At 40.7% G+C, this 120283-nt stretch overlaps 1 protein-coding gene across 1 annotated transcript; it reads left to right on the top strand.

Annotated features, from left to right (window-relative positions):
• Positions 1 to 13807: 13807 nt before the first annotated feature.
• On the top strand, positions 13808 to 113105 carry me2 (malic enzyme 2, NAD(+)-dependent, mitochondrial). The gene is made up of 16 exons (XM_072574281.1): positions 13808 to 13968; positions 25593 to 25714; positions 27000 to 27133; positions 38705 to 38854; positions 43114 to 43189; positions 44671 to 44832; positions 47799 to 47902; positions 50596 to 50705; positions 56690 to 56787; positions 76490 to 76603; positions 80346 to 80460; positions 84795 to 84937; positions 97287 to 97389; positions 99394 to 99464; positions 100586 to 100684; positions 110759 to 113105. The coding sequence occupies exons 2-16, from the start codon at positions 25607 to 25609 to the stop codon at positions 110918 to 110920; spliced, it is 1749 nt and encodes a 582-aa protein (XP_072430382.1). The 5' UTR covers positions 13808 to 13968; positions 25593 to 25606; the 3' UTR covers positions 110921 to 113105.
• The last annotated feature ends 7178 nt before the right edge of the window (positions 113106 to 120283 follow it).

Here is a 120283-nt window from a genome sequence, read left to right as displayed (position 1 = left end):
TCCCAATTAACTCACAATTGCACATGTTCGACAGGGACTAAGAAATTTCTATTCAGTTCCAAATCAGGATGGTGTTGCATGGAGAGGCCTGTAGGTGGTGGTGTTCTAATAGGTCTGTTGTCTTTTTTCCCCTCGCTGGAATTGGTCAGTTTTGGAAGGTGCTGTTGATGGAACACTGATGAGATACTGCATTACCTCTCCAAGATGGTATATACTGCCACTACCATGCATTAGTGGTGGAGAGAGGGCTTCTTTTAAGATTATAGGTGAAGTAATGTTAAAGCCAGCTGCTCTGTTTTGATTGGTACCAATTGTCTTGAATGTTGTTAGAATTGCATTTATCCACGCAAAGGGAGTACAATATACCCCCACACTCTTGACTTAAGCTTTGTAGCTGGACTGGCTTTGGAGAGTTTTGGGTTTTGCCACCAAACTCCCAGCTTCTGACCTTTTCTTGAAGTGAAGGTATTTGTGTAGCAAAAACAATGACTGCAGATGCTGGAAACCAGATTCTGGATTAGTGGTGCTGGAAGAGCACAGCAGTTCAGGCAGCATCCAAGTAGCTTCGAAATCGACGTTTCGGGCAAAAGTCCTTCATTGATGAAGGGCTTTTGCCCGAAACGTCGATTTCGAAGCTACTTGGATGCTGCCTGAACTGCTGTGCTCTGCCAGCACCACTAATCCAGTATTTGTGTGGCTGCCTAGGGGAGGTGATGGCCTAATGGTATTATTGCTGGACTGTTAATTGAGACCCAGGTAATGTTCTGGGGACCGGGGTTCAAATCATGTCATAGCAGACGGTGGAATTTAAATTTGATAAAAACAGGGAAGACCATGAATCCATTGTCAATTGTTGGGAACAAACCTGTTTCCTTTAGGGAAGGAAACTGCCATTCTCACCTGTCTGTGATTCCAGATCAGCAGCAATGTGGTTAATTCTTACTGCCCTCTGGAAAATTAGGGACAGACAATAAATGCTGGTCTAGCCAGTGACATCCTCATCCTATCAATGAATTTTAAAAAAGATATTTCTGATGAATGGTAGGCTCCAGGATGTTGATTGGGAGAAATAAGTTACTGAAACAATTAAAAGGTAAAAACAGCCGTAATATAAACAGGAACATAAACATTAATATAGTTGAAATATTGAGGATTTAAGGACAGGAACAAGGACCTCTTGCTGCATTTATACAAGGCAATATGGGATATTGTGCACAGGCTCAGTGTCCTTATCAGAGGAAGCATGTTCTGACTATAGAGGGAATGCAGTGAAGGATTACTAAATTGATTCCTGGAATTACAGGAGAGATGAATGAGGAGAGATTGAGTTGGTTAGGATTGTATTCAGGAGACTGGATTAGTGGTGCTGGAAGAGCACAGCAGTTCAGGCAGCATCCAACGAGCAGCGAAATCGACGTTTCGGGCAAAAGCCCTTCATCAGGAATAAAGGCAGTGAGCCTGAGAGTCATTGTTTTTACCTTGTATTCAGGAGAGTTTAGCTGAACGAGGAAGGGGATCTCAGAGAAACCTATAAAATTCTACTAGGAGGAGGACAGGGTTAAGGTATTGAGCTTGATGGTCAGTCACAATCATATTGAGTGGCGGAGCAGGCGTGAGAGGTTGTATGAAATATTTTTAAGTTCACAACACAGATGGTGTTTGATTTGCATAAGTGTGTGGTATTGCATTTTGGTAAAACAAACAAAGGCAGGACTTATACAATTAATGGTAGAGGCCTGGGTAGTATTGTAGAACAGAGATCTGCATGTTCAGGCACATAATTCTTTGAAGTTGGGTCACAGATAGACAGGTGAAAGTGAGGACTGCAGATGCTGGAGATCAGAGCTGAAAATGTGTTGCTGGAAAAGCGCAGCAGGTCAGGCAGCATCCAAGGAACAGGAGAATCGACGTTTCGGGCATAAGCCCTTCTTCCTGAAGAAGGAACTCTTCTGCTCCTCGGATACTGCCTGACCTGCTGCGCTTTCTAGCACCACACTCTTGCCTTTGATCGCCAGCATCTGAGTACTCACTTTCTCCCAGGATGTTGATGAGGCCACTTTCAGAGTACTGTGTGCAGCTCTGGTCACCCTAATATATGAATTGTAGAGGGTTCAGAAAAGATTTACCAAGATGTTGTTAGGAATGAAGGGTTTGAGTTATAAAAATAGGCTGGATAGGCTGGGGCTTTTTTTCAAAAATGGAGAGTAGGAGGTTGAACTGTGAATTTATAGAGGCTTATAAAATCAGAAAGGGCATAAATAAAGTGAATAGCAAAGATCTTTTCCCTTGGCTGGGAGAGTTCAAAATAAGGGTGAGAGGAGAAAGATTTAAAACAGACATGAAAAGCAACTTTCTTTTTAAACACAGAGTGGTTTGTGTGTGGAATGAACTGCCAGGCGAAGTGGTGGATGCAGGTACCATTACAAACATTTAAAAATCATCTGGGTGAGGATATGAATAGGAAAAGTTGGGAGGGATATAGGCCGAACACAGGCAAGTGGAACTGGTTTAGTTTGGGAACATGGTTCGTGTGGACTAGTTGGACCAAAGGGTCTGTTTCCATGCTGTATGACTCTATTAGGCTCACAGAAATTTATACCAAGATTTCCAACACACATGTTCTGAGTCAATTCTCATCAACAGAGTGCCCTGACAAGGAAGGAGAGCAATCAGAATGTTCTACAATATATGCTATGTTTAGATAAAAGGATACTGGTACCATTCCTCCTTCATTGACTGGATCTAAGAACATATTTGCTTTACAGTAACAACCACTTATAAGGCTTAAGAGGCTTTTATCATAATAAGACGTAGTGTATTGCATAACATTCCATTAGTTAGAGAGACATACTCTTCAAGATCCAGAGCTATCCACCTGATTTGCCCACTGAAAGACCATATATCATCATCAGATTGGGTAGAGTTTGATGCAGTCTCCAACATTAACTCTTTCAGAATAATTACATTATGCAACATTGTAGTCGGAGTGTTGTTCCTTTTTCAATAAGAACCAAAAAAAACCAAACAAACAAGAAAGGACCGCATTTTAAAGTTTGTATGTTTGCTTTGTATTGAGATGATTAATATAAGTCACTTTTACAAGTACACACAAAAATTCCACGTAAACTGCCTGACTTTGTTGTCTTAAGAAATAGAAAAGTGTATTCCAGCATCTTAAAATCAGCCTGAGGCAATAACCTTTTTGTGAAGAGTAAGGGCATTTCAGTAAAACTCTTCTAGCACATTGGAGCTGGATTTGGCTAGTGAAGACTGGAAAAGCCACGGAATCGGAAGTCAACCTAGTGATGTCAATGTGATCCAGCCCTCTTGGGTTTACCCCCAGGGTGTTTTGTACATCTTCCATAGAGCTGGCAAGTAAGTAATTTAGCGGTTAGAGGTTGTTCAGCAGTTAATACTGCGGATGATGCAAATCTGTCCAAAAAACAAAAATTGCTAGAGAAACTCAGGTCTGGCAGCATCTGTGGAGTGGAAGTTTTATGTCCAGTGATCTTTCTTCTTCTAAGTAGCGAGGAAAGAATGGTATATATGCTGGGGTATATATCAACACTATATGTACATTGAACACAATATTTCAGTGCAGCTCAGCACAAGCTGAAAGAACTACATCTCATTTTTTCCTTGAGGACCCTGCAGCCTTCAGGACTCAATATCGAGCTCAATAATTTTAGAAACCTGAACACTTTCTTCCATGTCCTTTACCCAGCCCCACAACCAAGGCCCCGTCATCATATGGGCTGCTTTCAGCACAGCCAACCCATTTTCACCTACTTATAGTCCCCATTACCAGCTTTTCTTTTTCCATGGCTTACCATTAGCCATCCCTTTATTTGCTTATTTTTCTCTTCCTCTGGGCTCACTCCACTCGACAACTTCATCTTCCATCTGTATTAAGCATCAAGTGCAGAGTCCATATCTCTATAAAGAACACCAGCAACATTAGCTGCTTGTATGCAGTTTCATGCCTTTCCACAGGCAGTCAGGCTGTACTCAATGATTCAAACAGGAGGAGGGGAGACCCACAACGCATGATGTACAGGCAAAGAAATAGCTCTCTTGACATGTCTTACAGAATCAATATCCCAGGAGACTCAGGCTTTCACAGGCAGTGTAGTCACCTATAGCCTTGCCAAAAACTAATAGACACAGGAACAGAAATAAACCATTCAGCGCATTGAGTCTGCTCTACCATATCTGATAATCCTCAGTTTTTTCCCTGCCTTTTCTCAATAACCAAAGGCTGATAAAGTGCCTGTCAGTAGAGGTCCACCCTTCCTCCCCCAGTTTTGTGGAGGAGAGGAGACCATGTGATAGCGACTGTGAGGCATCGGTGTGAGACTATAATATGCTGAAGGTGCATTGTAAGTATCATCTGTTTGGCTGGGGATGTGAGATGACTGGAGGAGTAGGAACGCTTGGAACCAAGAGGTGTGCTGACCTGTGCAGGACAATGCTGAGCAAATGGGAATGTGTAAGGTTTATATCTTTCCTGTGTTCCTGAGCTCCTACATCATCTTGGAGCCTGCTCCAAATTGAAGGGACCACAGTCCTGTAATTGGCTTCCTGAGCCACCTACACCTAAAGTTATAAAGACTGATCTTACCCTAGGCACAGTTCAGCTCTCAGAAGTCTCACGTTTCACAGATGGACGTCCAGGTAAGATGAGAGATCCAGACAGCAGGATTGCCAGGTCTTCTGTCTATTGTGTGGACAGCCTGAAAATTCCAAGTATTGGTGAGGCTTTGTATGGTGGGATCCCTTTAATATAAAATCTTTGCATTGCCAAGGTGGAGGATGGGAAAAATTTCTGGCTGTAACAGCTGCTCCTTTTTTGAGGTTTTTTAGGTGTTGGAGGTGATTTCCTCGAATTCCAGAAGCAGGCAATTACTGTTTTATATGCTGTTGCATTGTTTTGGAGTTGTTGGAACCAAAAGTCAAAATAACAGCAGTTTTAAAAGGGAGAAGAACAATCAAAGGAAAGACATGGTGAGGTCAGTGCAGGAGAGAGAGACAGAAAGAAACTGACACAGCAGTGAACCTGCACAGTTACTGCCTTTGCTGTTTGAATTCATGTATCACTGGATATCGGAGTGTGTCTGGGAAAATTAACAAACGGCGAAATTCACAACTAATCTTGGAGGGACTGTTTGGGCGAAGTTCACAGCACAAAATCAGATAGGTGTATTGTTTTTAAGTGTGACCTACAGAAAGTCTGCAGTAGTGAGTAGAGTGGGTACTTTCTTGATAATATGTTTTTTGAGATAGGTCTCCTGATTAAACTTAAAATATAAGCCATGAATATTAAGTTAAGCTGGAACAGTGTTTTGGATTCTTAGGGGAACGCAGCACGAACAGCCACGTTTCTGGTACTGAGACTGGCTCTAATGCAATGAGGGGTACATCGGATTCCAAGAGATCAATTGTGTTAGGGGATTCTCTAGTCCAGGGTACAGAGAGACGTTTCTGTGGACAGCAGCAAAAAATCAGAACGGTGTGTTGCTTCCCTGGTGCCAGGATCAAGGATATCTCAGAGAGGGTGTAGAATGTTCTCAAGGGGGAGAGGGGCCAGCAAGAGGTCATTGTCCACATTGGAACCAATGACATAAGAAAGGAAAAGGTTGAGATTCTAAAGGGAGATTACAGAGAGCTGGCAGAAATTTGAAAAGGAGGCCCTCGAGAGTAGTAATATCTGGATTACTTCCGGTGCTATGAGCTAGTGAGGGCAGGAACAGGAGGATAGAGCAGATGAATGCATGGCTGAGGAGCTGGTGTATGGGAGAAGGATTCACATTTTTGGACCATTGAAAGCTGTTTTGGGGTAGAAGTGACCTGTACAAGAAGGACGGATTGTACCTAAATTGGAAGGGGACTAATATACTGGCAGGGACATTTGCTAGAGCTGCTAGGGAGGATTTAAGCTAGTAAGGTGGGGTGGGGGGTGCGGGACCCAGGGAGAAAGTGAGGAAAGAGATCAACCCGAGACGGGTACAGTTGAGAACAGAAACGAGTCAAACAGTCAGGGCAGGCAGGGAAAGGTAGGACTAATAAATTAAATTGCATTTATTTCAATGCAAGGGGCCTAAAAGGGAAGGCAGATGAACTCAGGGCATGGTAAGGAACATGGGACTGGGATATCATAGCAATTACAGAAACATGGCTCAGGGATGGGCAGGACTGGCAGCTTAATGTTCCAGGATACAAATGCTATAGGATGGATAGAAAGGGAGACAAGAGAGGAGGGGGAGTGGCGCTTTTGATAAGGGATAGCATTACAGCTGTGCTGACGGAGAATATTCCTGGAAATACATCCAGGGAGGTTATTTGGGTGGAACTGAGAAATACGAAAGGGTTGATCACCTTATTGGGATTGTATTATAGACCCCCTAATAGTCAGAGGGAAATTGAGAAACAAACTTGTCAGGAGATCTCAGCTATCTGTAAGAATAATAGAGTGATCATGATAGGGGATTTTAACTTTCCAAACATAGACTGGGACTGCCATAGTGTTAAAGGTTTAGATGGAGAGGAATTTGTTAAGAGCATACAAGAAAATATTCTGATTCAGTATGTGGGTGTACCTAGAGAAGGTGCAAAGCTTGACCTACTCTTGGAAAATAAGGCAGGGCAGGTGACTGAGGCGTCAGTGGGGAGCACTTTGGGGCCAGCGACCATAATTCTATGAGATTTAAAATGGGGATGGAAAAGGATAGACCAGATCTAATAGTTGAAGTTCTAAATTGGAGAAAGGCCAATTTTGACGGTATCAGGCAAGAACTTTCAAAAGCTAATTGGGGGCAGATGTTCGCAGGTAAAGGGACAGCTGGAAAATGGGAAGTCTTCAGAAATTAGATAATGAGAATCCAGAGCAAGTATATTCCTGTTAGGGTGAAAGGAAAGGCTGGTAGGATAAGGAATGTTGGATAACTAAAGAAATTGAGGGTTTGGTTAAGAAAAAGAAAAAAGCATATGCAAGGTATAGACAGCATGGCTCGAGTGAATCCTTAAAAGAATATAAAGGCAGTAGGAGTATACTTAAGAGGGAAATCAGGAGGGCAAAAAGGAGACATGAGATAGCTTTGGCAAATAGAGTTAAGAAGAAACCAAAGGGTTTTTACAAATACATTAAGGCCAAAAGGGTAACTAGGGAAAAAATAGGGCCCCTCAAAGATCAACAAGGCTGCCTTCGTGTGGAGCCGCAGAAAATGGGGGAGATACTAAACGAGTATTTTGCATCAGTATTTACTGAGGAGAAGGAAATGGTAGAAATAGAATGTAGGGAAATAGATGGTGACACCTTGCAAAATGTTCATATTACAGAGGAAGAAGTGCTGGATGTCTTGAAATGCATAAAGGTGGATAAATCCCCAGGACCTGATCAGGTGTATTCGAGAACTCTGTGGGAAGCTAGGGAAGTGATTGCCGGGCCTCTTGCTGAGATATTTGTATCATCAATAGTCACAGGTGAGTGCCGGAAGACTGGAGGTTGGCTAACGTGGTGCCACTGTTTAAGAAAGGTGGTAAGGACAAGCCAGGGAACTACAGACCAGTGAGGCTGATGTCGGCAGTGGGCAAGATGTTGGAGGGAATCCTGAGGGACAGGATGTACATGTATTTGGAAAGGCAAGGACTAATTAGGGATAGTCAACATGGCTTTGTGCAGGGGAAATCATGTCTCACAAACTTGATTGAGTTTTTTGAAGAAGTAACAAAGAGGATTGATGAGGGCAGAGCGGTGGATGTGATCTATATGGACTTCGACAAGGTTCCCCATTCTCACAGAATACAGGGAGAACTAGCCATGTGGATACAGAACTGGCTCAAAGGTTAGAAGACATAGGATGGTGGTGGAGAGTTGTTTTTCATACTGGAGGCCTTGAGCAGTGGAGTGCCATCAGGATCAGTGCTGGGTCTTCTACTTTTTGTCATTTACATAAACGATTTGGATGCAAGCATAAGAAGTACAAGTAGTAAGTTTGCTGATGACACCCAAATTGGAGGTGTAGTGGACAGCGAAGAAGGTTATCTCAGATTACAAAAGGATCTTGACCAGATGGGCCAATGGGCTGAGAAGTGGCAGATGGAGTTTGATTCAGATAAATGAGAGGTGCTGCATTTTGGGAAAACAAATCTCAACAGGACTTATACACGTAATGGTAAGGTCCTGCAGAGTGTTGCTGAACAAAGAGACCTTGGAGTGCATGTTCATAGCTCCTTGAAAGTGGAGTCGCAGTTAGACAGGATAGTTGAGAAGGCGTTTGAGTACAGGAGTTGAGAGGTCATGTTGCGGCTGTACAGGACCTTGGTTAGGCCATTGTTGGAATATTGTGTGCAATTCTGGTCTCCTTCCTATCAGAAAGATGTCGTGAAACTTGAAAGGGTTCAGAAAAAATTTACAATGATGTTGCCAGGGTTGGAGGATTTGAACTGTAGGGAGAGGCTGAACAGGCTGGGGCTTTTTTCCCCTGGAGTGTCAAAGGCTGAGGGGTGACCTTATAGAGGTTTACAAAATTATGAGGGGCATGGATAGGATAAATAGACAAAGTCTTTTCCATGGGGTCAGGGAGTCCAGAACTAGAGGGCATAGGTTTAGGGTGAGAGGGGAAAGATACAAAACAGACCTAAGGGGCAACTTTTTCACACAGAGGATGGTACATGTATGAAATGAGCTGTCAGAGGAAGTGGTGGAGGCTGGTACAATTACAACATTTAAGAGGCATTTGGATGGGTATATGAATAGGAAGGGTTTGGAGGCATATGGGCCGGGTGCTGGCAGGTGGGATAGATTAGGTTGAGATATCTGGTCAGCATGGGACAGGTTGGACCGAAGGGTCTGTTTCCATGCTGTACATCTCTATGACAGAATAAATGTACCAATCCATTGTCCTTCCTGGTTAGTCAAGCTGCCCAGAGGTGGGATAATAATTGGTTTTCTCTGATAAAGGATAAATTATTCCCAGCACCTTGAAGACATGTTTAAAGATGACATGTACAGGGGCAAGATTCCTGAATCTGTTTTGGCTATGACCACTTTTCCCAAAGGCAGGCAGCAACAAATACAAATGAAGACCATAACAGAAGTAATTAATGACTGGCTTTATAGGACATTGACAATTATTAGAAGGCAATTGGAATTCATTTTGTTAGGGCGCAGCTAATCTCCTTACAGGATGCAAGACATACCTAGCACATGGTTATGGTTGTTCGAGGTCAGTCATGTCAGCTCATAGGATATCTCTGAAGGAGCTGCTCAATCTTGTGTCCTAGGCCCAGTCATCTTCAGCAACTTCAACAATTACTTTTGAATCAAAACAAAATATTGTGAATGTTGGAAACCCGAAACAAATACAAAATTTTGGAAAACTCAGCAGGTCTGGCAATATCTGTGGAGAGAGAAAAACAATCAACATTGAGTCTGGCATGAGTGTTCTGGAGAAATGAATTTCAGAACTCCAAAGCCTGTCCACTCCAAAGCAAGGGACAAGTCAGGAGTGTGATGGAATATTCCCTACCTGCCTGGCGAGTGCAATTCCAACAATACTCAAGTAGCTCGACACCATCTAGAATGGAGCACATTTAATTGGCAAATCACAAACATCCATTCCCTTCACGATCAATGCTCAGTTGCAGCAGTCTGTACCACATGAGATACACTGTACAAATTCACCAAAGGTCACCAGACAGCACCTCACACACACAACCACTATCATCTAGAAGGATAAGGTAGCAAACACATAAGAACACTTCCAAATCAATAAGACAATAGGTGCAGGAGTAGGCTATTCAGCCCTTTGAGCCAGCACTACCATTCATTATGATCATGGCTGATCATTCACAATCAGTATCCTGTTCCTGCATTATCCCTATATCCCTTGATTCCACTATCTCTTTCCATCTCTTTCTTGAAAGTATCCAGAGGCTTGGCCTCCACTGCCTTCTGGGGCAGACCATTCCATATATCCACCACTCTCTGGGTGAAGAAGTTTCTCCTCAACTCTATTCTCAATGGCCTACCCCTTATTTTTAAACTGTGTCCTCTGGTTCTGGACTCACCCATCAGCTGAAACATGTTTCCTGCCTCCAGAGTGTCCAATCCTTTAATAATCTTATACATCTCAATCAGATCTCCTCTCATCCTTCTTAACCTAAGTGTATACAAACCCAGTCGCTCCAATCTTTCAACATAGCATAGTCACCCCATTCCGGGAATTGACCTTGTGAACCTACGCTGTATTCCCTCAATAGCCAGAATGTCCTTCCTCAAATTTGGAAACTAAAACTGCACACAATACTCCAGGTGCAGTCTCACCAGGGCCCTGTACAGCAGCAGAAGGACATCTTTGCTCCTACACTCAATTCCTCTTGTTATGAAGACCAGCATGCCATTAGCTTTCTTCATTTCCTGCTGTACCTGCATGCTTGCTTTCATTGACTGATGTACAAGAACATCAAGATTTTGTTGTACTTCTCCTTTACCTAACTTGACTCCATTTAGATAGTAATCTGCCTTCCTGTTCTTGTCCCAAGTGGATAACCACACAGTTATCCACATTAAACTGCATCTGCCATGCATCCGCCCACTCACCTAGCCTGTCTAAGTCACTCTGTATTCTCATAACATCCTCCTCACATTTCACCCTGCCACCCAGCTTTGTGTCATCAGCAAATTTGGTAATATTACTTTTAATACCTTCATCTGTATCATTCATGTATATTGTAAACAGCCGCAGTCCCAGCACCGAACCTTGTGGTACCCCACTGGCCACCGCTTGCCATTCCAAAAGGGACCAGTGTATCACTACTCTTTGCTTTCTGTCAGCCAGCCAATTTTCAATCCAAGTCAGTATATTGCCCTCAATACCATGCGCCCTAACTTTGCTCACTAATCTCCTATGTGGGACCTTATCAAAGGCTTTCTGAAAGTCCAGGTACAGTACATGGCTCTCCCTTGTCCATCTTCACAGTTACATCCTCAAAAAATTCCAGAAGAAGGTTAGTCAAGCACGTTTTCCCCTTTGTAAATTCGTGCTGACTCTGACCTATCCTGTTACTACTATCGAAATGAATCGTAATTTCATCTTTTATGATTGACTCCAGCATCTTTCCCACCACTGATGTCAGGCTAACCGGTCTATAATTCCCTGTTTTGTCTCTTCCTCCTTTCTTGAAAAGCGGGACAACATTAGCCACCCTCCAATCCGCAGGAACTGATCCTGAATCTATAGAACATTGGAAAATGATTACCAAAGCATCCACGATTTCTTGAGCCACCTCCTTAAGTACCCAGAATGCAGACCATCAGGTCACAGGGACTTATCAGCCTTCAGATCTAATAGTCTATCCAACACCATTTCCTGCCTAATATAAATTCCTTTTAGTTCATCCATTACTCTAGGTCCTTCAGCCACTGTTACATCTGAGAGATTGCTTGTGTCTTCCTTAGTGAAGACAGATTCAAAGTACCTATTCAATCCGTCTGCCATTTCCTTGTTCCCCATAATAAATTCACCCGTTTCTGTCTTCAAGGGCCCAATTTTAGTCTTAACCATTTTTTTCCCTTTTCACATACCTAAAAAAAACTTTTATTATCCTACTTTATACGTTTGGCCAGTTTGTCTTTATACCTCATTTTCTCCTCTGCTTATTGCCTTTTTAGTTATCCTCTGTTGCTCTTTAAAAGTGTCCCAGTCATCCGGCTTCCCACTCATCTTTTGCTATGTCATACTTCTTCTCCTTTATGTTTATACAATCCTTAACTTCCCTTGTCAGCCACGGCCACTCCTGCCTTCCCTTCGGATCTTTCTTCCTCTTTAGAATGAACTGATCCTGCATCTTCTGCATTATATCCACAACTTTTCCTCTGCTACATCAGTGACTGTATTGGCACCACCTTGTGCTCCCACGAGGAGGTTAAACAGTTCATCAACTTCATTAACACATTCCATCCCGACCTAAGTTCACCTAGACCATCTCGGACAACTCCCTCCCTCTCCATCTCCATTTCCAGTGAAAGACTCAACACAGACATCTACTGCAAACCCACCAACTCCCACTGCTATACTTCCTCCCAACCTGCCTCCTGTAAAAATGCTATCCCTCATTTCCAACTCCTCCGCTTCTGTAGCATCTGCTGTCAGGAGGACCAATTCCACTACAGAACATACCAGATGGCCTCTTTCTTCAAAGATCATAATTTTCCAGGTGGTCGATGATGCCCTCCAGCACATCTCATCCACTTCCCGCACCTCCGCCTTTGAACCCTACCTCCCCAAACGCAACAAGGGACTGAACCCCCCGGTCCTCACCTTTCACTCCACCAACCTCCAGATACATTGCGTTATCCTCCAATTTCTGTCACCTACAAACAGACCCCAACAGCAGGGATACATTTCCCTCACACCCCTATCTGCGTTCTGTAAAGACCATTCCTTCTGTGACTCCCTTGTTAGGGTCATTCCTGATGAAGGGCTTTTGCCCGAAATGTCGATTTTCCTGCTCCTTGGATGCTGCCTGACCTGCTGTGCTCTTCCAGCACCACTCTAATCTTGACCCCCCCCCCAACTCACCCTCCGCTCCCGAACCTCCTCCTGCCACCACAAGAATTGCAAAACCTGCACCCATACCTCTGCCCTTACCTCTGTCCAAGGCCCAAAGGTGCCTTCCACATCCATCAAAGATTTACCTGCACCTCCACACACATCATTTACTGTATCAACTGCTCCCTATGTGGTCTCCTCCACCTATTTGTGGAATGCTTCATAGAACATCTCCAGGACACACACGCGAAACAACCCCACTGCCCTGTGGCTTAACATTTGGACTCCCCCTCCCACTCTGCCAAGGATATGCAGGTCCTGGGCTTCCTCTACTGCCAAACTGACACCCGGAGGAAGAATGCCTCATTTTCCGTCTTGGGACCCTCCAATGACATGGAATCAGTGGGTTTCTCCAGTTTCCTCATCTCCCCTCCCACCGCCTTATCCAGATCCAACCTTCCAACTCGGCACTGCCCTCTTGACCTGTCCATCTTCCTTCCCATCTATTCAACCCATCCTCCTCTCTGACTTATCACCTTCACCCCTACCTTCATCCACCACCCCATTCTCAGCTACCTCCCCCCTGCCCAGTCTCATTTATCTCTCAGCCCCCCTGAGGCCACCACCCCATTCCTGGGATTTTGTCTGAAATGTCGATTCTCCTGCTCCTCGGATGCTGCCTGATCCGCTGTACTTTTCCAGCACCACACTCTTCGACTCTGATCTCCAGCATCTGCAGTCCCCACTTTCTCCCCGAAGAAAAGTCCACCTGAAACATTAACTCTGTTTCTGTATTCACGGTTGCTGCCAGCAAGTTGTCCAGCCGTACTGGAAATAATAGCAAGATGCGTTACCCTGAGCACGGCTGCTATGAAGCTGTCAGACCAAAACTGATTTTATATATGCATCCCAGCACTTTCTGTTCTTATCTCAGATTTCCAGCATCCACGCTTTCACCGACATTTGTCCGACTCATGCAACAAACTCTAAACTGGGTCAGAGACCGGCCCATCACTAGTCGCGGTGCTGCACCTAATTTCAAAGAGCCACCACCGCTGACTAAAACCGTTAGCCCTCCTTCACACCAACGTCTCGCGCTCTTGCCTTCCCTAAATCCTATTGGCTCGACTCCAGGCAATGGCCCCACCTCTCGCCTTCCCACTGGTCAGACGGGCATTCAGATTCCCCTTTGTAGCTCCGCCCCACGCACTATACCTTTCCTCTATTGGTCAGAAAGGCTGTCGGTCACCTGTCTATTGTCCCGCACCTCAATTGCTCCCCTTCTCGCACGCGTTCGCCCTCTCTCGTCTCGGCGTCACTCGGTGGGTCATGACCTGAGGTATCTCGGGGTGCGGAGACGGGGCTGTGGCGGCTGATTGTGCAGGGGAGGCTGGGCGAGGGAACCATCAGTGTTGCGGTAAGTTATCTCTAGTTGAGCCTAGAGGATGGGTATAGCTGGCTATTCTCTTGGCTTTGTCTTCGCTGCTGAAAGACACTGGTTTGCCCTCCTCCTCGGCGGCTTCACTTATCGAGGGTTGGGAATAGTAAAGAATACCACATTGGTGTTTGAATCACTGCCTCCTCTCTTTCAGGATTGACAGCCTCGAGGAACTTCATTCCTCCTCTTGGACGGATTTTTAACCTTTGTTCGTCCACATTGTTCTTCATTTCCTGTGTGAAAGCTCGCTTTCACAGCCACTTTTCTCTCCTCAGCAAATGTCTTGGGGCTCTTCACTCATTTTATGTGGATTTCAGTCGGCATTCTACCCTTCATGCTTCTCCCGATTATTATTTACATCAACCTAAAATAACTTGATGTTCCTTATCTGCACGCAAGCCGAATGCAATGTGCTATTGAATATGATTCCAACTCGCACCTTCTCAAATGTGTCTTTGCTTGTATTTCCAGTTCATGAGAACGGAAGAAAAAAGTAACAACGGCCTGTTGAGCCTGTTCCTTAATCGGTTTAATAGTGGCTGATCTTGGATTCAACTCCCCCCTTCCTGTCCGCTTGGCATATCCTTTCTTTCCCTAAAGGGCTGTAAATCTGACTTTCATCCTTAAACGTGTTCAACAATCGACTATCCGCAATTCTTTAGGATTGATTATTCCAAAAAGATTCACAACTCTTCAGAAAGCTGAGGCCTTTACTTCATCACGTTGCTTTAAGCACCCAAATCAATGAATTTTTGTCTGAGTACATTGGTGAGCTTTCTTTGTGAGTCCAAAGTTGGAACACATTTTTAACCAAGAATGTTCCGCTGCCCAGACCACCCGTTTATCTTAAGAATTCTTGTTACATCTGCGCGCCTTCCTTTCCTTACTTTATCATTTTACTAATGATCAGATCACATCTGATGTCATAATATCCAGCTCAATTTCTCTGCTCGCTTTCCTTATTCTAATCCATAACTCTTTTTAAATTGCAGCGTTCTGTTTTCTCAGACGCACCCCTAATATCCATAAACATGGTGAAAGAATATGACCTGAAGTGTTAGCTCACTTTTTTTCTCTCCACAGATCTGCTTGTACTACTGGATATTTCCAAGATTTTCTGTTTTTATTTCAGATTTACAACATGTGGAGTATTTTGCTCTTGTATTGTCAATAAATATACTGTCAACTGAAGTGCTGTTTGGTAAATGACCTTAGAGTCCAGAGTTATCAGAAAGTTTGCATTCTTTCTCTCTATCTATCAGTTGGCACCACTGAACACAAACAAGTTTCTTCTAAAGCCATCACTGTCCCCGCCTATCTCTGGACATCTTCCTGCAGCCTACAATATCATAGTTACCTGAATGAGAGGTGATATCTTTTGAGATATATACAAGTCTTGGAGGGCTTGACAGGGTAGATGTTGAAAGGTGTTTTCCCTTTGTGGGAGCATTTAAGACCAGAGGGCATCTTTTCAGTGTAAGGGGTTGCCCAGTAAGGACAGAGATGAGGAGGGATTTCTTCTGACTTTGTTGTAGAAGGCTTAAATGCTGTGTTATTAAGTATGTTCAAGTCAGATTGTGGATAACTTTGTGACTTCATCTCCACAGTCTTATGTACTATAGAATTCCATAGGTTTACTACCCTGAGTGAAAAAAAAATTTCCTCCTCTCTTAAATCTTGGACTGGGTCCCCTGGTCCTAGACTCTCCAACTGGGGAAAAAAACATTTCTCTCTGTATATAGTATGTTCAGCCCTGTTGGAATTCTAAATGTTTCAATTGGATCCACTAATCCTTCTGAAATTTACTGAGGCCCACTGGAACCAAAAACAGAAATTGCTGGTAAAGCTTAGCAAGTCTGACAGCATTTCTGGAGAGAAAGCAGAGTTAGTGTTATGAGTTCACTGACCCTTCTTCAGAACTAATCATAGTTAGGAAAAAGCCAGCCTCGGGGGAATCGATAGCTGCTAATTAATGGCTGACATTAGATTATTTGTAATAGCAGCCCATGTAATGACAAAACCAATTGAACCAAACACTCCTCATGGGACAGTCCCCAGTATCTACCTTGTGAACGTCTGCTGCAGTCCCCTTGTGTCGGAAAAATCCTTTTTAGGTAGGGAGACCAAAACTGCACATAATATTTAGATGTGGTCTCACTGTAGAATTGCAGTGAGACAGCCCTCTGTCTGACATTTGGCTTTCAGGTCTTAAAGATCATTAACCTGGACAACATTATCTCTGTTTCTCATTTGACAAATGCTGCCTGGCCTGAGCATTTTGTTTTCAATGAATTGTATGATAGCGGAATTCCACTTTGTTGTATTCTAGTAGAAGGTTCACTTTTTATAGAAAATCTTTTGAATACTGCAGACTACATGCAACTTCCCCTGTGTTGAATCACTAGTCTCATGACTCATGGCATTTGCTTTTATCATTTACATTTTAATTTTGCTTAGGTCGCAGTAAGATAAGCTATGCAGTGATTGCAAAAAGAGGATTTTCAGTATTCATCCTGGTGATGGATTACCAAGCAGTTTGTGAAATTGATTTTCTGAAAGTGCTGAGTAAATGTAAGACTTTTTAACACTGGAAAATGACCCAAATCATAAATGTATGTGACCGGTTAAATCAGGCAATTTATTTACATGGGTCGAGAGTGTGCTGCTGGAAAAGCACAGCAGGTCAGGCAGTATCCAAGGAGCAGGAGAATTGACGTTTTGGGCATACGCCCTTCATCAGGAATTATTTACATGGTTTACCAGACTGGTTTCTGGGATGCCAGGACTTGCGTATGATGAAAGACTAGATTGGTTCAGACTGTATTCACTGGAGTTTAGAAGAATGAGAGAGATCTCTTAGAAAACAATAAAATTCAAACAGCACTAGACAGGGTAAATGCAGGAACGATGTTCCTGATGAGTAGGGAGTCCAGAAGAGGTCACAGTTTAAAAATATGAATGGGCCATTTATGACTGGGATGAAGAGAAATGTCTTTCACCAGAAAATGGAGAACCTGTAGAATTCTCCACTACAGAAATCAATTGAGGCCAAAATATTGAATGTTTTCAATGAGTTAGATATCGCTCTTTGGGGTAAAAGGTCAAAATGTATGGGATGAAAACAGAAACAGTGTACTGGGTTGGACAATCAGCGATAATCATCTTGAATGGAGAAACAGGCTCAAAAGGCCGAATACCTTATTTCTGTTCCTATTTTCTATCTTTCTGTGAAGGATGACAGGGATGTAGAATATTGACAGGGTGTGTGCATGTTTAAAAGCATCTGAATATTTTATATTTGGAATTGTACTCAAAATACAATTGGAGTATGTGACATTCTGCATGGATTTCTGTGTAACTTGGATCAGCTCAGTCACACTGAAGTTTTTTTTAATGCTAATTCAAACCCAATCTTCTTTATTGAGAGACTGGTTGTTGAGATGTCTTTGTTCCCCAATACCTATATTAAGCGAAGTTAAATAAGATTCTGCAGAGATTGAGACTTGCCTATAAAGCTATCTCACATATTAAGAAACCTGATTGAGTACTTTGAAGAGGTGACAAAGAATAACGAAGGCAGCGTGGTAAATGTTGTCTCTGGACTTCAGCAAGGTATTCAATGAGGTTCTGCATGGTAGACTGGTTAGCAAGATTACACCACATGGAATCAGGTGGAGCTAGCCCGTTGGATATAAAATTGATTTGAGGGTAGGAAACAGATGGTGGTGGTAGAGGTTTGTTTTTTGGGACTGGAGGCCTGACCTGCTTTTGTAGCCATTGTTTTCCTGGTGAGTATAGTTGAGTTTCTGGTCAATGATAACACCCAGAATGTTGATAGTCGGGGATTAAATTATGGTAACACTATTGAATGTCAAGGGGTAGTGATTAGATTGTCTCTTATTGATGATGGTCGTAGCCTAGCATTTGTGTGGCGTAAATGTCACTTGCCAGTTGTCAGTTCAAGCCCGGATATTGGCCAGATCTAGCCATTTGTGGAATATCGTGTCCAGTTCTGGTCACCCAGTTGTGGGAAGGATATTATTAAGCTGGAAAGGGCTCAGAAGAGATTTACCAGGATGTTGATGGGTATAGAAGGTTTGAGTTTTAAATAAAGGCTGGAGTGTAGGCAGTTGAGAGGCATCTTTGTAAGATGGTCCACAGCGCCTAGCATGGTGATAGTGCCACACAATAAGATGGAGGTTCTTCTCAATGTGAAGGTGAGACTTCTGCATAAGGGCTGTGGAGCAGTCGCTCTTACCGATCCTGTCATGGACAAATGCATCTACACCTGGCAGATTGGTAAGGATGAGGTGAAGTATGTTTTTCCTTGTTGGTTTCCTCCCCACCTGCCGCAGAGCCAGTCTAGCAGCTATGTCCTTTAGCATCTGATCAGCTCAATCAATAGTACTGCTGCCGAGCCACTGTTGGTGGTGGACTTCGAAATGCCCCACTCAGAATATATTTTGTGTCCTTGCCATCTTCAGTGCTTCCTCCAAGTGTTGTTCAATATTGAGGAATGCTGATTTGTTAACTGAGGGAGGACAGCATGTGTAATCAGCAGACAGCTTCCTTGCCCATGTTTAACCTGAAACCACTAGGGCTGTTTTCCCTGGAATGTCGGAGGCTGAGGGGTGACCATATAGAGGTTTACAAAATTGAGCATCAATAGGGTAAATAGGCAGTCTTTTCCCTGGGGTTGGGGAGTCCAGAACTAGAGGGCATAGGTTTAGGGTGAGATGGGAAAGATATAAAAGAGACCTAAGGGGCAACTTTACCACACAGAGTGGTATGTGTATGGAATGAGCTGCCAGAGGAAGTGGTGGAGGCTGGTACAATTGCAATATTTAAGAGGCATTTGGATGGGTATATGAATAGGAAGGGTTTAGAGGGATATGGGCCAGATGCTGGCAGCTGGGACTAGATTGGGTTGGGATATCTGGTTGACATGGACAGGTTGGACCGAAGGGTCTGTTTCCATGCTGTACATCTCTATGACTTCATGGGGTCCAGCATTTATGTTGAGGACTCTCTGAGCAACTTCTTGACTCTATACCAGCAGCCATCTCTGCTGGATCTGTCCTGCCACTGGGGCACGATATATACAAGAATGATAATGGTATTTGGGAAATTGTCTATAAGCTATGATTCAATGAGTATGACTCTCAGGCTGTTGCTTGACTAGGCTGTAAGACAGCTCTCCCAATGCTGGCACTAGGCCCCAGATGTCTTTTCCCTGGGGTGGGGGAGTCCAGAAACCAAGAGGCAACGTTTTCACACAAAGGCTGGTGTGTGTATGGAGTAAGCTGCCAGAGGAAGTGATGGATTCTGGTTTAATTACAGCATTTAAAAGGCATCTGGATGGGAATATGAATAGGAAGGGTTTAGAGGGATATGGGTCTAATGCTAGCAGATGGGACTAGATTAATTTAGGATTCTAGTTAGCATAGACAAGTTGAACCAGAAGGTCTGTTTCTATGCTGTACATCTCTGACTCTGTTGGAAAGGAGGACTTTGCAGATTTGTCGGGGCTGTTTTTTGCCATTGTCTTTTCCAGTGCCTAGGTCAATACCAGATGCTTGGTCTGGTTTCAATTCTTTGAGACTTTGTAGCGATTGATACAACTGAATGGCTTGCTAGGCTATTTCAGAGAGCAGTTGAGAATCAGGTACATTGCTATAGGTCTGGTGTCATGAGTAGGCCAGACCAATTGAGGATGGCAAATTTCCTTCTATGAAGGACATTAGTGAACCAGACAGGTGTTTCTGACAGTTGATGGTGATTCAATGGTCATCAGTAGATTCTTAATTCAGGACTAATTTTTTTATTGATTTCAGACTTCGCCATCTGTGGTGGGATTTGTACACCAGTCCCTCGAGCATTAGCTGAGTTGCTGGATTAATAGTCCAGCAATAATGCTACTAGGTCATTATTGTCCCTACCCACCCCCTACCAATCAGTAACTGAGTTGAAAATAAGCACTTCCCATAATCCTCTAGTTTGTATCAGTCTCAGTTGAGTGCTCAGTTCTAGATGTGCATGAATTTACAACAACAAATACTATTATTTAACCAAACTGATTTTTTTTTTGAGATAAGACATTGAGTTGTTCACTAATATGTTACTATACTAATAATTGTACTTTCAATACTATAGAACATAAGTTAATAAAAAGGACATTGACCAAATGGGATTTCTTTATAATTCTCCAAAAGATGATGCATTGTTAATGATATTACAATAATTCTCTCAAAGCAGACAGGAATTTATGAAATGCTGAGGAGGGTACTAAATGGGTGTTATTGTGGCCAATAGTTTGTTTTTATTATTATTTAACCTATTTTTCTAATCAACTTATTCTGAGATGTCATTACACACCTCTGGAGCAGGTGAGACTTGAACTTGGGCCTCTTGTATTTCAAACGTTTGTAGCTTTTTAAATATTTCATGATGAACTATATCTGCTGTAGTGCAAAATAGCATGTTAATGATGCAACTGCTTTCTATTTTTAACAGCTCTTGGTGAGACCAGGTAAGGACAGTGGTTACCTTCACTAAAGGTTATTATTGAACTAGTTAGGTTTTTTTATGGTAATCGACAATAGTTCAAAAAGTCATCATTAGTTCCTTAATTCCAGATTTTATTGAATTCAAATTCTACCATCTGTCATGGTGGGAGTTGAACCCAGGTCTCCAGAACCTTACTTGGATTCTTTGGGTTAATCACAGTGCAAACAGACCATTGCCTCCCCTTACTCCCCCTCTCCTTGTGATGCATCCAGGGTTATTGAAGGAAGTGGAAGTGGCAATTGCAGATGCACTTGGGATAATCTTTCAATCTTTTCTGGATTCCAGAGTGCTGGCAGAAGACTCTTGTGTCCTTGTTCAAAGTAGGTTGTAAAGATAAGCCCAGCAATTACAGGTCTGTTCGCCTTTCCACCTCCAAATTCCCAAAGTAAAACTGTTAGAACAATCATTCAGGATAGAATTAATAATCACCGGGAGGAACAGAAATTACTTGGGAATAACTAGGATGGGTTTGTTAAGGAAAAATTGTATAAAACATTAATTGAACTTCATGTAAAGAATCCAGAAACTCAGCCAATGTTCTGGGGACCCAGGTACAAATCCCAACTCGGCAGATGGTGAAATCTGAAATCAAATTTAAAAATCCTGAATTAAGAATCTACTGATGACCATGAAATCATTGTTGATTGTGCATAGTTCCAGATGCCACTTTAGAAAGGATGAAAATGACTCACTTGCTGGAGTCTTTTGAAGAAGTAACAGAAGGTTGAGGGAGAATGTTGATTGTGCTGTGTGCAAATTTCCAGACAGCATTCAATGGTGCTACATGAGCATTGTGAGAAAGTGTCAAGAGCAATGTAGGTATAAAACCACCTGAACAATAGTGTGGTGATTTGTGTGTTTTTCAGGCTGGAAGAAGGTTGACAGTGGTGTTCCTCAGGGATAGGTGTTGGAATCTTGCCTTTGATTTTTATATAAAAAATCTAATCTTGATGTGTTGGGAACTGTTTCAAAGCTTGTGGATGACCAAATTTGGAGACCAATGTAAATTGAGGGGGATAGTGTAGAATTCCAAAAGGACATAGATGAGTTAAAGTCAGGAGGCAGATAAAGTTTATGCAGAGAAGTGTGAAGTGATATATTTAGGTGCAAAGAACATGGAGAGGCTATGCTAAAAGGTGCGTATGAGCGGAAAGATCTGGATAAGTCATAAAAGATGGCAGGACAGGTAGTGAGAAAGTTTATAAAGCATGTGCTTTTCTAGACTCCATGGGGTATAGAGCACAAGAGCCAAGGGGTTCTGCTGAACTTGTGTAAGACAGTACTTGGACTTTATGTGGAGTATTGTGTATAGTTCTAGGTGCCCCACCTTTCAGAAAGAATCCAAATACATTGGAGAGGGCGCAAAAGAGGTTTTTCAAAGGATAAGAAACTTCAATTAAGATAAGTTGGAGAAACTGGGACTATTTTCCTTGAAGGAAGGCTAAAAAGAGACTTGATAGAAGTTCTCCAAACCATAATTTCCTGTCATGTAGCAAATTTGCAGGGAGGTGATGCCCGGTAATATTATCACTGGACTGGTAATGTCTGGGTTTCTGGGTTCAAATCCCACTGTGGCAGATAATGGAATTTGACTTTTAGTTTTCTTTTTGAAAAAATAAATTAAGCATATTATGATGACAATGAATCCTTGTTAATTGTCAGGAAAAACCCATCTGGTTCACTGATGTCCTTTAAGGAAGGAAAGTGTGATCCTGCATGTGACTGCAGACCCACAGCAATGTGGTTAACTCTGTCGTCCTGGACAATGAGGGATGGGCAATAGATACTGGCTTAGAAAGTGACGCCCTCATCCTGTGAGTGAATAAAAAGAATGCACTGCCTTTGGTGGGAGCAGGTTCAATAAAGGCATTCAAGAGGCTATTCGATAATCATTTAAGTAGATACAATGTTCAGCATTATGGGGAAAAGTTAGGAGTTTGCCTAATGAGCTGAAGTCAAAATGAGCAGAGAACCAGTCTAGACAAGTTGAATGGCCTCTTGTGCGATGTCACAATCTGTGTTTTGTTCCACCATTGGTAAGTAGGCCTTCAGCTTAATGAGGTTCCTTCCTCAACCTTTCTATCCCCTTTCTAAATTTTTTTTGTGAAATTTTGGTCATCTGACTTAATTTCTGACCAGTACTATATCTCACCTGAGTGTAAAATTAAATAAAGAGAGCTTCAGCAGCAGGTCAAATTACATTAACTTGGAAAGAAAATCTTGTCACCAGCCAGAGTTACGCAAGAGTTGCTAAACTGATGGGTCTTTTTTAGTCAGTTACTGTTGCTGATTTATTTTAGTTTAACTTTGCCTTGGGAGGAAGGGGAAAAGCAAGAGTGAACAAACAAGTCGATGTGCAGTTGAGGGCATTTCTAATCTACGTAATTGCTTTTATCTTGTATGTAGTTTGTAGTATTCAAAACAATTAAGTGTGACCTTTTAGTATTTCTCAAACATTTCTATTTGTTCTGCTTTCTGTGCTGTTCCAGCTTTCTGTTTGTGACACAAATTTAACGTAGATTCTGACTATTGATAACTTCACATAATGTTGTTATCATAGAATCCCTACAGTATGAAAACAGGTCATTCAGCCCAGCAAGTCCACACTGACTTTCTGGAAGAGCATCTCCAGACTCAACCCCTGAGACAATAATCCTGCATTTCCTTGGGCTAATCTGTCTAACCTACACATCCTTGGACACTCTGGGCAAATGAGCATGGCTAATCCACCTAGCTTGCACATCTTTGGACTGTGGGAGAAAACCAGAGCACCCAGAGTATACCTACGCACACATGGGAGAATGTGCAAACTCCACACACAGTTATCAAAGGCTGGAATTGAACCTGTGTCCCAGGCACAGTGAGGCAGCAGTGCTCACCAGTGAGCCACTGTGCTGGGCACAATTTCTAAGAGGTGGAGAAAGGGAGAAGTATTGAATTCTTATTCAGGGTTAAACTTCATGTATTGTGTATATATACATAGTATAGGCATAGAATCACAGGCCATTCGATCCAACAAGCCCACACCAACATATCTAATATTTTTGCTTTGGCAACGTAGGAAATTAGCCAATGAATCAAAATTCAGTGTTTTGTTTTCTTAATTCAGTTTTGAAGTAAATTACTGCACATTCATGCCAAAAACTAGGACAGATGTCAGAGGTAGTTTCTTAGAGTAGTAAGGGTATGGAATGCTTTGCCTGCAACAGTAGTAGATTCGCCAACTTTAAGTGCATTTAAGTCGTCATTGGACAGGCATATGGACGTACATGGAATAGTGTAGGTTAGATGGTCTTCAGATTGGTATGACAGGTCGATGCAACATTGAGGGCCGAAGGGCCTGTACTGCGCTGTAATGTTCTGTGTTCTAACTGAACAATGCTCTGATAGTCATACAGCATGGAAACAAACCTTTTGGTCCAACTTGTCAGGCCAACCAAGTTTATAGATCTTCAGTACCAAGATGATGCCTAGACAGAGATTGAGGGGTGTTGCTGCTACTTGTATTTTTCTTAAAGAGAAACTTGCTTTCTGAGCTATATCGTCTTTCTTTCTTAATTTTGTTTTCCGCTCTTCTGTATTTGAATTTTTGGGCGGCACCTGAATGAAAACTTAGAAATTCAAGGTCATTGCATAAAAACACTCAGCTTGTGATGCAGTGTCCTCACTATATTCAGGGGCCTACAAATTGTGAGCTGACACCCACCTCTATAATCAGAAATGTGAGAAATTGGCCTTCCTTTTGTCTTTTCCCAGACAGTGTAAGAGTTGCTATATGGGATTAAATGAGCAAACCTTTTTTGTAAATTTTACTTTAGTTCAAAGAACTGAATTGTTCAGAGGGTGAACAAAGTGAAATCCACATTTCCTGGTCAGGGGGTAATAACTTGCATTCTGCTGCTGCTGTATCTGTTGCTACATCACTTTGTTCTGAGACACATCTTTTTATTTTCTTGCAATTCCTCCACTTTGATTCTAAAATTCATTCAAACTCATGCCAACCAAGACTGACCACAAATCCATTGTGGAAGGGAAGTTCTTGGATATTACGGGAGCTATTTTCAAGCTGAGAATTCCACATCTTAGAAACTACTTTGAAAAGTAGTAATGCTGTTTTTAATTTATTCATTCGCGATTTGGTGAAATTGTGTTTTATGCAGTGAATGCATTACTTGGTTCTGCCTCTCCTTAGTGAAAATGTAAATTGCCAGTTGCAGCATCTCGAGGACTTGCAGTCTTTGCAACTTTTAGTGATGGAATGATTCATCAGGAATTATTGGGTTTTTAGATTTTCTTGCATGCTGGAGGATTTAAACCCTCAAAGTAGACATGCAATACATTACATTATGAGTCAATGTGTAACTAGGCTTTAATGAACTTGACTGTAATGTTGCCAAATGGTTGGTTTTACCAGAAGGAGTGGTGGTTCTGCTTGAAAGAATGACTATTGAACTCTAATCATAATTAATGTACATAACTTTCAGGAAGTTGAATATGTCTGGATCATTGACTTTCATTGTCTACTATTGATGTAGTTAGCAACTCGGCAGCTTTTAAGCTTTGCAATCTGGATGAAAATTTATTAATTTTATTTCCTGTCAACCTGAAGTAATTGTCTGTGGAGATCAAATACAAATATTAATATTTTGATTTTATATTCATAAAAAGATCTACGTCGTCATCTTATCTAATTCATCTCGTTACACAAAACGAAACCGAAATGTGTGATGGCAAACGGGTTAATAATTATATTAATCCTTGGAAACTCCTGACACAATCAGTTGATTTCCACAAGCTGACCTGAACAGGATGAATAGGAGTGTCCCTCTCCATGTTTATTGTTCAAAGCTAGGTATTTCTTTCTGCGAAAAGTTTGTGAAGTGGCACTACTGGCAAAGAGAGGGACACTACTACCACTTGTAAATGCGTTTGGATTCATCTTTTTGAAGCCAGTTTCTTTAGGCTATAGATAAATATTGTATTGACATTAGAATGCTGTTGAATTATGTTACTAATATGATTTACTTTAACTCCAGATTAACTATTGAAGATGATGTCACGACTTAATTTGGCTGTGAGGCCATGGGTGTATATATGCCGTTCTGTCCACACAAAGGAGATAGGCAAACCTCTGATGTTGAGCCCCAGAACAAATAAGGTAATAATTTTACAAGTTATGTATTTTTCCTTAAGTATTAGAGCACCACTAGAGTTTTCTGCATCTCATGACCAAAAGCAAGCACTTTTTCGTATGGTCTTTTTTAATCTTAACATAATATACAATGCTGTGACTGCGCAGCTGTTGAATGGTTTCAGGTCCATAACACTTCATCTAAAAATTTGCCATTTTGTTTAGATTAGGTTAGATTACATTAGTGTGCAAATAGGCCCTTCAGCCCAACAAGTCCACACCGACCCGCCGAAGCGCAGCTCACCCATACCCCTACATTTACCCCTTACCTAACACTACGGGCAATTTAGCATGGCCAATTCTCCTGGCCTGCACATCTTTGGACTGTGGGAGGAAACCGGAGCACCCGGAGGAAACCCACGCAGACACGGGGAGAATGTGCAATGAGCCCGGGTCTCTGGCGCTGTGAGGCAGCAGTGCTAACTACTGTGCCACCGTGCCGCCCACATGTTCCTTATTTACATTCCTGTTTCAGACTCAGGATTGATTGTTGTAGGAAACAACATCAAGTATATATTCTGCCTTTGCCTGTAATACACAGGAAAGAGAAAATAATTGTATTTATTTACAACAAGATGCTGGAAAGCTGATAAACCTAATGAAAGATCTTGACCTACAACACTAATGTAGTTTTCCTCCACAGATGCTGCCAGCCTGAATTTTTTTCTTGTTCTTACTGTATTTAATTAACACCAATTATTAAAATTCTAATCTGCATTATGGGATTGGGGTAACAAGCTAATACCAAAGCAGAACATATTAGGAAGAGTGACCATAATGTTGTGTAAAATTTGGGTTTTAAGGAAGAGAGGGAGATTTGCAACTTGAGGCATAGGGAAGGAATGTTAATTACGAGATATGGATGTGTTGGATCCAGTTTACGTGTTGGATATCCGTTGGATAAGAAATGTATAGATTGGATATAATTCTCTTTGATTTTCTTTCTAATATTAAAGGTAAATGTATAATTGAAATAAATTACTAGAAAAGACTTTTGAAATAATACTGTAAAATGGTTCTAGCAATATTTCATCATTTCTTAACAATTCCACTGTTGAAAAGAGGTGATTTTCCTGTCCTCAATTTCCACTGAACAGCACGATTTCCACTAAAATTGTATCAGACTTTAGGCAACATTCATTGCATCTACCTTTGTACTTGTAATGTCAAAATGTGTGTAATACAGCTTTGAATACAGTTTACAATACATTAATTGTCAGAGCTGAAACATTTGTGAATACAATCTTTCCAGGGCATGGCATTCACATTACAAGAACGACAGATTCTTGGCCTGCATGGGCTTCTACCTCCTAAAATAGAAACACAAGAAATTCAAGCAATGCGCTTTAAACAGAACCTGAAAAAAATTGGTGATCCCCTAACGAAGTAAGAGCTATCTTATTTATTGTACATTGTTTTAGTTCTATTGTACAATGAAGTTGCTTCGATCCTTTGCATGCAAAAGTAGTCATTGGAAAACTCTACATTTTTTAGTATTGACTTTACTCATTATTAGATGTCCAATTTGAGTTTAATTGTGACATAGTATATCCAACTAGGACAGTAATGCTATCTTGCCTGTTTAGAAATATGTTTGAAACCAGCAGCTGGCATGCTGAAGATTTTGTGCATTGCTTTTGAATACTGAGAAAGTTGTCAGCAGCTCTTTCAGTTGTGAAGTAGTCGCATATTTTAAAAAATTAATTGCTGGCTGTAAGCAGCTGTTTTTATGTGGTAACTTCTGTTAGAAATATTTCTATTAATATAACAATCCACTGAGGAACGTGGATTTTTTAGTAGCCACTTTGTGGTTCAAACAAATTGAAAAGTGAGAATTTTTTGAGGGAAATAAACAATTGTGTGGATTTCTAAAAGTAAAATCTGACTTTTTGTTTGAATTTACAATTTGTGGATCAGCAAATCAATTGCACATACAATGTTAGTATGTTTCCAGTATCTTGTTGTTTTAAACATATAGCTGGAAACAAATATGTAATGTAGATTTATTGTGCCATGGTTGTGGGTATGTTCACTGAGCTGGGAAGTTGATTTGCAGACATTTTATCCCCTGTCTGTGACATCTTCGGTGCTTTTGAGCCTCCTCTGAAGCACTGCTGAGTACTGGAGTTTATTTAGTTCTATTTCTACTGCTTCCAGTTGTTTGTTGTAGTGGACGCTACATTGGGTCTGAGTCAATGTGCTTGTTGGTGGAGTCCATTGCTGAGTCCCATGCTTAGCTTGTCCCATGATTGTTGAATTTGTGGTCCTAGTCACCTGTGTGCGTGGCTACTCTGGACAGCTGGTCATGGTGTTTGGTGGCTAGTTGGTGTTCAGGGATGTGGATTGCTGGTTGTCTGTCTGTTTGCTCTATATAGTGTTTCATGCAGTCTTTGCATGGAATCCTGTAAATTACGTTAGTCTTGTACATGATGAGTATAGGGTCTTTTGTCTGAGCATGGATGTAGGTTTATGGGCTGTCACGAATCCCAGTGGTTGGAGAAGCCTAGCTGTTAGTTCTGAGGCTTTTATGTTAGGTACTGGTGTGAATTAGGTCGTGGCATGTCATTGTCAAGTTGTTTGTCTGTTTCACATCTATGGATAAGCAAAGAACAAGAACAAAGAAAATCACAGCACCGGAACAGGCTCTTCGGCCCTCCAAGCCTGTGCCAATCCAGATCCTCTATCAAAACTTGTCACTGATTTTCTAAGGATCTATATCCCTCTGCTCCCTGCCTATTCGTGTACCTGTCTAGATACATCTTAATAGCGCTATCGTGCCTGCCTCTACCACCTCCACTGGCACTGCATTCAGGTACCCACCACCCTCTGCGTAAAGAACTTTTCACGCATATCTCCCCTTATCTTTTCTCTTCTCACTGTGAAATAGTGACCCCAAGTAATTGATTCCCCAATCTAGGGAGAAAAGCTTCTTGCTATCCACCTTGTCTATAGCGCTCATGATTCTGTAGACCTCAATCAGGTCCCCCCTCAATCTCCAATTTTCTAATGAAATTAATCCTAAACTACTCAACATCTCTTCATAACTAACACTCTCCATACCAGACAACATCCTGGTGAACCTCCTCTGCACCCTCTCCAAAGCATCCACATCCTTTTGGTAATGTTGTAACCAGAACTGTGCGCAATATTCCAAGTGTGGCTGAACCAAGGTCTTATACAACTGCAACATGACCTGCCAACTATTGTACTCCATATCACATTCGATGTGGAAAGCATGCTGTATACCACCTTGACCAGTTTATTGACCTGCGTTGCCTCCTTCAGGGTACGATAGACCTGAACACCCAGATCTCTCCACACATGAATTTTTCCCAGGGTGTTTCCATTTACCATATAGTTCCCTCTTGAATCTGATCTTCCAAAATTTGCCTGGATTGAACTCCATCTGCCATTTCTCCACCCCACACTCCAATCTATCTATATTCTGCTGTATTTTCTGACAGTCCCCTTCACTATCTGCTACTCCACCAATCTTTGGTGCCATCTGCAAACTTGCTAATCAGACCACCTATACCTTCCTCGAAATCATTTATGTATATCACAAGCAACAGTTGTCCCAACACAGATCCCCATGGAATACCACTGGTCAGAGTTGTCCATTTTGAGAAACTCCCTTCAAGTACTATTCTCTGTCCCCTGTTTCCCAGCCAGTTCTCTATCCATCGAGCTAGCATATCCTGGACCCATGCGACTTTACTTTCTCTATCAACCTACCATTGGGAACCTTATCAAATGCCTTACTAAAGTCCATGTATATGACGTCTACCTCCCTTCCCTCAATCAACTTTGTTACTTGCTCAAAGAATTCTATTAAATTTAAAATCATACACCAGGTTATAGTCCAGCAGGTTTAATTGGAAGCACTAGCTTTTGGAGCACCACTCCATCAGGTGGATGTGGAGTACACAATTGTAAGACACAGAATTTATAACAAAAGTTTACAATGTGATGTAACTGAAATTATACATTGAAAAATACCTTTGTTTGTTTGTTGAGTCTCTCATCTGTTAGAATGACCATGATAGTTTCACTTCTTTCTCATGTAAATCACAGAACCTTTTTTAAAAGTTACGTTCTCAGGTTAACTGTAACAATTTGTCAGCCAGATAAGATGTTGAAGGTGTTAGCCCCCTGTGTTCCCTGCCTGTGCCATAATGATAAGCCCATTTTCTTCCAAACAGGAATGGATCCTATTCCTCAGTATCTTCCCTACCACTGAGTCAGGCTCACAGGTCTTCGAGTCATAGAGATGTACAGTATGGAAACAGACCCTTCGGTTCAACCCATCCATGCCAACCAGATATCCCAATGCTATCTAGTTCTACCTGCCAGCATCCGGCCCATATCCCTCCAAACCCTTCCTATTCATATACCCATCCAAATGCCTCTTAAATGTTGCAATTGTACCAGCCTCCAACACTTCCTCTGGCAGCCACACACGTACCACCCTCTGCATGAAAATGTTACCCCTTGGGTCCCTTTTATATCTTTCCTCTCTCACCCTAAACCTGTGCCCTCTTGTTCTGGACTCCCTGACTCCAGGGAATAGACTTTGTCTATTTACCCTATCCATGCCCCTCATAATTTTGTCAACCTCTATAAGGTCACCCCTCAGCCTCCAACGCTTCAGGGAAAACAGCCCTAGCATGTTTAGCCTCTCCCCATAGCTCAAATCCTCCAACTCTGGCAACATCCTTGTAAATCTTTTCTGAACCCTTTCAAGTTTCACAACATCTTTCCGATAGGAAGGAGACCAGAATTGCACACAATATTCCAACAGTGGCCTAACCAATGTCCTGTACAGCCACAGCATGACGTCCAAACTCCTGTACTCAATACTCTATGACCAATAAAAGAAAGCCTTCTTCACTATTCTATCTACCTGCAACTCCACTTTCAAGGAGCTATGAACCTGCACTCCAAGGTCTTTGTTCAGCAATACTCCCGAGGACCTTCCCATTAACCGTATAAGTCCTGCTGAGATTTGCTTCCCAAAATGCAGCACTTCACATTTATCCGAATTAAACTCCATCTGCCACTTCTCGGTCCATAGGCCCATCTGATCAAGATCCTGTTGTAATCTGAGGTAACTCTCTTTGCTGTCCACTGCACCTCCAATTTTGGTGTCATCTGCAAACTTACTAACTGTAGCTCTTATGCTCTCATTCAAATCCTTTATATAAATGTTAAAGTAGAGGACCCAGCACCAATCCTTGTGGCACTCCACTGGTCACACGCCTTCAGTGTGAAAAACAACCCTCCACCACCGTCCTCTATCTTCTACCTTTTTTGAGCCAGTTCTGTATCCACATGGCTAGTTCTCCCTTTATTCCATGAGATCTAACCTTGCTAACCAGTCCACCATGGGGAACCTTGTTGAACCCTTACTGAAGTCCATGTAGATCAAATTTACCCCTCGGCCCTCATCAATCCTCTCTGACTACTTTATTGACTCAATTAAACTCCATCAAGTTGGTGAGACACGAGTTCCCATACACAAACCAGTGTTGACTATCCCTAATCAGTCCTTGCCTTTGCCTCCGAATTCCCTCAACAACTTGCCCTTCACCAATGTCCGGCTCACTGGTCTATAGTTCCCTGGCTTGTCTTTACCGCCCTTCTTAAACAGTGGCACTACGTTAGCCAACCTCCTGTCTTCTGGCACATCACCTGTGACTATTGATGATACAAGTATCTTAGCAAGAGTCCCAGCAATCACTTCTCTAGCTTCCCAAAGAGTTCTAGGGTACACCTGATCATGTTCTCGGGATTTATCCACTTTTGTGTTTCAAGACCTTCCACACTTCCTCCTCTGTAACATGGACATTTTGCACAGTGTCAACTTCTATTTCCCTACATTCTATATCTTCCATATCCTTTTCCACAGTAAATACTGATGCAAAATATTTGTTTAGTATTTTCCCCCATTTTCTGCGGCTCCACACAAAGGCTGCCTTACTGATCTTTGAGGGGCCCTTTTGTCCTTAATGTATTTGTAAAAACCCTTTGGATTCTCCTTAACTCTATTTGCCAAACCTATTTCCCCTTTTTGCCCTCCTGATTTCCCTCTTAAGTATACTCCTACTTTATACTCTAAGGATTCAATCGATTTATCCTGTCTATACCTTGCGTATGCTTTCTTTTTTCTTAACCAAACCCTCAATTTCTTTAGTCATCCAACATTCCCTATAGCTACCAGCCTTTTCTTTCACCCCAACAGGAATATACTTTCTCTGGATTCTCGTTATCTCATTTCTGAAGGCTTCCCATTTTCCAGCCGTCCCTTTACCTGCGAACATCTGCCCCCCAATCAGCTTTTGAAAGTTCTTGCCTAATACCGTCAAAATTGGCCTTTGTCCAATTTAGAACTTCAACTTTTAGATCTGGTCTATCCTTTTCCATCACTATTTTAAATCTCATGGCACTATGGTCGCTGGCCCCAAAGTGCTCCCCCGACTGACACCTCAGTCACCTGCCCTGACTTAGGTCAAGTTTTGCACCTTCTCTAGTAGATACATCCACATACTGAATCAGAAAATTGTCTTGTATGCATTTAAGAAATTACCAACTCCATCTGAACCCTTAACGCTATGGCAGTCCCAGTCTATTTCGGAAAGTTAAAATCCCCGACCATAACCACCCTATTATTCTTACAGATAGCTGAGTTCTCCTTACAAGTTTGTTTCTCAATTTCCCTCTGACTATCAGGGGGTCTATAATACAATCCCTATAAGGTGATCATCCCCTTATTTCTCAGTTCCACCCAAATAACTTCTCTGGCTGTATTTCCAGGAATATCCTCCCTCAGCACAGCTGTAATGCTATCCCTTATCAAAAATGCCACTCTCCCTCCTCTCTCTCCTCCCTTTCTATCCTTCCTATAGCATTTGTATCCTGAAACATTAAGCTGCCCATCCTTGAGCCATGTTTCTGTAATTATGATATCTCAGTCCCATGTTCCTAACCATGCCCTGAGTTCATCTGCCTTCCCTGTTAGGCCCCTTGCATTGAAATAAATGCAGTTTTAATTTTAGTCCTACTTTTTCCCTGCCTGCCCTGACTGTTTAACTCGTTTCTGTTCTCAACTGTACCAGTCTCTGATCTCTCTTCTCACTATCTCCCTGGGTCCCACCCCCCCACCCCCACCTAACTAGTTTAAATCCTCCCTAGCAACTCTCGCAAATCTCCCTGCCTGTATGTTAGTCCCCTTCCAATTTAGATGCAATCCATCCTTCTTGTACAGGCCACTTCTATCCCAAAAGAGATTCCAATGGTCCAAAAATCCCCATACACCAGTTCCTCAGCCATGCATTTATCTGCTCTATCCTCCTGTTCCGGTTCTCACTAGCTCTAGCACCAGGAGTAATCCAGATATTTCTACTCTCGAGGACCTCCTTTTTTAAATTTCTGCCTAACTCTCTGTAATCTCCCTTTAGAATCTCAACTTTTTCCCTTCCTATGTCATTGGTTCCCATGTGGGCAATGACCTCTTGCTGGCCACTCTTCCCCCTTGAGAACGTTCTGCATCCTCTGCGTTATCTTTGATCCTAGCACCAGGGAAGCAACACACCATTCTGATTTTTTGCTGCTGGCCACAGAAATATTTGTCTGTACCTCGGACTCGAGAGTCTCCTAACACAATTGATCTCCTGGAGCTCGACGTTCCCCTCATTGCATTAGAGCCAGTCTCTATACCAGAAACCTGGTTGTTCGTGCTACATCCCCCTGAGAATCCATCACCCCTTACGTTTTCCAAAACAGCATACTTGTTTGAAATGGGTATCGCCACAGAAGGCTCGTGCATTATGTGCCTACCTCTCTCTCCTTTCCTGGAGTTAACCCATCTATGTGACTATATCTGAGACTCCCCCTACCCTTCCTATAACTACCATCCATCACATACTGTTGTTGCAAATTCCTCATTGCTTCTAACTGTCTCTCCAACTGATCCATTCGATCTGATAAGATTCGCAACCAACAGCATTTATTGCAGTAACCCTTAAACTCTCTTTAAACTCCCATATCTGACAAGAAGCGCATATCACTCTACGAAAGGCTATTTTATTCCTTCACAATCTACAGACACAGAAAATCAGTCTTATTCCTCTACAAAACACTGTCCCAGGTTAAATGAATAGTTATGGCTTATATTTTAAGTTTAACCAAGAGACCTATCTCAAAAAACATATCCAGGAAGTACCCACTCTACTCACTAATGCATACTTTCTGTGGGTCCCACTTAAAAACAATGCACTTATCTGATTCTGTGCTGTGAACTTCACCCAAACAGTTTCTCCAAGATCAGTTGTGAACTTCGCTCTGTTAATTTTCTCAGACACACTCAGGTGTCCAGCGATACATTTAATTCCAACAGCAAAGGCAGTAACTGTGCAGGTTCACTGCTGTGTCAGTTTCTTTCTGTCTCACTGACCTCCCCATGTACTTCCTTTGTCTGTTCTTCTCCCTTTTAAAACTGCTGCTGTTCTGACTTTTTTTTTCCAAAGCTTCAAAACAATGCAATAGCATATAATACAGTAATTGCACTCCTGGAATTCAAGGTCTATAGTTACCTGGATTATCTCTGCTACCCTTCAACAAGGGGACAACATTAGCAATTCTCCAGTCCTCTGGGACCTCACCCATGTTCAGGGGTGCTGCAAATATATGTTAAGGTTCCAGCTATTTCTTTTGTTTTCCTCAGTAACCTTTGTTCGATCCCATCCGAACCTGGGGACTCGGCCACCTTAATGCCTTTTAGAATACCCAACACTTGAGCTTGACCTTGAGTAATCAAACATCTATCCGTAACCTCAACATCTGTCATATCCCTCTCCTCAGTGAATAAAGATGCAAAGTACTCGTTAAGAATCTCACTCCACACATATCTTTCCTGCTTTGGGATTTTCCTTAACCCTGTTTGCTAAAGATATTTCATGACTTCTTTTAGCCCTTTTAATTCCTCGTTTCAGATTTGGCCCTACATTCCTGAGATTCTTCCAAAGCTTTTTCTGTCTTCAGTCACCTAGACCTTATGTATGCATCCTTTTTTTTTGCCATTTCTATCCCTCATTTTCACAAGAACATGTGTCTCCTGGACTCTAATCAACCTATCTTTAAAAGCCTTCCACATATCCCTTCAACAGCTGCTCCCAATCTACATTCCCCAGCACCTGCTGAATTTTGGTATAGTTGGCTTTCCCCCAGTTTAGCACTCTTCCTTTAGGACCTCTCTCGTCTTTGTCCATGGCCATTCTAAAACTTATGGAATTGTGATCACTATCCCCAAAGTAATCCCCTATTGAAACTTTGACCACCAGGCCAACATTTCCCATTTCCCAACACCAGATCCAGTATGGCATCTTCCTGAGTTGGACTATTTACATACTGCATTCAAAACCCCTCCTTAATGCTTCTTACAAATTCTGCTCCATTTAGACCTCTAACACTAAGTGAATCCCAGTCAATGTTGGGGAAAATTAAAATCTATCACCCACCACCCTGTTGCTCCTACATCTTTTCATCTGTTTACATATTTGTCCTTCTATCTCCCATTCGCCTGTACTACAGCTCCAACATTGGTACCACACCCTTCCTATTTCTGAGCTCTTCCCACATTGCCTCACTGCTCAAGTCCTCTATAGTGCCTTCCTTCAGCACAACTGTCATATCCTCTCTGACCAGTAATGCAATTCCTCCACCCCTTTTACCTCTCTCTCTACCCTGCCTAAAATATCAATATCTGGGATATTTAGTTGCCAATCTTGCTCTTCCCTCAACCAAGTCTCAGTAATAGCAATAACATCATGCTCCCCCGGTACTAATCCAAGCCCTAAGTTCTTACCTACATTTCTTGCATTTAAAACTAATGCACCTCAGACCACTAGTCTCTTTTCGTTGATTATCTGCTCCCTGCCTACTCTCTCCCCCTTAGTCACGCTGAAGTTGCAGCAATATCCATAGTACTGTCTGTCTTCCCTCCATTGGTTGGGAGTGCTACATGTGTTTGTAGCCCTTTTTAGTCCTGACGTAGTTTCTCTTGTGTGTTTGGGTGGTTGATGTTGTAATACAGGTCCTGAATTATAATGGCACCCAACTTCCTGTTCCTTGGATGCTGCCTGACCCACTGTGTTTTTCCAGCACCACACTCTTGACTCCCTATAACAGCAAACACCCAAACATATATGAGAAGCTCCATTAGGACCCTGTTCAAAAGAGCTACAACATCTGCCGACCTACGAAGGGAAGATGAACACCTCGACGGAGTATTTGCCAAGAACTCATCTGCAGATGCTTAACATAGAGACAACCCGATGAGGAGAAGCCACGACCTGACTCACTAGCCATGTTTCCTTACATAAAAGCGTCCAGAACTGACCGCCAGACTTCTCTGACCACTGGGATTCATGACAGCCCATAAACCGAAGCCATGTTCAGACGACAACTCACCAGGACAAAAGACCCTATACCCATGTGCAAGACTAACATCATTTACTGGATTCCATGCAAAGATTGCACAAAACTCTTATATAGAGCAAACAGGCAGAACTAAATGCAATCAGTGTCCATGAACACCATCTAGCCACTAAACACCACGGCCAGCTTTCCCAGTAGCCCTATGCATAGATGACAAGGACCACAAATCCACAAGGACCCAACGAACAACCGGAAGCAGCAGAAACGGAACAAAATAAATTCCAGAAGAGACAGTACAGCAGCACCACACAGGAGGCTCCAAAGCACTGAAGATGTACGTAGGCAGGAGACGAAACATCTGCAAATCAACTTCCCAGCTCAGTGAACATACCCACAACCATGACAACTGGCACCTGAGGTACAAATCTTTACACAAACCTTGATTTATTATGCTTTTTGACACCGTTCTTAAGCTTATTATCCCAATTTTTTTAAAAAGTCATTAAACTTGAAACATCAACTCTGTTTCTCTTTCCGCAGAAGCTGCTAGACCTAATAATTTTCCCTAACATTTTCTATTTTTATTTCAGGTCTGCAGCATTTTGCAGCGACTTACATTTATGCAAGCTTGTTTCCCCATTTTCTACTCCATGCATTAAAGCTCATGATTTTGAATTCAATCGAGTCTGGCTAATGTTATCAACATTTTAAAAGGGCTTCATTTAAAATATTTTTCCTTCAAAAAAGTAATACAATTAATTCCTATGATATAAACACTTCTGCTCCGATGTTTTTGAGCCAGTATTGTTCATAATGTACTCCTCTGATCTGGCCTGACCCACCTTTATCCCTCACTTTAGGTATACATTTTCTGAGCTGTAGGGCGCTGCAAGTATGTGTTGACAACAGCATGCTGATGACAATGGGACATTTGGGATCTTGGTGAATCACAGAATCAACTTTAATCAATGGTGTTTAAAGATAGAATCCAGAACACTAGAGAAGCAGATTTGGGTAAATGTGATTTAAAGCAAGTAGTGAATGGAGAAGGAACAAAAGATTGTATTGAAAGGGAGAAGGCAATACAAAGTTAGAGATTTTAAAAATCTGCAAACTGAAGGAATGAAATTACACAATTTAAATGTTTGCCTTTTTAGCACTGCAGGAATGTAAACCTTGTAGTTAAAAAGATAATGTTGTTAAGTACTCCCCTTAACATTCTAGGATAAGTTTCATTGATTGTTAATACGTAATGTGAACTCAAGCTGATATTTCCACTTAGACTTTTTTTTTTGTTTGGCACCTTTTGAAGGAGTTCTTTTTCATTTTTGCAATTTAATAACAAGTTGGAAATTATTTTTTGCTATTCCAGCCTTGGGTGAATGTCTGTGTGGCGTTTCACATTCTCCCTGTCTCCATAGGTTTCCTCTGGGTGCTCCGGTTTCCTCCCACAATACAAAGATGTGCCGGTTGAGTGAATTGGCCATGCTAAGTTGCCCATAGTGTTCAGGGATATATAGGCTAGGTGCATTAGGCAGGGGAAATGTAGAGTAATAGTGTCGGGGAATGGGTCTGGGTAAGATACTCTTTGGAGGGTCAGTGTGGACTTGTTGGCCCAAATGGCTTGTCCCCACACTGTAGGGATTCTATGAAGTGTAAAATCTGAACAATACAAAAATATCCAAATTCTAGCTACATAATTCAAATTTCTTTCGAGTCTCCTTTATAGTATTTCAAAAATTTCAGGTTTTACTGTGTTACCTAAATCAAAACCATTGCAATCCTTGTAGTGAAGGTACTTCTACAGTGTTGGAGAAAGGAAGTTCCAGTATTTTGACCCAATGATTATGATTGCAAACTTTAATTCATCAGAAAAAAGTGTTGATATTTTTATTATAACCTGGCACTCAACTTAAAAACCTAAAATATGACTGGTACCGTTGCTGCAACATCTATGATGCACTGGTAATTTATAGTTGGGCAAAAATCCTTAATTTTAAGCAAGTTGCAAGGTAGTTTCTATTTAGGTGTTGGTATATGTGCTTTAGAATGGTGTTGCAATTCCTCACCTTTCACTTTGAACGCAGATACCAAGTTGTGTGTGTGGCCTTATTTCAAGTGTTGGTGAATCGGGAACAATCTAAGATGAACTGTTCTGTTTCATACAAATGTCTTTGATAGTAAAAACTTAATTCTGCAGCAAAATATGGGGGAAAGAAGGGAAGCAGAGTACTGTGGAGGCTAGAATTCTGAAACAAATAGACTCTTGGCAAAACGCAGCATTATGAAGAAGTCATATTGCACTCCAAGTTAAATCTGTTAATCTCTCCACAGATGCTGCTAGACCAAATATAGTAAATAGTTGATTTTTGGGAGCAATGGAAAGGAAAGATGAAGCATGTTAAACTTGCCTGTTTTTTTAAAAAAAATCAATTATTCTAAAGCCTATAAAATGCTAAAGGAAAATATCTTTGCATGAATATCTTGCAGAACTTTGCTGTCATTGCTTTTCTTCTCTTGTAGGTATGTGTATGTGATGGGAATACAGGAAAGGAATGAAAAGCTATTCTATAGGGTTCTGCTTGACAACATTGAAGAGTTGTTACCAATTGTTTATACCCCAACAGTAGGCTTAGCCTGTTTACAGTATGGACACATCTTTAGAAGGCCAAAGTAAGTCAAAATCTCACACCCAGCTAATCAACATTGTATAGAGTTTTGTTTTCTGAATTACTTTATCCTTGCATTCAAACATAATAGTCAAGGCTGAAGCCTATTAGCATATAATTTCATCATTGTTAGAGCATTGCTTGTTTACAGTAATTGCAAACATTTAATTTCAACCAAAGCTATTGCCATCTTAAAATAATGTACTGTCTGAAATGATATTATGCACACTTGTCCTTTTTGGTAATGGGCTGGCCTGGACAGGCTACAACTTTTTTTAGCTGTGTTTTTTTACCTTGAGTGCAAGAAATGTGCTGGTAGAATTTTTCTGATATGAGAAACCTGTGGAAGACTTGAATTTTGTCAGCTGAATTGCTCAGAAAAGAAGTGAAACAGAAAATCTAGCCTTTTAAACCATTTTCTGATGCTTTTGGTGTCAGATAGGAAGTACAACCTGCTGAATTGTTTAAAATTTTAAACTTTTTAAGGAAATGACTAAGCATCTTCTCGTGCTGTGGTCTGTTTGAAATGTTATGCACATCTTCATTTTTTTTTAAAAGGGCCTTTTAAGCTTGAAAACATTTGTCAGTAGAAATCAATAGAAACGTTTTTTTTAAGCACCCAAGTCTTTTCGTGTTCTATTACCTGATTTTTGCTGAATGCTTCTTTCAAGTGGTAAATCGGAATGTTTCATGGAAGGTTTCTGTCTGAGCTTCAACAAGTAATCTCAAACAAATTCTCTGCTCATCTCATCATATGCGCACTGTGCGTTTTATGATGCTGCGCTTGTGCTATCTTGCATTGGAAGTACTTGGCACTGCTGCCACTTCCAAGTGCTTATGCCTGAAACATCAATTCTCCTGCATCTTGAATGCTGCCTGATATGTTGTACTTTTCCAGCGCGACACTTTTTTGACTCTGATCTCCAGCATCTGCAGTCCTCACTTTCTCTTATATTTTAAAGCCAACTGTGCAGCAGCTCACCTCTGTCTGACATAAATATTGCTTCACAATACATGGGAGTTGTACATGGCAAAGTTGATTTGAAGAGCACAAGTGGAAATAGAAGCTCAGTCTTTCAAAAATATGGTGATTTTACATTATCACTGATTTGAAACAGAGTTGCAAGAATCAAGCTGCATACCAGGTTAGAACTCTGTCCAAGGGAGTGCTTTTTTTTCTGATGCCCAGTCTAATACAACAGCTTGTCAATTTTTCATTGGCACATCACATGTTGGTATGCCCACAAACAGCTTAAAAATGTTGATCTTTATTGAGTGATGGGAAAAGCAACACAAAAAAAAGCTAGGAATAAACAGGGGCTGCTTGCCTTTCAACCAACAGCAAATCTACAGTAACCTAATTATCACGTCACCTAATCCACATCTATTGGAAGCTGGTGTGAACTAAGTCCTGTGTCTGGTCCGCTATGCTCTGTCATGCAGAAGATTGTTTCTTGTGATTAACATCCTAATCATTTTAGGAGGACTGCTACTACTACTCCCAGCTCTTCAGCATCCACCACATCCTCTCTGGCTTCAGTTGTGCAGTGTACATCATGCAACAATAATATTAGTCTGGAGTGTATTTTTTAATTAACAAGTTGTGATCTGGAATGTAGTATCTGAACGGGAGTGGATCTAGATTCAGTAGTAATTTTCAAACAGGACCTGGATAAATACTTTAGATAATAGTTCAAAGATTCTCAAGATAACAACATTAGTTGTGAAAATAATTGGATGGAATATAGAGATGTTTTTACAGTACAGTCCATATCTAGGGGCTATTAATGTCATTAATAAATATAATAAAAATAGTAGGAACAAACCTCTCAGTGAATGTGAAACAAACCTATTTTTGATGTCAATAACCTTTTAACATGAATCTTGCTAAGAACATGAAGGAGAAGGATACTGTGAAGCGGTAAGGTAGAATACGGAAGTGATTTATGTAGATACTAGCAACATAGCCTGTTTCTTTGAGGCAAATGCCATGAAAGAATGGTATGTTTGCCTGTACCTACATTACAGGAAATTTTTGCTCAAATGTCTCAACTACATTGTAGGAAATATTTGCTCAAGATATTGGAGTGCACAGGAAAATCTTAAATGCTGTGAGGTGTTTTAATGTCAGAACCAGGACTGGACTGATATTTTCCTTTTCCCTGATTATTCAGGTGTCCATTAAGTCAATTTTGCAAATTTTCATTATCTTTTAAATTTGCAAGTAATACCCCCAATGGAAAGGAAAAATTACATTTTGTGATGGACGTGCGGATTGTTTGTTTGGTTGACAAATGGATTTGGATTGACAAATGTGTTTCCATGGGAGATGTATCAGTTAATGGCACTTAACTATGAAGCTTTACTTGCATTTAACTCCAGTTAAGGCATTATCCTCAGATGAATCAGAGGATGCCTGACACCTCGTTTAAATTAAACAGACAGTGTGTAAGTATGTTCGTCTCTTCCTCCTTTCTGCCTTTTTATGAAATGTAACTTCCAGCACATGAAAATGGGTTTGACCTTCAACCGACTGACCATTGGTTGTTGGTGTAATTCTTCACATGCTCAGGATAATTTAGTAAATGTTGTTAATTGTGAGATCATATATAATATTATATGCCATGTTTCATGTTTTGCAAGTGCAAGCTGAATAGGTACGGTACTGACCAGGAAGGGAAATGTGATCCATTATTGGTCAGTGTGGGTTACGTACCTGACATCACAGCAGCACAAAAATACATGAATAATATTGCTCACTCTCATAGTAGGCTGAAGATCTTTTTCACTTAAGTGTCCTGTTAGCAATAACCACGATTTGTGTTGCTGCTGCATAGTAGCAATGTGACATAACTTAATCTTTTGCTCAAACGTTTGAGGTACATTCTAGCATAATTTGTATAAACTAGGCACCTTTTTAGGACCGAAAGTGATAACCTTGGATCTGTGAATGAGGTTGTGTGATACACAATGAGAACATATCTGATAAAACCAACATTATCCCACAGGATGAGTCTTGTGCATCTTATTGCTTCAATAAGCCTGCATGGTGAACAAATGGCTCAGACCTTCTTTACAAATTTATCTAATAAAGCCAATTTAGTAGCACTTAAATTTGTAGGAATCCCAATGGTGTATCCTGGTCATAAAAGTAGAGGTTTGGTATCCAGTTCTAAAGAACCCCTGACCAATTTTTCAACAAGGATATGAAGAAATTAGAGCTTATTTCACTGTGCCACTTAAAAGATGAATTTGAATGCAGAATAGAATGTAAGACAATTGTTACATATGACTGCGAATTCCAATATAGCAAACATTTCATCACCTATCGGAAATATGTAAAGAGTAGGAGGTTGGGTGTAATTCCATCAAAGACATCTCTCATGGTTGCGAACAAATTTATCTGAGGAAACTGTACAAAGTGGGGATGCTTTGGCAGCACCTTCAATTTGGGCATATCCAGGGAGAATAAAGTATCTCAGATGTTTGAGCAATATGTGAAACAGTTTCACACTGTTACTACACAGTAGCGTTTAGTACTATCAGGATGTTGCTGTTGAACCAAAAGACATTCTACCTATCTCTCAAATGAGTGACAATGCGATGCTAAGTAAATAGGCTGTATGCCCCTATGATTGGTCATATCAAACAGCATTTCCTTATCATTGTTCACAGCAAACAAATTACTGAGTATGCAACTAGCTCTACTTGCAAAACTTAGAAACTTGTTCAACTTTTTATGTGATTCTGTGATTGAACTGTATTTGTGAAATAATTGAGTATGCAAAGAATTAGGCTGACAACTGTTTATTAGTCAGGCTTGCAAAATGTTGCACTTCTATTTACTGGAAGCTATACATAGTGCCCTGGTCTTTGTAGGCATAACAAACATATGCACACAATTTCAAATCAAAAAAAATAGGTAACTGCCAGTTTCTAGTTCATTTCTCAGGCGAATGCCTTCACAAATCAGTAAATTGGCCTTAATTAAAATTTAAACAAAGCTTGGCTGTTAACTGTCAGCTATCATTAACTGCATTGTCCATTGCAATACTCTTCGAATCGGCACACAATTGCCAACCAATTTAGCACTGTCCACTCACTCAATATAATTATTGTTTTCCCTTTGGCATTTCTTGTAAATTGTTTTGATTGAAAAACAGATTTCATTTTTCAGCAATATCCAAGTTTGTACGACAAAACAACTTGGCATCTTTTCAAAAATAATTTTTGTATGTTCATTTTTCTTTCACATTACCACAGGGGCGTGTTTATTTCCATCATGGACAAAGGTCATGTTAGATCAATTCTTGACAACTGGCCAGATACAAATGTAAAGGTAAATAATAAATAGTATATTAAAGTTACAGCTGGTAGTATGTCTGGTGCATTTTAATGTTTGAACGCTGCAGTAATATTTTTTGCCTGATATCTCTTGGGCATTTATTACTGGACAGAATCCAAGTTGAGGGAATTAGATATTTCCTTAAATAATAGATGAGGAACTTATATCAATTAGAGTCCTTATTTTCTTCCTGGTTCCCAGTTCTTGAGACTCCTCATCTTCAGCTTAAGAAATGAAGTGCTAACTCAGTCTAACTGATCAGGAATGTTTTGCTGATTTCAAATTGTTTTGGAATTGTATAAATGAAGCCAGAACCATGGGTCTTAGGATGGATGGCATTTTTGTTTTGCCCCGCATGATGCAGTCAAATCTGTGTTCTCTGTTTGGAAGGGCTATACTTGAAAGATGCACATTAAGTTGGGAGAGAGAATACAGTAGTTCTTTTGATCTGGACAGAGAGTTGAGTCTTTGGTCAGAACAAGGAACAAGTGGCATGGTCGGAAGAAATGGGTTTGTCTTTCCTAACGTTAATCTAGAGGCATAGAAGATTGTCAGCAGTGGGAGTAGGAGTAGATTAGACAATAGACAATAGACAATAGATGCAGGAGTAGGCCATTCAGCCCTTCGAGCCTGCACCGCCATTCAATATGGGTGGGGTGGGGGGGGGGGCGGAACGTAGGATATGGAAATCTTTCTCAGTCTTGGAAAGCATGGGAACAGTCATTGTCCAGCATGGATTTAAATGTTTGTAGAACAGTTTATAAGGAGGAAGAAATGAGAGTTTTGTGTGTTGGTAGATAGATGGAGCAGGGCTGGAAATTGAAGTCACAAAAGATGAAGAATCAGTACAAAGGCTGACTGGGAAAAAAAAAGGAAAGATACGGTTTTTTGAGGGCAAACATACAGCTGCTAGGGTTGTAAACAAAAAGGAAATGTAATGCAGCAATGTAAGTTTCTTGGAAACTGAGATTGCCATTGTGTTGCACCTGATCTTGAAGTTGCTGATGTTCAAATTATTGCTCAGCATGGTGTCCTACTCAAAACTGTATATCTGAAAGTGGGAGATAAGGACTATTGAGGTGCTTGTTATTATGTATGTGCTAATGCTAATGTCTTTGCTCTCCTTCATGTTTAAATTTATCTCAAGTTCAATAATCTGTGCTACAGGAAGGACATTATATATAATCAGTTTGTTTTGTATCCTTCTGCTGCTGCTCTGCATTCTAGATTGCTAGAATGCTGCTATATTGTTGTAGAATATTCCAATACTGTTGCCTCCTTTGCATTTGCAAGTTTTGCCTATACTTGTAACTAAATGTAGCTCAGGTGTCCAGAAATATGGGAAGTCAAATTCAGCTCACACAATAATTTACCTGTTACATTATTCATAAATGTCAAAGACTTTGATTTGAAGGCATGTAGAAGAGATTCCTTGTACAGGATTGTAACTTGTTTAATTTTATTTCTTATCCTAGGCTGTAGTTGTAACAGATGGAGAACGGATATTGGGACTTGGCGATCTAGGTGTTTATGGGATGGGGATACCAGTTGGAAAGATGTGCCTATATACAACTTGTGCTGGAATTGATCCCCATAGTTGTCTTCCTGTTTGTATTGATGTGGGCACTGACAATGAGGTAACTGTATAAATTATTCTAATTGTACATTTATATATTTGCATAAGATATACTACTGGACTAAATGACACTTCGCTTGATTCCTCAAAATCAAATTTTAAACAATGCATTTTATTTAATAATGCTTTAAATTTTTAAACACAGACTTTCAATCCAAGACATGGGTCCCATGTGCTTCCGCGTACTCTTGATTTGCAAATCTCCACATTTCCCCTCTCAACCCTCCATTATCATAAATTATTCAATTCACCAGAAGGCTAGTTCCAAGTTTCAAGTGAGGCCCATCCCAGCAGAATAGCTCCCTTCTATCTGAGTCCTAGTGTCATATCCCCATCCCACCCTCCCCAATCTTCATGTAACCCCTTGACCTTATTTAACCTATGCCAGTTTGCCTATGGCTCAGATATTAATCAAGAGATAACCTCTGCTTTTTAATTTAGCTCCTAACTGTTTAAAATCTTTCAGCAAAGCCTGCTTTCTAGTCTGTCAGCGTCACAGAGTCATAAAGATGTACAGCGTGGAAATAGACCCTTTGGTCCAACTCATCCACGCCAATTTAATATCCTAAATTAATCTAATCCCATTGCCAGCATCTGGCCCATATCCCCTCTAAGCCCTTCCTATTCGTGTACTGATCCAGGTGCCTTTTAAATGTTGTAGTTGTACCAGCCACCTCCACGTCCTCTGGCAGCCCATTTTATACACATACCACCTTCTGTGTGAAAACGTTGCTCCTTAGGTCCCTTTTCTATCTTTCCCCTCTCACTTTAAACCTATGCCCTCTAGTTTTGAAATCCCCTACCCTGGGGAAAAGACCTTGACTATTCACCATGCCCCCTCATGATTTTATAACTTTCTATAAGGTCAGCCCTCAGCCTCCCAGCCTATTCAGCCTGTCCCTATAGCTCAAACCTGCCAACCCTGGCATCATCCTTGTAAATCTTTTCTGAACCCTTTCAAGTTTCACAACATCCTTCCTATAGCAGGGAGACCAGAACTGAATGCAGTATTCCAAAAGTGGCCTAACTGAGATACCAAACACCACCTTCAGTACCCTGTCTACTTGTGACTTTACTTTCAAGGAACTATGAACCTGTATTCCAAAGTCTTTGTTCAGCAATACTCCCCAGGACCTTACCATTAAATGTACAAGTCCTGCCTTGATCTGCCTTGCCAAAGTGCATCACCTCACATATATCTCAATTAAACTCCACCTGTCACTTCTCAGCCCAACATCACATCTGATCAATGTTGTTGGTACCAATGTGGAATGAAAACTACTAGATCGTTCCACTCCCTCTCCCCTTTTAGAAATTTTCTTTCTCATTTGAAATGTATTGATTGTGTGTATTCTGAAATATGATATTAAATGTCTACCACATCTGCATTTCTATTTGAGCTATCCCTTAGCCTAACTTGCTAGTTTAGTCTTGCTACTCAATTTTCATGCCCCCAATATTGCCCTTATTTAAATTTAAAATGCTAGACTTGGCCCTAGTCTTTTCTCCCTCAGATTGAATGCACAATCATTTTACAATCACTGCGACCTAAAGTCAGCTTTTACTGCAAGGTCACTCATTAGTCCCATCTTATTGCACTGTATCAGTCCAATCAGCCACAGTTGGATCTGGAATGTATAGGTCTTAAAGACACTAACCTAAAAACATTTGTTCATCTAATTTTTTTTCCTGTCTGTAGGTAAGTGAAAATATCCCATGACTACTCCTATACTTTTCTGATAAACTCCCATTATCTTTTCCTTACAAGTGATTTTTGGCCATTATTGTTTCTCATCTCCACCCAAACTTGAATCTCCTCTCTATTGTGCCAGTATCCATTAATTAATACTACCCATTATTAAGAGTCATTACTCAACCTTTTATCCTAGCTTTTTGTCCTTCCTAAATGTTCTTCCTTTCAGTATACAGGTCTCAGTCAGTCATCCTGCAACCATGTACCTGTAGCAGCTATCTGATCTACTTTATTTCAGTTTGCTCCATCAGTTCATCTGATTTAAGAATATGCATGTAGCATTCAAGATTTGTCCTTTTTTATTATTTTGTAACTTCTCACCCTGTCTGCTGATTCACTGATTTATGTTCTTACCTTTTCCTGTTACAGTCTGATTATTGGTTTCATTTTAGTGACTTACTCACATTTGTTATCTCTACTTTTCCAATAGTATAGCTCCCACTTTCTTCTGTGTTCCATACACTGGACTTTATATCTACCATACCAGTCATTTGGCCATGCATTGATTTCTACAGTTTTAGTTGCCCTTTGCCAATTTGCATGTTAGTCAGGTAATACTGCAGACACAATTATCAATGAACTTCTTATTTTGTTGCCTAGCTTCTCATAGTGCCTATGCAGAACATCTTTGCTTATGTTGTCTCATTCATCAACTTCTGACTCCACCTCATCAGCATCATTCACTGGGTCTTCCCCCTACCACTTCAATTCCCTCTCCCACCCTGAGCAGAGGTCTCCACCCTTGGCAATTGGCAGATGATACTGTCTCTTGAATGCTCTTCTTGCTGTAGAGGGCAGTGTCACTCTTCTCTCACTATACTATCAGTTCTGTGATGTTAATTCTTTTAATTGCTGTTTTGCCACTTTCCAACAATTATCCACTCCTCACCATCCCCAAAAAACATTATGGTAAAATTCTGAATGGCTATATATATATCTCTATATGTGTGTATTTCTATTGCACTCCTGCCTCCTTTGCTCATTTTCTTGAGCTCTGTCCTGGCTGAAAGGTGTGACAAAAGTGGAGAGTGAATTCGCTTTGTAGAGGCTGTCATTTCTAGTTTCGTTGAGAATGGAAGTAATGCTCATTACTTTTTTAATTAAAGCTGCATTATTTAATTGAGTAATTTTGTGCCTGTTCCATAAAATATGTGCGATGTGCTCCAGAATACATCTTCCCGTTGCTCAAATGTGATATATTTTCCTCTTTGCAGATGCTATTGAAAGATCCTTTTTACATGGGTCTTTACCAGAAGAGAGACCGTTCACAGCATTATGATGAACTTATTGATGAATTTATGGAAGCAATTGTAAACAAGTTAGTAAATCTGCCTTCTGACTGGCTTTTGTGTAGAGACTTAATTTCACAAGGAAAATAAACCTTAAAGGGAAAATTATTGTGAAGCATTTATCCTCTGTATTTTGGTCCAGGCATTGGCATTTATGTTAAATGTTATGGTCTTGTTGGGAGCCAAACTGAGTTTTGTATTTTGGGTCAGCTAACACTTAATAGAGCTGTGGAGGATACGTGGCACAGTGGTGGGACCTGGGTTTGTTTCTAAACTTGGGAAACTGTGTGGAGCTTTTCTCCCTGGGTCTGGGTAGAATACTCTTCAAAGGGTCCATGCAGGTTTGATGGGCTGAATGGCTTTTCGTTTGCAGTGTCGGATTCTACAATTCAAAGAAATGAGATCTGTAATCACAAATCTTTTTTTAATATTGTCCCACAATTTGTTAATTTCACACTATAATAGAACTGAGAACTTAATTTTATTAAACTTATTTGTAATTTTATTAAAATTATATAACACAAGTGAACACTGAATTATTGCCAAAATGAAAATTGCAGCTTGCTTCTTAGTCAGCTTTCCACACAGGTGCCCATCTCTCTTCCATGTAAAATGGAGCAATATATGCAAGTTCTGAAGAAGGATCACTGGACTTAAAGCATTAACTAGTTTCTCCAATAATTTCTGTGTTTGTTTGTACCATATGCAATTCTTGATTATTAAGGGGGTCAAGGGTTACAGGGAGAAGGCGGGAGAATGGGATTAAGGAACATGTCAGCAATAATTGAATGGTGGAGCAGACCTGATGGGCTGAAACAAACAGAATTTGACCAATATCTTATGGTCTTAATATTGAGTCAGTAAGATCTTAACTTAACAAGGGCCATTAATAGAATTGCTATGATGGCCATTGATTGATGTTCTATGGGAGTTTCCCTTTATCTTCAACACCTACTTCACCTTAAAAGGTGATACTTTCTCAAGTAACTAGGTTTTACGGATTCAAATATACTGGACAGTAATGCAGATAGTTTGTGAGTGCAAATAATATGGGAGATGAAATAAACTATGGAGAAAATTCAGTACAGTTTAAACTCTGGGTGAACAAGTAGAAAACTACTAATTTAAATAATGAGGTACTTGGAAGTATTCGGAGAGATGGATGTGCATAATTGACAGTTGAGATGCAGGTTTGGCAAACAATTGGGAAAATTAATGGTACCTTTCACTTGCAGTTTTAAGTGGATTGCTGAGGTCGTTCCTGAAATATCATGACCAGTTCTGGTCTGCTTATCCGAGAAAGGATTGCTTGCCAATGGGAATGCAACTATGTTTCTCTTAACTAAAAGGGTTAAGATTCTATAGGCTTTCCCTATTGAGTGGATGCTGTGATTTTGAATGGTGGAAATTGGATAATTAAGTGAAAGAAAAGTTTCTGCAGGGCTTTGGACATAGGTAAGATGGACTTGTTAAACTGCTGTTAAAACTAATTGGCACTGGCACAGGTTAACCTCTTTCTGTAACCATTCTGTGACTCAATGATCATCTCACATAGCCTGCTCCTTTTAATTCTTGAGTTTGTATGAATTGTGCAGCCTGGGTATTCTGGTATATAGTTTTATCTTTGTTTCACCATTGGAAGCTATCAGCTAAGTGAAATTGATATCCAGTTATTGCATGTTTTAGCAGTTTTCAAAGACTATTAATCTACTCCAATAGGATGACATTGATTAGACTGAAGTATAAAAACTACCACACACTAGTGCCGCTGACCAGTCTTTCATGGCGTTGCATCCCTATGGTGATTTCCAAGAACAGTGAAGTTATCAACCTCTTACCCCTCCAAACCTGCCATGCCCAACCCTTCAACTCCTGTTCCTACAAAGAAATTTCTTAACTAATAAAAGACACACACACACACACACACACACACTAATGGTTTCTATCTTGGACAGTTCTTCATTTTAGTTGTATCATTGTAGGAGGCTGATGAGGGTTCTAAGCACTTCAGTAAGAAGGGAAAAATTTTTAAGAACCAAGATCTTTGCTAATACAACTCAAACAAGATTTAAACCAATGATCATTTTTATAAAAATTTACATGGGGCTACCAAATATTAAGCAGTTTAACCAAATAAGCTTATATCATAGAGAGTACAATCGATGCAATCTATATTAATTTTCTAATGATACACTGGGTAAACTAAGCTGAAGTTCAGTATCCATCTCCCTTTGACTACCTATGACTAAAATTTTAATGATCCAACCAGATCCAGAAAAAGAATTGCAATCACTTATCTTAGATGTTTGCTGATCCTTTTATTTCTTAATCTCTCATTTAATACATATCCAGCTGTGATTCTAAATAGTTTATTTTTCTTCCAAGTTTTGTTCCTTTCCATCATGCTTTTTAAATGACCACTCTTTGCACTTTAGTCAGGCTAGTGAGTGTAGATATCATCGTTTAGATGTCTTTAATCTAGGATTGATACAGACCACTTTGTAGCCGTATGGGAGAATAACAGTCAATTTTACTATGTTGTTTATGGAGATATACCAACTGTGCACCAACCAAGGATTGAACCAGATATCTTCAGATAAAACTGAATATTTTGCAGTTGAACAGATATAAAATAATCTTAATTGTTTTTGCAGCTTTATGCTTTGACTGACAGAATCTAGCTGTCTACAAATGTATTGTTTTTTTTTTCATTTAAATGCAGGTATGGTCGCAATACCCTTATTCAATTTGAAGATTTTGGGAATCAAAATGCCTTCAGATTTTTGAGGAAATATCAAAATAAATATTGTACGTTTAATGATGATATTCAAGGTAAGTTCGAGCACGATCCTGACAACTGTAAACTGTTTTTTAATCTTAAAATAGCTAACCTCTCAAACTTCAACATGCACATAACTGAACCATAAACACCGACACAAGTGACAAACACGAGATAATGATGTACAGAAGAACCTCAATTATCCGAACAAGATCCCGATGGTTTGTTCAATTATGTTATTCAGCATTCAATTATCTGAGCAAACTACTCCCTGTCCATTAATCAAAGTTCTTCTGTAAATGTAAAATGCTGATGAGAAATGTTCTATGGAATGTATAGATTACAGGTTTTGGGGTCAGTGTTGGTACAATAAAATGTTAAAATGATGGTATCAAATAATTGAGAATTGAAGGAAAATATTTTGACTAGCATCCCAATGAACTAGTTTTACCCAAGGGATGTTAACATCCCTTGTAGTTGGAAGTATCCTAATTTACAGTCTAAGGTTGAATGGTCAGGATATTTGATAGGGATAGTGATTTTTGTTGGGGACAGTGGCATTCAAAACAAGGGACTAGAGAATAATTGAACAGAATGATAGCTGTAAAAGTATCATGGCGAAGGGCAAGAGCCAAACTTTGTGTACTTGAAAGTATAGATATAATTGACTTGGGAGAGGCTTCCAATAGTAAATGCACAAAGAAATGGAATTGGAAGAGAACTATAGGTTGCAAGTGGGGAGTGATGACCTAGTGGGAGTCACTGGACTTGCAATCCAGAAACATATTTAATGTTATGTGAAATAGAGTTTGAATCCCATGACAGCAGATGGTGAAATTTGAATTCAATAAAAATGATTGTCAATTGTCACAAAAAAACCTATCTGGCTCACTAATCTCCTTTTTCAGGAAGGAAAACTGGGGGGGCCTATAAGTGATTCCAGACCCGCAATAATGCGGCTGATTCTCAACAGCCTTCTGAAATGGCCTAGTGAGCCTTGCAGTTGTATTGACTGCTAAAATGAATGAAACCAGACAGACTACTTGGCATCATCCTCGCCACCAGAAACAACTGCCAAGTCAGCCTGTACAGTTGTTGTCCTGTTAGCACCCAATTTGGCAGAGCTGTCTCTCAGACTAGTTGAGCAACAGCCCGACAGTCATAATCTCAGAATTCTACCTTGCACACAATGTTGCACACAACATCAATGTTCCACTGGGAGGGCAAGCACAGTAAAGGTGGTAGCACAGAGGAAGCTGCCCCCTGTGTCCTCAACATTGATTCTGGACCTGTGAAAGTCACATGACATCAAACTGAAGAGCTGTGTTGTCAGCAGACTTATTGAAATTGACACTGTTTTAGGATAGTGTCACTGTTTTAGGATAGTGTCTTGGAGTTCAGAAGATTGAAACACAAAATTCTGAAGCATATTGATAAGGTAGATGTGCAAAGGGTGTTTCCTGAGTTTAGATCAGTGTGGTGCTGGAAAAGCGCAGCAGGTCAGGCAGCATCTGAGTAGTACGTTTTGGGCAAAAGCCCTTCATCAGGAATAGAGCAGCAGAGCAACTCTGGTTTCCAGCACCTGCAGTCCTCACTTTTTCCTAAAGGGTGTTTCCTGTTATTGCATAATCTCGAACTGCTATTACTTTAAAAATTAGTAGTCACTCATTTATAAAAGACTTGGCAAAATATTTTGGTCATGAGTCTTTGGAATTCTCTCCCTGAAACATTGGTGAAGGCAGAAACCTTCAATGTATTTAAGGCAAAGGTAAATTCTTGTCAAGCAGAGGGTTGAAAGGTCATCAGGCTGTTAAGATCAGTGATTCTGATAGCACTGACTTTGACAGTTGAGCAGTAGTTTGGAGATTCTTGGTTTAGCATTTAACTGATAAGAGTTTGTTCATATTCTTTCAACAGTTGGCCAGATTGATTCCTTGTTTTCAGTAATCAGAGGAAAACTTTATTTTTTTTTATCCAAGCACACAGTGATGTATAGTGGAAGCTGTGAGCTGTGACGCTTCATAGTGAGTGGAGCTGAACTGCAAGCTAGTACACTAACGTGACAACAATGTAGCACACAGAAGCCAGGTGATTTTTCTTGTTTTTAACCCTGTTTTGTCTTTCTGGAAACAAAACATATCCTCAGCCCAGAATGGCTTTTCAACTCCCATTACGCACAACCTTTAATACAATCCACAAGAGATCACAGTTCTGTTCTTTCAGTCAAATCTGTACACTTGAACTGCCACTGTCTGAAGTTCCTTTGTTACTTTATGGGTAAGACTGATTTGATTCCCTCAAAACATTGTGTAATCCACATAGGAATTTGAGAGAAACACTGAACATACATACAAAAATTGAAATAGCTGGAAAAAGTCAGCATGCGTGGAGAGAGAGAAATCAATGTTAATGTTTCAGGTCCAGTGGCCCTTCTTCAGAATGGATCTTGAATTTTCATTCTTGGCCATTGCTTTTTAGGTGAAAGATACAAACGTACTTAAATGTTTAATATATCCATATATAATTCATGGTAATGATTTTTCATAACAATCAAATGTTGCAACGAACTAAGGTATCATATGTACCTTTGGGAGAAGCCATTTTGGTAATATGTTAGGCTTGAAACATTTTTTGGAAGAATTCCAAAATTGAAGTCCAAGAAGGATGAACACACTTTGGGGAAATAACGTAGAGTTACATGTGCAGATACTAGAGTCAGAGTGGATAAAGATTGGAGCTAGAAAAAGCACAGCAGGTCAAACAGCATCAGAGACGGGACGTTTCAGGTTGGAACTTCCTGATGAAACACTAATTCCCCTTCTCCTCTGATGCTGCTTGACCAGCTGTGCTTTCACCAGCTCCACTCTTTATCCAAAATGGCAACATATGCAACTTTTGGAGAGGGAATGAAGGTTATAGATCATTGAAACGCAGAATCCCTACAGTGTGGAAAGAAGTCATTTGGCTCATCGAATCTGCACTGACCGTCTGAAGATCAACCCACAGCCCCACCCCCTGCCCGATCCCTTTAACCCTGCATTTACCATGGCAAACCCACCTTGCCTGCACATTTCTAGACAATACTAGGCAATTTAGCATGGTCAAACTATTTATTCTGCACATCTTTAAACTGACGCACTCTGCTTAAACCCTCAGACATGGGGAAATTGTGTGGGGTTTGCTGCACCCAAAGCACTGGAATAGAAGCCAGGTGCTGGCGCTGTGAAGCTGTTTTGGTAACCATTGTGCCACCATTTTCATGGATGGGAATGGGTGAGAAATGTAGTTTTAGGGAAGAAAGGTAATCTTCAGCTGATCTCCCAAGGGGAGGCGGAGGGTGGGGGTGGTGGGTGTGAGTGGTAGTGGAGACAGAGAGGGTTGGTAAGTAAATTTGGAATGACCTGTAGATTGGCCAGATGGTTAACAGTAAAGAAGGAGGTCTTTGGTAACTAGGTGTGAAAAATAGATTGGGTAGATCAGTAGAGTCCAACAACACTGAGACAGGCCCTTTAGCCCAAACTGGTCACTGCCGTCCAAAATGTCCACCAATGCTAACACCATTTCCCTGGACTTGGGCTATATGCTTCTAAGCCATTCCTATTTGTCCAAGTGCCTTTTAAATGTTGCTAATATACCTGCTTCAACAACTTCTACCAGCAGCTCCTTCCATATATGTACCACCCTCTGTGTTTTTAAAAAAAAAAAATGCCCCTCAGGTTCCCTTTTATTTTTTCCCCTCTAACCAATGCCCTCTAGTCCACGATTCCCAACCCTGGGAAAAAGACTGAGTGCATTCACTTTATCTATGCCTGTCCTGACCTTATACACTTCTATAAGGTCCCACCTCAGTTTCATTTGTTCTAAACAAAGGTCCTAGTTTGTCCAACCCCTCCCTATAACTCAGACCATTGTGTCCAGGCAACATCCTTATAGATTTATTCTCCACTTGCTCCAGTTTAACATCCTTCCTATAGCAAGGTGACCAAAACTGAACACAATACTCCAAGTATGGCATCACCAATGTCCTTACAACCTCAACATAGCTTCCCATTTCTATACTCAGTGCCCTGACTGATGAAGCCCAGTGTGTCAAAAGCCTCCTTCACTGTCCTGACTACCTGTGTTTCCACTTTGAGAGAACTGTGCACCTGAACTCCAAGGTCCCACTGTTCCACCACGCTCCTTAAGGCCCTACCATTCACCATGAAACTCCTATTTTGATTTGACTTTCCAAAATGCAAGACCTCACACTGATTTATATTAAACTCCATTTGCCATCCCTGAAGACGGCCAGACAGGTTAATAATGTGTTTAAGACGGAATATGCAACAATTGCCTTTATTAACGAGGTTATCAGTCATGGTGAAGATTTACAGGAGTAGGACGGTCATGTTGGAACTGCTGAAAATGATGTTTAAGCCATAGCTGGAGAACTCTGTGCACTATTGATCACGACACAATAGGAAAGATGAAATTGCACTGGAGGGTGCAGAGGAGATTTTACCATGATGTCTAGGTGGATCTTTTTTGCAATGGAGAGAGGCTGGGTAAACTTGCGTTGTTTTATTAGAGCAGAGCAGAGTAAGGGGACATCTAATTGAAGTATATCAGATTGAGGGGCATGGATAGAAGGAGTAGTTCCCTCGAGTTGGGACAGTAGTGAGTGGACATTATTTTAAGGTGAAGAGCAGTTGGTTTAGAGAGGGTTTGAGGTTAAACCTTTTTTCACCCAGAAGGTGGTGGAAGTCTGGAATGGACTGCTTGGGAGGATAGTGGTGGCAGGAAATCTTGCCACCTTTTAAAATGTATGTGGATGAGAACTTGAAATGTCATAAAGTTCAAGACTATTGGGTTAGTGTCGCCAGGTCAGCACAAATTCAATAAATATTCTGATAAATTAAGAAATTTCTGGATGAAAAGGCAGACTAGTAATGATGATCCCTAGTACGGCGGGATTGCCTAACGAGCAATGGCTGAACAGGTTGTGGATTGTGTTGATTGGAGTTTAGAAGAATGAAAAGTGATCTCATTGAAATATAGAGGATTCTTAAGGAACTTGACAGGATAAATGCTGAGAGAATAGTACCAGAGGGCATAGTCTTCGAATAAAGAGGTGCTAATTTAAGACTGAGATGCGAAAGAAGAAGCTGAGTGTCTTTGGAACTTCTTGCCACAGAGAGCTGTGAGGACAGAATCCTTCTGTATGATTAAGGCTGCGTAGATTCTTAATCATTTGTCGAATCAAAGGTTATGGGAAAGGGCAGGTAAGCAGCTGTGAGGAATGCTAGATCAGCCATGATCTTACTGAATGTCAGGCCAGACTTTGGGGCCAAACGGCTAACTCCTCTTATATCTTATGGTCCTGTAAAGGTTATTTTGAAGGCAGAGTCTAAGGTTATAGAAATTATTTAATTGTGAAGAATGTTGGAACAATAAACAATAAAGTAATATCACAGGTGTGATCTTACCTGATCCCACCGTGGCCAATATGAATTTATTAATGTTTCAAGCTAGACCCTTTCCATCAGATCTTTCCTGCTCCTTGGATCAGCAATACCATTGGACCCTGATTTGGGTATGGTTTCATTACTGAGTTTAGCCCGCCATTCACCCATTCATCCACAAGCTGAAAAGCTGTTTTGATATCAAAAAGCATTAGTAAACATATTAGAATATGACAGCTAGTACAGCAAAACGCAGGTGTGGATTTGCTGATATCATTCACGAATGTGTGAAGTTTCCTGCCCAACTGAGTCCATCGGGATCTTCTATCGTTGGCAGAAGGCAAGAGGGTAGATTTTTTATATGAACAAGATACGGAAAGAGGGTGCAATGTTGGGAAGATTTGGGCCATAAAATCTAAATTCTGTATCATTTTATTTGCAATCACACCTATTTAAGCAAAATAAATCTATAATTGATTTTTAATTTAAAGTAACCAGTAGATCCAGTGTTCTTTGAAGCTGATTTTAAACTTGTCTTGCTTTGCTTTATGTAGTCAATGTTTGCCACCTAGTGTTGCTTTTGTAATACACAGGCACAGCAGCAGTAGCACTGGCGGGACTGTTGTCAGCCCAGAGAGTGATTAACAAACCACTTGGGGATCACAAGTTTTTGTTCCTAGGAGCTGGGGAGGTGAGTTTATTTCTTTCCCTTTAACATGCTTTCAGAAGTGAAGACAATGCAACAATTTATGTAGGTGAGTGACCTTGAGGTAACTGAGAGTGAAACAGAATGTCAATTTACATGTTAGCTGACATCCTTCATCAATGAAGGATGAGGACACACAACAAATAAATCTAATTCTGATAGGTTATCTTCATATGGCAGACCTTTTCTGACAACTGAAGTTAAATCTTCGAGAGACAGGCTTTGCCATAAGTGCCACATTTGAAGTTGTCATTATGGGTTGCTATGCTGTTTCCACGAGTTACCTTGGTGGTGCATGCTAAGGTGCAAGATGTGTAGTAATGTAGGAGCATTATTGTTTTAACATTAAGGTCTTGTGGTCATTAGATTCAGGAAAGGCGAATCTTTTTAAACTCGCTTTTCAGAGCCTACAGTGAACAGCTGACTTTTTTTTTCTTAATTCTAAATTCAGAAGTTAAAGACTATATACAGATACTTCTGGAATAACACTTGTTTTGGCAATGCAATTTGGCTATAATGTCGCTGAAGAATTGGGGAACAGTATTTTCTAGAATGCTTACATCTATTCACAATTCGAGCGTCTGTTAGCGTGCTTTGATCTGCGCGTGCATCAATGTCCACGCTGTTCTGCGCATGTGTTGATGTCAGAGGTACTGTACAGAGAGCAGCTTTCTTGCAATTTTTAATGTAACATGTTAAATTTACTTTTTGTTAATAAATATAATTTTATACCTGTGCTATATTTTGTTAGACTTCATTTTTGACCAATCGTGAGTATTTGATTTTTTTTTGGTCTGCCCCTAAACCCATTTTTCCCATAGGCCCCATTATTTATATTAAGCGAGGTTTCCCTGGAACTTAATGGTAAGGTCTTGGGGACCTTGGAGTGCAGGTTGATAGCTCCTTGAAAGTGGAGTTGCGGGTAGATAGGATAGTGAAGAAGGTATTTGGTATGCTTTCTTTTATTGGTCAGAGTATTGAGTACAGGAGCTGGGAGGTCATGTTGCAGCTGTACAGGACATTGGTTAGGCCACTGTTGGACTATTGCGTGCAATTCTGGTCTTCCTATCGGAATGACGTTGTGAAACTTGAAGGGGTTCAGAAAAGATTTATAAGGATGTTGCCTGGGTTGGAGGATTTGAGCTACAGGACGAGGCTGAACAGGCTGGGGCTGTTTTCCCTGGAGCATCGGAGGCTGAGGGGTGACCTTTATAGGGGTTTACAAAATTTGACGGGCATGGATAGGATAAATAGACAGTCTTTTCCATGGTGTCAGGGAGTCCAGAACTAGAGGGCATAGGTATAGGGTGAGAGGGGAAAGATATAAAAGAGACCCAAGGGGCAACTTTTTCATGCAGAGGGTGCTACGTGTATGGAATGAGCTGCCAGAGGAAGTGGCAGAGGCTGGTACAATTGCAACATTTAGAAGGTACTTGGATGGGTATATGAATAGGAAGGGTTTGGAGGGATATGCACTGGCTGCTGGCAGGTGGGACTAGATTGGGTTGGGATATCTGTTGGGCATGGATGGGTTGGACCGAAGGGTCTGTTTCCATGCTGTGATCTCTGACTCTACAGCATTATAGGTGAATTACCTGTATGTGTTTTAGAGGGTTTTTTACATTGCAAATTCTGAATGGGTTTTTTTAAGTGTTTTTGATTTGGGAAGTTCTACGTGTGGTCAGCTCTGGAGAAGAATTTTTTTCAATGAATTTATTGAAGAGTTTTTTTATATTCAGTTAATCAGCTGAAAGGTTGACTTTATTTAAGTTTTATATGTTTTGATATTTTTAATTTATTCCATTTTAACATTACCTCCAGAAAATAATGGAAGAGTTTATTTCATATATAAAGTGTTATTGTTTGTTCCTTTTTAGGTTTAATGTTAGTAGGGACATATTATGAAGTACAGAATGAGACAGCTAGTAGACTTAGAAAAGTGATCCTGCTGTGCAATAAATCAAATAGATAGGCATCTGTTGGGAAGGGTGAGAAGGTAGTTCAAAAGTCTCAGGTGACTATTCCTGTAACAAATAGATATCCGTTTTTGGAACTGTTGAAAGGGATAGTCTCTCCTCGGAAGATCAATGGGGCAGTCTGTTATTGGACACTTGCAATGATTCTGATGTTAGGCAGCATTTGGCAAGATTTAATAGAATTGTTGTTATAGTGGACTGTCCTGTAAGGGGCATTGACAAGAGGTAGTGAGCATAGATTTAAGATGGCGAAAGTGAGTACTGCAAATGCTGGAGATTAGAGTCAAGTGTGCGGTACTGGAAAAGCTCAGCAGGTCAGGCAGCATCAGATGAGCAGGAAAATCAGTGTTTCCAGCAAAAGCCTGTCATCAGGAATGTAGAATCCAGATGGTTTGTTGCTTTCCTGATATTCAGATTAAGGATGTCTTTAAATGTTTCAAGCATATTGTGAGATTGAGAAGCTAGAAACTATTGTACACATTGGTAAGAATGACATTATCAGGGAAAAGATTAAAGCAGTACAGGGGGAATCTAAGAGGTTAGGTAGAAGATTTTAAAAAAACCTCCCGATGCCAAACTCAAACGAGGGAAAGAACAAAAGGTTAGCGGAAATAAATCAATGGCTGAAGAGCTGGTGTATTGTTCAGGGATTGAGGTTTTTGGATAATTGGAATGTCTTTTGGGATTGAAAAGACCTGTTCAAAAAGGATGGGCCTAACCTAAACTGGAAAGGGACCAATATCTTAACAGGAAGGTTTGCTCATTCCAACAAGGGAGACTTTGTTCTGATAGAGAGGGGGAGTGGAGGAATTCTAAGTAGCGCTGCACTGTAAATAGAAGAATTGATGGGGAAGGTTCTGAATGTGAGGAGAGCAAGTTAATTAGGAAAGAAAGACGAGAGAAGTCAAGAGTATGTAGTAACTCCAAAGAACTAAGTTGCATTTATTTCAATGCAAGAGTAAGGCTGATGCACTCCATGCATGTTTAAGAGAATGGGATTGGGACATCATGACTATTACAGAATCTTGGCTGAGAGATGGACGAGACTGGCAGTTTAATGTTCTGGGTTTTAGATGCTATTGGAAGGATTGAAAAGGAGGCAAGAAAAGAGGGGGGGATTTTTAATTAAGGAATAAATTACTGCTGTAACTAGGAAAGATATTTCTGAAAAAAATAGTCTGTGAAAAGGAGTAGAAATTACAAATAAGAAAGGAAAAATCACTTCGATAGGATTGTACTATAGGGCCCCCAATAGTAAGAAGGAAATCTCAGATCTATGTGAATATAAAGTGGGGGATTTAAATTTTCCAAACATTGGGGCTACAATAGTGTTGTAGTTTAGATGGTGAAGAATTTGTCAAGTGTACAAGGAAATTTTGTTTATCAATATGTAAATGCTCCTGCTAGAGAGAGAGCAAAACTAGACCTTCCTTTGGGCAATGGGCAGGACAGGTGACCGAATTAAAACTTTGGGTCGAGCGATCATAATTCTATTAGTTTCAAAATGGTTATGGAAAAGGATAAGGTTCCAGAAAGGTTAAAGTTTTTAAATTGGAGTAAGGCAAATTTTAATGAGACAAGAACTTTCAGAAGTTGATTTGAAGTAAACTGTTCGCAGGTAAAAGGACGTCTGATAAGTGGGAGGCCTTCAACCAAATCATCCACCGACATTTCCGCCACCTCCAAAAAGACCCCACCACCAGGGATATATTTCCCTCCCCACCCCTTTCCGCCTTCCGCAAAGACCGTTCCCTCCGTGACTACCTGGTCAGGTCCACACCCCCCCTACGACCCACCCTCCCATTCTGGCACTTTCCCCTGCCACCGCAGGAACTGTAAAACCTGTGCCCACACCTCCTCCCTCACCTCTATCCAAGACCCTAAAGGAGCCTTCCACATCCATCAAAGTTTCACCTGCACATCCATCAATATCATTTATTGTATCCGTTGCTCCCGATGTGGCCTCCTCTACATTGGGGAGACTGGGCGCCTCCTAGCAGAGCGCTTTAGGGAACATCTCCGAGACACCCGCACCAATCAACCAAACCGCCCCGTGGCCCAACATTTCAACTCCCCCTCCCACTCTGTCGAGGACGTGGAGGTCCTGGGCCTCCTTCACCACTGCTCCCTCACCACCAGACGCCTCATCTTCCACCTCGGAACACTTCAACCCCAGGGCATCAATGTGGACTTCAACAGTTTCCTCATTTCCCCTTCCCCCACCTCATCCTAGTTTCAAACTTCCAGCTCAGTTACTGTCTCCTTGACTTGTCCGACCTGCCTATCTTCTTTTCCACCTATCCACTCCACCCTCTCCTCCTTGACCTATCGCCTTCATCTCCTCCCCCACTCACCCATTGTACTCTATGCTACTCTCTCCCCACCCCCACCCTCCTCTAGCTTATCTCTTCACGCTTCAGGCTCACTGCCTTTATTCCTGATGAAGGGCTTTTGCCCGAAACGTTGATTTCGCTGCTCGTTGGATGCTGCCTGAACTGCTGTGCTCTTCCAGCACCACTAATCAATTTAGGTAGTAATCTGCCTTCCTATTCTTGCCACCAAAGCGGATAACCATACATTTATCCACATTAAACTGCATCTGCCATGCACCTGTCCAGGTCACCCTGTAATCTCCTAACATCCTCCTCACATTTCACCCTGCCACCCAGCTTTGTATCATCAGCAAATTTGCCAATGTTGCTATTAATACCATCTTCTATATCATTAATATAGATTGTAAAAAGCTGCGGTCCTAGCACTGATCCCTGCGGTACCCCACTGGTCACTGCCTGCCATTCCGAAAGGGAGCTGTTTATCACTACTGTTCCCTGTCAGCCAAGCAATTTTCAATCCAAGTCAGTACTTTGCCTCCAATACCATGCACCCTAATTTTGCTCACTAACCTCCTATGTGGGACTTTATCAAAGGCTTTCTGAAAGTCCAGGTACACTACATCCACTGGATCTCCCTTGTCCATCTTCAGAGTTACATCCTCAAAAGGAATAGTTAGCATGGTTTTGTGCAAGGAAATTTCTGTCTCTCAAACTTGGTTGAATTTTTTCGAGGAAATTGCCAAAAAGATTGGTGATGGCAGTGCAGTAGACGTTGTTTATTTGAACTTTAGTAAAGCCTTTGACAAGGTTCCGCATGGATACATAATTGACTTAATGGCAGGAGACAGAGTAATAGTGGAGGCTTGCTTTTCAGAGTGGAGGCCTGTGACCAGCGGTGTTCCACGGGGATTGCTTCTAGATCCTCTTTTTGCTTATCATAAGTGAGAATATAGAAGGCATTGTTAGTAAGTTTGCAGATGGCACCAAAAGTTTTGGTATAGTGGACCATGAGGAAGGTTTTCTAAGATTACAAAGGGATCTTGATCAAATAGGTCAATGGGCTGAAAAGTGAGAGATGGAGTTCAATCTGGATAAATGTGAGGTATTACATTTTGGTATTACAATTGTAAAATTGCATTTTACAATTCATGGTAGGGCCTTTGGTAGTTTATAGAACAGAGGGACCTGAGGCTGCAGGTACATAAATCTTAGAAGTTTGTGTCACATGTACACAGAGTGGTTAAAAAGACTGCCTCACAGCACCAGGGTCCCAGTTTCGATTTCAGCCTTGGGTGACTGTCTGTCTGTGTGGAGTTTGCACATTCTCATTGTGTCTGTATGGATTTGCTCTGGGTTCTCTGGTTTCCTCCCATAGTCCAAAGATGTGCAGGTCAAGTGAATTGGCCATGTTAGATTGTCCATAGTGTTAGGTGCACTAGTCAGAGGAAATGGGTCTGGGTGGGTTACTCTTCGGAGGGTCGGTGTGGACTTGTTGGGCCAAAGGGCCTGTTTCCACTCTAAGTAATCTAATCTTAAAAAAAAAGTTCTGCCAGACTGAAACTTGAGTCGATCCTCCTCACTGCCAACAACATTCACAATTTTTCGTGTCATCTGCAAACTTACTTATTTAAACCTCTTACGTAAATTAATGACTTGGATGTGAATGTAACAATAAACAAGCATTCCACACCGATCCCTGTGGTACACCAATGGTCATAGGCTTCCAATTACAAAAACAGCCCTCTACCATCACCCTGTGACGATGCTGCTGCTCCTTTAACAAGGTTATATTGTCCTTGTGTTTTTTTTCAGAGAGGTCGTAAAAGACACAGACTCTGAAAAGTCTTGGCTTGGATGAAATTTAGTGGCAGTTTGATTATAGCTAACAGATACTGCCCCAGGCAAAAGCCTTTCAAGTTTTTTAAAAACACTTGTACAATGAAAGGGGAGTGGCCAGTTCTCCTCGCTCAGTTATTCTCTGGTTTGATTTGGTTTTTACCAGTCTGTTTCAAGAAATAGGCAGGTAGGTTTTGATGCTGCTGGACCCAAAGTAACAGATACATGCTAGTGCTCTCTCTTTGACTTCTCTCCTGTAAGACTGTTTGATTTTAGCTGTTATGCCAAGGGGTGTTTATTGGGATTGTTGCAAGTATTTGGAACATAATCATTAAGTTGGGATAATCTGTTGGGTTTTCAGATAGGTTACGTTATTCTATATTCTGTTCTCTTTTTGTTTGTGTTTCATTCGGTAATCATGTAAATAAATTCTGTTCTGTCAAAAACGAAGTGCTTTGACCTGCAGCATCTCTCTTTGAATATTTGCTTTACACCTGGTTAAAACAACTAGCAAAGTTAGGGTTTGGGCTACTTCCTTGAAATGTTTTGAGGGGGTCTGGCCTGGTCCATAACAACCCTTTGGTTCTAATTAAGAAGCATAGAAACAAAACAGCACACAAAAGGGCCATTCAGTCCATGTTGTCCATGCTGACCCAAAGACACCCAGAGGCTCTTTCAAATCCCATGGCCCTGCAACTTAGAGCACTTGAGTTGCAGATCCAGGTACTACTTAAGCGTTTAGGGTCACTGCCTCCATCACCAACTCAGACTGCAAATTCCAGACACCCACCACACTCTGTCAAAGAATGTTTCCTAATGTCGTCTGTAGTGCTTCTGCCACTCGGCTTGAAAATATGACTGCTGGTTTTTGAATTACTTGCCAAGGAAGACAGGTTCCTCCTGTCTACACTCTACCTCTCGCCATTTTATCTCAATCATGTTCCTCCTTTGTTCCAAGAAAACCAACCCCAAACGTTTCAATCTCTCCTCTTAATTATAGCTCTCCAGCCCTAGTTAATTCTAGTTAATCTTCTCTGCACTCTCTCCAGATAACTTGTGTCCTTCCTGTAATATGATTACCATAAGTGGTTACAATACTCCATTTGTGGTCTCACCAGTGTTGTGTACACTGTTTCATCATTATATCCCGACTTTTGTATTCTATAACTCTGCCAATGAAGGAGAGCATTCCATGTGCCTGTTTTAAAAGCTAATACCTGTACGGGTACCTTTTTAGGGACCTGTGCACTTTTTAGATTAGACTAGACTTCCTACAGGAAGGAAACAAGCCATTTGGCCCAAGTCCACACCCACCCTCCGAAGAGTGACCCACCCAGACCCATTCCCCTACCCTATGTTTATCCTGAACTAATGCACCTAACAGTGGGCAATTTAGCATGGCCAATTCACCTAACCTGTACACCTTTGGACTGTGGGAGAAAACTGGAGCACCCAGAGGAAACCCACACAGACACAGGGAGAATGTGAAAACTCCACACACAGTCGCCTGAGGCAGAATCAAATCCGGGTCCTTGGCTCTTCATCTATCCCTCTTGCTATATTTCCATCATGTATTTCCTTTATTGTTTGTCCTCCCTAAATGCATTACCTTGCCCTTATAAGAGTTGAACTCCATCTACCACTGCCCTGCCCACTCCAATTCGTATCATTTGAATACTTAATTGTCCACAAATTTCCCAATTACTCTCCCAATGTTCAAATTGTTAATGCACAAAATAAACTGCACCAAATCCTGTGGAACATCACTGAAACAGCTTTTCATTCACAAGGGCAATCGTTGATCATTACCGTTTGTTTCCTGTTACTAAGCAAATTTTTGAGATGTTACCTTGTATCTTGTGAGTTTTTACTTTTTTTGGTCAGTCTGCCATGGTGGGACCTTGTCGAATGCCTTACTAAAATCCATGTAGATAACATCCACATACTCTTTATCACATACTCAAATTATTCAATCAAAATTGTAAGGCTTTGACCTTCCCTTTACAAAGCCATGCAGACTATCCCTGTCTAGTCCACACCTTTCTAAGTGATAGTTAGTTTATCCAATTTCTCAGGATTAATACTATTTGCCCACTATCAAAGTGAGGCTAACTGGCATATAATTGTTTGGCATTTTCTTCATACCCCTTATACAATGGAGCCACATTTGCAGTCCTCTGAGACCCCACCTGTGCCTATTAAAGATTGGAAAAGAGCCCTCAGATCACTGGCTATTTCCTACCTGACCTCCTCCAATATCTATCTTGTCCTGTGGACGTTCAAGACTCCAATCCACAAACATTTCCTCTCTTGTTATGATTATTTTGTCCAATATTTCAGTCTGCACCTTTTGGATTATTATTTCCACATCATCCCTTTCCTTTGTGAATACAGAGATTTTTAAAAAATCATTTAAAATTCTCCCATCTCCTCTGCATCTTCACACAAGTTTCCTTCTTCATCTCTGATAGATCCTACTTTTTCCTTAACTATCATTTTGCTTTTTATGTGCTGGTAAAATATCTTTGGGTCTTCCTTTATCTTGCTAATATTTTTTCATGCCCTCTTTTTGATTTCTTTTTTTTAATAAAATTTGATTTCTGTACTTTGTATAATCAGAGGCTATTTGCATTGTAGAGTTTTTTTGTAAGTATAGGTTGTTCTGGTATAACTCTCGTTTCATGAATGCGAATTGGCTTTAATGCGATTGATGAATTGTGGACGATGTTTGAATAACACAAACTTTCTGCTGAACAGGTGTAGCAGACTTCTACAGTGCGATTCTCCATTATGGTTTTCCATAGTGTGATTTTCTATAACATGGGTTTGCAAAAGAATGCAACTGTTGCATTATAGCAAAACAACCTGTATTGTGAGCTGACTTTTCCTGTTTAATTTTCCCCTGTAATTTTCTAGATAACATGGTGGTCCAAATTTGGCAGTACTATTCTTATTTTTATTCATATCTGCTTCGTGGCCTAAAGATCTCATTTTTTAGTGTCCCCTATTAGTCTACCACTGATTTATCCTTTACCAGCCCTGGTCAATCCACCTCTGCCAAATCATTTCTCAGTTTTATAAAATTTGCCTTCGCCAGTTTAAAGCTTTACTCTTGATTTATCTCTGGCCTTTTCCATAATTAAAAACAAAATCTAATTGAATTGTGGTCACTTTGGTCACTTTCCCTGATGTGATTGCCCACACTCACTTCATCCACTTGCCCATCTTTTTTTCCAAAAACTTAAGTCCAGAATTGCATTTCCTATCTTTGGGCTTATCATGTATTGTTTTAAAAAAGATTCCTGCACACATACATGAATTCTTCACCCTCAATACCCATTTATGTTGTTTGGAGCTCAGATGACATTGGGATAGTTAGTTTCGTACTGTTATTGTCCTCTTATTCCTACAGGCAGACATTTTTCTGCATATATGTTCTTCTATCTCCCTTTCACTCTTTGTTGGTCTATACTATATTCCTAAACTCAATCCATAAAGCCTCATTTGTTAATCTGTTTAGTATACCATTCCTTCTCTCAATTATAATTGATTCTTTAACCAATAGTGGTACTTTCCCTCTTTTATTTTTTTTTGTTACTTACACTATCCTGCCTGAAAACTCTATATCTGGGGATATTGAGCTGCTAATTTTGCCTCTCCTTTAGCAGGATTTCCATTATAACTAAGTTCATTTGCCTTATTTGTATTACTACATTCACTAAAGTATAAACAAATCAACCCCATCTATTTTCTTTGCTGGATGCATTTTTAATCTTCATTTGTTTTCTTTCCAAGTCGCTGACTACATTAACTAATGCCCTACCTCCCATTTCCTGATCAGAGTCTGACCCATCTAAGCCTACACTTTGGTTCCCCTGTCATTCTAATTAAAACGTCACCAACAAAACTGGCAAAAGCCTCCATGAGGATATTTGTCCCAGCTCTGCCCAGGCTTGTACAGATCCTATACTTCCCAGAAGCAGTCTCAATTTCTTAAAGATCTAAATCGCTGCATGGTACACTATTTCTCCAGTCACGCGTTCATCTGATTTGTCCTCATTTTGCTGCCACAGAATCACCTCTCAGTTCTTCTTACAATTGAGTCCCCTTTCACTAAAGCTCGCTGTCTTTTTCCTCCCCTGCAGCATAGCCAACCATGGTGCCACTAGCTTGGCTATTCTTGCTTTCCTCTGAGAGGCTTGGTCCACCCCACCCCTGAAAAATAACCTTATTCAAAACAATATATCTGTTTCTGAGGGGAATGACCACCGACAACTTCTGCACTGCCTATGCATGCTTGCTTGTCTTCCTTTTTTTGCCTGTGTAACCCTTGCTGGTGCTGTGACCAGCTCATTAAATGTGCTATCCACACTGGGCGCGCTGTGACTGAGGGAAATTTGTAGATGATACTGTTCCTGTTCATCTACTGTCCGTGTCTTGTAGATGTGGAAGTTGAGAGAAAAGGATAAGTTATAGGCTCATTAGCCTGACATTGATAGTGGGCAAATGCAAGAGTCCGATATAAAAAATTTAATAGCAGAACACTCAGAAAACACAGTGACAGAATCAGAAGTTAGCATGGATTTATGGAAGGAAAATCATGCTTGACAAATCTTCTGGAATTTTTTGAGAATGAAGCTAGTAGAGTTAATAAGGGGCATACAGTGAATGTGGTTTACTTGGACTTTCAGAAGGTTTTCTTATAAAAGTCCCACTTAAGAGACTAGCATGTAAAATTAAAGCACAGGGTTGAGTGTAACTTACAGACATGGATAGAGAAGCAGTCTCCAAACAGGGAAGGAAGAGTAAGAATAAAGAAGTATTTTTTCCAAGCAGCAGCCAGTGTCCAATGGAGTACTTTAGCTGAGATCCTAGCACTGATTGCTTTTCATAAGATGTGTTTGTGTTTTTGATGAGGGAACTAAATGTCATACCTCCGGGTTTGCAGATGAGACAAAGCTGGATGCAAGGGTGAACTGAAAGGAGGATGCAGAGATGCTTCAGTGTGATTTAGATAAGCTGAGTGAGATAGCAAATGCATGGTAGCTGAAATATAATGGATGTAAATGTGAGGTTATCCACTTTGGTAGCAAAAACAGGAAGACATTATCGGAATGGTGATCGATCAGGGAAGGTGGAGGTGCACAAGATCGGAGTGTCCTTGTATACCAGCTGCTGAAAGTAAATATGTAGGTAGAATGGGTGGTGATGAAAGCAAAGTTGGCCTTCAGATCGAGAGGATTTGAGTCCAGGAGTCAAATTGTACAGCTCTTTGAGATCATACCTGAAACATTGTGTGCTGTTTTGGTCATCTTACTGGAGGACAGATGCTCTATCTATGGAGCGAGTGCAACAGAAGTTTACCAGAATGATTCCTGTAGCAGCAGGACTGGCCTGTGAAGAGAAATGGACTGGTTAAGACTGGAGTTTAGAAGAAGTGGGAATCGCAGAAATCTGTAAAATTCTAAAGGATTGGACAAGGCAAATGGAGGAAGGATGTTCCTGATGACTGGGGAGTCTGGATCCAGAGGTCACAGTTAAAGGATACAAAGTAGGCCATTCAGGACTGAAATGAGGAGAAATTTCTTCAACCAGAGAGCGGTGGAATTCTCTGTCACAAAGTGCTTGATGCTGAAACATAATTTTTTCAAGAAGAAGTTAGATATATCACTGAAAGCAAAAGAGCACATGGATAGCAGTGAGTTGAGGGGTGTGTAGGTTAAGTTACTATATTTTACATTAGGATTAAATCTCAGCTCAACATTGTGGGCCAAAGGGCCTGTTTTGTGCTGTACTTTTCTGTTCTCAATCAAACATAATTTAGGGTGAGAGGGGAAAGGTATGAAAGAGACCTACAGGGCAACTTTTTCATACAGAGGGTGCTACGTGTATGGAATGAGCTGCCAGAGGAAGTGGTGGAGATTGGTACAATTGCAAAATTTAAAAGGCATCTGGATGGGTATATGAATAGGAAGGGTTTGGAGGGATATGGGCCAGGTACTGGCAGGTGGGGCTAGGTTGGGTTGGGATATCTGGTCGTTATGGGTAGGTTGGACCACGGGGTCTGTTTCCATGCTGTACATCTCTGACTCTATAACGGGAGAAAGCAGGAACTTCTTGAAAGGTTACAGAATCAGAGATGTACAGCATGGAAGTGAAACAGGTTTGAAGGGCCAAATGATCTATTCCTGTTTGTATGAAGTAGGCTAAAGAGGGACAGTGAGGAGACAAAAGAGGCTGCAAAGACCAAACTCTGTTAAGCCTGTCACAAGACCATTCAGCCAGAAAATCCTGAAATCTGAGGTACTTGATCCTTTGTCAATTAATGTGGAATCACTCGCTTATAACTACATATATTCATGAGTTATTATATGCAGGAAACAATGTAGCGGGTGCCTTTTAATTTAATTTAATACTGTCAATTGTTATGTTTAAATCTGAGATGCAGTAAAAAGTAGTATCTGCCTAGTTAAAATTTTCCAGCTTTTTGCACATCCAGTAGATACACAGTAGCTGTGACCTCACCAGTGTACAGCAGATTGTTTAGACTTTAAGGTAGACATGTCAGTTATTTTGAAAACAAATTTGAGCCTGTTATGTCATCAGTTAAAATATGTTGGCACCTTAGAATTAATACTTGCCTTGTGTTGTCTTTAGTTTTAATGGAGGATTGATCATTATTAAGGATATTGTTGAATCTTTCTAAATTTTGCTTCTGTGAGAACCCAGATACCCTGTGTGTCAACAGAAATACAAAAGGTTCTGTTCCTTTTGTATCTGCAACAACTAATAAAGGAGTTGGAGAACAAAAAAGCCTCTGAAAACTAAAGAGTAGCCTTCAAGAAAATCCTGAACCCTGAAGAAAATCTTATTTTGACCCATGACTTGGTCACTTGCAACATACCATGAGCAATATCAATGTATACACAAAAAGCTTCCGTAAATACAAATACTACCTACCTAAAATATTGGAATATTGTGCAATTCTGATCTAGGATGTTGTGAAACTTGAAAGGGTTCAGAAAAGATTTACAAGGATGTTGCCAGGGTTGGAGGGTTTGAGCTATAGGGAGAGGGTTGTTTTCCCTGGGGCATCACCTTTTATAGAGGTTTACAAAATTGAGGGGCATGATTAGGGTAAATAGACAAGGTCTTTGCCCTGGGGTGGGTGAGTCTAGAACTAGAGGACATAGGTTTAGGGTGCAAGGGAATAAATTTAAAAGGTACCTAAGGGGCAACTTTTTCCATACGAGGGTGGTGAGTGCGTGGAATGAGCTGCCATAAGAAGTGGTGGAGGCTAGTACAATTACAGCATTGAAGAGGCACCTGGATGGGTATATGAATAGGAAGGGTGTCGAGGGATGTGGGCCAAGTGCTGGCAAATGGGACTAGATTAGGGTTGGATATCTGGTCAGCATGGACGAGTTGGACTGAAGGGTCTGTTTCCATGCTGTACATCTCTGACTCCAAATACCCATAACTGCATCTGCATGGGAGCACTCAACCATTTGACTTAGGTGACAGCAGGTGCTGCTGAAAATGTGACCATTTCTTTCATAGATTTAAAGTGGTGAAAATGTTGTGTGATTCCAATGAATGGATAACATTGATACGCTTTAAGGCAGTGCAAAAAAAAAGTGGAGATTCCTAATGACATGCAAAGTGTGTGATTTATACATAGCTTATTATCATTAATTTCACAGTTTGGGTTTTGAACTTGTGGCAAATGGGTTTTGGTATGTTGAGAGAGAGAGAGTGGATGGTTTTAGGGTGAGTTTGTCAGCATTCCTGGATCTATATAAAATATCAGACAGAGTCTTCCTAGGAATTATTTTGCATGGGACAGTTTTATAATCAAACACAGGAAATATCCGAAGAGATTTGGGTTGCTTTGTGTTTTTGTTGCTTGGGGAAGCCCCCGTCATTTGGAAAGCTTTTGGTTTCAAGTTGTGCAAGTCCCAGCTAAAGTTAGATGGATGAAATTGTACTTTTCCTAGAAAACAGTTAGCTCAGAAAATTAAGCAATGTGTTATTTCAGTTTGAAAGTTTCAGATTGTTTTGGTTAGAATCCTGAAGAGGTTAATTGAAGCTGAGAAAATCTAAGCTCCATTGTGTCAATACTCAAGGAAGATGCTATCAAATACTTGAGACCAGGAATTGAAAGCAGTAGTTAAATCAAACTTATAGATGTGATAGGGAAGAGAATTCAGTCTTGTTTTAATTGGAAAGGAATATAGTGGGGTACATGGAGTATTGTACTTACTCTTTCACATTGTGTTGTGTGGATAGCTTGGTTTATTCTATTTTGTATCCACTTTCAGTGAAACACAATCTTTTTAATTAAAAATAAAACATGATCTATTCAGCCAAATTTCGGTTTGGGTTCTGACTTGTCTGATAATAACATCAGCTAGGATCATAACAATAATGATGTTATAGACCTGTCCACAATATATGCCTGAATTTTGCAATAGAAATACTGATTAGACTGTTGCAGTTCACCTTTGAAAGTGCATTTCAATAGCAACTTCCAGTGAGTGCATATGCAGCGTTCATAACAATCTGGAACTTTGCTGTCTGAATGTCCTGCTCTTCACTTCTGTGTTTAAACAATATCCAGCCGTTGATTGTAAAAAATTACTCTACTTCAGTTGAGGAGGAAAGTAATTCTGTGGTAACATGCCTTGCAGTTATTGGCATCCAACTTGTTTACACTCAAAATGTTATGGGTGGATGCTAGAAATATGAATAGTAAACAAATTGCTAGAAATGTTCAGCAGGATTGGCAGCAACTGTGGAGAGAGGATCATTTCACATTTCAGGTTGATGTCCCTTTGTCACAATGTTACATTTATTGCTGAGCAAACTTTTTAGTTTGTTCTTCAAATTTCTGCCAAATCAAAGCAAATATTTAAGTAGCTTTTGGAAATGGACAATTAAAAAAGAATTCTTCCTAATTTGGCAATCATGTTTGTGCTGCTCCATATATGGTTTCTCATGGAATCACTAAAGTGCAGAAGGAGACAATTCAACTTGATCTATGCCAAGTATCTGCAAAATCAACTCAGCTAGCCCCACCACCACCCCATTTTTCTCTGTAGCCATGCAATTAGTTTCCTGTTAACTTCCCTTTGAAAGCCAGTATTAAATCTGCAAACACCGCATTTTCAGACAGTGCATTTTAGTTATGAGCCACTTGCTAAGTTTAAAAGTAAAAATTCTTAATCCTCCTGTGAGTAGAGATAATTTCTTTCCATCTATCCTGTCCAGACTCAATATGATTTTAGAACATAGTACAGCACAGAACAGGCCCTTCAGTCCATGGTGTTGTGCCGACCATTGTTCCTCATGTATGCACCCTCAAATTTCTGTGACCATATGCATGTCCAGCAGTCTCTTAAATGTCCCCAATGACCTTGCTTCCACAACTGCTGCTGGCAATGCATTCCATGCTCTTTCAAATCTCTGAGTAAAGAGCCCGCCTCTGACATCTCCTCTACATTTTCCTCCAACCAGCTTAAAACTATGACCCCTCGTGTTAGCCATTTCTATCCTGGCAAATGTCTCTGCCTATTGACTCTATCTATGCCTCTCATTATCTTGTATACCTCAATTAGGTCTTGTCCTCCCCAATGCAAAATGTCCAAGCCCAGTCAACCTCTCCATAAGATAAGCCTTCCAGTCCAGGTAAGGAATGGTAAACGTCCTCTGAACCCTCTCCAAAGCATCCACATCCTTCCCATAACAGGGCGACCAGAACTGGACGCAATATTCCAAGTGCGGTCTAACCAAAGTTTTATAGAAACAAGATCTCACAACTCTTAAACTCAATCCCCCTGTTAATGAAAGCCAAAACACCATATGCTTTCTTAACAACCCTGTTCACTCGGGTGGCCATTTTAAGGGATCTTTGTACCTGCACACCAAGATCCCTCTGTTCCTCCACAATGCCAAGAATCCTATCCTTAATCCTGTACTCAGCTTTTAAATTCGACCTTCCAAAATGCATCACCTCGCATTTATCCAGGTTGAACTCCATCTGCCACCTCTCAGTCCATCTCTGCATCCTGTCAATGTCCCGCTGCAGCCTACAACAGCCCTCTATACTGTCAACGACCCCTCCAACCTTTGTGTCATCTGCAAACTTGCTGACCCATCCTTCAATCCCCTCATCCAAGTCATTAATAAAAATTACAAACAGTAGAGGCCCAAGGACAGAGTCCTGTGGAACACCACTCACCACTATCTTCCAGGCAGAATATTTTCCTTCTACTACCACTCGCTGTCTTCTGTTGGCCAGCCAATTCTGTATCCAGTCAGCTAGGTTCCCCTGTATCCGATTCCTCCTGACCTTCTGAATGAGCCTACCATGGGGAACTTTATCAAATGCCTTGCTGAAATCCATATACACCACATCCACAGCTTGACCCTCATCAACTTTTCTGGTCACATCCTTGAAGAACTCTATAAGATTTGTGAGGCATGACCTGCCCCCCTCAAAGCCGTGTTGACTGCATTTAATCAAGCCATGCTCTTCCAGTTGGTCATAAATCCTATCCCTCAGAATCCTTTCTAACACCTTGCAGACGACTGATGTGAGACTTACTGGTCTGTAATTGCTGAGGATTTCCCTATTTCCTTTCATGAAGAGAGGAATTACATTTGCCTCTCTCCAGTCCTCAGGTACGACTCCAGTGGAGAGCGAGGATGCAAAGTTCTTCGCAAGTGGCGAAGCAATCGCATTTCTCGTTTCCCAAAGCAGCCGAGGACAAATCTGGTCCGGGCCTGGCGACTTGTCAATCGTAATGTTTGAAAAAAGTTTCAGCACATCGGCTTCCTCTATCTCTATCCATTCCAGCATGCACACCTGCTCTTCAAAGGTTTTATTCACTACAAAGTTCGTTTCCTTCGTAAAGACAGAAGCAAAAAAACTCATTTAGGGCTTCCCCTATCTCCTCCGACTCCACACACAAGTTCCCTATGCTATCCCTGATCGGCCCTACTCTTTCTTTGACCATTCTTTTATTCCTCACATAAGTGTAAAATGCCTTTGTGTTCTCCCTAATCCGTCTGCCGAGCCTTTCTCATGCCCCCTCCTGGCTCTCCTCAGACCATTTTTGAGCTCCTTCCTCGCCTGCCTGTAATCTTCTAGAGCTGAGCTTGACCCTAGCTTCCTCCACCTTATGTAAGCTACCTCCTTCCTTTTGACGAGAAGCTTCACCGCTCTCGTCATCCAAGGTTCCTTTATCTTACCCCTTCTTGCCTGTCTCAGAGGGACATATTTATTCATCACTCGCAACAACTGTTCCATAAACAGTCTCCACATGTCTATAGTGCCTTTACCATGGAACAATTGCTCCCAATCCATGCTTCCTAACTCCTGTCTAATCGCATCATAGTTTCCTCTTCCCCAATTAAATATCCTCCCATTTTGCCTAATCCTCTCCTTCTTCATAGCTATGTAGAATGTGAGGCAGTTGTGGTCACTATTACGAAAATGCTCTCCCACCACAAGATCTGATACCTGCCCCGGCTCGTTTCTGAGCACCAAGTCTAGAATGGCCTCTCCCCTCGTCGGCCTGTCAACGTACTGAGTTAGGAAACCATCCTGAACACACCTTACAAAAACAGCTCCATTCAAATCTTCTGCTCGATGGAGATTCCAATCAATGTTTTGGAAAGTTAAAGTCACCCGTTACAACAACCCTACTACATCCACACTTTTCCAAAATCTGCTGACCTATGCTTTCTTCCATCTCCCTGCTGCTACTGGGGGGGCCTGTAGTAAACCCCTAACGAGGTGACTGCTCCCTTGCTGTTCCTAATTTCCACCTATACTGACTCGGTAGGCAGATCTTCCTCGACAATGGAAGCTTCTGTAGCTGTGATACCCTCTCTGATTAGTAGTGCTACACCCCCTCCTCTTTTTTTTTCCCCTCCATATTCTTTTTAAATGGTCTAAACCCTGGAACATCCAGCAACCATTCCTGCCCCTGAGAAACCCATGTCTCTGTTATGGCCACAACATCATAGCACCAGGTACTGATCCATGCTCTAAGTTCATCACTTTTATTCCTGATACTCCTTGCATTAGAGGAAACACACTTTAACTGATCCCTTGGTTCCTTCCCACTAGCTGGTCTACCTTTTGCTGTTGTCTCATCTGCGTCAACTCTTCCCTCCGGTATCCAGCTCAGGTTCCCACCCCCCTGCCATACTAGTTTAAACCCTCTCGAAATACTCGAGCAAACCTTCCACCCAGGACATTGGTCCCCTTCCAGTTCAGATGCAATCCGTCCTTCTTGTACAGGTCCCGCCTTCCCCAGAAGGCATCCCAATTATCTACATATCTGAAGCCCTCCCTCCTACACCAGCTGTGCAGCCACGTGTTAAGCTGATCCTCATCTCGCTATCTCATCGCACCGGTAGTTAACTGGAGAACACTACTCTGTTCCTCCTGCTTTGCAGCTTCCACCCTAACTCCCTGAAATCTCTTTTTATATATCCTCAATCCTTTTTCTGGCTATATCATTAGTGCCAATATGTAACACGATTTTTGGCTGTTCACCTTCGCCTTTTAGAACCTTATACACCTGATCGGAGATGTCCCGGACCGTGGCACCAAGGAGGAAACATACCTTCCAGGAATCCCGATCCTGACCACAAAAATCTCCTGTCGATTTCCCCTATCTATCGAGTCATCTACCATGAGTACTTTTCTATTCTGTCCCCTTCCTTTCTTGGCCACAGTGTCAGGCTCAGTGCCAGAGAACTGACTACTACGGCTTTCCTTTGGTAGGTCAGCCCCCCAGTATTCAAAACGGTATATTTATTGCTGAGGGGAATGTCCACAGGGGATCTCTACACTCTCTCTGTCTGTCCCCTTTCCTCCCCCTAACTGTAACCTATCTATCCTTGTCCTGAGCCTTAGAAGTGACCAACTCCCAGTAACTCCTCTCAATTACCCCCTCAGCCTCCCGAATGATTCGTAGTCCATCCAGCTCCAATTCCCTAACGCGGTTTTCAAGGATCTGGAGTTGGGTGCACTTCCCGCAGATGTAGCCAGCCTGCCACATTCTGCAGGAGGAGCAAGCAACTACCCTAGCATCCATACCCCACTTATCTGAACACCCACTCAGTACTAAAGTAGAAAGCTTAACTCAAGTTGCTATAAAATTAATAACAAACTTCTATTCAATAGAGGAAGTTTAGAATGAACCTTACCTTATTAACTAGGTTAGAGAAGGAGGGCGGGTGGGAGACACTACAGTTGTAGAGTCTCTGGTTTAGCCGCCTTGCTGATATATATGGTCACTGCTTTCCTTCCCGGCTGCCCCTCTGGTCCTCGTCACTTCCTCTATTTGAATGCCTCTATTGAAAGACTGTGTGAACTTTTTCTCCTTCACGCTAACTTCTCCAATTTTATCCAGGTAACTGAAGTTCTTTGCAGTTTATGAAATTTTGAAGTAGGAATAGTTGTAAATGTCTTATGATTTTACAAATCAATTCAAGTGACTCTTTGCTCTGTATTGTTTTCTGCAGGCAGCCCTGGGAATTGCTGATTTGATTGTGCTGGCCATGAAAGAAACTGGAATATCAGAAGAGGAAGCTCAGAAGAAAATATGGATGTTTGACAAATATGGCTTACTTTATCAGGTGAGCAAGAGAGCTCACATTTACCTCTGTGACAAACTTCCTGAACAAGCAACTAGATATGCAACTGGGACATCCAAGTGGATTCCTAACTTTCCAGAGGCTGGAAAATCTAGATCTCCTGGAACTGCAACTATGCACATACATGTTTTCCTTCATTAAGTCTAAATTGCAAATTTTGTACATTTCGCATGAAGGCTAGTACAAAATTTTTAAAAATTAAATTGAAAACTAAGTAATGAAATGAGAGGTGCTGGGCCAGACAATGTGTTGTCTCACAATGATGTGGGAGCTGTTAGATCTTGTTGTGGTTTATAGTGACCACCTCTGTAGCAAGTGCTGGTTGCTTGAGGAACTCTTGACTTTGAGTTGATGAGTGGAGTCTGAGCTTCAAACGTTGTAACACACCATGGAGGGAGAGAGTTACCTGGAATCTGTGTTTCAGGGGACAGTCATGCCCTTTACATTAACTACCTTAAATTTGATCAGTGGTCAGGGACTGGAGGGTGTGGCGACAAGTAAGGCAGGAACAGGGATACAGGAGGTAGACCAGAAAGAACCTTAACCCTTGAACTTGTCTAACAGATTTAAGATTCTTGCTCCCTGTGTAGATGAGAATGGAGGCTGTAGAAAGGATCGGTAAACTGGCCATATTACCATGGTACAGGGAGCCATTCAACCTGGAGAGAAGAAAAGAGAGATGTGGTTATAATCTGAGCTAGTATAGTCAGGGAAATAGACACTTCCCTCTTGGCCGGGATTGAGTGTCCCAAAGGCTTTGTGGCCTGTTAGGTACGCAGGCTCAGGGTATCCAATCTGCACTGCAGAGAAACTTTGAGGAGAAGGGGGAAAATCCAGTTGCTGTGATCCATGTAGGTACCAATGATACAAGAAAAAAGAAGGAAGGTTCTGCAAAGGTAATTTTAGTGGCTAGGGGCTAAATTGAAAAGCAGAACCAAAAAGGTAGTAATTTTTGGAATAATCCCTCAACCATGAGCAAATTTGCGCAGGGTCAACAAGATTCAAGCGATTACTGTGTAGTTAAAGATTGGTGTGGGAGAAACTGATTCAAATTCATGGAATGTTGGTACCCGTACTGGGAAAGGATGAAGCTGTTCTGATAGGATGGACTCCATTTCATATCACTAGGGCTGTGGGTAGGGCTTGAAACTAAATCTGTGATGGTGGTGCATTCAGCAGCGTAGAAAGTTTTGGATAAAGTTAAAGGATAGGGAACTCTGCAGACCTTAAAGTTTCTAGGACAAGTAATAGGACAGGGAATGGGAAAAGTCAGGAATCTGACTTTGGGGGCAGCTATGAGAAAGAAGGCAGTCAGTGCAGGACAGAAAGTGTTGAACTTAAATGCATACAGTGTATGAAACAAGCTAAATTAGCTTGTAATGTAGATCGAAATTGCCAACTATGATGTTGTGGAAATCAGAATGCAACACCCTGTTTCAGAAGGGAGGGAGGCAGAAGATGTCAACTACAGGTCGGTTAGCCTGACTTTGGTCATGGATAGAGGATTGGCTGACCAGCAGAAGATAGAGTAGGGAGATAGGAGATATATATATTTTCAGGATGATAGCCAGTGACTAGTGGAGTTCCGCAGAGTCCTTGTTGGGAATCACAACTAATCACATTATACATTAATGATTGGCATTGGAACTGTCATACTATTGTCATACTGAAGCTGCCTAAAGATAGGTGGAGGTAGTGTTGAGGACCTCTGAAGAGCATCTCACTCACCCTATTTCTATAATCCCTGAATCACCATGGCTAATCCACCTAATCTGAACATCCCTAGACACTATTGGGCAATTTAGCATGGCCAATTGGCCTAACCTGCACATCTTTGGATGTGAAGGTGAGGCCTGTGGGAGGAAAACTGAGCACCCAGAGGAAACCCACATAGACACAGAATATGCAAAGTCCACTCAGTCACTCGTGGCTGGAATTGAACCTGGGTCCCTGGCTCTGTGCAGCAGTGCTGACCACTGAGCCATTATGTTACACTTACTACTTAAGATTAGGAAGGCAAATGCAATTTTAGCATTCATTTTAGGAGCATTAGAATACAAGAGCAGAAAAGTACTGCTGAGGTATAAAATGTTGGTCACTTCGTTTTTGAAATACTGTAAATGGTTTTGGGCCCCATGTCTAAGGATCTGCTGGTGTTGAAAGGGGTCCACAGGGGATTTACAAGCATGATACTGGGGGTGAAGGGCTTGTCTCCACTGGTAGGAGAGGCGAGGACCTGAGGACTCGGCCTCAGAGCGAAGGGATGACCTGTTAGAGTTGAGGTGAGGAGGGATTTCTTTAGTCAGATGGTGATGAATCTGTGGAACGCATTGTTGCAGAAAGCTAGAGAGGCCAATTCATCGAGTATATTTAAGACAGAAATAGGTTCTTGACTGGTATGAGGATCAAGAGTCACTGGGAGAAGGCAGGAGAAATGGAGTTGAGAAATATGTCGGCTGTGGTCAAATGGTGGAGCAGACTCCATAGCCGAATGACGCATATCAGCTTCTAGGTCTCGTGGTCTTCTGGTGAAACTCTGAGAAATTACGGGGAGTCTGAGTAGCGGGACATATTTGCAGAATAAGGGAATGTGGATTTACAACATACTAAATAATTTCTTCTCCCTGAGGGTTGTCACTGCCTGGGATTTTCTACACCAGAGAGGAATGGAGGCTACATTGCTAAAAGCATTTAAAGGGGTGCTATGATGAGCTGACATGAAAGAAAATTTGAGGCTTGCGTCAGATAGCCATGATCTTATGGTATGATAACACAGATTTGAGGGGGTCAGTAGTCTACTCTTATTTCCTTTGTTCTTACATTCAAAGCTGAAAGTCAATGCATTTGAATGCCAATTATGTACCACCATATTTCTTTCAAAGTAAGTTAATGATATCTTATGCAAAAGTAACCTCAAAGCCGGTGATCCATTTGTTATCCTGGATATTTAAAATGTTTAACAATCTCCAAAAAAATAGTTTGAGAGGCAACCGAAAATACCAGTGTAACACCTCAAAACTGTATGTTGGAAGTTCTGAAAGAATTCATAATCAAAGTAGTCTATAACTTGAGTTAACATGATTTCTTCAAGTGAAGGAAGTTAGATTATAAAATCAGTTCAGTAGTTGAAAGCATTGAGAGAGAAATTATTCCATCCTGATTAGATTGTCTGTGAACAAATTTCTAAGAAGGAAAAATGAATTTGTACTCAAGTTTGTTGTTTCATTAGAAAATGAAACCAGTTAATAATCTGTTACACTCCCTCTGAATTCCATGCAGTTGTCAAATGTGCAGTGAAAGTTGCAGTCAGTTATTTCAAGTGTTTACATTTAATGCCTGTTTCTGTAGTTTCTGGAATAGCATAGGTAACTTTGTTTTATAATTTCCATATGAAGATCAACTACCTGAATTTCCAGTTCATCATACGAGGTAGTTAGTGCAGAAATGCCACTAGAGCCTGTTCTCAAAAAGCAGCTGATACCTATCCTGTCCTGAAATATCTCAAAACAGTTGGAATTACATTGGCTGTTATATGTAAGTTGTCAAATACTTATTTATCATTTTCTGGATTTCTGATGGTGTATGACTTTAGAAACTCCAGTGGAGAAAGATAAGCATGTAGCTTATATTTATTTAGGAAGAAACCTTTCAGTCTTTTTCAGTTGTCAATTAACTGAGTATGAATGTTGCAGTTAAATTTTAAGAGTGCTGCTTTGGACTATAGGGTCGATCAGAGCCAACTGACAAGCACCAACAACCATATGTCCACACCGCACCTGATCAGAAAATTGAGACGTTTCTGGATGCAGTTAATACTTTACAGCCCACTGCTATCATTGGTAAGTGGTAAAAGCTACAACAAAATGTATGGAAATGGCTTCATTTGCTATTCCATAGATTTAATTTCAAATGGTACTTGTGAAAGTGTATTGAGGATTTTTTTTAACACTAGATACAATCTCAATGTTGAATAGCAATACAATGCTCTTGGGGATTGTGAACTGCAGCAATCACAAGTTTTTTTTGTTGTAAGCATATATGTATATTTGCTCAATTGATAATCCATACATTCATCCATATTATCTCCAATATCTGTCTTCTCTGAAGATTTTGAAAGTATTGTGAACTTCCAAGTCTATGACTTTGTTTCCTATAACTCAATTGGAATTTCCAGTCAGCTTTTCGCTTCTGTAGCTTTTTACCCATTTTCACAATGTCAGCTTTGATTTGTTTCTTGTTTCCCACACCCGCCCTGGATCCCTCTCAAAGGACCACGATCACTCTTTTCATTCTTGTCCATTTCTTTAAAACTTGTTCATTTTCTTTTCCTAAAAAAAAAACTTTTTATAAATCTTCCACTCAGTTTTTTTTTAAAAACCATAATTGTCTTCCTGTAAATGTGTACAAAGTTAAAAATCACAACACCAGGCTATAGTCCTGTTTATTGGTTTATTTGCTCTTCAGGTGGTTATGGAGCAGGACCAAAAGACAGAATTTGTAGCCTAAAGGTTACAGTGGTTACAGAGTTGTGGTGATATATTAAACAAACTTAGATTAAGTCTTGCATCTTTTTTAGGGTGGGATATCCTGGTTTAGGCTCTTTAATACATAAATTTGAGAACTCCTTTTAAATTACATTCTCAAGATGGCTTCAGTTAGTCTGAGCTAAAATAGCACCTATTGTTAGGTTGTGTGTTAAAGGTTTAGATTAGTGTGGTGCTGGAAAAGCACAGCAGGTCAGGCAGATCCAAGGAGCAGGAAAATCCAGCACCACTCTAATCTAGACTCTGATATCCAGCATCTGCAGTCCTCACTTTTGCCTAATGTGTTAAAGGTGTGAACTTAAAGTCTATCCCAATGTTGAGTCAGTTTTATTTGTAAGGTGGGACTTTCAGAATGTATGTAGATTTATGCAGTTTTTGAGCAAAATAAAATGTAATTCAGCAACTACAAATCCATCCCGTAGATTTATGTGCGCGTGTGCAAGAGAGACAGTAAGTGTGTGCATGTGGGTATGAGTGCATGTGAAAGTGTGTATGTATGTGTAGTCATGATTTGGAGATGCCGGTGTTGGTCTGGGGTGTACAAAGTTTAAAAAAATCTCAACAGTTGGGGAGTCCAGAACTAGAGGGCATAGGTTTAGGGTGAGAGGGGAAAGATATAAAAGAGACCTAAGGGGCAACTTTTTCACGCAGAGGGTGGTACATGTATGGAATGAGTTCCCAGAGGTTGTGGTGGATGCTGGTACAATTGCAACATTTAAGAGGCATTTGGATTGGTATATGAATAGGAAGGGTTTGGAGGGATATGGACTGGGTGCTGGCAGGTGGACTAGATTGGGTTGGGATATCTGGTCGGCATGGACGGGTTGGACCGAAGGGTCTGTTTCCATGCTGTACATCTCTATGACTCTATAACCAGGTTATAGTCCAACAGGTTTATTTAAAAGCTGCTCCTTCATCAGGTGGTTGTGGAGTATAAGATCGTAAGACACAGAATTCATCGCAAAAGTTTGCAGTATGATGTAACTGATTGGAAAAGACCTGGATTGTTTGTTGAGTCTCATCTTTTTAGAATGAACATGTTGGTTTCAGTTCTTTAAAAAAGTTCTGCAATTTACATATGAAAGAACTGAAAGACGTTGTTAAGTCTCTCATTCTAAAAGATGAGAGACTTGACAAACAATCCAGGTCTTTTTCAATATATAATTTCAGTTACTTCACACTGTAAACTTTTGTTATAAATTCTGTGTCTTACGATCTTATACTCCATAACGATCTGATGAAGGAGCAGTACTCTGAAATCTAGTGCTTCCAAATAAACCTGTTGGACTATGACCTGGTTTTATGTGATTTTTAAGTATGTGTAAGCTTGGTCAAGTGTGTGATTGGGTATAAGGCTGTGAGGGTGTGTGCGCGCATGAGAGAGCATGTGAGAGGGTCTGCCTGTGTAAATATGTAGGACTGTGTATGTGAGAGTGAGTGTGTGTGTGCATAGTGCAGTGGAATCACCTGTAGTATGACATGATTCCATCCACGAGGCCATTCCCGTGGGTATCAAACTTGGCTATTGGCCTCTGCTCAGCCACTTTGCATTGTTGCTTGTCCCAAAGTCCACTTTGGAGGACAGTCACCGGAAGGTCCGAGGCCGAATGTCGTGGACCGCTAAAGTGTTTCCGACTGGGAGGGAACACTGCTACCTGGTGATCGTTGCACTGTGTCCATTCATCAGTTGTAGTGTCTGCTCGGTCTTGCCAATGGACCAAGGCTCAGGGCATCCCTGTCTGCAGTATATGAGACAGACAATGTTGGCCGAGCAACATGAGTACCTGCAGCATCCATGGTGGGAGTTGTCCCCACGTGTAATGGTGGCTTTCATGTCGACACTGACATAGATGTCGCCATTAATATGGCAACACCTCCCACTATCTACGCAGCAAGTATTCGTGTGACTTGGCCAACATTGTCAATCTCATACACTGCAGACAGGGATGCCCTGAGCCTTGGTCCATTGGCAAGACCGAGCAGACACTAAACAACGGATGAATGGACACCGTGCAACAATCACTAGATAGGAATGTTCCCTTCCAGTTGGGAAACACTTCAGCAGTCGGAGACATTTGGCCTCAGACCTTCCGGTGACCGTCCTTCAAAGTGGACTTCGGGACAAGCAACTACGCAAAGTGGCTTAGCAGAGGCTGATAGACAAGTTTAATACCCATGGAGATGGCCTTAATTGGGACCTTTTGGGTTCATGTCACACTACAGGTGACTCCACTGCACTTTTTTCTCTGTCTGTCTTCCCTTTCTGTCTCTCGCGCACATGCAATCTGTCATACACAGGCACTCATGTGCACACACATGCACTTGCCGCGCTCACACGCATGCATCCTCTCACAGGCTTATATCCCCAACCAAGCTTTCGCTTGCTCGCTCACTCACTCGCACTCCTTTTCACGTGCACTCACACCCACATGCACACGCTCACTCTGTCTCTCCCCTGCACACGCCCGCATGTAAATTTATGGGGTGGATCTGTAGTTGCTGAATTACATTGTATTTTGCCCAAGAACTGTGTAAATCCATGTAGATTCTGAAAATCCCACTTTACAAATAAAACTGACTCAACATTGCCTCTGACTTTAAGTTCACATCTTCTAATATGTTGTCTGAGCTAAGATAACACCAATTGTTAGATAAACTGAAGTGACCTTGAAAATGTAACTTAAAAGGAGTTTTTACTTTTACATATTAAAGAGCCTAAACCAGCATATCCTATCCTAAAAGATGCAAAACTTAATCTAAGTTTGTTTAACATATCATTACAGCTCTGTGATACTGTAACCTTTTATGCTGTCTTCTGGTCCTACTCCACAACCACCTGATGAAGAGGCAGTGCCTCGAAAGCTAGTGCTTCCAAATCAACCTATTGGACTATAATCTAATGTTGAGATTTTTAACTTTATCCATGCCAGTACAACACCAGCATCTCCAAATCATGACTAGTATCTGTGTAAGTATTATTAACATTAATGATCATGTATACAATTCTTTTTGAAAGCTATTCATGTCTGTTTTCTTGTGAAATAACTTATGAGTAAGAATATTAATATCCTCCAAATGCTAAAACTGCATCTGGGATCAGTTGGTGTTTGGGATATTATTTAAAATGTTCTGCTTCAGCAGGAAACATATAATTTATTAAGAATAAATACTTAAGCTGCATTTAAACATTGGAGGCATCCTCTGATAACCTTTGGAAACTGATTTTAAAATTTACAAGATCTCCTTCCTGTATATAAGTTCTGTATTTCATCTTCTGTATGAGTGTAAATCTTTCTATGGAAAAAAAAAGGACTTTAAATTCTGACAAAAAAAATTCAAAAATTATAGTGACTTGGTAAAATAGAAGAAATGTTAAATCTTGCATTGATCCTGATTTCAACCATTTCAGTAAAGACAGTGAAAATGTTTGAAATTGACAGTGTAAACTAAAAAGACATAAGTGAAGTTAGTAAGTATTTTATAAATTATTAATGTTTCTAGTCAAAGTATGAGCCTGTTCTCTCCCTTTCCTCTTCCCCGCCCTTCTGTCTCGCCTTTCTCCCCATGCCCCACCCCTCTCCCTGCAACTCTCAACAAAGGTTGACTTCAGTTCAATTTGTTTTTGGCAGGGGTAGCAGGTGCTGGGAGACTGTTCAGCAAAGAAGTGATTAATGCTATGGGAAGGATGAATGAACGCCCTATAATTTTTGCACTAAGTAATCCGACAGATAAAGCTGAATGTACTGCCGAGGATGCATACAATTTAACTGAGGTATTGTGGACAACTCTTCCCTCATTTGCCTTCCAAATAAAAAGGCTTACATTTGATGTTGTGTTTTTTTTAATGCCCCCAGGAGTCTTGAAGACTTTTGCAATGAAATAAGTATATTTGAAGTGCAGTCACTATTGTAATGCAGGAAATAGCAGACAATTTGCATGTAGCAATGTAATGGTGACCAGATAATGTGTTTTTATGGTATTGGTTGAGGGGTACGTAATGGCCAAAACAAGAATAACTCCACTCTGCTTCTTTAATATTCGTGCCATGCTTTTACAATTTTTCACATTCACCTGAGGAAAGAAGGAATTTTGGCACTTTCAAAGTAGAATGGTTCACTGGAATCTCAATTTTGACACTTATGCTCAAATCCTGGATTGGGACTTCAACCCAGGACTTTGTGTTTCTGAGGCCAGGTGTACTGCAACCTGAGCCACAGCTGACAGAACACTAAATTTTTAACCCCATATGATAAGTGTCTTCTCTTGAGTCGAGGTTGATGGAAGGAAATACAGTTTATGCCATCTATGATTTTCAGTTGTTTAATCAAATGACATACATTTTCTCCTCTAATTTCTATATAGAGGCTAGCAAATGTGGTTCCCTTGTTCAAGAAGGGGAGTAGGGATAATCCTAGTAACTATAGGCCGGTGAGTCTCACTTCTGTTGTCGGCAAAGTCTTAGAGAGAATTGTAAGGGATAGGATTTATGAACATCTGGATAGGAATAATGTGATCAAGGATAGTCAGCATGGTTTTGTGAAGGGCAGGTCGTGCCTCAAACCTTATTGAATTCCTTGAGAAGGTGACGAAGGAGGTTGATGAGGGTAAAGCGGTAGATGTGGTGTATATGGATTTTAGTAAGGCGTTTGATAAGGTTCCCCGTGGTAGGCTACTGCAAAATATATGGAGATATGGCATTGAGGGTGAGTTGGAGGTTTGGATTAGGAATTGGCTGGCTGGAAGAAAACAGAGGGTAGCAGTTGATGGTAAAGGTTCATCTTGGACTGCCGTTACTAGCGGTGTTCCGCAAGGATCTGTTTTGGGGCCATTGCTGTTTGTCATTTTTATAAATTACCTGGAGGAGGGGCTAGAAGGTTGGGTGAGCAAGTTTGCGGATGATACAAAAGTCGGTGGAGTTGTTGACCGTGAGGAAGGATGTGTCAGGTTACAGCGGGATATAGATAAGCTGCAGAGCTGGGCAGAAAGATGGCAAATGGAGTTCAATGTGGGTAAGTGTGAGGTGATTCACTTTGGTATGAATAACAAAAAGATGGGGTACTGGGCTAATGGTCGGATACTTAGTGTGGATGAGCAGAGGGATCTTGGTGTCCATGTACACAGATCTTTGAAAGTTGCCATCCAGGTAAATAGTGCGGTGAAGAAGGCATATGGCGTACTGGCTTTTGTTGGTAGAGGAATTGAGTTCCGGAGTCCTGAGGTCATGTTGCTGTTGTATAAGACTCTGGTGCGGCCTCATCTGGAGTATTGTGTGCAGTTTTGGTCGCCATACTATAGGAAGGATGTGGAGGCACTGGAACAGGTGCAGAGGAGGTTTACCAGGATGTTGCCTGGTATGGTAGGAAGATCGTATGAGGAAAGGCTGAGGCACTTGGGGTTGTTTTCATTGGAGAAAAGGAGGTTTAGGGGTGACTCGATAGAGGTGTACAAGATGATTAGGGGTTTAGATAGGGTTGACAGTGAGAACCTTTTTCCACATATGGAGTCAGCTGTTACTAGGGGACACAGCTTTAAATTAAGGGGTGGTAGGTATAGGACAGATGTTAGGAGTAGGTTCTTTACTCAGCGAGTCGTGAGTTCATGGAATGCCCTGCCAGTAGCAGTGGTGGACTCTCCCTCTTTATGGGCATTTAAGCGGGCATTGGATAGGCATATGGAGGATAGTGGGCTAGTGTAGGTTGGGTGGGCTTGGATTGGCGCAACATCAAGGGCCCAAAGGGCCTGTACGGCGCTGTATTCTTCTATGTTCTATATATACACAAACCCTGCTCCAGGGATTTAAGCATATAATCAAATCCTGTAATTAAAATGTAAATTGTCCTACTTATTTATATTTGTCCTTTTTGTGTGACAAATATTTTGGTATCACCTCCATGACCATGTTGAGTAATACCAGATTTAAAATAACCAAACTGTGTTCCCAGAATTATTAAATGCTTCCATATCTGCTGGTTTAGCAGTGTAATAATATTTATCTGCTTTTTGGCAGGACGAGTACCATGTAGATGGATATCAGATGTTATGTTTTCTATATTTGAATCCAAAGCTTAATGGAAGAATTTCCTTGCATGTCTTAATGGGCTTCATCTTGTGCTCAAGTTGACCTTTGAAATGGTGCAGTCAAATTAGCTCCTTCTTTTGATGTCTTTACTGAGAAATCACCCAGGGACCTGATACTTGCTAACCTACTCGCCTGACTCCTGCTTGAAGAGTGCCTCACTCTTCCCTATCTCTGTAATCTCCTTCAGTCTCTCAAGCCTTTGACACATGTAAGCTGTTTAAATACTTCTTATAAATCTTGAGTATCCTGGATATTAACCACTCCTCCATAGGTTTTGTGTATTGAGCTGCAAAAGATTTAAGCTCTGGAACTTCCTCCAAGGATCTATCCACTTCTCCTCCACTTAACTCCTTTTAAAGAGTTGGTCATCTACCCTAAATCCTTACATCTTGAGTTTTGCTTTACATGATTTCCGTAAAATATTTTGCAACTTCTTGCACTACAGATGTTAGATAACTAAAGTTTCCCAAGTAACTGTGGTTGATTGTCTTGCCTTGGATTTACATCACTGCCTGTCACTTATGCAAGTGGTTTATGTTTCTTATATTTTAGGGTGTGTCTGTGTTTCTCAATAATCAGACCATTTGATAACATAATCAAGTACTGAGCACCTAACAATTAATGGAAATGCTTTCTTATCTGGACTGAGATTGAGCAGAGGGAACTTAGTTAACCTTTTCATAACATTGGGGATTCCTGGATGCTGTCAGTATCCAAGATAACCACGTGTCCATGAAGGGCTCCCAGCTGCAGAATCTGGAGTTCCAGGTCTCTGAGCTTGAGCAGCAGGTGGAGACACCGGCACATCCACAAGGCTTGGAGTTCCGTGGAGAGGTGGTCACACTGCTACTCAAAGGACTAGGGGAAAGAAGAGAATGGACGTTCAGGGCTCAGGGGGTATGGATTTCTTCAAATGTCTCCAAGGGAGTTTCTTGCATTAATAGTCGAAAGCCCAACAAAGAACGGTGCAGTGCTGGATCTGGTTTTGGAGAAAGAAATCAGACAAGTATTCGATGTAGCAGTGAGAGAACATTTTAGTGATCGCAATCCACAACACAGCACATTTATTCAGGACAGGGGAAAATGTTGCCGTGCAAAGATGACTTGGGATTGGTTGAAGGCTGTTTGTGGCCACAGTGGATTGGGAACAGCTCTTTGTGGGTAAGTCTCTACAGTGTTGCAACAGGGCCATTCAGAAAGGAGCTGGAGAGAATACAGCTCCAACATCTACCCTTGAGAGGAAAATATAGGGGTAATAAGTAAACAGAACACTGGATGTCAGGACAATTCAGGGCTGGATGAGGAAGAACAGTAGGGCTTTTAGCAAATCCAAAAGAAGCAATTCGACTGCGTCCCTAGAGGGCTATTGGAACCGCAGGAAGGAAATTTCAAAAAGCATTTAGAAGAGCAAAGATGGAACATGAGAAAGAATGTGCGATCAAGATTAGTGAGAATCCTAACATATTTAATAAATACACTTAAAGGAAAAGGTGAACCAGGGAAAGAATTTGGCCTATTAGGGACAAGGGAGCACCCAATATATGAAGCTGCAGGATATTGGAAAGGTGTTAAATGAATACTTCACTTCAGTCTTTACTGTGGAAAAGGAGAAAGGAGGAAATTCAGGAAAAGGGACTGTGAGGAACTTGCAGTTTGATAGAGGAAGTGGGGAGGTATTGGAAGCTCTGTCAGGCTTAAAACCAGATGAATCCCCTGACCCAAATGAACTTCATCCCAGACTGCCGTGGGAGGCAATGGGGGAAATTGCCAGGGCTCTGACACTAGTTTCTAATTCCTCGATGACCACAGGGAAAGTGACAGAGGACTGGAGGATGGCTTATTGGGGCAGCACGGTGGTGCAATGGTTATCACTGCTGCCTCAAAGCGCCAGGGACCCGTGTTCGATTCCAGCCACAGCGACTGCCTGTGTGGAGTTTGGACATTGCTCCAAGTGCTCTGGTTTCCTCCCACAATCCAGAAGATGTGTAAGTTAGGTGAATTGGCCATGCTAAATTGTAATTGTGTTCAGGGATGTATAGGTGTGGTGCATTAGTTAGGGATAAATCTGGGATAATAGGTTAGGGGAATGGGTCTGGGTGGGGTTACTCTTCGGAGGGTTGGTGTGGACTTGTCAGGCCAAAGGGCTGTAGGTATTTTATGATAATCCAGGATGTATCAGTTGTTTCTCTACCTGTTCTGACTGAATATTTGTGTCAAACACGGAAGGTTTTGTATGTACCTTCAATTCTTTTGAAAGTGTGTTGAGAAAGCACATAGTAAGTCAATGCCAGAAATGAAGCAAGTGAACCTATAGAAAAATAGTATGCTCGAACCCACTTAGTTCAATCAGTACAACTGATTTTCTTATAATACAAAATAATGACCATATTATGTTGCTGCACAAATGGCTTATTTTTCTTGATTAAATAATGGCCCAAGTTTTGTTTCAGCAGTGAAGTAATGTTGCTTGCTGCTATTCTTGAACAAAGTTGCAAAGATCTAACAATCTCTGACTTGGGCATAATCGTTCCCAATGTTGATGTAAAGTTTTACACCAAAATCGAGGAGATCATCCACCATAGAGCAACAGTGATATCATTAAGCAGTGTAAAGAGTTAACCAAATTGTTATTCTTATAGTTACTGAACTAGGAAGTAAAATGTATATCTCATTTTCTGCTTGGGGACCCTGTAACCTCTGGGACTCAACATACAGTTCTCAACTTTTGAACCTGATTCCATCCATCCTTGTTTTTTACCCAATCCTGTTACAACATGGAAGAAACCCAAAGAATTATGGATGCTGGAAATCAGAAACAAAAACAAACTGCTGGAAAAACTCAGCAAGTCTGAAGAAATGTCACAGGATCTGAAACATTAACACTGCTTTTGTCTCCACAGATGCTACCAGACCTGCTACATTCTTCTAGCAGTTTTTGTTTCTATTATAACATTAGTTGCTTTTCAGCACAGCCAAACCTCATGATCTATTTAAGTATCCAGTTTTTCCTAGTTGCTATCAGTTCTGATGAAGCATTGCCAGACTCGAAATGTTAACTCTGCTTTCTTCCCAAAGGTGCTGCCAGACCTGAGTTTTGGTAGCTATTTCTGTTTCTATTTCATATCTCCGGCATCCACAGATGGTTTAATACTTGTAAAATATACTTGTTTTTTTTTACTTGCAAAATATTAAATGAAATGAATTATTGGGAAAATATGAATTTGAGGTTGAAATATGAACTTGAAAACTAAGTTAGACAGACTTTTGTTTACAAGGGAATCTAGTTTCCCATGATGGGAAAGTGGCATGAAGGCCACATTAGAACGTCAGCGGTTTTATGAAATGGCAGAGCAGGCTAATGGATCTATTTCTGATGTTCTTAAAATATTCAAAGTATTCTATATTTCATAATGATGGAAGTGTTGACATTCCCCAAATATCCAAATAGTTTTCCAAGGCTGGAGATTTACTTCAGGTGTAGTTATGTGATTTTTAGTGGCATACTAACAAAACAACCTTTCAGGAAAGTGTTTGTCGTTCTGTTTCCCCCCTTCAGTTGAAGCAAAACTCTCAGACACGGTAGTTTTACCTTCATGTTTATTCCAGGCCCTTGGTGGAGGGAGGGGGAGGTGGTGCGGGGAAGAGAGGGAACTATCACCCATGTGCGCAAGGACATAAGTTCGTGGTCTTCTCTGGAAAAGCTGTTTCTCAATGAACTATATTGTCATTTTACAGTGAGGAGCATCCAGATAAGGCAAATTACATATTAATTGGGTGACCATTACAATCAGCAAACATCAACAGTAAAGATTAAGCTATCTGTTCTTACACAATGAATAACTGACTTCACATAATTAATACTTTTCACCTTGTTAAACTGACCTCCTGTACTGACTGCTACCTCAAGTTGTTAAATGGCTTTACATAATGACTGCTTTTCCACCTTGTTAACCCATTAACCTTGCCTCCAGCAACACATTGTTAACTGCAAATTCTTATCTGATCTGAGTTATGCACAACTGAGCCTCTTGTTTCAACAAAACTCCGAACTTAACCCTTTCCCTGCCTGCTTATACCCATACATATTCTCATTCCTTTTATCGTTTCATGATAACCAATGCCACTACCAGCTTTCATAAGCCAATGTTTAAGCAAGTTATTGACACACCGCATACAAGATTATAACAACAAAAATTCCTAGCGCTTCACAGGAGGCTCCCAAGCACTGAGGATGTGACCTAGACAGGAACGAAATGTCTGCAACACAAATTCCCAGCTCGGCAAACAGAACCACAACAACGAGCACCCGAGCTACAAATCTTCTCTCAAATTTTGAACACCTATGGGCAAAAAATTCCTAGTCCGTTACAGTAATCGAAGTTTGAAGAATTCGCCCATGTGGAAAAAAAATCACCAGTAAAGTTATTAAATCTACAGTCCTTAGTGACCACTCCATCCCCTCCAAGTTGAATTGAAATGAGCCATTCTCCAAAATCATCTTGATTAAAGTCCAACCTGAAAACAAAATTCAGTCTGTCCTTGTGTATCACTCCATGGAGAAATATGAATTCTTGGATAATGGCAGTTAAATACTTAACCTAACAAGACGTCCATTCTTTCAAGCATTGCTTCAGATGGAGGTTACCAGCACATCAGAGTGTGTAGCAGCAGGCTGGGTGAATGCAGCATTCTTTGCTGCTTCTGCTCCTGCTCTGCTGTTAAATGAATAAAATCTGCTGGCTGTTGTGATGTTGGCTTGATCAGTGATCCTTCATATACCTTAAATAATTGAAAGGCAAGGTAAAGCTTACTTTGTTTAATGTCCATAGGAAGGCTACTGACAAAAAGCACACCAACCTCCTCTTCACTGTTGAGTTTCTTCGTGCTCATGACCAGGGGAGCTGATTGAATCTGTTGGATCAGGTTGTGGAGGGGTGGCAGTGGGCCAAAGGCGAGCTTTACTTGTGAATGGAGAAACTCTAGAGACTATGTTAGCTGCTGAAAGTATCTCTGCAATTCCCCTCTCATTCCTTCCTTGCCAAGGTGGTTATTAATATGAAGACAGTCACACATTTTAACTAAATTGTATCTGCCAAGTTCAACCTACTTTGAATTCTTGAAGTTTATTACTCTGTTCACTATTTATGACATTATCAAGTTTTATATAATCCACAAACTTCTACATTGTACTGCCTAAACAATTCAGTCAACTATAAACAACAATCAATGGTCCCAAAATCAAACCCTCGGGGGACCCATTTCAGGTTATTGAATAATTATTTTCCGTTAACAAATTGATACTTGGCTAATGTGAATGCAGTCAGGATAAGTATTTCAAAAGTCTGGAACAGCAAGAAAACAACAGAATGTTTCCTGTGCTTTAGCAATTGAAGAGGCAATTTCATTTCAGATTTAAATCTCAAATATTCGTGGGAAACAAATGCTGAATATTTTAAAATATTTTCTCCAAATGAAGCTTCTGAAATAAAACGGTCGAAATTACAGTGGCAATTTTGGTAGAGATCAACATGCTTTGAACTTGCAATATGAAAGGGGTCAATGAAGTCTTAACAATAATTAATAGAATTGAAATGCACAGTGGTTAGCACTGCTGCCTCGCAGCGCCGGAGACCCGGGTTCAATTCCCGCCTCAGGCGACTGACTGTGTGGAGTTTGCACGTTCTCCCCGTGTCTGCATGGGTTTCCTCCGGTTTCCTCCCACAGTCCAAAGATGTGCAGGTTAGGTGAATTGGCCATGCTAAATTGCCCGTAGTGTTAGGTAAGGGGTAGATGTAGATGTAGGGGTATGGGTGGGTTACGCTTCGGCGGGGCGGTGTGGACTTGTTGGGCCGGAGGGCCTGTTTCCACACTGTAAGTAATCTAATCTAATCTAAGAAATAGCTCAGCCTCCAGTTCTAAATTTTCTAGAAAATCTTAACAAAACATCAAACAAAAAGTGCACTCTTCTTTTTGTGAGCAGTCTGCATTAAATGCACAGCAGCAAAGATATTATAATACAATACCCTCATCTGGCTAAAGCATGACCAACTGACCCAAAGTTTTTTTTAAAACAGACGTTGTAGAATTTGAAACAATTCAGGGCTTCAAAGCAGCCAATTTACTTTAAGGTTATAAGTTTGATAATTGTACAACATTATGTCCTTTTAAAAATTTCAATGTAACAACAAAATCTATTACGTAACCCACAAAACACATTGAATTGAGTTCCTGATTCAAACAAGGCAAACAGTTACTTAAAAGGATTTTCTGAACCAGGATTTTAACAATCAAAATTTTTGACCATCAAACACACTGAGCATAGCACAATTTACATTGAAATTTTACCTTTTCAACCCAAGTATTAGTACAGCCTTAATTTCAGCATCTCTCTTTTGCAACCTCTCACTGAAATTACATTTATGAAAAGAGAAAGCCATCGCAGCAGACCACATGGTGCCACAGTCCAAGCCACTCTCTTGCACCAGAACAAAGACTCAAAACCTCAAGTTTTGCCACTCGGGCACTTTAACCCCTTTTTCACTTTACTCCTCACAGGGGGTAGGACCCCAACTAAATGCAGCAAGCTCAAATCCCAATTAAATACAGAGCTTGAATTTCAGCACAGTGTAGAGGAATCCAACCTCAAATCAACCCACCCCAGGGGACTCGAACCCCAGTACTGCGCAGAGGACTCTAACCTCCATCTCACACCCTCTTTTCCACCCCCCCCCCCCAAGAGGACTTGAACCTTTGCCTGCCAGCTTGCTTGCAAAACTGTCTCTTGACTAAAGTTATTACAGTTCAAGGAATCCATAGGATAGAGAACAATTGAACAAGGGGACTGTCTCCAGCACACAGGAATATAGAGAGCGACCAAGGTTTAAAACCTTACCTTGTGGGACTATCTGTCTTGACACACCGATGTTCCAGGTGGTCACTGGCACCATCCAATCGTAACTATTCGTTTGGATTCTGCCAACTACACCAATATTGTCGTCACATTTCCCCCCACCTCAGTCAAAGCAAATAGCTGAGAGTCGCAGTGTAGTTTTACCTTTTCATCTGTATACCAGACCCTGGAGGGAGAGAACAATTACCCATGTGCACAGGACATGAGTTCATGGTCTTCTCTAAAAGAACAGTTTCTCAGTGAACTATATTGTCATTTTACAGGGAGGAGCATCCAGATAAGGCAATGTATGTATTAATTGGGGGACCATTACAATCAGTGAGCATCAACAATAAAAATTATGCCATCTGCTGTTACACAATGAATAACTGCCTTCACATAATTAATACTTTTCACCTTGTTAAACTGACCTTACATACAGAATGCTTCCAATATTGTTAAATGGCTCTGATAATGACTGCTTTTCCACCTTGTTAACCATCACCCTTGCCTCCAGCATCCCATTGTTAACTGCAAGTTTTTATCTGATTTGAGTCATACTTAGCTGAACTTCTTGTTTCACAAAACTCAGAACTTAACTCTTTCCCTGCCTGCTTATACCTTACACATATACTTAGTATCACAGTGTAAAAATCAGTTCAAATGACTTCTGTTTGATTTTAGTGTATTCTGACCTCATTGGAGATGTATACAATCAATTTCAACAACTTTTGGATTTGAGTGTTTAACTGTGTATTTTATAATGATCCCAGGTGATGGTAATATTGGACAAGTCAGAATGAGACCTAGCTTGATCAGCCATAAGTTTTAATTTTGCTATTTGTGTACTGTGGTTGTTCACTGATCATATTCATGAAAAGCTGCTAAAATACTTCTAATGAAAGAACATCAAACCTTATTACACACGAAAGGGAAAAAAACTATTCTATAGTATAAGAATGATATGATACATCTTTATTCCATATATCAGAAATCAAGATTCAGCCATTTTACCATCAAGGGCATCCTTGCAGCTCCTCAAACCTCAGGGTTCACCCTTCCAGTTAAAAATTAGTTGGCACAGATTTAATTTGTTTCTTTTAAGCAAACTCTTGTTCCTTTATTTAAGGGACTGAGGAAGGGATGTTAATAAAGCTGCTAAAATACTTTTTAACATGGGTTCCCAAACTCTGCTTTCACAGCCTTCTGCTTCTGGAGCTAATTTCTTAAGGATATTAGCTTTCAGGGTTTCTTCTGCCCTGACTATTTTGGGCACTATTAAACTGCATTGCTGGTCTTTTCTCTCTGAATGACCCCCTCCTTTCTAAAATGAAACCCATGTTACCTTTCTAAATTAACTTGTTTATGTCTTGGTCTCCCTGTATCAAAGGAGATTTTGTTGCTAGGCAATGGCCCAATTCATTTTTTTGTCTCCTCTACCTATTGTTCTGAATTCTTACCTCAAAAATCTTAAATAAGCAAACAAATTTTCAGACAAACCATACCACTCTGAGCTCAAGAATGAAACTGAAACCGTGTCATTCTCCTCTTAATGTACACAGTGTAAAAATACAAATTAGACTGAACACACACACTCATTCCTCCCCTCTAGAGAGTCATTGAGATCTACACCACAGGAAAAGGCCTTTCAGCCCATCATAGTCATGTCAGTCAAAACAGAAATCTAATCTAATCCCATTTTTCAGCATTTGGTCCATAGTCATTTATGCCTTGGCCTTACAAATGCATATCTAAATATTACTTCAATCTTTTGAGGGCTTCTCTCTAACACCCTTACAAGCAGAATTTTCCACTTTCGCATTAACATTTAGTGAAAACACGCAGAACACAAGTTTCCAAATTCTAATCAATAATGAGTCTTCATCACAATTTGAAAAATCCCAGAAATTTATGTTGTTTTCAGGAAAATAATAATAGTTGATGCTGTCAGATTTACCATCTTAATGACTCTGCACTTTCCAGAATTCTGATGGTCACTAGACTCAAAACGTTAACTCTGCTTTCTTTCCTCAGATGTTGCCAGACATGCTGAGTTTCTTGCAAATTCACCTGCACCTCCACACCATCATTTGCTGTATCCACTGCACCTGATGTGGTCTGCTCTACATTGGGGAGACAGACTGTCTACTTGCGGAACGTTTCAGGGAACACCTCTGGGACACCCGCACCAACCGCCCCGTGGCTGAACATTTTAGCTCCCCCTCCCACTCTGCCAGTGACATGCAGGTCCTTGGCCTCCTCCATCGCCAGACCCTGGCCACACAACACCTGGAGGAAGAGCACCTCATCTTCCGCCTAGGAACCCTCCAACCACACTGGATGAATGTAGATTTCTCCAGCTTCCTTATTTCCTCTCCCCACCCTATCTCTGTCCCAGCCCTCTGATTCAGCACCACCCTCTTGACCTGCAATCATCTTCCCAACCTCTCCGCACCCACCCCCTCTCCGGCCTACCACCCTCACCCTCACCTCCTTCCACCTATCGTATTCCCAGCACCCCTCCCCCTACCTTTTATCTCAGCCTGCTTGGCATACCACCCTCATTCCTGAAGAAGGGCTTATGCCTGAACCGTCGATACTCCTGCTCCTCAGATGCTGCCTGGCCTGCTGTGTTTTTCCAGCACCACATTTTTCAACTCCATGCTTAGTTTCTTGAGCAATATCTGTTTTTGTTTCAGATTTCCAGCATCTGCAGTTCTTTGTTTTATTTCAGTCTGCATTTTCCTTTTACAATCACTTATTTAGCTCTTTGGCTGTGATTGTTACTGTGTCAAATGCTTTACGACTACACTTCAAGAATCTTCACTTTGCAAAAGACCGTGCAATGCTCTCAGATTTTTCAGTTTCTAAGTCTGACAAATGCTTGCTTTCAGTTGTTAAAAAACGTCAGTCTGTATGTCTTATTTTTACTTCCTGAACTTCATTGGACTGTGAGGAGTGTTTTAAATGCCTTTTGTCTTCCCTTCAAATACCCTAGCCTTTAAATGAAGGTTTTTTCCTTCAAACATTTGTGATACTAAATTCCGAAACATGACTTGCACTTGGAAAACATGAAGTTTAATGGCAAAGTTACTTGCATCTAAAGTAAAGTAAGATGCTAAATTTGTTTTTTTTTAATTGCTTGTTTTATAGGGAAGGTGCCTTTTTGCTAGTGGTAGTCCATTTGACCCAGTGACTCTGGCTGATGGACGTGTATTTCAACCAGGACAAGGAAATAATGCGTATATCTTCCCTGGTTAGTACAGTGTATTTGCATTTGTGCTTACTTAAAACTCTTTGATATGGTTTAAGCTCACTAATATTATCTGATATATTTTGTTAGTTTGTTCATCACTACCCTGTCGTATTTTGAGAATAGGTTATTCTTTGCTCTCTATCTCAAATAATTCAGTTAACATGGTCTATTTTTTAAGATTCTCTGCCGAAGTTGGTGCAACAGCTATTACTTACTTAGTGGCACTCTTGCCACCCAGTCACAAGGTTTTGAGTTCAAGTCCTATTCCAAGGCTTGAATTTTAAAAAAAACAAGAATGATGTTCCAATGAAGTACTGAGAAAGCAGTACACTCCTGGAGATGTCTTTCAGTTGAGGCATTAAATCCAGCCCCCACCTACCTGATTGGGTGGATGTAAAAGGTCCTACGATGCTACTCTGAAGAGCAGGGGAATTATCCCAGTGTTCTGACCAGTATTTATCCCACGATCAATAGTACAGCATTTGGCTTGACGACTGTGTCTTCTACAGTGAGTACACTTAAATAAGTATCTCATTGGCTGCAAAGTGCTTTGAGTTCAACAGTTTAAAAAAATCACCACGTTAATTCATTTTTCCCTTTTTGCACCATCAAACTTTCCTTCATCCACAATAAATACATTTTTCTTTTCTCTGCTAGTTGTTTGCTTTTGTTAACCATCCAAGTATTTATGAATGTTGATTTTTGCAAATGGAGAGATAAATATTTGTTTTTATTTTCAGACCTCATTTTTATTCAGTTTTCAATCTCCATTTTGGATTTGTTTTCTTTCCAAATGGAGATTTGTTTTGTTCTGACGTGTAAAGGTGTACTGGGCAGTAGGCCTAAAAAAGAAAACTAAAAATTAGCAGGCAATTACTGTTGAGATATTTTTGCCTATTTAAAAACCACAAGTTGCAGCACTCTAACATAACACTAAAACTGTTTATAACTTGCAATTAACTTTGAAAATCATTTTCTGCAATAGAAATTCTTTTCAATGAAAATCTAATCAGAAATATTGTCTGAATTAGTGTTTACTGTTTTCAGTATGTAACATTTAGTTAATGGAATAAAAGCAGAAAATGCAATAAGTATTCCAGTTGGAAGCATTCGTGTAGAGGGGAGGGAGTGCAAGCTTCATATTTCTGGCCTTTTATCAGAACTGGAACAAACTAAAAATCTAACAGGTTTTAATTGAGGACGGGGAAAGGTAAAGGTGAAAGAATAGAAGGAAATATCTGTAATAGGGTGGAAAGCATGAGGATACTTTTCAATTTGCACTTCCTCTTGTTTGTTCCTTTTCTTGTCCCATTACTACCACATTTTGCATCGTACCATTACCCCTCTTCCATTTAATGTGGGCTACCTTCCACCCTCTTCTGGACCTTTTGTTCTGGTATGTATGCCGAATGCAGGGCATTGCCATTAAATATGGAACCATATTCCATCTGTGCAAATACATAGTTGCAACCATGACTTCACCAGCTCTTGATGATTGAAACTATCCAATTTCTCTTCATGCAAAATATTTCTGATTCAAAAGTAAGTGCTGTGATAATAATAGCCTTGTTTAAATCAAATATTCGGCGGTCTCCATTACCCACTTTGGCAGAGTGGCATTTTGTTAATTGAAAGTAAAATGAATTGTGACTCCCAAATGAGATTATTGTCATTTCAAATTTTTAAAACTTTCTAGACAGTTAGGTTGCAGGTACCCAGAGTAGAAGTTTTTTTTGTTAATAATGGCATTCTGATTTTGTGTGTGTGTGTGCGCACAGTGTTCCATTTAGCAGTACCAATGACTATAAATGCATCCTTTCTTAAAACCTGTTATCCCTCTAACATCTGTTTCTCATTGAAGGATACTGACTTGAACCATGAACTTTTGTTGCTGTGGGATTTCATATTCTACTTTGTTTTCTCTAAATACAAATGTCTATGCAGGATTACTGTCCACTTGTACAATAAGATGACTGTCACTAAAGTTGTGCTTGTTAATTGCAGGTGTGGCACTGGCTGTAATTCTTGTTGGGGTTCGTACTATCAGCAGTCACGTTTTCTTGACAGCTGCAAAGGTTTGTGGAAACAAAAAAAGTACTGGAATATGTGGACTTGGAGGCACAAAGGTTTCTTGCACAAAACATGTCATTTAATGTTAGCTGAAGGTTTAATACGAGCATCCTAAGCAGATGCTAAATAACTTCAGATTTCAACTGACTAGTGGCCAGTTGTCACTAGGATGACTTTGCTCTTTATCTGCATTTAAGTGTGTGTAAAAATCTCTTAGTTTAAATTATTTGTCTTAAAAAGAGCTCTATCTTTTGCTGAAGAATCACCAGTATCGACTTCCTCCAGTAATATTTTTATGGTCCAGTTATCATAAATTTCAAAGGTTCTGACACTTGGGTGGAAGAGGAAGTAAAATGATATCCCAAGATTTTTCAATGTGACTTCAAAATCATTCCCAACCCCCTCATCATCTATGCTGGGTTTGACTGCATAATTTAGAATTTGTAAAGCAGCCATATCTTGAAATTAATTTTAAACTCAAGATTGAATTTCAAAATTGAAAAAAAAAATGGTTTTAACACTTGCAGCTGAGCAGAAAATGGGCCAAAGTGAAAGATGATAGGAGCCCAATGGAAAGTTTAAAGTGTACTTTGGAAGTTCACCAAGCAGCTGACTAGGCCACTTCCCAAAGCTGTCTTTGTGTTCCTTTTCATTTACATGTCAGGTCCCCATGATGTAACAGGAACCTGGTTTCAATTTTAGCATTTCTAAGCACAAAAGCTGATGTGGTTTTCCCAATGGATAAAAGTTGGAGTACTCACTGGGAAGAGGAAGCTAAAAAAGTTACGCCAATGATTTTTGAGAGGGGCAGGGTGATGGTCTGGGCAAAAGTGAGGCCTATTGGCAAATGCAAATTAATTTTGAAAGCCAGTCCTGCTTCCTTACCCTTTGTGGCATACACTTCTGCCATTCACTGCCTGCTTCAAAGTAAAGTTGAGGGCTAGTAGATTTAAGATCTAATAAATGTGTAGTGCTAAATCTACAATGATCAGAAGTAATTGCTTTAAAATTTAAATTATTTATCCACTAGGAAATTGTTAGCAGTGTTCTGCTGAAATTCATTAAATCTGCAGTATAGTAAGAGTATTTGTAATGTCTTACAGTTCCTCATGTAATTTTTCTGTAGGCACTGGCTGAGCAGGTGACCAACGATGAATTAACCCAAGGGCGCCTTTATCCACCACTGTCTCAGATCCGTAAAGTCTCCATTCATACTGCAGCTAAGGTGAGCATCTTTTTTTAAACTGAAAGTATACTACTTTTTAACTATATCAAAGTGTAATGGGACAGGTGCCTATTTTGTCTATATTGTGTAGGTCCATATCTGTAGTCAAAGTTCTGATTTTATTTTTGTCACTTTGGAGAAATAAAATTCCACAGTTAGAAAATGGAGAGTTATGATTTTCCTGATTTTATTATTTCTGCCTGTGTACATCAAGCTGCATTTTCACCAGTGTTGGGAGTGCATCATTAGTTAGTATAAGTTTTTCAGGATATTAATTTCAGCCGTCCTGCATGTTGGACTGGTTAATATACTGTTTTGAATATGAAAACACAACTTTTACCCCATATTGTTTTCTATTATAACTATTCAGTTTTAAAATAAGATTTGATTTCATAAGTTTTTGCAAAAGTCAATGTAGTGCAGTGCACTTGATATTGTGAGACTAGATATTGTGGAGGAGCAAACAGATTTGATGGCATTAGATAAGTAGACATTTAGACAAAATTTTATAGGACACCGAACAATACAGCAGAGGAACATACCTTTTGGCCCACCTTATCTATGCTGACCGTGATGCCATTCCAAACTAATCCAATCTAGAGAACCACAGAAATGGTACAGCACAGGGTGAGGGGGACATTAAGCCCATCTTGTCAGTGATGATCCAAAGACACCCAGATGCCCTTTCTAATCCCATTTTCCTGCACTTGGCCAAGAGCTCTGCAGCTTACAGCACTTGAGTACCTGTATCAGTACTTTAAGAGGTTGGGGTCTTTGCCTCCATCCCCAACTCAGGCAGCAAATTCCAGACACCTACCGCCCTCTGCCTAAAAATGTTTTTCCTCATGTGCCCTCTAATCCTTTGCTGGAGTCTATGATCCATGTTTTTTGGACTGTCTGCTAAGGGAAAAAGGTTCCTCCTGTCTACTCTATCTCTATCTCTACTGCTCACAGTTTTGTATCCCTCAATCATGTTATCCCTTAACCTTCTCTGTTTCAAGGGAAAAAAACCCAGTCCCTCCAATCTCTCCTCATAACTACAGCTCTCCAGCCCTGGCAACATTCTAGTGATTTTTTTCTGCACGATCTCCAGGGCAATTATGTCCTTCCTGTAATGTGGTGACCAGACTGCACACAATGCTCCAGTTGCAGCCTCATCAGTATCTTATACAATTTCATCATTATGTCTCTCTTTCTGTATTCTATGGCTCTGCCAATAAAGGAGAACATTCCATATGCCATCTTGACAATGTTATCTACCTGTACTACTGCAACCTTCAGGGTCCTGTGCACTGGCACACCCAGATCAACCAAGTTAAAAATCTCACAACACCAGGTTATAGTCCAACAGGTTTAATTGGAAGCACACTAGCTTTCGGAGCGTCGCTCCTTCATCAGGTGATAGTGGAGGGCTCGATCGTAACACAGAATTTATAGCAAAAATTTGCAGTGTGATGTAACTGAAATTATACATTGAAGAATTGATTGTCTGTTAAGCCTTTCATCTGTTAGAAGTGAAACTATCACTGTATTCTTTCATGTGTAAATCATAAAAGCCTTTTTTTTAAAGTTGCATTCTCGAGTTAGCTGTTAACAATGGTGACAGCTAGACAATATGTTGAAGGTGTTAGCCCCCTGTGTTCTCTGTCTATGACCTGATGTTTAGATTGATTCTAATCTAAAAAGTGAGATAACAGAGTCTTACATAAATTCATGCAGTTTTTGAGCTCCGAGTTCTACATGAATGTATGCAGTTCAACCAGTACGTCATCTACCCCTCTCAGTATCTTCCTCTTTATGGTGTACTCCACTTTACTGTTTGACCCTTCAGTCCTCCAAGACTGCGCTGACACGTTTTTGCTCTTCTGTACTAAAACTGTCAACACTTAGAGGATCCACATCCCTCTATCACCTCCCTATTCTTGTATTCAACCAGGTGCTTCTTGAATGCTGCTATTGTGTCTGCTTCCAGCCTCTGGAGCAGGTTCCAAGCACTGAGCACACTTGAGTGAAAGACTTGCCTCACACATCCATTTTAGACAGACACCCCCACCCTGCCTTTGCCTCTCCAAGCTTGCGCCACCACATTTTGCCCTTCCATTCTATAACTGTCTTCACTTACAGCATCCGTATCCCTCTATTCCCTTCTTATTCATGTATTTGTCCAGGTGCTTCCTGAATGCTGTTGGTGTGTCTCTTTCCACCACCTCCGAGGCACACTCCACCCTTTGTGGGGGAAAATTGCCTTGCACATATTTTTAAACATCTTTCTTCTTTCCCCCCCCCCCACCCCACGCCTTGAATCTGTGTCCCCTATAAATTGACCCCTCCACCTTGAGAAAAAGCCTCTTGCTGTATACATGCCATTCAGAATCTTATAAACTTTTATCAGGTCACCCCTTCAATTTCCTGCATTTCCAGTGAAAACAAACCCAGTCTATCCAACCTTCAGAGCTAAACTTCCCCCATATCAGCCTTTTCTTTACCTTCTCCAGAGCGTCCACATCCTTCTGGTAGTATGGGAACAACCAGAACTGTATGCAATATTCCAAATGTGACCTAATTACAGTTCTATAAAGCTACAGCATAACTTGTCTATCTTTTTATTCTTTATGCTTTAGGCCTATTTTATGACGTTACTTACCTGCCCTGACACCTTCAGTGATCTATAGACCTGTGCGCACACATCCCTCTGTGTATCAATGCTCCTAAGGGTTCGCTATTCACTGTATAATTTTCATTTGTACTTGATCTTCCAAAATGCCCCCCCTCGCATTTACCTGGGAAAATCATTTAATGCAGCCTTATCCTTGTTATCCACAGGGAATAGCGACACTGATTGTGGACAGCAAAGCACCGATACTGCTCCCTTTGTAACTCTTTAACATACCACAAAGGCTGTGTGATCAAACCAAATAAGTCAATGAGAAAAAAAGGATCCAGGGCCGACCTCGCAAATGCACAAATGCATGGGTAGCAAATCAGTAGATATCAGTGGTGTAGTTTCTCTGTGCACATTTTCTCTGAGTGAGTCCAAACAAGGCAGCATTAACCTAGGCCGTGTATAAAGGAAATCAGGAAGCATTCTTTCATACAAAGGGTGGTGAAAGTCTAGAACTCATTTTCTGAAGAGTCTGAGTCAGTATTTTGAAGATCGACACTGATACTTTGTCAGCTAAGGTTAAGTATTACACAATATGGAGCAAAGGCAGGTAATGGAGTTGAGAGACAAGTTAGGTATGATCCAATCAATAGCAGAACCTATTGTGGCAGAACAGGTCAGGGGTTTTGAATGGTAGACAGCTGTTTCTATGTTTTTAGTTTTTTTTAAATGAGCATCAGAAATTACGTTCTTCATCCTTGTAATTTGTCAACTGAATATACAAATTTCATTAATGTGATGTCCTATTTTCTTATCCTCTGTCCCCTTTTCATTTCCAAAAAAACATTTATTCTTGAATTGTGAACAATGCTGAATAGGCTGGTATTTGATACATGAACCAATTTGGTTTATATGACAAACCATTGCCTTACAGCTGTTTTCACTGCCACTTTGCTTCCAACAAAGGAGCTCAGGAAGGGGGCCTTCGGTCTACCAAGGCTGTGCTGACGCATGCTGGCTTTCTGAACTAAAAGCCTTTTGCCTCTATGCAGTCTGCATCCCTTTGTTCCCTGTCTATTCATGTATCTGTCAAGATGCATCTTAAACATTGTTATTGTATGCCTCTACCACCACGTCTGGCGGTGCATTCCAGGCACTTACTGTCCTCTGGGGAAATAAAACTTAGCATCTTATATCTCCTTTGAACTCTACACTACCCCCATATCCCCTAATAGTTGACATTTCTGCCTTGGGAAAAGGATTGTCCATTCTATCACTCCTCTCTTAATTTTGTAAAGTTCTATCAGACTGCCAGTCACATTTTGAAGTTCAAGTGGAAACAAACCAATCTTTCCTCCATAGCTAATACCTTCCAAACCAGGCAACATCCTGGTAAACAGTTCCTGTATCCTCTGCAAAACATCCACATCCTTCTGGTAGCGTGGTGACCCAAACTGTACACAATATTCCAAATGTGGCCTAACTAAAGTTCTATGTAGCTGCAACATGACCTGCCAATTTTTATACTGTGCCCTGACCAGTGAAGGCAAGCATGACTTGTGCTGCCTTGACCACCTTGTTTTCCCTTTACTTTCAGGGAAACATGGACCTGTCTGTCTACTAACACTATTATTGATGTTTCTGTTATTTACTCTATACTTCCCTTGAATTAGATCTTTCAAATGCATTACCTCGCATTTGTTTGGGTTAAACTCCATCTGCCATTTTTGGCCCAAGTCTCCAGCCTGCTTTATATTTATATCCTGCTGTATCTTGTGGCAATCCTCCTCACTATCCACAGCTTTTTGTCATCCTCAAGCTTACTAATAAAGCTACCTGCATTATCCCCAGAATCATTGCATACACTGACCCAACACATTCCTGCGGAACACTACTGGTCACAGACCTCCAGTTGCAAAAAATGCATTTCCACCATAGTTCTGTCTTCTATGTTTAAACCAGTTCTGTATCCATCTTACCATCTCATTATTGATCCCATGTGAGTTCATCTTTCGTACCAGCCTTCCATGAGGGACCTTGTCAGAGGTTTTGCTGAAGTCCATGTAGACAGCATCTATCACCTTGCCCTCATCAATCATCTTTGTCACTTCCTCAAAAAACTCAATCAAGTTTAAGACACTACCTTCCCTGCACAAAAACCATGCTGCCTATTGCTAATAGGTCCATATTTTTCCAAATGTGAGTAAGTCCTATCCCTAAGAATCTCCTGCAATAAGTTTCCTACTGCTGATATAAGATTCAATACTAATTAAAATTCAAATTTTTGCACTGCCAAAACAGGATTTAAACTAATTTTTTGAATCAGGCTTCTGGAATACAATTACAATAAACCATAAGCAGTGAAATCTTGCAACGTTACCATTTCATCCTTTGCTTTTAATTCACTCATTGGATGTGGGTGCCACTGGCTGGCCAGCATTTATTGCCCTTGAAGGTGTTGGTGAGCTGCCACTTTGAACTGCTGCAGTCCTCCTGTGTAGGTTGGCCCGCAATGATTTTAGGGAGGCAATTCCAGGATTTTGACCACCTCCTGTCAGTGAGTGGGTATGAGAGATTGAAGAGCCTTTCATTAGCAGGGGAAGCAATGGCCTAGTACTAGACTATTAACTCTCAAACTCAGTTAATGTTCTGAGGACCTGGATTCATATCTGTCCATGCAGGTGGTGGAATTTGAATTTAGCAAAAAAATAGTTGGAATTCAGAATCTAATGATGACCATGAAACTATTATGGGAAAAATCCTTTTGGCTTACTAAAGCAAGGAAGTGATGTTGCACCTTTATGAATCATTGGTTTGACCACATTTGGAGTACTGTGTTCGATTCTGAGCACCTTTTATTTAAGTAAGGATACCACAGAATACCATAGAATCCTGAGTGTGGAAACAGGCCATTTGGTCCAAAGGTCCACACCAACCCTTCAAGTATCTGTTGGGGAAAAAAGTAATTTTTGCATTGGGTGACTCGCTCATAGCGATCCAATTTAGAAATACTGTGTCACAAAAGCCTTGAGTATTGACTAATTTATTCATGAGCTCACTGGGAGAGACAAGGCAACCAGCTTGATCAGATAGCCACTCCTCATCCTGACAAGGCAGCATTGCGTGGTTATATAGGTCAGAACTGATTAACAATTAGCAAACTGTTAATTGCAGGATAATGAGCAAGTTAGACATCTTGCCCAGTCATTTGCTTCAGTCACATAATGTCTGTTTCAAACGGTGCCGGTTAGTAGCTGATAAGCAGGTGTTAGTATACAATAGGTTCTTGCAAAGAGAAGAATTGCTCTATGCAAAGAGAAGAATTTGTTTATCCGGTATCATACAGCTGCAAGGCCAACTATCTTAGCTGGGCATGGGAAAACACAAACTTTTAGCAAGCAGGCACTAAGATGAGATTCAATATGGTTTCCAGACTTTTAATATGTGACAAAATGGCTGCCACGAATCTAACAATTCTCCCAGAGTGTCCCGCCCAGACCCATCCCCCTACTTTATCCCTATAACTCTGAATTTCCCAAGGCTAATGCACATACCTACACACCACGGGCAATTTAGCATGGCCAATCCACCTAATATGCACATCTTTGGACTGTAGAAGGAAACTGGAATACCTGGCAGAAACACGCGCAGACACTGGGAGAATGTGCGAACTCCACACGGACAGACACCCGTGACTTGAATCAAATCTGAGTCCCTGGCACTGTGAGGCAGCTGTGCTAACCACTAAGACACCATGCTGCCCTAGGATGTTAAAGCCCTGGAGAGAATTCAAAGAAGATTTACTAGAATGATACCAGGAATGAGGGATTTTATACACAAGGAAAAATGGGAGAAATTGGACCATTTCTCTTTGGAGTAGAAAATATTAAGAGGTGATCTTGTTGAAGTGTTTAAAATTTTGAACAGTTTTTGCAGAGTAAAGAAAGATACTCCATTTTCACTAGTTGGTATGTCAGTAACTAGGAGTCACAATTTCAAAATTGTCAGCAAGAGAGCTAGGAGTGAGATGAGAAAGTTCTTTACTCAGTTGAGATTTGGAATGCCCTGCTTGGGAGAGTAGTGGAGGTAGATACCATATGAGGTCTCAAAGAGCTGGATATATATTTGAAAGGGATGAATTTAAAGGCTTATAGAGATAAGGCTAGAGAGTGGGACAAGCTGGGTAGTGTTTTCAGCGGCTGGTTCAAAAACACAATGTTATAAAATTCTATGACTAATGTCCTTCAGGGAAGGAATTCTGCCATCCTCACCTGGTCTAGCCTACATGTAACTCCAGACCACAGCAGTGACTCTCAAATGCCAACTGAAATGGCATAGCAAGCCACTGCTTTGTATCAATCGCTATGAAGTCTCAACAAAGAAATGAAATCAAACATCCGGCATTGACTAAGGCACCAGAAAAGACAGTGACAGAAACAGTCCTATCCACTCTGCAGTGTCCTCCTGGGGGCTAGTGCCAAACTTTTGAAGAGCTCTCTGACTAGTCAAGCAACAGCTTGACATTGCCATACTTAGGGAATTCATACCTTACAGACAATGTCCCAGAAACCACAATATCCATCTCTGAATATGTCCTGTCCAACTGCCAGGACCAGCTCAGCAGAGTTGGAGGTACAGTGGTATACAGTCGTGAGGGAGGTGCCCTGGGAATCTTCATGAAGTTTCATGGCTTCAGGATAAACATGGGTAAGGAACCTCCTGCTGATTACCAGATACCATCCCCTCTCAGCTGATGAATTAATACTCCATCGTGTCAAACAACACTTGGAGGAAGCATAGAACATAGAACATAGAACATAGAACAATACAGCGCAGTACAGGCCCTTCGGCCCTCGATGTTGCGCCGATCAAAGCCCACCTAACCTACACTAACCCACTATCCTCCATATACCTATCCAATGCCCGCTTAAATACCCATAAAGAGGGAGAGTCCACTACTGCTACTGGCAGGGCATTCCATGATCTTACGACTCGCTGAGTGAAGAACCTACCCCTAACATCAGTCCTATATCTACCCCCCCTTAATTTAAAGCTATGCCCCCTTGTAATAGCTGACTCCATACGCGGAAAAAGGTTCTCACTGTCAACCCTATCTAACCCCCTAATCATCTTGTACACCTCTATCAAATCACCCCTAAACCTTCTTTTCTCCAAAGAAAACAACCCCAAGTGCCTCAGCCTTTCCTCATAGGATCTTCCTACCATACCAGGCAACATCCTGTTAAACTTCCTCTGCACCCGTTCCAGTGCCTCCACATCCTTCCTATAGTATGGCGACCAAAACTGCACACAATATTCCAGAAGCGGCCGCACCAGAGTCTTATACAACTGCAGCATGACCTCAGGACTCCGGAACTCAATTCCTCTACCAATAAAAGCCAGTACGCCATATGCCTTCTTCACTGCACTATTTACCTGGGTGGCAACTTTCAGAGATCTGTGTACATGGACACCAAGATCCCTCTGCTCTTCCACACTACCAAGTAGTCTACCATTAGCCCAGTAATCCATCTTTTTATTACTCTTACCAAAGTGAATCACTTCACACTTAGCTACATTGAACTCCATTTGCCACCTTTCTGCCCAGCTCTGCAGCTTCTCTATATCCCGCTGTAACCTGCCATATCCTTCCTCACTGTCTACAACTCCTCCGACTTTCGTATCATCCGCAAACTTGCTCACCCAACCTTCTAACCCTTCCTCCAGGTCATTTATAAAAATGACAAACAGCAATGGTCCCAAAACAGATCCTTGCGGAACACCACTAGTGACGGCACTCCAAGATGAATCTTTGCCATCAACTACTACCCTCTGTCTTCTTCCAGAGAGCCAATTCCTAATCCAAACCTCCAACTCACCCTCAATGCCATATCTCTGTATTTTCTGCAGTAGCCTACCATGGGGGACCTTATCAAACGCCTTACTAAAATCCATATATACTACATCTACCGCTTTCCCCTCATCTACCTCCTTCGTCACCTTCTCAAAGAATTCAATAAGGTTTGTGAGGCACGACCTGCCCTTCACAAAACCATGCTGACTATCCTTGATCACATCATTCTTATCCAGATGTGCATAAATCCTATCCCTTATAATTCTCTCTAAGACTTTGCCCACAACAGAAGTGAGACTCACTGGCCTATAGTTACTAGGATTATCCCTACTCCCCTTCTTGAACAAGGGAACCACGTTTGCTAGCCTCCAGTCCTCTGGCACTACTCCTGTAGACAAAGAGGACACAAAAATCAAGGCCAATGGCTCTGCAATCTCCTCCCTTGCTTCCCAGAGAATCCTAGGATAAATGCAATCAGGCCCAGGGGACTTATCTATTTTCACCCTTGCCAGAATTTCCAACACCTCTTCTCTACATATCTCAAAGCCATCCATTCTACTTATTCGTGCCTCAGTATTCATATCGACAACAATGTCCTGTTCCTGAGTGAATACTGACGAAAAGTATTCATTCAGCGCCTCCCCAATCTCTTCAGCCTCCACACGCAACTTCCCATTACTATCCTTGATTGGACCTATTCCTTCCCTAGTCATTCTTTTATTCCTAACATACCTATAGAAAGCCTTAGGGTTTTCCCTAATCCTACCAACTAAGGACCTTTCATGTCCCCTCCTTGCTGCTCTTAGCTCTCTCTTCAGGTCCTTCCGGGCTACCTTATAACTCTCAATCGCCCCTATTGAACCTTCACGCCTCATCTTTACAAAGGCCGCCCTCTTCCATTTAACAAGGGATTCCAACTCCTTATTAAACCACGGCTCCTTCACACGACCCTTTCCTCCCTGCCTGATAGGTACGTACTTATCAAGGACACTCAATAGTTGCTCCTTGAACAAGTTCCACATATCAATTACGCTCTTGCCTTGGAATCTACTTTTCCAATCCACACATCCTAAGTCATGCCTCAACTGAGGTGGCAGTGTGCAAAATGTACTCTAGGTTGCTCATCAGCAGCACTACCGATGGAGCTGGTAGGGCCCTAAAAGGGCTTAGCTGCTAGTCTGGGTCTACAGCAGTTGATGAGGGAACCAGAGGAATAAACATACTTGACTTCATCCTTACCAATCTGCCAGCTGCAGATGCATCTGTCCAAGACAGTATTGGGAAGAGTGACTACTGCACAGCCCTTGTGGGGATGTGTAAAAAGTAAAAGACAATCTGGCACGCTGTTTGAGTGCTTCCCTGCATTTTGCCTGTTTGACAACAAACCTCTTCCCTCGGGAAGGAGGCATTGTTCCCTATTGTGTTGATGCTATATTGTACTCTGATTTTCTAGCAGTATCTGTATTTTGCCATTTTCTTTTCCTTCTTTCCAATGTCTGTAAAAGTATGCTGTCTGTAAAAGTTTTAATATTATAACTTTGTAAATGCAGATAGTGTCGTCTTGGCATATTCCACTGTGATGCTTAAATTTTTAAAAGTTGTTTTGGTCTCTTTATAGGTTGCAGAATACTTGTATGCAAATGGGATGGCATTTGAGTTCCCAGAACCTGAGGACAAAGAAAAGTATTTTCTGTCAAAGGTCTGGAAGACTGACTATGAGTCATTCCTTCCAGATGTTTACAATTGGTCAGAGTCTGCAACAAGACTACCTAAGATGTAGTGCAATGCTATGTTTAAAAGTTTTCTTCTAATGTATCTCGTTTACTAATAATAGGAACGTTATCCAGCTAGCAGCAGACCACTCTTTAAATTATCAAACTTACCAATCTCCTCCTTTTGTATCTTGCAAATTGATTTTATTAACTTGATCTGTTTTTCACTTTTCATTAGTCAATATTCATAGGAAATATTCAATTTGTATCTAAAGAAAGAAAGAACTATGTTTAAATGGTTTTCATTGTCTGAGGATGTTCCAAATTGTTCTGTGTCAAATACAGTTACCAACTTGAAATACAGATTTCTCTAATCTTTAACCTGAAAGATGGCCCCTCCAACAAAGCAGGAGTGTCTCAATCTGTCTCAATTGTGTGCTAAAATCTTAAGTTTCCAACTTGGACACAAGAGTCCAGGTACTGGGCCAAATTCAGTGTTGCAGTACCTTGGCATGAATTTACAAATAAAAATACACTCTCACCTTTGGAAATCTGTATTTTCCTGGTAAATCATCAAAAAAGCATTAGTTATGACACTCCTTTCCTCTGAAATTCTACATCCCTTCACTATATGTTGTGTGTAAGGATGGCAAGTGTACAAGAAATAATGACATTTTCTAAAACTCTAAACTTTATAGTTCGAAGATATACCTGAAGATTCTGAATATTTTTACATATTGAATCATATTTTGGATACTATATGCAGAACTCAAAGGACAAATGTCAGGAAAACAAGATTAAAAACAGAAATTCTGGAAATTCTTGGATCTCGTGACATCTGCAAGTAGTAGTAGTAAGCTTTTCTGTTCCAGTCTCTACCAGTGTTGCCTGACTGAGAATGTTTAGCATGTTCTTTCCAGATTTAGGGTATTTTGCTTTTGTATCATGAATTAATTTGCAGTCTGATATTTGAAAGGGAAAACAAGAGCACCGCTTTGGTTGCCATGATTTCTTTTAATGATTCTGCCAACAGATGCATAATTACTGTTAATGTGCTAGCTGATCCCTTTTTTGCACATTTCTCAAACGATCCTGCCCGTTGTCTGGGCCTACCTCACAGTACATTTGACAAGCTCCTGTAGGAACTTTCTGATCTAAATCTTTGGCTTAAAATATACCTTTACCTAATTCATTATCTACGAATGAAATTAAAAGTGAGAGTTCTTGAGTAGTCGCTAAGGGGGATGCTAGATTACGGGGCAGTTAGGTCTGTTCCACTTTTAAGTTGGTGTTGGTAGCTATGCTACAAAGGCTGAGTCTTTATACAATGGAAAGGATGGCTTTAGGTGAAGTTGGAAAAACTGTGAATCCATAGGAGGCAAATAGCAATAAAGGAAAATGTTTGTAATTTTGCATGTGTTGTACCTCTTTGCTCTAAATCTGCACGAGCTCCTAGTATCAACAAAATGGGATTAATTTGAACTTTCCTAAGGTGAAAACTAAATGATAGCAAGCTAGTCACTCATTTAAGCCTTTAGTGATTACCTCTTCCATCATTTCTTGTTTGCCTGACAACCTGTAGTTATCCCGATTTCTGGTCACTTAGAAATCCTGGAGGCTGTTCCAAAGAATTGGGCTAGAATGGTATTAGTATACTTTGTGGCTGTTGATTTGAGCCTGTTGAATGTACCTGCACCTGTGAAGTGTAGATGTGTATTTTTTGAGATTAGTAACTTTTGAAATGAATATGGCTGTGTAATACCTTTTTGAAGCTTAAACACAATTGTGATCGGTGATGTCACTGTTTAAATAAATAATGGAAAGAAATAGCTGTGTACGAGAAAGGTTCTCAAAGCACTTTCCAATTCAAATCCTGCCTTTAAATTATTTATTTTTAATAAATAAGACTTTGTGATCTTAGCAATAGTTATCTAAAACTTTGTCTCTGGTTTAACCAAAACATTTACCAGAATGGAATGCACTGAAAGATTTGCTTGCATATGGTAAAGATTTTATTTATTGATGATCAGTGTTAACTACTTGACACCATACTGTTTTTTTAAACCATGATTCCTTATTCCCATTCCCTGCCCTGCCTTGGAATGTAGGCTTTGTGATTTATCACCTTTTTCTTCATGGAATCTTTACATTGAACGTGAACTACATAGGCATATTCCTGATGGTCCGTGTGTTATGTATTGGTGTTTGTCTGTAATTGCTTATTACTGAAATAATAAAACAGTCTTTTCAATATTTTTGTATTGGTGTTTGTTAAAATTTAGAGCTAATTAAGTACAGGAACCCATTTCCTTTTTAACATGCTGTTTAGAGTTCTGACAGTGTCCCACCTGAACTGAAATTTGTCATGCTTTCTGAGGGCCCAGTTGTTTTGTCACATTATTGTCAAATGTACCTTCCTTTTGACATAATTATCAATATGTATAATTTCTTTTGAGGAATAAAACCTTCAGGAATTTATCCATTTTATTTGTAAAAACAGAAAAGCAGAATATTTTTAAATGAGATGAGACAGGAGAAAATAGACAGAGGGTCCTGGGGTGATCTTGTATACTAATCAATGAAAGTTAACTTCTAGGAGCAGTAAACAATTAAGAAACAAAATAGTGTATTAGCCATTATATCTAGAGGGCAGTTGGGGATGGGTAATAAATGCTGGCCAAACCACTGGCACTGTATCCTGTGAAAGAATATAAAAAGAATATTACAAAGGGTTTGGAATATGAGTGAGAAATCGCTCCACAACAGTAAAGGACCTTGAGCTTACAACTGAAGGACTGTATGCAGTTTTGTTCCCCTTATTTATGAAAGGATATTTTAATCTGCATAGACGGTCATCACAAATCTTAGAGCAGTTAGGAATTAAACTAAATCTTCTGGCCCAGAGTTAAGGTCAGTACACCACAAGAGCCTTAAATGATCAACTTCACATTTTCTCATTTCCCAACTGATTTAATGCAATTTTTTAAAAACATCAAATTAGCTGCCAAGGTACAATTAAAATATCTATCCCCTATGCCTCAACTTGAACCTCTGATTTACTGTGATATTACCACTTCCTGAAGGAGTGCATTTAAGGTGGGTTAAACTTGATCCTCCTGGCACAACAGAATTGTCCTTTTAAGGAAAAAGGTTAATCATTTGGAAGCATATTCCCTTGAATTAATGATAAACCTTCAATATTCTTAAGATGTGATAGTCAGTGCTGGGAGTATGTTTGCATAGGCTGAGGAGACTAGAGCTTGTGGCAAGTAACAAAATAAGTTTACTTTTAAGTTACTTCTCAGCCTTTGAGAAGAATGAGAAATGTCTGCAGTCAAAGGAATGTGAACTTGGAATTCTCTTTTTCTTTTCCCCAGAGGTGTGTGCTTTGTCACTTTAGTACATGCAGGACAGAAACCAATAGATTTTTAGATGTTGAGGAGAAGGTATCAGATGGTGAGAGATGGTGGAATTACATAGGATATATGTAACAATCCATTTGACCCAAGCAGTCTATGTTGGTGTTTGTGTTTTCGTTTACATATCCTCCATCTTTTCTGATCCAAGTCGACCATTGAAACCATCTATTCGCTTGGAATCCCTACAGTGTGAAAACAGGCCCTTTAGCCCAAGAGGTCCACACCGACTCACTGAAGAGTATCCAACCTAAACCCATTCCCCAACCATATTACTTACATTTACATCCAAGGAGCAGGAGAATCGACATTTCGGGCATGAGCCTTTCTTCACAAATGAGGAAAGTGTGTCCAGCAGGCTGAGATAAAAGGTAGGGAGGAGGGACTTGGGGGAGGGGTGTTGGAAATGCGATAGGTACCTATCACATTTCCAATGCCCCTCCCCCAAGTCCCTCCTCCCCACCTTTTATCTTAGCCTGCTTGGCACGCTTTCCTCATTCCTGAAGAAGGGCTCATGCCCGAAATGTTGATTCTCCTGCTGCTTGGATGCTGCTTGACCTGCTGCGCTTTTCCAGCAACACACTTTCAGCTCTGATCTCCAGCATCTGTAGTCCTCACTTTCTCCTACATACATTTACCCCTAACATATCCCTGAACACTATCAGCAATTTCATATGGCCGATTAACCGGCATGTTTTTGGATTGTGGGAGGAAACCCACGCAGGTATGGGGAGAATGTGAAAACTCTACACAGGCAGTCGCCTGAGGCTGGAATCAAACCCCAGTCCCTGTTGCTGTGAGGCATCAGTGCTAACCACTAAACCACAGTGCCACTTCAAATACTTGTCTAACTTTCCTTTAACCACACAATGTCACTGAGTTCCACATTCTTGGCACTGTTGGGATGAAGAGGTTTCTTTGGAATTCCATAGGTGACGATCTTATATTGTTAGTTCTACTTAAGCTGTTCCTCACAGAAGGAAGCATTCCCTGTATAACCACCATCAAAGTCTTTCATACTTATAAAGATCTGTTAGCTCACCCCATTCCAATTCTTTCCAGATAAATATGTCCGTTTTGTAATGGAATCATTTTTTGTAAATCTCTGCACTCTCCAGTATATAGAATTGTGGGATACAGAAGAGATCCTTTGGTCTATCGAATCTGCACCAACAAACACTTGACCCGTAACCTTGAGTGCTAAGACCTTTTCAAGTGGTCATCCAAGTACCTTTTAAAGATTGAGAGGTTTTCCATCCTAAATACCCTTCCAGGCAGTGCATTTCAGATTCCCACCACCTCAGATGAAAAGTTCCCTCAAATCTCCTCTGAACATCATGCTTTTCACCTTTAAAACCATACAACACTAGGTCATAGTCCTACAGGTTTATTTGGAAGCACTAGTTTTCAGAGCGTTGCTCCTTCATCAGGTAGCTGTGAAGCAGGACCATAAGACAGAATTAATTTGCAAAAGATTACAGTGTCATGCAACTGAAATGATATATTTAACAAACCCAGACTGCTGTTAAGTCTTTCATCTTTTAGAACGGGTTGCAGGTTTCAGTGCTCCAAAGGTGTGTAATAACATCTCTGAGCAGGTTACTTAGAAAATATTAAATGGAGTGTTAACTTCCTTTCTCTCCAACGATGCTCTTGACAGCATATTTCTAACATTTTCTGTTATTATTTCAGCTTTCTAACATTGCAATATTTTGCCTTTGTACCTTTATGACATTCAAGCCACTATTAAATGTTTCTTATTATTTTTCATGGTTGTTTGGAATTGCATCTTTCAAAGTTCTATTCCAGACTCTCAGAATGAGCTTTCTCTGAGCTTTAAACTTGCAGAAGATACAAAAAACAAACAATGGGAGTGATAGAAAACCAAAAGTTCAGTAAGATTGAAGAATACAAAGTAATTGATATATGCAAAGAAGTGCTGGAGAAATCAATGGTTCTAAAATAAATTTCCTCATCTCTGATGGCATTTAAAGGAAAGGACTGCATTTTAACTTTCCTGACCTGCTTAGAGTCTTAACTTTTAATTAATGTTGGTAAAGCCCAAGGAAACTGAAAATTGAGGATTTTCTCCCCCAGCCTGCCTCCTGCATAAGTATTGGTATTTATTTCCAAACTATTCCTCACCTGGAAATAAACATGTGACAGACTTGCTGCCTGTTCAACAGGAGCCGATGCTGAGGCAGCAGAAGGTAAGTTCACATCTAATACTCAGTCTCTCACATCATGAATCCAACAGTTTTCAGTTTTAAAAACTTTCCCTATGCATGCATTGGTTTTGATGTTACAAAGTTCTTTATATTATAAAACAATCCCTCATGGATTGGAAAGCAGCAATTGTAACTCTGTTTCTCAAAAAAAGAGGAACAGAGAAACTAGGTAATCTGATATGAGTGAAAGCTAGGGTCTGTCATTGAAAAAGTGATAACAAGGCACATGCAATCAACATAACTGTTTCAATTCATCAAACAATCCATTTTTTCTGGGGCTGCGCTGTCACTGTAGATGAGTGAGAACAAGTGGATGTAGAAAATTTGAATTTTCCAAAGACATTTGATAAGAGACCCTTGTCATAGTATTCATTAATATTAGGGTGCACGCAATCAATTAACAGACATGTGGGGTTGAACCGACCATTTTGGATGGGAAGGCTGATCTTAGTAGCATAACTGGCAGTTTTTAAATCACTCACAGGGTATCATTGGCTGGGCCAGAATTTGTTGCTTATCTGCAGTTGCTGTTGTAATATTGGTGGTGATCTGCATCCTTGAATTGCTACACCTTCAATGCTGTAAAGGAAGGCATTCCAGGATTTTGACCCACTGACAGTGAAGGAGCAATGATCTATTTCCACATCCAAAATGATAAGTGGCTTGGAGGAAACTTGTAGGTGTTGTGAGCCCATGTGTCTGCTGCCTTTGTACTTCTAGATAGCAGTAGTTGTGGATTTGGAAGGTGCTGACTAAGAATCTTTGATAAATTTCTGCAGTACATCATGACTGGGATGATTGAAGGCTAAGTTGGGAAGGGGGGAGTAATACACTTAAGAAAAATCTGCAAGATGAGTACAGGTGAAGGAGAGTTACAGACTTTAAGTTGCCGTGATCAAATTTACTCTAGAAATAAACAGTAATTAATAATTAGTTGGGCAAAGTCAACAAGATATTTCCTTTTCAAAGTGGTGGACTGTTGGAATTTAGGGTCCCTTAAAAACTGTATTTTCTTTGTATTTACTATATAGCATACATATCACTTGATAGTTATTAAAGCTGTCATTAATTTCCAGAATTTGAGTATGTGAAAATAAAAGGGAAAAATAGAGGTGACTGACATCACAACATCCATTGAACAGTAGCCTAATCTCCGTGTTGATTTCAAAAATAAATGTTTGTTCTTCAAGTAGTAAACTAAGTTTCAGCTGAAGACCGGTAAGGGGACAATGGTCAGCCAACGTCATGACCCTTAGACAAAAGAATTCAGATAATTGATTGACATAGAGAAAATAATCAATCCCTGAAAACATGATACAACAATAAGTAGTTGGGAGTAGAGTGGCAGTTCACATTGGATACTCTTTAGAGAGCAGCTCTTATCAGGCAAATCTTGTAAGCAGTGGTCCTTATCAAGTATCCCTGGAAGAGTTGTTTTCTCAGATGGAAGCCTTGGAAGAGTTCCCTAACGTTTTGGATAGAGAGCAAAATGTTGCCCATACAACTTTAACAAGACAACACATTTTGCACCAATAGCCTGTTTGTCCTCTGCTATCATGAACCAACCTTAATTGTACACTTTCTTTATCTAATTAACAAATGTACTGTACCTAAATTAGTGCCTCTCAACAGAGTATCAGAAATTGCCAACTGCTGATATTAGGTACCTGTGATCATGAACCCACTAACATCAACAGTGGTGTTAGGAGTGGGATATCATAGAAATTGAGGTTTAATTGGCTTTAAGGTTGAGATGATGTAAAGCAGCAGACTGTTGTTAAACATATTTTGAATAATAATTCATAAAACAGGAAGTCATGGGATATTTTAAAATATAACACCGTTTCATGGAATAGTTGGAATTATCAGTAACAAGAGGTGTAACTGAAAATTGTAGAAAGTTTGATGGCATTTGTGTGTGTGTCCTTTATAGCTTTTCAAAAGAGTTTATGAACAACTGAGTTAGAGACAGTCTGGAATGAGTTAGACCATGGTGCCCAATTGTGTGCATTACAATTGCACAAGAGAAATAAAAAGCTATAGGAGTTGGTAAAAGAGCTTCAGAATAAAAATGATTGTCAATGGGAATGCAATGTGACCCTTCTGTTTAATACGAGGAAAAGGCTGCAGGTATACTCTGCATTGCAACTAGACCAACTGGAAATTGGCATTGAAATGGATCATAAACTTTTCCCTTGAGTTAGCTAAAATCAAAACAACAGCTGGGACAGCTCTCGCAGAAGACAATGATAACCTTGAGAACATAGTTAAGAGTGTTTTCTCCATTGTTCCGTCTCTAACTAGTGAACCAATGCCAGTGTGTAATGTCCCCAGAAAATGGAAAGGATGTGCATAAAAATAATATCCTTTAGGCAGAGGTAAGGAAGAAATAAATAAGCCCTCTTTTCCCCAGTGAAGTTAAAGAAATCCCCTGTGAAAATTGGATTGTATTCACAGAGTTCCCATGACTATTACAATGACAGCATCCTTTACAATCAACTGAAAATCAGTACTAAAATAGAGAGCAGTTCAAAAACATCATCAAATCAAATCTTATTTGATAAAAACAGCTTAAAACAAATATGAAAAACTCGGCAGGTCAGGCAGCATCTGTGGAGAGAAATTAGAGTTAACAATCACTCAAGCTTTTCCAGCTATTTCTATTTTTTGTCTTTGGATATTGCAAAGCACCTACAGTTCTTGTAGTTATACCTTTGGTCAAACACGGACAAAAAAGCTGAATTTCAGAGGTGAGGTAAGAATGACTGCCTTTGACGCCAAGGCCGTGTTCATTTCAAGACAAAAATAGGAATTGCTAGAAAAGCTTGAGTTCTCATTAACTCTGATTTCTCCACAGATGCTATCTGACTTGCTGAGCTTTTCTAGCAGTTTCTATTTTTTGTTAAAATGAATGCAGCCTCAATGTCAATGGTAGTCACTCTTTCCTCACCTCTGAAATTCAGCTCTTTTGTCCATGTTTGAACCAATGGTACAACAAGGTCAGGTCCAAACTAGATGTCACTGAGTGGGTTATTGCTCAACATGTGCTTCTGGGATGTGGCGGGAATCCAGAGCTTAGATCTGATCTGATTGGTTATGGAATTGCTTTTCTCCATCCATCACTTGCTGTATTTGCTGTTTGGCATATAGGTAGTCCTGCTTGGTAGCTACATTAGGTTGACTCCTCATTTTTAAGGACACCCGGTGCTGCCCCTGATATGCCCTCCTTCACACTTTGTTGACCCCTGGGTTGATGGTACTGTTATGAAGTTGAAGGTTTCTACTGTACCTTTAAGAAAGAATGCTGTTCTGCATTGAGAACTTCCAAGTGCAGTCTCAGAGTGTACTGGAAAATTGAAAATATGTAATATTTGGCTGTGAAATAGATATCTGAGTTGGTTGCTGTTTTGACAACAATTCAAGTTTAACCAATCAGCCCTGGATACTAAAACCCAATTGAGTTTGAATTTATTGTTTTGCCAGCATAAACCAATGAGACGATCTGATGTTGGGGATATAAAAACACAGGCAGTTTGAAAATCAGACAAAGACAACTGCTATCGAGAGAGACATTGAAACAGTATCAACAGTACCTGTTCATATGATGTATTTTTACAGTAAAAAAAAGATGATGATCCAGGGAGATCTTCAGCCGAAAGAAGAAAGACACTGAAAATGACAGTCTCTATGTGGTTTTGAAATTAAGTTGATGTAATTTTAATAAGTATTTTATTGGAACAGTTTTTTGTTATAGTGTTGGAGACAGGTTATAAGTAGTTAAGAGAAA

This window comes from Chiloscyllium punctatum, chromosome 1 (assembly GCF_047496795.1).
Source record: "Chiloscyllium punctatum isolate Juve2018m chromosome 1, sChiPun1.3, whole genome shotgun sequence".
Lineage (NCBI taxonomy): Eukaryota > Metazoa > Chordata > Chondrichthyes > Orectolobiformes > Hemiscylliidae > Chiloscyllium > Chiloscyllium punctatum.
This window is presented reverse-complemented; position numbering and strand designations above follow the sequence as displayed.

What these genes read in the sequence shown, in the direction of transcription:
- me2 (XM_072574281.1), top strand. Translation starts at nt 25,607, where the DNA reads ATGATGTCACGACTTAATTTGGCTGTGAGGCCATGGGTGTATATATGC. An exon ending in ATGGAAGCAATTGTAAACAA is followed by an intron (nt 47,903 to 50,595) that starts GTTAGTAAATCT and finishes ATTTAAATGCAG; the next exon opens with GTATGGTCGCAATACCCTTA. An exon ending in ACAGCCCACTGCTATCATTG is followed by an intron (nt 80,461 to 84,794) that starts GTAAGTGGTAAA and finishes TGTTTTTGGCAG; the next exon opens with GGGTAGCAGGTGCTGGGAGA.